Source organism: Capsicum annuum, chromosome 10 (genome assembly GCF_002878395.1).
Source record: "Capsicum annuum cultivar UCD-10X-F1 chromosome 10, UCD10Xv1.1, whole genome shotgun sequence".
NCBI lineage: Eukaryota > Viridiplantae > Streptophyta > Magnoliopsida > Solanales > Solanaceae > Capsicum > Capsicum annuum.
This window is the reverse complement of record NC_061120.1, coordinates 54,139,886-54,281,143: the sequence shown is the minus strand read 5'-3', so window position 1 is coordinate 54,281,143 and position 141,258 is coordinate 54,139,886. Positions and strand designations below refer to the sequence as shown.

The window sequence follows — 141,258 nt, the reverse complement described above, 5'->3', positions numbered from 1 at the left end:
AGGTTAGGATCAAATAGGTCTTTACGGGTTGTAAAGTAGGCTAAAGACCTATTTGATCCTAACCTTAGCATTCTGATATTAGTGGAGCATTACACTAAGGGCAAGCATATGGTCATCAGTTGTAATCTAAGAATTCCTTGTGAGAGTGAGAGCAAGAAAGTTCTTATGCCCATATTTCTGAAAAATGCAAAACTATGAGTGATTATGGGTAACATTTTGTGTGAGCGCACATGGTTGACAATTGTTGGGTATTTTTATACGATTTTTTTTGGCTTAACTTGTGAATACGAATTAACCAACTTAATGAGTCTATGTTGGAGGGTGAGTTGTTTCTAGTAATGATCAAGAAATCTACTCTTTGTTAATAATTGTCGTGTATGTCTTGTTGAAAATTTTGTGTTGATCTTGTGAAGTTTAGTTAGGTATTCGCATGGATGTACTACTTTGTTTGAGGACAAACAAAGCTTTAAGTATGGGGTGGTGATGTTGGGCGTATTTATACGTCTAAGCACCATAACTTACCCATGTTTTAGCTAAGTTTTGAGGATAAAATACATAATTCTTGCACTTTTAGTCTATTTTTAGTTAAGTGAGCTGACCTATGTGATTAGCATGCTTTTCAGGTACTAATGAGGAAGATTTCAGCACTTTGGGGACCTGTGGACAGCAAAGGAAAACTTCACATACAAAGGAAAGCAACTCTTGGACTGAATGTGACGCATGGGAACTTTTTCCCGGGAAAACTCAATATTTTTAAATAGTTAAGGATGCAGTAGTAATTTATTAGAGAAGGATGTTATTAAAAGCATTATTGCTGAATTTTTAGGGATTATTCATTATTCAGATTCTGTAATATTTTGAAAACAAAGGAGACGCTTAGCTTGAGGACGGGGGGAGAGAAACATGATTCTCTCTTATTGTCGCTAGTCATCTTTTATCACCAAGATTGTTCTAAGTTTTGGTATGACGAATATGTCTATTTTGATTTCCGTTTTATTCATGTGTAGCTAAGTCTATTTGTTAGGGTTACGGAAATCTTGTAGTATACTCTCTATTGCTATGGTTTTTGAATTTATGATATGTTAAACCACTTATATCATTACTCTCTTCATTTTGATTGAATTCCCATGGTTCCAAACATAGGGAATGCGCCATTATAGCAACAATTTGTTCGATAGAAAAGTTATTGTTTGGAAAAGAGAGTGTGACAAGAAAATAGGATTTCCAACCTCTATTTTACATGTTAATGCCCTAGCAGGATTAACGTCTTGGAGAGTTTGTATAATTTGTTGTAGACTTTGGATTCGAGAGAACTAAGGTGAATAAATCCTTGATAGTTGAGAAACACTTGGATTTAGAATTAGAATACGTCTCTCTATAAGTGAATGCATGTATAAAATCTATATTACTCATAGTTAATAGAGAAGTAGAAGCTACAAGGTGGACATAACCCTAACTTGTCATTCTCTGTGATCAAATATAATTACACATATCATCTCATCGTTACACTGATAACAGTATTTTGTACCTAAACCGAAACCCCCCTTACCTTGGAATTTTTGACCAACAGTCTAATAATAATCGCAATACTTAGTGATCATAGTATTCCCTGTGAGATTCGACACCCAACCCAGTTGGGTTCTATATTTGACAGCGACCGCTTACACTTTCTAACGAGAGTTGTAATTTAGGCGTATCAATAGGACACTTCTTATATGTTTGTTTAGTAACAACAGGTTCACCTACTGGAGTAGAAACTAGAAAAGGCTCAGGAATCTTTTCAACATTGATCTCAAAATTCACAGCCACTAACGGAGTCACATAAGAAAGACTTGACCCAGGGTCAATCAACACATACACATCAAAAAAAAATACACGGAGCATACCAGTAACAACATTTGGTGAATCCTCCTACTCCTGGAGGGGTGGTATAGCATAAAAGTGATTCAGGCTCTAACCACCGGCAGTACTAGATGAGGCACCCTGAGGAGGAGCAGGATGAACCAAAGGGGCTAGAGCACTAATAGCCTGACTCTGGGGACGAGCATCACGGCTCCCCTATCAGCATAAGGGCAATCCCTGAATTTATAGCCCAACTTACCGCAACCAAAACAACCTCTCTGATCGACTAAACACTCACCCGGTTGGTCCCTACCGCACTTTGGACATAGGGAGGACGAGGTCTGTTACTTACACTATCCTGAGACCTGGACATAGTAGGTCTAGTATCCTCTCCTTCCTAACTCTGGATGCTGAAGCACTAGTTGATGATGGTGTTGACACAACAGAATGGCTCTAAAACTGAGGACGGATCCCTCCATATAATCTAGTCTGATTATACCCCTACTGCTCTAATCTAACTCTCTTATTCCCTCTCACACTCTCTCTCTTTCACCTTCTTCACTTTAATCTGTTGAGCATGTATCATTAATCTAGAAAGATCTATGTCCCTATTGAGCATAGCGGATCTACACTCTTTCATAACATAACCCGATACACCAGTCAAAAACTTACTCATACTAGTCCTGGAACAGCCATCATACCGGAAGCATACTTAGACAACTGGTTAATTTAAGACAATATTCCTTAACTGTCATGGAGCCTTGTCTTAAGTTCATAAATTCTTCTAATTTTGCTTCCCTCAGTTCCGAGGGAAAGAATCTGTCTAAGAACTCATCCTAGAACAACTGCCAAGTCATGGGAGCGGCATCTGCCCCTCTACTCTTCCTCCATATCTCCACCCAATCATAAGCAACATCTTTCAAACGATAGGAGGCTACTAACTCCACACTTTATTCTTCTGTTACATGCATAATTTGGGTGATCTTTTTCACCTCATAAAGATACATCTGGGGGTCCTCACCTGCCCTTGACCCATAAAACTCTGGTGGATTCATCCGCATAAAAACATGAACTCATGTTGCCGTTGAATTACCTTCTTGCGAAGATAAAACTATGGCCTGGACATTGGCGGTAATTGCCTGGGCTAGTGCCTGAAAAGCTGCCCAAAATACCACATGCGACACCATCTCACCTAAAGAATCAACGAGTTGAGGTCGCTCGTTATTTCTGCGAGCTCTATGAGGAGGCATTTTTCTGTCATAAGAGAGAACAAATTACATTAATAGCAGATAGGAACAGTCATAGGCATGATAGACTTTTGAAAGAAAGAAACAACATTTCCTAAAACGTCCCATAGCATCTTGCTCATAGATGTGGCGCGCTACACACCGATGATCAAGACTCTACATAACGCGGCTTGTCAAACTCCCTAGGACTCCTTTAAACCTTAGGCTCTGATACCAAGCTTGTAAAACCCCAAGATCCTATCCCAAGATGTCACACGGTGCTTAAGGCCACACGCGGCCTCAAGTTAACCCACTGAGCCTGTTATTACTTCTATAACTCACTATGAAAATAATCAAGCTGTAATAAGGAAGAATAGTCATGTCATGAACATGCTGGAATACAAAGAAATACTATCCTGTACAATCAAAATACTAAAGTTATGTACATACTGGTACTCTAGTCTGATAAAGCCTCTACTACATAAGACTGAGGAACCATTGGGACAGATCCCTAACTGACTCGTACTGAACTGGAAATAAATAACCATCTACTATGAAGATAAAAATCAGGGACATAGGTCCTCGAACCATGAGGACTCACCAATTGTATGAATATAGATGGAGGTACTCAAAGATCACTGTCGCTGCTGAGACTGAGCACCTGAAACCTACATCACGAGAAAATATAGAACACAGAAGAATATAGAAATCAGTACTTGGGAATGTACTGAGTATGTGGGGGTGCAGGCAACACTTAAATAATATCATAAATGTATAAGAAAATCAAGAATGCTGGTAATAATGACTCTCTTCGCTTGAGTTACCCGAAACATATTTTCCTTAAATCATCAGTAATAACACATGCTTCATAAATCTTATAAACCATTGGACTCACTCAAACTCTTTGACTCATGACTTAGAGTGACTCAGTAATTCATGAAACTTGGACTATTATGGACTTGGGAGTTTCTTATAACCGACATAAACTAAACCATGTGAGCCGCATGGAATCCAACGTTTTGCCCTCTTAAGAAGAGAACCCCACATTAGCGGGAGCATCGTACTCTTGCCAGGGAGTACAACCTCAATTTCATCATCCAAATCCCATACTCGGCCTATGGCCCACAATTATCAACATCAATCCTACGGCAGTATGTAGTTTCAAGGAAATACCATATTTTCCGCTCAGTGCTAAATACTCTTCCCAGACTCAGCTCAAAATGTGTTAGGAAATCCACTTAATCAATAGCAACTCATGGGTCTATCATAAAGACCAAAATAATAATATATCTCATCGGTAAATCATATACAACTATGGATTCCTAACTCGACTCAAAATCAAACAATATTTCTCAATATCAAGTGTGCTTGGTTATCAAATTATATCAAATGTCAAAACTTTAGGAAGACATCAAAAGACTCATTCTTGACTTTCAGTCTCAAACATCAATATGTATTCAATAATCAACATTTCATAGAAAAGCTTGAATCATGACTCTTATCTCAAATCATTCGGAACTCATCAATTCATAATAACAATATTCAACTCATGGCATAAATTCTAAATTTAAGAGATAAAATGACGAAATAATCTTTTATATCAAACTTGAACAATTCAAATCTCACAAATAATTAATAAAAAAATTTGGGTGCCATCCTTTTTTGTAAAATTCATGGAAATCAATAATAGAAATTAAATCTTCAGGCACAAGAACGAAGGAGTGTTCTTGATCAAACCCCACATACCTTGATTATGGATTTGAATAAAGAAACTTGTTATAGACTATTTTTCCACTTCTTGAGTTAGGGTTCTTGAAGCTTTTGACTTGGGTACCTTGTATCTTGAACCAATTTGTGAAATCTATGGTTGGATTCTTGATGTTCTTGGGAGATTTGGATTGGATTTTGGGAGAGAAAACCCTAGTATTCTTGGTGAAATGGAAGAAGAATCAAGTTTTCTTCTTTACTTGGATATATATATAGAGGGTCAAAATGGGTGGAAAAGACTAAAATACCCTTTTAAAAATATCCCTTAATTGCTGGAAAAAAATGGCTGACGACATTTGTGACTGGCCGTCAAACCTGTGACAGGCCGTCACAAAATGTCATCACAAAAGGGTGGATTTTATGACTTTCTGCCTAATTGTGACGACCACTTTGTGACAAGCCGTCAGACCTGTGATGGGCCGTCACAAAATGTCGTCACACATTTTCCAGAATGATATGCTGGAGTAAGATAGTCATAACTCTTTGCTTCGGTACTGAATTTTGGCAAAATTGGTATCATTAGAAAGCTAATTCAATTATCTATCTTTTGGTAGGTCATGGGCTCAATAATTCATTGTATAACGACAGATATCCTCATTTGAAGTTGAATATGCCCAAATCCTTCTCAAGAATTCAATTGGTAAGGGATGTTTTGATTCACCCAATCATTAGGACATCTTTAAGGCCTTAATGCACTTCATCCTTGATCAGAAAACAACCCAGAACATTATAATTTATTTCTCATGAGCTTGATTCATGATTGCACTATTGGTTAGAGTCTCGGGGTATTACACATGCACCCACAAGTTCAAAACCATATTAAAAGCATGAAAATCATATATATATATATATATACACACACACACACACACACACAAACTATAAGAAACATTGTTCAATTCACAACAGTCAAAACCCCCAACATATGTTTTCAAACTAAAACAATAATCTTATGAACCATACTTTAAATCACATACTTTTTCAAAATTAGCAATGAGGGAATATAAACATGCCTTAAGACCAAAAAGTACGAAGAGAAATCACCCTTGAGAGCCCTAATTGATCAGCTTTTTTAAAACCCTAAGTGTTCTTGACCTTGAGAATTTGGGACTATTCTGAGAGGTTATTTGATGTATTTATGATAGCTAATTATGCCCTAAGGAAGTTATAAGATGTGGGTTTTTAGTTGGACAAGAGGGAAATAATCCATAATGCCCACAACTTAAAAGCTGGAATAAAACCTTCTTTAGTTACGAGTCAACCCCTTGACATATACCCACACCTTACAACTCGTTACCACGAATCCTAACCAAGACAGTGACTATGACCCCTATACACTGCCCACCATACGACTTCACCAATCAACTCGTAATGAGCTTTTACGACTCATAAGTGCTAGTCGTAAGCAACACAGAACCCAAATAAATTAAAAACTGTACATCCTATGATTTGAACCTACGACTCATAACATATCCTTATGGCTCAAAGTGATCCACTCATACTCAGAGCATAACCTTGTCACTAAGTTTCTGATTTGGTTATGAACAAGGTCCTACGACCCGTAACCACATCTCATGACTCATCACCACGAGCCGTGACCAAGGCAGTGAGCCCAAAGCTGAAGAATTTCCAAGGGCCAAAATTTGGGGTGTTTCAATTCTCCCCCACTTGGATCATTCATCCTCGAATAATGGGACAAGCCAATCGCTAGCACGATTTGAGTCTATATTCTCCTACTCTTACCTTTACCAAACTCAAAAATAAAGATGCCAAGGAAATCACTCTTCCCTTTAACAAAGTTAGAAAATAAAGATGCTAAGAATAACACATATATTCGTACGATTATCCAAAGCGGAACACAAGAATGGATACTTGGACTTTATGTCCTCTTCATCTTCCCAAGTAGCCTCTTCAACCTTATGGTTCCTCCTAGAACCTTTAATGAAGCTACGTCCTTTATCCATAATAGACGAACTTGCATATCCAAGATCTCAATTGGGACTTCCTCATATGATAAAGAATCCGAAATACCTATCTTCGCCAAAAAACTAACCATCAAAAAACAACCCAGACACTTTCACAATATTGAACCATGAAACACCAAATGAATGGAGCTAATATTAGGAGGAAACTCCAACTCATATGCAATATTACCAACCCTCTTCAAGACTAAGTACGGACTAACATACTGGGAATTGAGCTTCTCCTTCTTCCCAAACTGCATTACCCTTCATGGGATATATCTTCAAGAACACCCCATCACCAATCTTAAACTCTAACTCCCTTCGTCTCACATCCGCAAAGGACTTTTAGCGACTTTGGGAAGCTTTAAGTCTATCCTAAATCACCTTCACCTTCTGCATCACTTGGTGAACCTAATTTAGGCCAAACATCTCTACCTCACCAACCTTGAGCCACCCAATCGAAGATATACATCTCCTACCATACAACGCCTCAAACGGAGCCATCCCAACAGTAGTGTGGTAGCTATTATTTTATGCAAACTCTATAAGGGGAAAATGTTAAACCCAACTACTACCATAGTCAACCACACAAGCCTAAAGCATATCATCCAATGTCTAAATAGTTCCCAAACCTCTCTGAAATGAATGCCAAAAATGAGATAAGAACTGAGTATCGTGATATAACATGATAGAAATAGGCGCCCAATACATCGTGATCTGACATGATAGAAATAGACGCCCCATACAACTTCACAATCTCGTGGAGGAACAACCTCGCATAGTCCTCTACTGAATAATTAGTCCTCACTGGCAAAAAGCGAGCAGACTTGGTCATCTTATCCACGATGAACCAAATCAAATCAAACTGATTCTGAGACTGAGAAATATTGGTAACAAAATCCCTATTAATCATTTCTGACTTCCGTATAGGCAACTCAATCTCTTGAGTCAACCCACTGGGCCTCAAGTGCTCAACCTTCACATGTTAACACACCATGTATTTAGCCACAAAACCAGTCACACCTTACTTCATATTGTTCCACCAATAAATCTCCTTAAGATCATGATACATCTTCGTTGAACCAGGATGAATGAAATAATGCGACTCATGAGCCTCAGCCAAAATCCTCTCGCTCAGCCCATCTACATCAAAAACACATAATCTACCTTGGTACATTAAGATACCATCGCTACCAATCTCAAAATCTATAACCTTTTGTTGTCCCACATCCCCCTTAATCTTCTTTAAGACAGGATCCAATACTTGTTTTTCCTTTATCTCAGCAACAAGGGATGACTTCTCCACCTCTTGCACAAACACACCACCATCCTCAGAGTCCAAGAGACGAACTCCAAGGTTATCCAGATGGTGAATATTTTTCACCAACTCCCACTTATCTTCATCCATATATGTTAGGATCCCTATGGATAACCTGTCAAGAGCATCAACAACCACATTAGCTTTAACTGGGTGATAGTGAAGACTCATATCATAATCTTTCAGTAACTTAAGCCACCTCCTCTGTCGGAGATTTAACTCCTTCTGGGTGAACACATATTGTAGGATCTTATGATCAGTAAAGATATCTACATGGACTCCATACAAATAGTGACACCAGATCTTTAATGCGAATACCACAACTAATAACTCCAAGTCATGAGACAGGTAGTTCTTCTCATGAACTTTCAACTGTCTAGAAGCATAATCCACCACCCTACCATATTGAATCAACACACAACAGATTCCAACATGAGATGCATCACAATAGAAAAAAAAACCATCAGTGTCTTCAGGTAGAGTCAAAACTGGAGTTGAAGTCAACCTATCTTTCAACTTTTCAAAACTATACTCACAAGTGTTAGACCACAACAACTTCATCTTCTTCTGGGTCAACTTAGTTAATGGGACCACTATAGCTAAGAAAGTCTTCACAAATCTCCTATAGTAACCAGCTAAACCCAAGAAGCTCCAAATATCAGTTGGAGTCATGGGCCTAGGGCAATTCCTAACCATTGCAATTTTTTGTGAATCCACCAGATACATTCGTTAGAAATGACATGACCTAAAAAAGTAATAGCCTTCAACTAGAACTCGCACTTTGAAAAGTTAGCATATAAATTCTGGTCTTTCAAGGTTTGCAACACAATATAGAGGTGATTAGCATAATCCATCTCACTCTTGAAATACACAAGAATATCATTAATAAAAACAATAATGAACAAATCCAAAAACTGATGGAAGACCCTATTCATCAAGTCCATGAATGTCATTGGGAAATTAGCCAAACCAAAAGACAAGAACTCAAAATGACCATACCGCTTTCAAAAGGTAATTTTAGGGATATCCACTTCCCTAATATTTAACTGATGATACCTGAATCGATGATTGATCTTAGAGAAAAACTTAGCATCCTAAAGTTGATCAAACAAATCATCTATCCTTGGAAGAGAATACTTATTCTTCACCGTAACCTTATTCCACTAATGGTAATCAATGCACATTCGAAGGAAGCCATCCTTCTTACGCATGAACAAAATAAGAGCACCCCATGGAGGAGGGATAGAGATAGGACAAGTGTCCAGAACAAGGTCAATCCTGAAATCAATCTCCCTATTGGGAGGGATACCAAGAAAATCATCAGGAAAAACCTTAGGAAATTCATTAATTACGGGAATAGATGTCAATGAAGGACCCTCTGATTTAGAATCATTAACCTGGATCAAATGATAGAGACATCCCCTAGGAATTAACTTTTGGGCTCTAAGATATGATATGAACCTTTCCTTAGGCACTAAAGAACCCCTTTCCACTCAATGACTATCTTATTAGGGAATTTAAACATGACCCTATGGTTTGACAATCAAAGGAGGCATAGCACGAATACAACCAATCCATCCCCAATATAGTATCAAAATCAACCATGTCCAATTCTATCAGTTCTACCAGAGTTTCTCTACTACCAACACATACACACAACCCTAATAAACTTTTATAGCAACGAGTAAAGATAGAAAAGGGATCGAGATACACTCAGGACTGAAAATAAAATACACACCATAAATGGGGTCATATAAGAAAGAATAGACTCTGGACCAAGCAAGTAATACAAATCATGCGAAAAGAGTCATAACAAACCAGTAACGACATCGAGAGATACCTCAGAGTCCTGACAGATAGCAAGAGCATACAAGCAATTTTGGTCAATGCTAGTACTAGAAGCAGAAGTAGCACCCTTTGGTAAAGAAGTTGATGAAGTGGCAACAGGAATCTTATTTGATCCTTAAGCAACCTTAGAAGGCAATCCCTCTGCAAATGATCAATCTGACCATATTTAAAACACTTGCTCCTCCCTTCTTCACAAAACCTATAGTGCACCTACCCGCAGAATCTACAAAGATGATATAATAGAGCGTACTGAGCCCCACCAGCCTGTGATTGGGCACCCTATGCCCTATACCACTATCATGCTGAAAATGACGATCATGCGATGGCTTTGAATAAGGAGAACAAGTCGTAGAATAGGAACCAAAACTCCCTCACTTCTTGTTAGACCACTTCTATCATCTCTACCACTCTATTATTCCTGATTAAAAAATCTAAACTTCTTATTCTGTCGTTTCCCTATATCTACCTGCTTCTTCTTCTCTTCCTTAACTTGCTGCATATACACAACCAATCTGGAGATGTCTATACCTTGGTTCAACATGGTAGCCTTACTCTCCATAATCAAAGTACGGGATAATCCAGAGGCAAATTTCCTCATTCTAGCCCTCAAACTAGGCACTAGCTCGGGAGCATAGCGGGATAACTAAAGAAATTTCAAGGCATACTCTTTGATCGTCATCCTACCTTGCTTTAGATTAACAAACTCTTCTGCTTTTGCCTTCCTCAACTCCTAAGGAAAAAGTGGTCCAGAAAAGTACTAGAGAAATTATCCCACAATGTGAATTCGGCATCATCTTCCCTAGACTGTTCCCACTCCTCATACCATTGGTATGTTACATCCTTTAGTTAATTGGCAGTAGATTCTACACCCTTCACATTAGTGGCATGCATAACATAAAATATATTCTCTATCTCATTAATAAAACCTTGAGGATCCTCCTCAATCGTAACACTAGTGAACACAGAAGGGCTAAACCTCATAAACTGGCCACCCTTGTGGCCTTAGGAGATAGAGTAACAGAAGCTATAAGATCAGACTGAGAAGCTACCAACTGAGCCAACATATAAATGACCTGACAAAATTCTACATTTGATGCATCAGCCTAAGGATCTCGAGGAGGATTGTAGGGGACCGGTGAAACTCCAGGAGGGAAATCAGGAACTAGACCACTAGACCAGGTCTATAACCCACAAGCAGGGCTTGTCCTATCACATTCTCCTCAAGTAAGACAGCGAAGTTTCCATGAACTTCAGATCATCTGGGAGGCATGATCTAAAAAAAGAACAAATGGGAATTAGAGAGACTCAAGACCTTAGACTCTATAGCTTAAAACAGAACAACAAGAAAGGAAAACATTCCTAAATGTCTTGTAGCTTCTCCCTTATATGTGTGGTACACTATACCTATAAACGAGACTTTAATTGACATGGCTTTGTTGACCACCTAATGACACCAAACCTAGGCTCTGATACCACCTTTTTCATGACCCAAACCAGGGCCTAGCCTTGATGGGTATCTCAAGTCCCATATGGACCGAAGATCACCCCCATTACCTAACCAAAGCAAACACACCACATCCTAAGGTCGGCTTAATTTTGAGCATATAACAAGATAAATAATTATCAATTTAAAGACATATAATAAGTCCATAACCAAAACCAAACGATACCAATACAAATACCAATATTGTCCATGCCCACAATAGTCCGACAAAGCCTTTAATCAAAACTAAAGAATATCCATTCAGAACATGCCCCCGATCATAGCCAAAACTAAGACCAAAGGAATAGTAAAGTCATAAAGAAATTCATAGCATAAAATGGAGTCCTCTAAAATATGGAAGCTCGGCACTTCAGTCTGACTCAAAAGTTATCCCCAGATCCAAAGAACTGAGCAAGAAGAGTAAAAGTATGACCAATTCTTGTATCACGTGGGGATACAGCATCCGAAGACAGTTAGTGGGGTGAACGCTAGCATGTAACTCGAGAATAAGGATAATATAATGATATGATCAATAATTTAAAAATCATTCAAAAACCAATGCATAAACATAGAAATATATATCACATGTTGGGATAGGGAACAAGGTTTAACATGCACTTTAAAACCTTAACCTGGATTGTTGTCACGACCCGAACTAGGGCCTGGCCGTGACGGATATCCCGAACCATGAAGGCCCAAATGTCCTACTTTATCTGGTAGTCATGCACAACATTCATATAATAAGAGAATATGTGGAAATACAATCTGATATGGAAACATGGTCATTAACTCTGAGTTTCAAGACATGAGAATGAAAGTTACAATTCAAAACATCTGAATAAGATCTGGCTGAGTCTGTGAAATCTCTACTACATCCCAAAACTGTTCTAAAAATTGGGATAAGGCCCCTAGTAGACCAAACTAACAGAATAACATAATCTGAAATAACAGGTCTTTTGGAACAAAAAAGGTTCACCACTGAATGTATCACTTCTCTCTGGAATACTCTACTGATTAGCCGGACCCTTGGACTGAGCCTCCAAACCTAGGAGGTAGGGGGTCAATACAGATGTACTAGTATACAGAGCAGATCCAAAATACTAATTTATATTCAACATATATGAGAGCAATTTAAAACAGTTCATAAACATATCATACTAATTTATGTTCAACATATATGAGAGCAATTTAAAATAGTTCATAAATATATCATATAGTAAGAAATCTCATGGCCATTTCGAAAGACTCTGAAAAATCATCTGAACTCTGTGACACTCTTCATTTTACTTCTGCGCTAGGTGATATACCCTACAACTCTAAAATTCCATGTGCTATATGGAATTCGCCATTGACTCGGTGGGAAATCCCCTAACCCAAATATGCCGTAAGGGTTGGAGTCTCCGACTCTGCTACGCCATACGATCGTCGCCAGCGTAAAATAATATACCCAGATCGGAAAATTATGACTTTAGGCTAAGAGTTACTTGAACTCAAACCTTCTTCAGGTAACCACCTAACCCTCTTTAAGCCCAGTTTTAAATCTTTAAAACATGTATTCTCTGAAATTAAACTCTAAAAACATACTCTGTTATGGCATACATACTTATGGTATCGTCATACCATTGACTTACAAGTCACATCTCTAAGTCATTAATAACATATTATAATCTCTGTTTTCAAAACATAAGTTTGGGACCACCATATCAATAAATCAATTCAAAGAAACTTTTTCTCAAACCTTTACATGCAAGGCACTCTCTTTGTCAAGCATCTCAATAATACAAGGTAGTCATATCAAATTTCTCAATCACATGCAACTCTTCCTCATTTAAAACAAAGGTGTAATTATATCAAAAATCTCCCTCTCATTATCTCTAAATCATGCTCAAACACAAAGGTATTGAGAAAATTAGTTTCAAAACCATAAATCATGCATTTCAAATCATTCACAATAAGATCATAAACTTGAATTTATCACAAGAGAGGGACTTCATAATCTGTGCTCTCAAACAAATCTTAAATTTCAATTTCATATATATACATATACTTGTAAATCAATTTAAGGGGATGAGGCCTAAAGGCCAAAACAACAATATCAATAACATGCATAAAGCATAATAAAATCATAGATTTCAAACCCCTTTAACAAATTCATGTTTGATAATCTTTAAATCATAATTGAGTGTTTTCAACAAGCCCATGCATTTTTAAGATAAATCCCATTTACCTCAATTTGAAAATTTGATGGATGATTCTTGAAGCCTACGATTTGGGGATTCCAAATCTTCAATAAATCTTGAAAACCCATGGTTAAATCTTAAGTTATTTGAGTTTTTAGTTTGAAACCCTAGAGAGTGTTCTTGAGTAATTTGGATGATTGAGAATGTATTCTGGCGTCTTTAGGATTAAATCTCATGTTTAGGCTGATAAGGGGGTAGAAAATACCTAATATACCCTTAATGAGATGAAATAAAAAAATATAATTAGGAGCCCGATTTCATGGGCCACCGCCACGCACCACAATTGCGGTAGCTCACTGGAAATAGAAGAATGGGATTCTTAAGGTCACCGTGACGCAGAGATATCGCGTTGTCCCACTGGTTGGGACCTGAAACTTCAGTGCGACGCGCCACAATTGCGTTATGCTACTGGAATTTGATAATCTCTAAATAGGCCCTCTCCGCAATATGCCAAGCACCAAAATGATGGTGTTTTATGACTAAAACTTAAATTAGCCATAACTTCTTGCCCGGGTATCGAATTTGGGCGAATCTTATATCGACGAAAAGCTCATTCAATTTTTCACATGACAAAAAGTCGAAATTAGAGAAATTATATATGGTTTAAACTTTACTCACTTTGAAAGTCAAAAATGAGACTACGTTTCTTTGACACAATTCTAGTCATTTAACTCTAAGAGCATATTACCACGAGCTAATGCATGGATGATTTTTTCGGGGTGTTACAATTGTGTAGCTCAATTTTCATATAATAATACCCACGGGTCATATGGGCCCCAGCTCTCACCCCTTGGTTAGGCTCCAGTGAGTATAGTCGCAAGAACCAAAGAATAATCTCATATATATGCACCTGGGGGACTCGAATCCTCCAACATATACCAAGGTGATTTAAGCACCCGATCATATAATGATTTACGAGGGACTCAAACCTCCCTAATCATGAAATAATAATAATAATAATAATAATAATAATAATAATAATAATAATAAGGGGGATTTGAACCTCCCAGGTCACTTTGACCCCTGCATCGGCAAACGTTGTTTCTAGTATCGATCACTCAGACCTCCACTTTCACGACTCAGCTACACAACCATTATTAGATCCAATTAAAATAGTTGTCATACATTCCCATTCAATGAACCACAATACACTTTTAGGTATACATTGTTGGTATCATCATACCAACTACACTTGCAAGGGAACACATCATGCCAAAACAACTTCCATTATCTTGGGGAGAACAACTCCCTTTGTTCGTTAATACACATTGGGGAACACCGACTCCATTTGTTCATTAAATTATACCATTGTATTTTAAATACTTCTTTATATCATGCAATAGGTCAAGGCTAGTTCAATATTTTTACAAATTCCCACGGTTCTCATAATCAAAATCAATTTCACATTAAGGGGTTGGGGTCAGAATCACTTCAAAAGTTACAAGTTTGGAAAAATCACAATTCCCTAGTTCATTCACCATAATCATGCACCCAAAAGTTCAAAATCATATTAAAAGCATGAAAATCATATATATAAACCATGAGAAATATTGTTCAATTCATAATATTCAAAAAACCCAACCTTTGTTTTTAAAACCAAAATAATAATTTTTTAACCATACTTTAAATCACATGTTTTTTGCAAAATTAACAATGAGGGAAGAGTAACATGCCTCAAGCACCAAGAAGTACAGAAAGAAATCACCCTTGAGAGCCCTAATTGATCAGCCTTTTGAAAACCCTAAATGTTCTTGACCTTGAGGATTTAGAAGTGTTCTGAGAGGTTATTTGATGTGTTTATGATAGCTAATGATTCCCTAAGGAAGTTATAAGACGTGGTTTTTAAGTTGGACAAGAGGAAAAATATCCAAATCGCCCTCAACTTAAAAGTTGAAAAAAGTCGTCTTTGGTTACGAGTCAACCCCTTGACTTATACCCACACCTTACGACTCGTGACTACGAGTCATAACCAAGACAGTGACTAGGACCCCATACACTGACCACCTTACAACTCCACCAACCAACTCATAATGAGCTCTACTCGTAAGGTCTAATAGTGAGCAACACAAAATCCAAATGAATTGAACACTGTACATCCTATGATTTGAACCTACGACTCATAATATATCCTCACGGTTCATAGTGAGCCACTCGTACTCATATCAGAACCTTGTCACTAAGTTTCTGATTTGGTTATGACTAGGGTCCTACGACCCGTAACCACATCTCATGACTCATCACCATAAGTCGTGACCAGGGCAGTGAGTGCAAAGCTCAAGAATTTTCAAGGGTCAAAATTCGGGGTGTTTCAGTAAATATAAACATATATTTTAATGTACGCACATATATATTTTACCATCAAAGTTTCAAATGGTTGATAGATCATCACTTTTACGTTTGTCATGCAGTACCTCTTTCCTTTGCTACCGAAGGATAAGAGAGTCGCATCAATTTGAATCATATTTATGATACAATTATATTTACTTTTTTTAATTTTTCTATAGTTAAAATCTTTTCTTTTTTTTTTTAAGTCAAACATTTAGAAAATCATTGATTATATACTTTTTACATACTTAGAACTTTAAAAAAATATATTAATTCTTAAATTTTTCTTACTCTAATGATTTTATATTTATTTTTTGATTTTTCAGATCTTCGAAAAATCAAATTTAGTTGATTTAGAATTTTAAACTAATGAAAAAAGTATTTGTTGTCATTAATTGTAATAACTTTTAATAAGGGTTTTACTATAACTATTTAACTAATTTTCAAATCTTAAATATTAGAAAAATAGCGAAAAGACGATTCTGTTTAAAGCTGTTAATATAGGAAAAAAAGTTCAAATAGCATCTTCTAAGACCCTTCACGCTTTTAATTTAGTACTAGTTTAGTATACGTGTGTTGCACATGAATTTTATATTTATTAAAAAATACATAAACTATAAATTATAAGAATAAATTATGCATAATATCAATTAACGCTTAGATAATGTAACATTCATTTAAATTAAAAGATAAATATTAATACATTGACACAATATTTGAATTTCGAGTACATTGAATATTTGTTGAACTTGCAAAGACAAACAATATAGATTATTTATTAATTATATAGTATGTGTCCTAAGCTAACGTAGAGAATGATAAAACATGTGTTATATATTTCATCAATATAAAAATAGTTCATGGTCAAACTAAAAGGAAACAAGAAGATACTCATATCATTTTCAATGTACGTTTCATATAATCTAAAGAGCATATAATCATTATCAAATAGAGTTTTTTCTTAAACAAGGTAAAGAACATAATATTTTTATATCATCAAATTATATACAGAAGATTAAAAGGCCTCAGCTCTTTACAAAATGAAAACTGAACTTATGTCATGTGGTGGTACTTCTAAAGTCATATGCATTGAAATGCATATGTACTTGTTGAATTACATTTTTTTTAATCAATATATAAAATAAAGTTCACAATATTTTAAAGAGTAACACTACTTCACTAAGAAAAACAAAAAGATATAACTCGATGTTTGAAATAATACATCAACATATTACACAACTGTTATATTAGAACATCAAGTGACTAAAATAAACACAGTTAGGAGAAAATTTTTCATGAGTTCAGCAGATTTTATACTCAATTTTTCATTCACAAATTTTCTGTAAGCTTGTAGAAATGTCCACACCCCTAAATAGATATAAAACTTTGAGTTAAAAAATATAATGCACTACAAAGTCAATATAATTAAACTTAATCAATTTATAGTATAAAGCTAAAGTATAAATCTATTTGAAACATCAAAGTATAATTTCTGTGATTTTTAATTAAGTCATTCAATATTTTTCTTATTGAAAACAACCTCTCTACTTCATGAGGTAGTGGTATGGACTGGTACACTTTACACTCTTTAGACACAACGTTGTGAGAATACACTGAGTATGTCGTTATTGATATTTTCCTCCATATTCCTTAGTTTCAATATGGTTGTTTCTTTTAATTGTATCACTTCTATTAACATTTATCTAATAATGTATTACTTCATATATTTGTTCAAAATAAAATCCTTGCACTATATAAAGAGTGTTAAGAGATATTTAATCAAAGCTACTACAAAAACAATTAACATGTTATTACGAAAATTATGACTGGTGTGAATAAGTTATTTTATTCTATTTGAATTGTTATAATCAGATATTTTACACATAACCTAATGAGATTCACCAGTAGTCTAAGAAAATATTTTTTTTAATTATCAAAGAGCAATAACCCATCAATAACATAAGAATTGGGCTATAAGCACATACATAAAATGAGAAGAAAAAAAACTTCAATATTGATTAAGTACATAAAACACATAAATCAACAACACAAATGTTGAGAAAAACATGATCAGTATATAAATAATAAATACACATAAAAACTATCAAATACCTGTGAAAACAAGAAGAGAACATAGAAGTAATAGAGCATATGGTTTCTCACTTTGTAAAACTTTAAATTGACATACCCAAACCTTCTCAAAGATGTTAGTTTAGTACACATAAAAATTATCAAGTACCTATGAAAATAAGAAGATAATGTTGAAGTAGAAGAAGAAGCGGTGCTATAAAGCATATGCTTTCTCACTTTGGAAAACTGTAAATTAACACACCTGAACCTTCTCAAAGAGTTTAGCAACTGAAAAGTTGAAACTTGGGTGTTCACCTCCCATGTTTAGGTAGTTGACATCAAAAGCAACGTTCCCAAAATCATCTAGCGGATAGAAAATGATTATATCAGAATTTATTTTCATAGCTTTCATGACAAATTTAGCTTTGTATTGTGATTCAAACTTAAGAAAATATTCGAACCTTCATAGAGGATCTTGGCAAATTGAATATGCTCGGGTATGAGATCTATATGACTCCAGTTGGATGTGCACCCAAGAAAGAATTTCAACATCGTGAGTCACAAGGTAAACAAAAGATATATAATCTAATTTGATCTTTATCCACAACAAGAGCTGTTGTAAGAGACATATAATCACAAAAAGAAAAAAATCGTAAAATTTGATAAATATATGACTTATAGAATGGTAGAACATCTAATTGATTTAAAAGTGTTAAACATTGGGATATATAATCTAGATCAAATAACGAATTTAATTAATTTCAAAATCCTAAATATTGGCATAATAATTAAATGACAACAAATTGTGGAGATAGTAAAAAGACTATTTTGTCAATTATAGAGTTTTTAATGAAGGAAGAAAAATTAAAAATAAAAAATAAAAATAGATGAATATTATCTAATTATAAACGCGTAAAGAAAAACTTAAGAAATAACATAATAATATGAACTGTTGTAGAGTGGAGGAGGAGGAAGAAGGCATACAATGAAACGTTATAAAAATTAAAATTTCAAACTGAAACCCTCAAGCAGTTAAGCCTGAATCTTTAAAAAAAACTCAAACATATAAAGTTGCTCGTCATTCAATTATGCAATAAGTCCACAAGACAGTTCCATGCACCAAAATTGTAACTTTAACTTGATTACAGTTTAAACTTTAAACAATTCTGAAAATATTAAAAATTAATACATACTTTGAAGCTAAAATTGCAATCTTAAAAGAAAAGAAAATTACCTCTAAATAGATTGGTCTATAGTATATGTTTTGTATAGAACGGTGTAATTAAATACAATGAAACTATTTATATAGTGGCAATATCCTGAACCTAAATCCAAAGACACAAATCTTCTTTTCCAACAACAAAAGAAAAAGAAATAGTGCAACAAAACAAATCAAAGGGTAGTTTTAGATTTAGTTTTTAAAATTGGGGACAATGATAGTTCTAAAGGAATAAGGTAATTTCTTAAAAAAGAAATTCCTCTCTTTTCTTTCGGCTTAATATATATGTGTATTTTCTTTTTTCTTTTTGGTTTTTTTAAAGTTCTAAATTTAAGATATATAATTCAATTAAGAAAAGGTCTAATGATTAAATTTAAATAAATTTAAGTTTTAAGTATTAAAAAGATAGTGAAAAGACGATTTGATCTATTACAAGGTGTTTTAATGAAGGATAAGAAGTTCAAATCACTTTTGTAAGAGTCTTCGTACATTTAATATATTATAGATTATAGATATAGATTATAGATTATTGATATAGATATCGATTATAGATATAGATATATGTGAATATTAGTAAAAAACTTACAAGTGTACATTACCTATACATTGTGTACATAACTTGTAAACTAAATGGTCCAAAGGTATTGGATCGAAGTTTTACCCATGATTATTTAATTTTTATTTTGTTAAACTAAAACTGTTCAATAAAAAAATCACTTAATATGCTAAGTAACAAATAAAATTATTGAACGTTTCTCGTCATTGAAAAAGTTATTCAATTTCTAAATATAATATACTTAATATCAAAAGTTAGAAATGGAAGATGTGTAAATGGTTTATATTGATGGTGATAATACATATGACGAAGGTGTGGTTGATTTTGACAGTGGTAAAAGAAGGATTAGTATGGTTAAATGAACTGTCATTTCGGCCGAAATGAAGGAACATTAATGGAGTAGAAGCACATTTGAGCAACTAAAGTTAGTGTGGTCAAATGAAATGTCATTTTGGTTGAAATGGATGAGGTTATACGAGGAAGAGCAAATTTGAATCACTTTTATAACCATTAAGGACAAGGGCAAATAGTATTTAGTAGAACAAATTTATATCTTTTTTAAGAGTCTCGAGCAAAAAGGTTTTTTTTTATCAAAAATTTCAAAGAAGACACTTGAATTCGAAAAAATTAAAAGAGACAATATTGTAGGCCCAGCGACTTGTAAATCGCCTGACACACGACTTGTATGGTAAATTTCACTTTTTGCATGTGAGTAATTCAGAATGAGTTCTGCATGTGAGTTCCAACGCCTATATATTCATGTTGCAAGAAACGCAACAACGCCTTTATGTGGCTCTTTATGCAGGCGTTGGAATCAAGTGTTCCTTTGAAATTTTTTATTTAAAAAAAGTCCTTTTTAGCTCCGGACTCCTTTTTTAACATTAGTAGTTAAATATGGCTTTTTTTTTCCTTATGTTTAAATATTCGAAGTAACTTCGCCAATAACTTCTAGAAATAAAAATTAAGATGGTTTCTTTAAAATGGGTCGATGTATTCAAAATTTTCACAAATTGTTGAATTACAACTTGGAAAACAATACTTCAATAAAGATTTTCTCACACCAATAAAAATAAGTTATCCTAACACATTTTCTCCTTTTTCTCACCCTTGTTGCCGTTTCTTGACTGGTCATGTTGTTTATTCATTTTGAAGAGAAACAAATTCCATTGAAATTCTTGATAATTAGAATCTCGCCATAACAATCTCGCGCATGAATTCTTCTGGTGCTGCAACAGATAATGTAAGTAAGTATACGGTTTACATTTCATCATGGAAAGAATCCCAAATCCAACTGAAAAAATGTTAAAACACAATCAATGGGACACATTGTGAGAAAGAAACCTCAAAGAAAATTAGACTTGAACATAAATAGGATCACCATGGCATTATGGTGGGGAAGGAGAATTTTATATCAATTTGTTTGACAGCTAAATTAAAAATTGCTGGAAATAGTCAAATTAATTTTGAGAAATCGAAAAATAGATATGTGTTTCGCAAATGGGTCTGAATTAAATATAATATATCTTAAATGCCCGTGTCAAATCCAAAAATCAAGCTTAATAATCACAAATTCTCGTTTCGATGCAATATGTCAAACATTAGATCGTTCGTTACCTTTACTTCCCGTGAAAAGGTTGAACTGGCCAATAGCCTGCCTAAGAAACATTTCAACTCCACTGACAATGACTGCTCCAGCAGCCTCAGCGTCTTCCAATAGAGTAGTCTTTCTAGGTGTATATACAGCATCAAAAACCACTACATAATCCTTCAAGGTTGCCTACAAGAAAATACCATGTAGTTATTTACACACACATGTATAGACACTCCGTTTCAATATATACCTACATGGAGGAAAAGTGAGAACACTATCAATCCTCTTGGAGAAAAAATTAAAGAAAACTTTCGAATTTTATGGTCTCAACATAAAATGTGTAGAATATACCAATATATCATTTAATCTTGTGGTCTTAAATATGTCATGTGGAAAGTTAGAATCGAAAAGTTGCCATAACAGCGAGACATTTTGTTAAACAGACTAAAAAGAAAAGTAAAATAAATAAATTGAAACCAAGGGAATATATGTTTATGTGCAAAGTGTGAGAGTGTATTAAGCGCTGCACCAGAGTAGAAGTGATTTGAGATACCTCAGGCACAGGTATCCTATCTTTATTTGGATGCATTCCTATAGGCGTTGCATTGGCAAGGATTGCACCTTTCTCCGGCTGAAAAGAAACTAAATTTTCATATGGCAGAGCTTCACCAGAAACTGCGGCAGCAAGAGCCTTCGCCCTATGAAAATCAATGTCAAAAATGACAATTCGCGCTCCCCTGCTCTTGGCTCCAAATGCCAGAGCTCTTCCTGCACCTCCAGCACCCACCAGCACAAACAATTTCCTAGCGAGTGAAGAAGAAAGAAAAGCTGCTCCATTTGTACGTCCATTTACTAGGAAGTTCCAGAAATCATATGCACCAGTTAAACCTTGAATTGGTTAAGCTAAGCTAAGCTTCATCTAGCTAGAAGAGAACACACAAATAGCAAAGCAACCAGAAGAATATAGTCTAATGACCGTTGTACCTTTCAAACCATCCTCAATGGCTGTTATAGAAGCCTCACAATCTGTGTTATAACCAATTAACTTCCCATCACAAGGCCTCCGTATGATAGTATTTACAGCACCTATGGACTAATAGAACATCACAAAAGGTAAATTAGGTTGAGAATGCAGAAACTGGATGTAACCGATTATTGTGCTCGACATAACAAAAAAGTCTCTTGACATGAATGCGAGAAATTTTGTATCTTTCAAAAAGCTCTCTCTAGCTGGCACCTTCCCATGCAAACCCTAAGCTAGTTGAAACCATAACAAACATATTGTTAGCTGTCAGGAGCCACCTTGATCTCTGAATCTACATTCAAGATCATATGGTGTTTTGAGGTTTGAAAATCTATGTACAAGAATGAAGCATAAGAATGAGATCCTTGACAGATTTCCAAAAGGAACTGGTATAACAGGCAACACTGAAGAGGAACTGGTCCTTTAGACAAAGAGCAGAAGAACTAGAGACTGTTTCAAGAAGCTGATCCACGCAGACATCGAGAATTGGAATTAAGACTTAATTAAATTCTACAAGGATATGGAAACATTACCATAAATAGAACACATGAATTTAGTTTGAAATTAGAAGTTGGCTGTCTGTACGTGAATAAGAAATTCAAGTGAATCAAGGATTGGATTCTTGAGAAGTCTTGAACCAAGTCTCAGTTGGATTTGGAGAACTACAAGTGGCTCCTTGCTCATATAAATACAGCATGACAAAAATCTCTGGAGCTTAACCACAACCAAAGAGAGACTGGGTATAGAGGCAAAAGTCTAATTGAACCATCTAGTAGCTGCTGGTTCCCTCTGAAGATTCCCTCAGGATAGCTGGAGCTCGCGTACAAGTTATATCGAGTAAAGCCAATGATTAGAGGCCTCGGGGGTGCAACGCCCTCGACCTATTCTCAAACTTTAAATAGGTAGGACGGCGCGGCTAATTTGTTGAGCCGCGCCACGGAATCAAGAACTCCAAGACGTTAGAGTAAGAGCAGATTCTAAACAAGAGTCTTTTCTGGGAGACAACTGCTACAGCAAGAGAATCTGTTCCAATTGACAATTATTTATATTGTTCTTGAGTTGTATTAGTTTGATTTTTGTGGTTCCAAAACAACATCTTAGTTGATTGTAGTAGGTGTTGTTTTGAATTGTAAAGGGACTTCTTTGACTGGGAAGAGTCATTGAAGAGTAAGGAGAAAGCACTAACAATTGGGAATTGTTGAAAATAGAGACAGGGGCTGCTTGGAATAGCTCCTTACTTGTACAAGGGGAGTTGCAACCTTAAACTGCTTGTTGATACTGAAGAGTTAAGGAAAATCCTATAGAAAGATATGTCGCAGTTTTTGACTTCCTTGAGCAAGGAGTTCTCCAGATGAAAAAACCTTGTGTTGATGTACTTTTCGGCACTTCACCTTCTGCATTTTCCTAGTTCTTTCAGATAGCAGAAAAATAACAATTCGTATTAGAGCAGGTTCTTTCAAAAAGGTTAGCACCTCGAAAGTCCCGGGGATGTCTGCACTGAAGGGGTATAAGAAGGTCTATCAATCACAAGGCAACCATACTTCAACGGAGAAACATCAAAAACTCATCAAAAGAGGGATGAACAGCTCTTGATGGTTAAAACAGATTCAGAAGAAATTATGGCACAAGCCGACTCTGAAGAGGAAGATGACAAAAGTGAGGTAAATTTTACTGAAATAAAAGATGTCCTTCATACCTATTGCAAGAAAAAACTGGAATATGTGGCTCACATTGTCATTCATGCCTTCAAAAGTCTACACATTTACAAAACAAAAAGAAAAAGGTGACAAATTCAAGTGCCACTTTTGAGATGGAACTCATGGAACTAAAAGAATATTGTTAGAGAATATGAGTAGGAACGAGAATAGCATATAGAATCCTACTTGAAAAAGGATTGGAATGTCGTACCTATAAATAGAGCTTCAATGTAATAATGTAATTGCATTATTCAAATAATATGTTTCTCCGTTATTTCTCACATGGTATCAAAGCATTGGTGAAGAAAAAAAGAAAAAAACAACACAGTCACCGTGCGTCAATTTCCGGTGACTGATTTGTGTCATTATCTGTTTTGTGGATGGTGTGCAAAATTCAACACTACCACAAGGATTGAAAATCACAGGCGACAAAACATCCGACCAAAACCACCGAAAAAAAAAACAATTCACGCACTCCCATGCGCCTGCCGGAGATCCGTCTCCGGCGAGATCTGTGTCACATGACGGCGCGTGAATTATTCTCCGATCGAATTTTTTGAGTTGTTCCTTTTCTGTTGGAGTCATCCAGCTATTCTGCTCCGACCAGTTCCTTTTTTTATTCCAATTGCGAAACCCTAATTCCAGCGACTTTATTTTTTTCTTGGCAAGATTCCTCTTTCCAGTGAGGTCGCCCCTTCATTCTAAGGTTGTCCCTTGAGCTATTTCTTGATTCCGGTCAGTTTTTGGCTATCAAATCCAATTTTTCAGCGACTTATATTTTTTTCTCGGCAACAAATTTTCTGGTGACTGACTATTTTTTTCCTCTCAATTTAGTCTTATGATTAAATCTAAACCCTTAATGAGGAGCTCAGAAAATCAAACGTCACAGTCATGAAAAATCGACGAGGGAAAGGTCGATTTGGAAGATCTCGACCTAGGTGTAGTTATTGTAAAAGGCTTGGACATACTCGTTACATATTTTATTTTCAACCTAAGTGTGGTTATTGTAATATGCTTGGACATACTCGTGAAATATGCTATTGTTTGCACGGTTGTCCACCTAATAGTGCTCATGTTGCTCAGCACCACAGGTGATAAATGGGTGTATTTATCTGACAAGAAATATAATGAGTATCTTCAGTATCGAGCACATAAGCATATATCTCTATCAATAGCCTCAACTGCACAACCTCTTACCTTTGGATCATGGGTTGTGGACTCAGGTGCTTCTAATCATATTTCTGGTAACAAATCACTTCTGTCTGATATTGTTTATTCACAATCTCTTCGTGCAATTACTTTAGCCAATAAGATCCGAACAATACCAAAAGGAGTTAGACAAGCAAAACCCCTATCTTCTGTCACTTTAGACTTTGTTCTTTATGTACCTGATTGTTTTTTTAATCTTGCACCTATTAGTTGTTTGACATGTTCCCTTCATCGTAGTATAACTTTATTTGATGATCCTTTTATAATGCAAGATGCAATATTATACTGCAGGAATACGGGACAAACGATTGGCATAGGACATGAATCACAAGGTCTTTACCATCTTACCTCTTCAATTCCTTCACAACATGCTCCGTCACAGACCCTCCAGACCTTATTCACAAACGTTTGGGCCATCCGAGTTTATCCAAGCTATGAAAAATGATGCCTAGTTTGTTTAGTTTATCCACAATAGATTGTGAGTCATGTCAACTGGGGAAACACACCCGTGCTACATTTTCACATAGTATTAAGTCGTTCAGGGTTCATTTTCTCATTAGTTTATTCTGATATTTAGGATCCTAGTAGAGTCAGTTCACCCTTAGGATTTCGTTACTTTGTTAGTTTTATTGATGATTTTTCAAGATGCACTTGGGTTTTCATAATGAAAGATCGTTCTGAGTTATTTTCTATATTCAAAAAGTTTTTGTGCTGAAATATAAAATCAATTTGGTGTTTCAATTCGTAATTTTCGTAGTGATAATGCCTTGGAATGCTTATCCTCCCAGTTTTAAAAGTTTATGACTCACCAAGAAATTATTCACCAGACATCATGTCCATACACCCCTCAGCAGAACAGTATAGCAAAAAGGAAAAGTAGGCATCTCATTGAGACTGCTCGCACTTTTCTTATTGAATCCCATGTTCCGCTGCATTTTTTAGGCGATGCAATCTTCACATCTTGCTATCTCATTAATAGAATGCCATCGTCTTCGATTTAGAATCAAGTTCCCTATTCCATACTATTTCCTCAATCACATCTTTACTCTATCCCCCTCGTATTTTTGGGAACACATGTTTTGTTTATAACTTAGTCCCAGGAAAAGATAAATTGGCCCCTCGTACTCTCAAATGTATCTTCCTTGGTTACTCTCGAGTTCAAAAAAGGTATCGATGTTGTTCACCTGATCTGGATCGCTACCTTATGTTTGTTGATGTCATATTCTTTGAATCTCAACCTTACTATACATCTTCTGATCATCTTGATATCTCTGAAGTCTTACCTCTAGTCTTACCTACACCAACCTTTAAGGAATATACGGTTACTTCTACATCTCCAACTGCAGTGCCACTACTTTTGACTTATCATCACCGCCTCGTCCAGCATTAGTCCCAGATGATTCATGTCATGCGACTGAAGCTTCCCCTACTGCGGTTGCACTTCAAAAGATATAAGATCCACTCGTAATGCTAACCCATATTATACTTTCTTGAGTTATCATCGTCTATCATCACACCCATTTTGCTTTTGTATCATCTTTGTCCTCTATTTCCATTCCTAAGACTACAAGTGAAGCACTTTCTCATTTAGGATGGAAGCAAGCTATGATTGATGAGATGTCTGTTTTACATAAGAATGGTACTTGGGAGCTTGTTTCCCTTCCTGCAAGTAAATCTATTGTTGGTTGCCGTTGGGTTTATACAATTAAAGTTGGTTCAAATGGTCACGTTGATCGGCTTAAGGCTAGTCTTGTTGCCAAAGGATATACACAGATATTTGGGCTTGATTATAGTGACACTTTCTCTTTCGTGGCTAAAATAGCATCTGTTCGTCTTTTTCTATTTATGGTTGTCGTTCTCCATTAGCCACTTTATCAGTTGGATATTAAGAATACTTTTCTACATGGTGATCTTGACGAAGTAGTCTACATGGAGAAACTACCTGGTTTTGTTGCTCGGGAGAAGTCTAGTAGCCTTGTATGTCAATTGCGCAGGTCACTCTATGTGCTGAAACAGTCCCCTTAAGCTCGGTTTGGGAAGTTTAGCACAGTAATTTAGGAGTTTGGCATGATTCGTAGTAAAGTTGATCACTCAATATTTTCTCAGCATTCTGAACCAAATTTGTGTATTTATTTAGTAGTTTATGTTGACAATATCGTTATCACTGGCAATGATCAAGATGGTATCACTAATTTGAAGAAACATCTCTTTCAGCATTTCTAGACTAAAGACCTCGGCAGACTAAAATATTTTTTAGGTATTGAGGTTGCTTAGTTCAAATCAGGTATTGTTATTTCTCAACACAAGTATGTCTTAGACATTTTTTAGGAGACAGGAATGATGGAATATAGACCCATTGACACTCCTATGGATCCGAATGCTAAACTTCTACTAAGATAGAGGGAGCCACTCAGTGATCCTGGAAGGTATAGGCGGTTGGTTGAAAAGTTGAATTATCTTACAGTGACTAGACCTGACATATCCTTTTCTGTGAGTGTTGTAAGTCAATTTATCACTTCCCCCTGTGATAGTATTGGGATGCAGTTGTTCGTATTTTGAGATATATAAAGTCATCTCCAAGTAAAGGACTGCTCTTCGAGGATCGAGGATGAGGATACCATTATAGATGCTGATTAGACAGGATCGCCCTCTGATAGACATTCTACATCTGGATATTGTGTTTAATAGGAGGTAATTTGGCATCCCAAAAGAGTAAGAAACAGAGTATGGTTGCCCGATCTAGTGCAGAAGCAGAATATCGAGTAGTGGTTGTAGCAACTTGTGAGCCAGTTTGGATCAAACAATTGCTAAGAGAACTAAAATTAGAGAAACCGGTAAGATGGAACTTGTGTGTGATAATCAAGCAACCGTTCATATCGCATCAAATCCAGTGTTTCATGAGAGGACTAAGCACATAGAGATTGATTGTCACTTTGTCAGAGAAAAGATACTCTTAGAAAATATTGTTACAAAATTTGTGAAGTCAAGTGATCAACTTGTGGATATCTTCACTAAGTCCCTCACCGGTCATCGTCTTAATTACATTTGTGACAAGCTAGGTACATATGACTTGTATGCACCAGCTTGAGGGGGAGTGTTAGAATATGAGTAGAAATGGGAATAGTATATAGAATCCTACTTGAAAAAGAATTGGAATGTAGTGTATATAAATAGGGGCTCAATGTAATAATGTAATTGCATAATTAAAATAATATTTTTCTCCATTACTTCTCACAAATACAAAAAGAGAACTTGAAAAAAATGAATAACTATAACAAAACCAGATCCTTATACCGAGCATAGAAAACTCTAGTTCGAAGCAGAGAAAAAAAGATAATTTAGTTGAATCAACAGGAGAAGATGAAAAATCCTTGAAGGATTCGAGGATTCACTTCTTGATTTATTAATTCCTATGTGTTTTGATGATAGATAAACAGGCATGTTTGTCACATGACTCAATTCAAAAAGTCTATTCATGCTAAATAGAATCACCTAGGATTCTAGTTGGTGAAGTCTTGTTAATCAAGGAAAACCTTAAGGCTCCTAGCACGACTGGGACAAAAAAAGCCCATGGATTTTTATTATGGAGACCTAATTTGTTTTCTACTACCTATTGCATAGCAATGAGGTGGCATTATTCTCAAGCAGTAGGAGAACATCAAAGCAAGCAACCATTGGAGGCTCAAGAATAACTCAGAATTGATTGTTCTTGATCAATGATCAAATCTTGAAAACATTGTGAGGTTTGTAATAGTTTGGTTATTGAGTTTAGCTAATCTATCGTGTTAGACAAAATTGGTGAGAATTGTAACAAGAAGTGGGTTTGACTTCTTGAGAGAGTTGTTGTTAAGAATGGTTATAGTAAACTATTTTTGTCAAGGTGCTTGAGTTAGTTTTCTTTGATTATTAAGTTGTAATCATAAAACTTGTTTAATTGAAGTAGATTTGGTGGGCATGGTTGTTACTCCTTGAGCTAGGAGGTTTTTCCACGTAAAATTGCTTTTGTGCCTCTATATTGTTGTTGAAAATATGTCTCAGAAATAAAGTAGGAATAAATATTTTTAGTAGTTTTTAATTATTAGAGTCTTATGTGACTTAGGAATTAGTTGTCCCTTTATTATTTGAATAGGAATTAGTTATCCCAATTTAAATCGGAGTGTAGTTAGAAATTTAGCTATAAATACATGTTTTAAGTTATTAATAAACTAATTCCCTTTGACAATACTATTGCCTCATTTTATTTTTCTCCAACTCTTTCTCTATTATTTCTCCAATTTCAAAGTTAAAAACCAACAATTGGTATCAAAGCCAATTTCTTGAGGGATCTGTGAGAGATGAATTCTGAAAACAATTTTTTCCCAAATAGCTCCTCCTGTCTTTGATGGTGAGAATTACCATCTTTGGGCAGTAAGAATAGAGACTTATCTTGAGGCTTTAGATCTCTGGAAGACCGTGGATGAGGATTATGAGGTTCTTCCGCTGCACGATAATCCCACGATTGCTCAGATCAAAAGTCAAAAGGTAAAGAAAATCAGAAAATCAAAAGCAAAAGCGACTTTGTTTGCTAGTGTTTCTCCAACAATTTTCACGAGAATTATGGCCTTTAAATTAGCAAAAGAAATTTGGGATTATCTAAAGGAAGAATATACAGGAGATGAAAGAATACGAGGCATGAAGGTGTTGAATCTAATAAGGGAATTCGAATTGCAAAAGATGAAAGAATCTGAGGCCGTCAAAGAGTACTCAGACCGTCTTCTTGACATTGTTAACAAGGTAAGATTGCTTGGCACAAAATTTAAAGATTCAAGAATTGTTGAAAAATTCTTGTTACAGTGCTTGAAAGATACAAAGTATCAATAACTACCTTGGAAAACATAAAAGATCTGTCCAAGATTACCTTGGCAAAATTGTTAAATACGTTGCAGGTGCAAGAGCAAAGGAGACTTATGAGGCAGGATGGTATGGTTGAAAGAGCTTTTGCAGCCAACCACAAAACTCAAAGCAAGGGTAATAATTCAAGAAAAAATTCCCACCTTGCCAGCATTGTGGCAAAATAGGTCATCCTCCATTTAAATGTTGGAAGAGACCAGATGCACAATGCAAGATTTGCAATTAACTTGGCCATGAAGTTGTGATTTGCAAAAACAAATCTCAAAAATATGAGCAGAAGCCCAAGTCACCAAAGAAGAAGATCACTTTTTTGTGGCAACATCTTCAACCAAGAAATCTAATTTTTGGATGATTGATAGTGGTTGTACAAACCACATGACATATGACAAAACTAAAAGAGTTTTTGCCCTTGAAAAATAAGAAAATCAGAATTGGGAATGGTGACTATATTCCTGCAGAAGGAAAAGGGAATGTTGCAATCAAAACAGTTTCAGGTACAAAAATAATTTCAAATGTCCTTTACGTGCCCTATATTGACAAAAGTTTGTTAAGTGTTGGCCAACTAATGGAAGAAGGATTTAAATAATTATTTGGAAATAACTATTGTCGAATCTTTAATTCCACTAATCTTGAGATTTTACAAATTGATACGAGAGGCAAAAGTTTCTTATTTAATCCAATAGAAGATGCACATAAGCCATGCAAGAACAAAGATGAATTGACAGATTTATTCAAGAGGTCAAATTCAGCCGAAGCCGAGACAATTTCTGATCCAAGGAGGAGTGTTGAAAATATGTCTCAGAAATAAAGTAGGAATAGATATTTTTAGTAGTTTTAAATTATTAGAGTCCTATGTGACTTAGAAATTAGTTGTCCCTTATTATTTGAATAGGAATTAGTTATCCCAATTTAAATTGGAGTGTAGTTAGAAATACATGTTTTGAGTTATTAATAAAATAATTCCCTTTGACAATACTATTGCCGTATTTTATTTTTCTCCAGCTCTTTCTCTTTTATTTCTCCAATTTCAAAGTTAAAACCCAACAATTGTTCATGCTTATTTGCAGAAGAATTTGGTTCCTATGATGAGCAGTTGTTACTAGTTCTTTTCAATTGGTATCAGAATAAGTCTTTTCATTGAAGGGTATGGATGTTCCCCCAACTGCGCAGGAGGGTGCCTCACAAATAAGCCCACCATTGTTCACTGGCAAGTACTATGGATGGTGGAAGAATAGGATGATGGACCATATCGTTGGTGAAAGTGTTGACTTGTGGAATGTCATACTAGATGGACCTACTATTCCCAGGATTCTGTTGATGGAAAGACTCAAGTTACCAAGGAAAGGAGAGATTGGGATGCTCATGATAAGGTAGCAATTCAAAACAATGCTAACAATGCTAAGGCAAAAAAGATCCTATTTGTGGAATAGAAGCTGATGAATACAACACGATTTCCTTATGCCCAGATAATAGGCAAATATGGGATACTTTTCAAACTGCTCATGAAGGTACTTCTTCTGTTAAAAAGGCCAAGATTAATAACTTGAATATGCAATATAAGTTGTTTAGGATGAAGGAAGGTGAAACCATCTAGGACATGTACACCAGATTTACGGCTATTCTTAATGAGATCTACTCATTTGGAGAACTCATCCCTACTAGGAAGGCTGTTAGAAAACTTTTCAATGTTTTACCTGAGTCATAGGAAAGCAAAGCAAAAGCCATCACTGAAGCTAGAGATATTGACACCCTAGCAATGGATGAACTCACTAGCAATTTAATAATTTATGAACTTAGGAAAAATCAAAAGGTTATTTGAACCAAGAGAAAGGACAAGACCATATCACTTAAAGTTGTTGAAACAATTGATTATGAAGAAGAGAACTTAGCTCTAGTCACCAGAAGGTTTCAGCGTATGTTCAAAAAAGGTCAAAACTTTCGGACGAGAACTCCAAAAACCCAAGAGAAGGCTACTCAAATGTACCACAAAAGTGGTAGTCCTATCATTTCATCAAGTTTTGTCCTCTATGAGTTGTAGAACACAAGAAAAATGTCACGGAGAAACCAGGAGATCAAAGGAGGGAACTAACTCTTCCATCACATAGGAAGATGACTTCTCAAGAAGATGACATAGTTGTGCAAAGGGGCCAAGAAGCCATGGGAGATCTTATTGATAAATTTGATGAAAATGATCCCAAAAATCAATCCTTCTTGGCCATGGTTGAAGGAAAAAATGGAGATACTCTAGCTTTCTTGGCCATGAGTGACACAGAAAATGAACCTGAAGAAGAAAGCTCAAAAGAACCTTTTTGCCCTTATGGCTTGGTCTGATTCTGACATTGACAATTAACAAGAAGAAACTGAGGTATGCTTTTCTGATCTTAAACATAACTTGCAAAAATACTCTAAAAGGAAACGTGAATCTCTCTCATCTATTCTCATCTATGCATACTACTCTACTTGTTCTGCTAAAGAGAATTTAATGAATGACAATGCTTCCCTAAGATTAGACTATGTGATTCTTGAGGAAGAGAATCTATGTCTAAAAAACTCTCTCAAAGAGTTATCTGAAAAAGAAAGAACAGAGCTATCATTGCTCAACAAAACTTGGAAGAAAACATGAAAAGACTTAATGTCAACCTCCAAGAAATCTCTGAAAGAAACAATGCACTACTGAAAGAGTTGAGTAAGACTCAGCTTGAGCTGGAACACAACTAAACGTGCGTCAAATCTCCAGCCTACTATCTCACATCCAGAATAGTCAATCCATCTCTAAACATAGGCTAGCATTCAAACCTGAAACTTGCAAAGCTTCACAGAAAACCCCTTCCATGTTTATGTTGTGCCCTGCTTGTGGCAAAGAAGGACATCTTAAAAATCCATATCCTGCACAAAGCAGAGTTGAACAGAAGAACCTTAACTTGTTAATAGACATAGGTATCTAGAACTGAGGAAAACTCCTAACAAGACAAGGAGTCTCTCTCACTTGGCTAGAAGAGATTTGATTCATCCTTTCACTCACAAAAAGGGACCCAAGTTGATCTGGATATCCAAGTCTAACATCTGATCCATCTTGTACATTTGAAGCTGAAAGGAAGGAGCAAGTCATGGCACCTTGACAGTGCATGCTCTAGACACATGACAGAAAATAAGAAAAACTTCCTTTCACTCACAAACTTTCAAGGTGGGAATGTTGCATTTGGAAATGGCAAATCAGGAGAAATTATTGGAATAAGAAAGGTAGGAAAGTCTGTTTCTCAAGCCATACAGAATGTCTACTATGTTCTTGGTCTCAAACACAATTTGCTGAGCATATCACAAATGTGTGATAAAAGGGATAATATGCTATTTACTTCAGCTGATTGTACAGTGACAAACTCAAAGAATTGAAATCTGGTGCACAGAGGAAGAAGGCACAAGAATGTATACAACGCTGACATCATGGACCCATTAGAAACAGAATTAACTTGTCTTAATGCTATGACAAGCAGCTCCTTACTGTGGCACAAGAGATTAGGCTATGCAAGATTTTCTTTGATCAACAAGTTAGTATCAAAAGAGTTGGTTTTGGGACTGCCCAAGAACAAGTTAGTATCAAAAGACCAAGACCCGGATAAGGATAGTGGGAGAAGTGATACGGGACAAAGAAGCCTCTTAACTTTTGAGGACATGATTGGAGGCCAATACGTTGAGACCCGAGCTTGGGAGCTGCCCAACCAAGAAGGACAAGCCTGGAAGTGTCAAGAAGGCCTTTCGAAACACTCCAAGGTTGCCCCATTCTACATGCCAAAGCAGCCCCTTTGCCATGGCTCATTAAGGGCATTTTAGTCATTTTGTAATAAGTTGTAACCTAACTTATAAATAGAACATGATAGGTCATTTTGTCCACAACTTTGATGAAATTTCGAGAGCTCTAGAGACAGAGAGTCTTGCAAGGTGGATTCCTTGTAAACAAGGGTGGATATCACTTATGTTGGTGCTAGTTTTGAAACATTGGTTGCTTGGGAATCCCGTTCCCTTGAGGTCACCTTAGATCTTGGTGATACTTGTATGAATTCTTGGATCTTTGCGTTTAATATACACTTAGGTTCATAGTGTTTGTACATTTGTATGTCAAGTTACCTATCTATCTATCTATCTATTTCATTATTGTTGTTGTTCACTCTTGGGTTTGGTGTCCCAAAATCGAGACTTTGTGTTCTTCTTGTTCTTGTGCTTGTGTTGTTAATCTAGTTTGTTGGCTCACTAATTTTAGAGGTGTTGAACACCTTAATATCTTGTTATTATTGTATTTTCGCTGTTGTTGTAGTGAATCCGAGAGTGGTCACCAAAGGGGTCCTCGGTTCTTCTAACTTGTGGACTGTTTTGGTGTTTGTTTTGTGTCTCCTTTGTCAATCTTGTATTATTTGGTATCAAAGCATGACTTGATTTTGTTCCCACAAGATCAATCTTGGGCTAGCTGGCTTGAAAATATATAAAAAATGAGTAGGGTTCTTGAGTTTGGATCTTGGCCGAAAGTTTTTTATGTTCTTGTTGTGTTTGGCCGAGACTTGAACATTAGATCTAGGAGTCATTTTGTTTGTCTTGGGGTTTCAAGTGTTAATTTTCTTTATCACTAGCACTCTTGAGTCAAGATCTAAATTTGAGCTTGCATTTGTTGAAGTGTTGTTGTGAACTTAAAGCCTTAGCCGATTATGTTGTCATCTTGGTGGACTTGGTCGTGATTTATTGGCCTTGTTGTTGTTGGAATTGTTGTTTTCTTGGTGATCGTTGAAGTTGTTCTTGATGTTCTTCATCCCTTTCAAGACTTGTTAAAATAAAGCGAATACTTGATCTATAAAGTTAAAGAGAAAAAAGTGAAAGCTTGTTAGCCTTGAAAGACTTACCATCACCCATCAACTAGTCAATCACTTCCCAAAAACTTTCCTTGTTTTAAGGGGATGGTACACAAAAGTCAAGTCTTTCACTTTCGAATTTGACAATAGGATTTCAAGACTTGTTTCCCTCCTAAATCAATTCCCACCAATTCCAAATCACAAATTCTTCAAGACTTCTAATTTTGGAAAATAAAATTTGTTAAGACCGCAACCAATACGTGGCTGCCACGTCACGTTTTACAATTCACACGACAAATTTAGGCTCAAATTTTTTATTTCTTAGTTTCTAATCTTTGTTTCTTAGTTGCATTTTGTTGATTCTATTGCTAATTAACAAACTAGTAATTGTCTACTAGGTTGTAAATTAGTTTTTGGGTCCGTTTATTCGTGTCTACATTTCTTTGTGTGCTTTTATCTTTTTGAAATTCATTGTAGTTTCTTGGTTCAAGTCCATACGTATTTTCTTTGAGTTGTTTCAAAAGAGAATCTATTCCGACCTCGAGCCCCAATTGGTACCAAGTAATCTCCTTGGAGTATAAACGAGTTACCAACACTTGTGAGGCCAATTGAGAGGCATTTCAAAGTGTGAGAGCTTGAGAGCTTGTGAGGATGTCTTCTTTTCTAACATTAACTAGTTTGTTGTTTTTTGTATTTTTGTTTTAGAATTTCTTTTGTTAGGAACTATGGCATTGGAAAAGGTGACCATGAACGATTTGATGGCTGCCATAATGGGTATGAAACATGACCTTAGTAGCCGAATGGCGAGAATGGAAAAAATAATGGACCAAGTGGAAAGAAGAATGGAAGGGATGGAAAGCTCTCTTTGCAAGGAGTTGGATAACTTGATAGAGAATCCAAGCCTTCCTAATCAAGTTCCTGTAGGTGGACATGCTACACATGAACTACAAGGTAATCAAACTAACTCTTGCACTCTAGTGAATGAGGTTAGTAGCCAACTAAGTGTGAATGGTAGTTTGTCTTTAGGTGGGTCGAATGTTCCTTCATTTTGTGATGATAATGTGCAACTTGAGATTGCAGATACATTAGTTGATCCTAATGATGACAAAATTGATTCTTCTAGAAAGATCGATTTGTGTCCACCTAGTGTTGAAGCTATTGTGACAAGTGATAGTACATTGTGTTGTGGAATTCATCAAGACCAACTTATGTGTGAAAATGGTGATGTTGAAAATGTCCGTCGAATAACTAAGTATGACCCTCTAATTGTTTTTGTTGCTGACCATGCTAGTTTTGTGGGGACATATGATCGTATTAGTGGTAGTATTGGGGAAAGAAAGTGTGTCCTAAACCTGTGCCCATAGACACTCCATCCGTTTGATCCCGGTGATCATTTGAAATATAGTGATGATGTCTTTTGGAATGACTTGAATGTGCATGGAAGGTATGGCCTTCCTATCTCGATTTTCAAGTCTATTTGTTATTCCAAGAAGAGTCTATGTTTTCCACTTGATAAGCAACTCTTCTTCCTTGTTTCTTTTCATGCTTATGTAGATAGACTAGTTGATTATTGCTTGGAGAGGTGTTCAGGTAAGAGGGAGATGCGGTATTTAGACATGGCTTCTTATGATTGGAAGGGTAGTCTACTTCCTAAAGACTCCTTGCTTCCATCCTTAGTTGTTCCAACATATGATGGTTTGCTTGGTTATGTTGTTAATGGAACTCCCTTGATAGGAATTCTTGATGTTAGTCTTAGCCAATTTCTTTGTCCTTTAAATGTTGACTTTTCTTCCAATGTCGTGAAGGATGTTTGGTTATATTAAGCAACCTTGGTAAGATGCTATGATTGATTACACTAACCCTAACCCTCATACCATGAGGAACTTGTGTTTGCTTGTCCTTTCTATTGTTTTACAAGGTTTGGATTCGAGGTCGAATCCTTTTCAAGAAGGAAAGGATGATACGGGACAAAGAAGCCTCTTAACTTTCGAGGACACAATTGGAGGCCAATACGTTGAGACCCGAGCTTGGGGGCTGCCAACCAAGAAGGACAAGCCTTAAAGTGTCAAGAAGGCCTTTCGAAACACTCCAAGGCTGCCCAATTCTACATGCCAAAGCAGCCCCTTTGCCATGTCTTATTAAGGGCATTTTAGTCATTTTGTAATAAGTTGTAACCTTGCTTATAAATAGAACATGACAGGTCATTTTGTGATACGGGTGTACCAAGCTGTCCAACAAGTTCTACAAGTTGTTCAACAAGTTCATGTCCAGTCACACGTAGCCAAGCTCGGGAGATACAAAAACTCCAAGTTATGGATGATACGGCTATACCAAGCTGTCTAACAAGTTCTACAAGCTGTCCAACAAGTTCACGACCATTTACACGTAGCTAAGCTCGGGAGTTACAAAAACTCCAAGTTATGTTCATGCAAATGGCCGTGTGTGAGTTGGTACTTGAGCCTTCCAATGGATTAAATGTTTTTAAGTGTGAAGAGGAGCCTTGAAGTGTAATAAACTTACACTCCAAGGCCACCCCTTTGTGGACTAATATAAATAGATAGTGTTAGGGTTATTTTTTAGTTAGTTCATTTATATTTTGGAAGACAACAAACACTCTGTAATATTTTGGAACTTCTCTCTTCCATTGGAGAAGCCCCAATTCCGAAAACTTACTAGTAGAGTGATACTAGTGTTTTCTCTTGGCTAGAAACTAGGATCTTGGGTTCTTTGAGTTCCTCTTGGTCCAAGTAAGAGCTTGGTCTTAATATTCATTAATCTTAGGGTCCTTTCTCTTGTTAGGGTTCTTCGATCATTGAATATTGTGTGTCAAGTTACTATCCCTCTTGTAATCTTGTTAATCTTGTGTTGTTAGAATCTTGAAGTCTAGTGAAGCTGTGTGAGGCTCTTTCAATTCACTAGCATTATTATCGACTTGCTTGTTCTTGTTGTTAATATCATCTTCTTATTCTAAAAACGTGACTCTTGAAAACTAGTGAAGCTGTGTGTGGCCTATTTCGATTCACTAGCACTTGTTGTTCATCTTGTTGTTCTTGTTGTTGTTTATTTCTTGTGTTGTGAACTTGGTCTCATATCATTTGGTATCAGAGCTTGTGGTTGATTTTGTTCCAACAAAATCAATCTTGGGTTGGTAGTTGAAAAATACCAAAAAAAAAAAAAATAGGTTGCTAAAATCTGAAAATTCCAGAAAAAAAGAGAAATCTGTCCATATTGTTCTTGGCCGAGAAAATTGTGCTGTGTTGTTGTCTTGGCCAAGATTGGTGTTTGTGTATTTATATATAGATGTTCTTTTGTTTGTCTAGTTTATTTCTTGTGTTGATTTCTTTCTCATCAACACAAAAGGTGTCTAAAGCTAAGTTGAGCTTAATATATTGACATTGCTATTGGACTTGAAGTGGTAGTATGATGAACTTGAAGTAGGCTGAGTTTGTGTCTTGTTGCTTGACTTTAAAGTGGGCGATTGTTGGTGAATTGTAGTTGTGTTCTTGAAGTATTGTTGTGGTATTCATCTTGATATTCTCATCATCTCATATCTTGACCACTATAAATACTAAAATAGATCCAAAAGGGTTGTAAGACAAAGTTGTAAAGTTGTTTGTGAAAAGACTTGCCAACATCACTTCCTTGACTTAACAACTACTTTTTTTCCTTAAAACAAGGACTTGTCTTGTGGAACTAGTAAAGTCAAGCCTCATCTTTTTAAGTTGGAAAAAATTGAAAACTTACAAGACTTTACTTTCCCTCCAAAAGCAAAGTCATCCATTACAAAATTGTGAAAATTAAGGCTTCAAGTTGTTGAACAAAATGTATGGACTCGTGACCAATTTCATGCTGCCACATTACCTTAATCACTGTTCACGTCATTAATTAAGCTCAATTTGGATATTCTAGTTTCTAATTATTGATTCTTAGTTTCTTCTAATTGACTCGAGAACTAATTAGCAAGCTAGTACATTCCTACTACGTTGTCAATTAGTCCTTTGAAGCCTTGTATTCGTGTCATCATTTGTTTGTGTGCTTTTGTCGTTTGAATACGTTGTAACTCCTTGACTCTAGTCCGATAAGAATTCTTTGAGTTTCAAACAAGAATCTACTCCGGACAAGAGCATACTCAAACCTTAAGGATTCATGGGTTACTAGCCAATCTACAACACTTGTAGAGCTCGAGTGTGAGTGATCCGAGAGTGTGTGAGTGAAAAGAGGTTTTAAACTAACTTGTTTGTTGCTTGTGTAGGTGATACCTTGACAATGGAGGGAACCACGTCTCAAACCGTGGATTCTAATGAAATGGAAAATATGAGGGTCACTCTTGAGGCTATGACCCGAGCTCTTGAAAGGTTGAGTATGGAAGTGGGAGCCATAAAGGGAGAAGTGACGACTATTAGTGGGAGGTTAGAACAAGTGGAGAGTCAAAGGAACTCTCGTCCTTCTACTCCTCGACATGTTTCGTCAAGTGGACATGATAGAAATTCCTCCGCCATCGTTACTCCCGAAACATGGCCACAATTGTCAAATCCTTCACTAGCTCCACTAAATGCCGCAAGTCAAACCACTCATAACCCCTTAAACCGAGACTCCAATAGACCAACCCATTCCCAAAATCTTCAAGTTCCGCAAGAGGGACTCAGACGTCAAATGCCTCCACAAAATCCGAACCCTTCTTTCCAAGCTTCACTAAACCAAAGACCACCACCTCCACAAAATCCAATCCCTCCAAATCAAGTTTCAAACGTCCAAAACCGTCCCATCCACTTTGAGGAATATGGTAGAGATTATTATGAAGGGTATGGAGCCTTTGACGATGCTTATATAAGGGAAGAAGAGATAAGAGGGGGACGTGTGGATCCAAGCAGATACCGAGGGTATGGAGAAAGGGGAAACCGACACCAAGAGAGAGACGTAGGCATCAATACCATCAAATTGAGCCTACCTATCTTTAAAGGTGAAAGTGACCCCGAGGTGTATCTTGCTTGGGATTCGGCGTGTGATAAAGTGTTTCAAGTGAATGATATATCGGAGGAGAAGAAGAGTTGTTATATCATAGCTCACTTTGAAGGCTATGCTAACACATGGTGGGAATATGTCAAACAGTTTGGTAATGAGTTGATTGATGGACAACCACCACCATGGTTTCGATTGAGGTATCTAATGAGGCAACGGTATCATCCCGAAAGTTATCGTCATCAGTTGCTTGCTAGGTTGTACAATTTGCGACAAGGGAATCGAAGTGTCAAGGCATATTATGATGAGTTTCAAAAACTCATGTTGAAGCTTGATCATCGTGGAGAACAAATTGGCCATGATATCATTCGGTTCAAGTGTGGGTTGAACAAAGAGATCTCCACTCATTTGACGCTTCACAAGTTTGATACCGTTGAAGGAATTTTCCAAGCGGCTCTTGATATTGAAAGGGAGCTTAAAGAGAGGTCGTCGTTCAAGGCAAAGGGACCACCAACCTCGGGTTGGCCGAGGAGCAAAGATATGGTTAAACCATTTTCGGGTTGGCCTAAAAACAAGGACCAACCCGCCACTATAAGGCTCCCCGAGCCTAAAACAGTCCACAAATTTCCTCCTCGACAAAAAGCTCACAAGTATCCTAATCCTAAAGGGTTTCAATGTTTCAAGTGCCAAGGTTGGGGACATAAAGCCAATGAATGTCAAAACCGACGCAATGTGATCCTAAGGGAAGGGATATTGTATTACCTTGGTAAGGAAGTGGGTCTTGAAAAAGAAGAGAATCAGGCCGAGCCTCAAGATGGAGAGGAACCCAAAAATGAGCCACATAATGATGATGATGATAATTTTGAGGATGTTTATCCACAAGAAGGGGAGTGCGTGGTTCCAAACTTTGTAGTAAGGCATGCCATGATTATTAAGGCGATAAATGATCCAAGCCAACGGGAAAATCTATTCCATACTAAATGCCTTGTGAAAGGAAATGTGTGCACTTTGGTGATAGATAGTGGTAGTTGTGCAAATGTTGTTAGTGTTACTATGGTGAACTTCTTGAAATTGCCAACTACACTTCATACTAGCCCTTACAAGTTGCAATGGTTGAATGAATGTGGCGAATTGAAAGTCATGAGGCAATGTGTGATATGGTTTAAGGTAGGAAACTACCACGACGAAGTGTTTTGTGACGTAATACTAATGCAAGCGTGTCACTTGTTGTTAGGTAGACTTGGCAATATGATAGGTCTACCAAACATGATGGGAGGTCTAATCGATATACACTTCATCCATTTTTGCCTTCACAAGTGAATGAGTTGCATCAAAGGATGAGAGAATTGAAAGAAAAGGGGAAGAAATCCAAAAATGAAGAAAAAGAGGAGGAACTCGTAGGTGGGGTAGTGGGGATATCCGGGGCTGCCTCAACATCAAAGGGAAAAGAAAACATGGTGATGTTGGTTAGAAAGAAGGAGCTCTTCGTGGATCATGATGAGGAGACACCCATGCTTCTTTTGGCACATTGTTTTAACACTAACCCCACTAATTCTTCTATTTCTCCTTTGATTTCTTGTGTGTTGCAGGATTATGAAGATGTTTTTCCCAAAGAACTTCCACAAAGGATGCCCCCGCTTCGGGGAATTGAGCACCAAATAGATTTTGTGCCGGGATCACAATTGCCCAACAAACCGGCTTATAGGAATAACCTGACGGATACCAAGGAATTGCAACGCCAAGTTGAGGAACTCCTCAACAAAAGGTATATCAAGGAGAGTATGAGCCCTTGCGTGGTCCCGGTGCTACTAGTTCCCAAGAAAACGGGACTTGGCATATGTTCGTTGATTGTCGAACCATCAACAAAATAACAGTAAAATATCGTCACCTTATTCCTAGGCTAGATGATATGCTTGATGAATTGAGTGGTTCATGTTTGTTTTCTAAAATTGATTTGAGGAGTGGCTATCACCAAATCCGTATGCAACCGGGTGATGAATGGAAAACCGCCTTCAAGACCAAATTCGGTCTCTATGAATGGATGGTTATGCCATTCGGCCTAACAAACGCTCCAAATATTTTCATGAGGCTAATGAATCATGTGATAAAGTCTTTTATCGGAAAGTTTGTTGTTGTTTACTTTGATGATGTGTTGGTGTATAGTAGGTCCTTAGATAAGCATGTAAAACATTTACAATGTGTGTTTGATGTCCTCCGAAAGGAGAAGTTATATGCTAATTTAGAAAAGTGTTCTTTTGGTGTCCAAGAAGTTGTATTTCTCGGTTTTGTGGTGAGATCAAGAGGGGTCGAAGTAGATGAATCTAAGATAAACGCTATCAAAAATTGGCCAACTCCCAAAACCATAGGTGAAGTGAGAAGCTTCCACGGGTTGGCTAGCTTTTATAGACGTTTTGTCAAAGGATTTAGCACCATTGCCACCCCCTTGACCGAAGTGATTAAAAAAGATCGGCCTTTCAAGTGGGGAGATGAACAAGCTAAGGCCTTCAAGGACTTGAAAGCTATGCTCATCTCGGCCCCTTTATTACAATTACCAAATTTTGACAAGACTTTTGAGGTTGAATATGATGCTAGCAAAGTTGGTATAGGCGTGGTTTTAATGCAAGAATTGAAGCCTATTGCCTATTTAGCGAAAAGCTCAAAGGAGCAACTCTAAACTGCTCTACGTACGATTTAGAGTTGTATGCCTTGATGAGAGCCTTGGCCACTTGGCAACATTATTTATGGCCTAAAGAATTCATGATCCGAACGGACCATGAGTCCTTAAAGCATCTTTGGGCACAAGATAAGCTTAACAAACGGCATGCCAAATGGATTGAGTTTCTTGAAACTTTCCCTTATGTTATTCATTACAAAAAGGGTAAGGACAATGTGGTTGCCGATGCTTTGTCTCGAAAACACGTTCTTGTTTCTACTTTGTCTTCAAAATTGATGGGTTTTGAGGTCTTAAAGGAATTGTATCCCGAGGACCCTCACTTTGCTCCTATCTATTGGAATGCGAAGAATGGGGTAGGGACAAGTGGGATTCGGCTAGGAGTTCAAATCCCTATGCCAAGCTTGACGGTTACTTGTTTAAAGCTAGGCGATTGTGTGTACCCTCTAGCTCTTGGAGAGAGTTGTTTGTGAGAGAAGCACACAATGGCGGTCTAATGGGTCACTTTGGGGTCGAAAAGACCCTTGGAATATTGAAGGAGCAATTCTATTGGCCAAAAATGCACAAGGATATGTCTAAGATTTGCGGCCAATGCATAGATTGCAAAGGAGCCAAATCTCGTCTCCAACCTCATGGGTTGTACACCCCGCTACCCATCCCTTTACATCCTTGGCTTGATATATCTATGGATTTTGTGTTAGGGTTGCCAAGGACTAGAAGAGGTCGGGATAGTATCTTTGTTGTGGTTGATCAGTTTTCAAAGATGGCACATTTTATTACATGCTCTAAATGTGATGATGCACCTAGTGTGGCCTCTTTTTTTGTTGATAATGTTGTGAAGTTGCATGGTGTTCCGAGGACCATTGTGAGTGATAGGGACTCTTAGTTCCTATGTCACTTTTGGAAGTCCATGTGGGGTAGGCTTGGTACCAAGTTGTTGTTCTCCACTTCTTGCCACCCACAAACCGATGGCCAAACGAAAGTAGTAAATAGGACTTTGGGTGTTATGCTACGTTCCAGGATTAAGGGAAAATTGACTTCTTGGGAGGAACAGCTACCATTAATTGAGTTTGCCTATAATCGTATCATACACTCAAGTACAGGAATGACTTCCTTTAAGTGTGTATAAGGCCTCAACCCCCTTACCCCTTTGGATTTAACTCCTTTGCCAAGTGATCTTATGATTAGCCTAGATGGAAGAAAGCGGGCAGATTTTATGAAAAAGTTGCATGAGAAGGTGTGGCTTCGACTTGAGAAGAAAAATCAAGAGATTGCAAAGCGGGCAAACAAAGAAAGAAAGAAACTCATTCTTAAATCGGGAGATTGGGTGTGGGTGCACCTTAGGAAGGATCGGTTTCCATCTCAAAGGAAGACCAAATTGATGCCAAGGGGTAATGGTCCATTCCAAGTACTTGAAAGAATCAATGATAATGCCTACAAGATTGACCTTCCCTCGGAATACCAAGTGCACAACACTTTCAACGTGTGTGATCTTTCTCTAGTGGATGCGGTTGAGGATGACCAAATGTCGAATTTGAGGTCAAATTCCTTTCCAGATATAGAGGATGATACAGGTGTACCAAGCTGTCCAACAAGTTCACGACCATTCACATGTAGCCAAGCTCGGGAGTTACAAAAACTCCAAGTTATGGATGATACGGGTGAACCAAGCTGTCCAATAAGTTCTACAAGCTGTCCAACAAGTTCACGACCATTCACACGTAGCCAAGCTCGGGAGTTACAAAAACTCCAAGTTATGTTCATGCAAATGGCCGTGTGTGAGTTGGTACTTGAGCCTTCCAATGGATTAAATGTTTTTATGTGTGACGAGGAGCCTTGAAGTTTAATAAACTTACACTACAAGGCCACCCCTTGGCAAGGGTAGGATGGTCATTTGTTATCTCCCTTTGTGGACTAATATAAATATATAGTGTTAGGGTTATTTTTGAGTTAGGTAATTCATATTTTGGAAGACAACAAACACTTTGTAATATTTTGGAACTTCTCTCTTCCATTGGAGAAGCCCGAGAAGACCCAATTCTGAAAACTCACTAGTAGAGTGATACTAGTGTTGTCTCTTGGCTAGAAACTAGGGTCTTGGGTTCTTTGAGTTCCTCTTGGTCCAAGTAAGAGCTTGGTATTAATATTCATTAATCTTAGAGCCCTTTCTCTTGTTAGGGTTCTTAGATCATTGAATATTGTTAATCTTGTGTTGTTGGAATCTTGAAATCTAGTGAAGCCGTGTGAGGCTTTTTCGATTCACTAGCATTATTATTGACTTGTTTGTTCTTGTTGTTAATATCTTCTTATTCTAAAAACGTGACTCTTGAAGACTAGTGAAGCCGTGTGTGGCCTATTTCGATTCACTAGCACTTGTTGTTCATCTTGTTATTCATGTTGTTGTTTGTTTCTTGTGTTATGAACTTGGTCTTATATCATTTTGTCCACAACTTTGATGATATTTTGAGAGATCTAGAGAGAGAGAGTCTTGTAAGATGGATTCCTTGTAAACAAGTGTAGATATCACTTGTGTTGGTGCTAGTTTTGAAACGTTGGTTGCTTGGGAATCCCGTTCCCTTGAGGTCACCGTAGAGCTTGGTGTTACTTGTATGAATTCTTGGGTCTTTGTGTTTAATATACACTTAGGTTCATAGTGTTTGTACATTTGTATGTCAAGTTACCTATCTATCTATCTATTTCATTGTTGTTGTTCACTCTCGGGTTTGGTGTCCCAAAATCGAGACTTTGTGTTCTTCTTGTTCTTGTGCTTGTCTTGTTAATCTAGTTTGTTGGCTCGCTGATTTTAAAGGTGTTGAACACCTTAATATCTTGTTGTTATTGTATTTTCGATGTTGTTGTAGTGAATCCGAGAGTGGTCACCAAAGGGGTCCTCAGTTCTTCCAACTTGTGGACTGTTTTGGTATTTGTTTTGTGTCTCCTTTGTCGATCTTGTATCAAGAAGACTCAGAACACTTCCTAGTGGTGATGGTTTGCACCAAGAATCGGCTCTTAGCTCATTTATATATGCCTTGATGATGGATGAATTGACGCGACATATTCGTAGGAAATTATATGGGATGACTCCATAGTGGGTGACTTTGCTTTTTAGTCCCCTATAATAAATATTGTTGTTGTTGTTGTTTCTTTTTTTTTCTTTTTTTAAATCATTTGTCTCAACTTTTATTTCCTTTTATTTTTTGTTTTTATCTTTTCTCATTTTTTTCTTTTTTTTCTCATTTTTCTCAAACTTTATTTTTATTTTTCTTCTCATTTTTGTTTTTCTCAATCTTTATTGTTTTTCTAATTTATTTTTGTTTTTTGTTCTTCTTCTTTTTTCTCAATCTTTATTTTTTTCTATTCTTTTTGTTTTCTTTTTTCTCAACTTTTATTATATCTTGCTAATTAATAGAAAGTTGGATAATCCGCAAAGAAGATGTTCTTTCTTTGAAATCGAAGTAAGTTTAAGGGCATAACTTATTGTTTGGAAGTCTTTTGGGATAAGTCTTGTTTCTAAGACAAGAGTTATAGAACATATCATAAGTCAAGACACATGTGGTAGCTAGTGCCGGCGTTAGCCTAAAGCCACTAATGCTACCGCCTTAGGCCCCCAATTTTTGGTTCCTCATTTCTTTAGCAATTATAAATTTATAATTAAGATTATTTTTTATTAGAAAATATTATTTCATTTTAATGTTATTTTAGCTCAAAAGAAAATATCATATTAGAAATTTAATATTAAAGTTGACAATTATTTTCAACTTTATCCTTAACATCAAAGAAGATTTATTTTTAGTAATTCTCAATTCTAAATAAAATCTAATAAATAGGGCAACTTAATAACAATATCTTATATTTGTTATTTTATGTAATGGACATGCAATGAATTAAAATAATAGTTATAGTGGGATGGAGGGAGTAGAATGGTAAGAAGTATTTCAATAAGATAAAAAAGTTTTATTATTTTTTAAATGTTTATACTGCATATAGAGTCCCTATAATAATTGCCTCTGTTGAAAGAATTTTTTTAAATTAAAATTATTAAAATCATACTTAAGATCAACATCATCTCAACAGAAATGAAATGATTTAAGTATAAATTAATTGAAATGAAAATTATTGAGAGAAATTGATTGTAAAACAAATTTATTCATAATTTTGCATCTCAAAAAGTGATAGAAATAAACTTCAAATATAAAAAAATTTACAAAAATCTTTTTTTAAGGCCTCATTTTGAAGTTTCTTAGGCCACACAATATATTGAGTCGCCCCTGGTAATAGCGTCAAGTCATGTTTGTGGGCATAACCTGTTGGTTGAAAGTCCTTGAGCTAAGTTTTGCATCTAAGGCAAGAGTTATAGAGCGTCACATAAATTAAGATACAATGAAGTAGTGTTAGCTCTTGTCCATAGGGAATAACTTGTTCTTTTGGGAGGTTCTTGGCTAAGTCTTACATTAGAGGCAAGACTAATAAAGCATCTCATAAATCAAGACACAATATAGTAGTATCAACTCTTGCTCATGGGGCGTAAATAGAGGTTGCTCAAGCACTTCGGTGACCAAAGGTGAAAATCAAACGGAGGCCTTAAATTTTTAAGAAAAATAAATATTTTTTTATTAAATTTTAAAGAAAAATAAATATATTTTTGTTTAAGTCTATATTTTAAATTTTTTGAGATGCAAAGTTGTTAATATTTTTTTTATAGTAATTTCTTCTAGTAATTCTTTTTCCGTCAATATAACTAATGAATTTAATTTTCTTGAGACATAATACTTTAAAGTTTAAATATACATCAAACTTCTTCTAATAATTCTTTACTTTTTTATAAGAAATTTATTTTCTCTACGAATAATATTTAATATTTTTTATAAAAAATATATAATCTATTATTGTGAAAAAAATGAGGCCCCTCAAATTTGGGGGCCTAAGGCGGTTGCCTATTTTCTCAATAGGTAGAGTCGGTCCTGGGCGTAAATTGTTGTTTGAAAGTCCTTGGGCTAAAACATGACCCATAAGGCTAGTGTGAAAGTGAGGCTTGACACCTAGGCCATCTACAAGAGAGGAAATTTCAAATATTTTACGTCTATAGTCCAAGGTAATGGAGAAACTAATGAGAATGTCACATACTAAATTGTTGCAGGATGGATAAAACAGTGGCTCTTATCCAATCTTGTGTGATAAGAAGGTATCACCAAGACTTATATGTTAGGTATCCTTTCATACCAGTCGTAGTAGTAGTATTTACTCTCGTAAGATCTCGTCCTTAAATTTTTATTACTATCTGTTGTTTTTTATACTTTGATTATCTTATTATTTTGTTGTAGATACTGTTCATTTGTTTTCAGCATACTTTTGCAATGCGTTACTTATATTTGTGCCATGGCTTCTTTGTCTCCTATTTCCTTTTTAAAATTGCTTTGAAATGCTTTTCCTTGAGCTGGAGGTCTCTACCACCCAATGTAGTGGTAAAGTTTGTGTACACTCCATCCTCTTCTGACCCCACTAGTGGGATTACACTGAATATGTTATTGTTGCTGAGAAAAGAAACAAACAACCAGAGCAGTAGTCTAACTCCATAATTCTGCTATAGCTGTTAGGTTGCAATTTTTTTCTTTGTAGCTTAGTTTCCTATACTGATTTCTCTATTATGATTGTAAGACTTCTTTTTGTTTTGTTTCCATATATATGATATGAAAATGGATTATCCACCCTCTCGAGCCTCTTTACCATACCCTTAGAAAGTGACAACGGATGAGTTCCATTACTGAATGGAAGAACTTGGCCAAAATATGAAAAAACTGAATGGGGAACTTTGTATTAAATATCATAGCGCAATAACGAGTAAAATTCTATCCAGTTTTCCCCTTACTTTCCATAGAGAGACACTGCTGAGCAGAGGCGAACCCAGGATTTGAAGTCTGAGGGAGTACCAGTATTGTCAAAGGCGCGCATAAGTTCGGAATAAAGACTCAAATTTGTGTTGATCGCTCGCCTCGTTTAATGTGCAGTTTAGGTTCTAATTTATAAGATATACTTTCAATGAGGCTTTTCTGGAGATACGAACACTAAATAATTGATATTTCACTTAATAAAAAAAAATTGTGTTCATATATTTGTCATTCATGCTTATATTATTAGTCTTGAACTAGACATATGTTTATATTTTTTCTCCTTTATGCTTATTTTTGTTAAATCTCATGTTTTATTTGTAATTTGTGCTTAAATATAATGGACCTTGAAGCTTTTTTTTGCCCTTTTTTGCTTTTGCTAAGGCGATAAGAATTGTCTTTAAAACTAGAACTTGGTTGAGAAGAATAATATCTATCCATTTCAAATTTTCAATTCACAAGAAGCAATAACAAATTTCTACAAAATAAAAAATTCATCGAGAATATAAATAAAATTAATTATTTATTTTTAATCAAAGTCCATAAACTTAAATAGAAGCAAAAAAAAATACAAATAAATTTTACACACTAACTTTTAAGCAAAAATAAATATTAAAAATATTTATGATTTAACATTATCCAAAGTTAAATTAAAAAAAAAAAAAAAGGAAGAGATATATACCTGTTAGGTCAAATGGAGAATTAAAATTGTAATTCTAGTTTCCACTTTCCAGGGAGTTTGGCTTTTGGGGGAATTTGGGAAATACAGAATAGGGACAGAATAGGGCTTGGAAATTATGGGAGTCAAATGAAGACTTTCGGTGTTGTGGGGCCAGCTGAGCTGGTGGCAACTAAATGCTACTATGTTAGGTAAATGAAAAAAAAGGGACATTCATCAAGAATCGAACCTGCAACGCCGAGGTCCAAAGGATGCTAGTACATGAGTTCAGAACCAGTGCATCCAGACCTTTTTTGTCATTGCGGGTGCACAGTTATATATATTAACTCTTTAGTAGGATATCTATGCATATATATACGATTTTTTTTTTAAAAGTTACCGGATGCACGTGCACCCTCGGCTAACCACGTGGGTCCGCCTCTGTTGCTGAGTGCTGAAAGCTCATTTGCAATATACACAAAAGGAAATCGATCTTTCCTTTAGTTTTCACATTTTTACTTGAATCTATATATATATAAAAGCAAAATTAAAAGTAAGACAAGAAGCCACGTGGCAGCACAAGAATAAGTCTAAGTAATAATTTTAAGACAAAGTTAAAAAGTATGTAATAAAAAATTTGAATTAAAAGATTAAGTATATGAATTTGAAATACAATATCTCTTTTTTTAGAAAAAATCATTATCTTAATAAATAAAAATTCATAATTGAAGAGTCCTTATACACTCTTACTATTTCAAAGCTATATCTTATAAAATTTAAATATTATATATATATATAATTATATATATATATAGTTTGTTTACATAATAATAATAATAATATAGTGGCAGTACGTAAAAGTAGTACTAATATTGATAGTAATAATAATAATAAATAATAACAGGAGGAGGAGTACGTATAGTGGATTAAAAAAAATTAAACGAAAGATAAAACATAAAAAAGATAAAAATAAAACATGATTATAACCCAAGTAGTATTACTAATAATAATTATACAAAAATTGTGATTATATCCCAAGTGATCGGAACTTTCAACAACTAAAAAGATGGTGATATTATTTAGCTGATGCTATTTTTTAACCTAACTGATTCTAACTTTCAGCAACTAAAAAGATATTCATTAAATATGTAGAGACTTTTTGTTTGAGAGATTAACATGTGTTACATTTGAATGTGTCTTATACAAAATGAGTAGTGTGTTTCAATAGGAATAAAATACATCTATATTTTTTAAAATTTAAATTGATATAGATATCTCTCAACTATATCAATCTCATTTTAATTTAAGATAAAAAAATTTCACACTCAAAAGTGTAAGGTATAAGATAATTATGATATTTTAAAAACCTATCTTTTCTAATAAATTAATATCACAATAAGTAAAAAAAAAAAAATTTTTATGTCTTCAAAATTAGTAAAACAATAAGATAATTTTACAAAAAAAAATATCAAATTATAAAGTAATTTATTTGACTTTTGTTTTTTGTAAAATAAATTTATTTATGAATAATAAGAATAAAAGTTTATTTAATCTTTGTGTTTTTTATTTTTTATCTTTATTAGAAAGGAAAAAGAAAACTAGACAAAAACATAAGAAAAGTAATTAACAAGGAAAAAATAAAGACTTATTTGGAAAAATAGTAAAATACATGTTTTTAAAAAAAAAATAATAAATACACGTTTTTTGAAAGAAAAAAAAAAAACGAAGCTATCTTCCGGATTTTTAGCAATAAAATACACATTTTTTTTTTCTTTTTGACTTCATTTGAAAGTTAGTTGTTTGATTGTGAGTGGTCTTAAATAATTGTTCCTTTTTTATCTACTATTTAGTTATCCAACTTTAAATAAACTTAAAAATTTTAAAACAAAATTATTAGATGTCTATTCTATTAATTTTCAGGATTTGTTATTGCCATAAAATAAAGATTGGTGGAGTTTTTGAATTCAAAAATACATTTAGAAAAAGACTTATTATTTTGATCAAATATAAAAATAAAAATAATAATTAAAAGATAAGGATTTAAAATAGTAACCATAAAAGCAATAATAATAATAATAATAATTTCAATAATAATAGAGAAGAATTATTTATTTTTTTAATTTAAAAAGATGATAAGAAAGGGGGAAAAGGGAAACACATATGGAAAAAGATAAAATAAGTTAATAAATTTTAGAATCAGTAGTATAAATTGCAAATATCTTCTTCTATTTCGTTTATTTTATTATGAAAAACTCTTTATTGATATCATCAATTTTAGATATTATTTCAAACTCAAAATATGTAAATTATAAGATAGATATTTAGAATCCTATCTTTTCTAACAAATTAATATCACATTCAATTTTGAATTTGAAAGAAATTTTAGTTTTCATGAAATTTTTAATTTTTCAATCTCTTATAAATATACCCTCCAGTGACACATCTAGCAGTGTAAGCTTTCTTCTTCTTTTTTATTATTAATCATTTACAAATTTTTATTTATCTTAAATCTTTTAAATTTTCTATCGTTTATGTGCTTAACTATTTTTGTTTATACATGCAGTGTAGCAATGATAAAATTTTTATTCTCACATTTAATACTAACAAAGTCATATTATACTTTTTCTTATTCATTTTATTCAAAATACTACCATGTTATCAATATACTATAAAAGTAACGAATTTTCACAAATTATATTTTAATGTAGATTTTTTTATCATAAAGAATTTCTACAATGGATAAAAAGATTTTAAGTTATAGTGCTCATTAACTTTCTTTGAATAACTATCAAAGTATGTTGATGCTTTACTTGATATATTGTTATTTATGCTTGATATTATATCTATTTTTGTTATGGATATATCTACCATGGATAGAAAGATTATAGATAATTCTCATCAGATTCTTTTATTTAACTATAAATATATATTATTCATGGTTAATTTAATTTAAAATTATTTTATCGTTGATTAATATTATATTTATCTTTTGAAATAGATGACCTACTATGAATGAAAAAATTATAGGTAATGCTCATCATATTTCTCTGAATAATTACACAGGTATGTTCTCATACTTGATTTAATTTTATAATTTTTTTATTATTTTTTGTGATTAATATTATATTTATCTTTTGTCACATATGTACGTAAGGAAAATAAAGTTTTCACAATTCTTATGCACATAGATTTTTCCAAAATGCGAAATGAATATTTAAGAAATTAACAAGTACTATCGAGAATAGATACAAAGGAGGTTTATCAAACCATTTGTATAAAGAATGAATCGAAACATATTTGTATATGCACAAATATTATCATTTTTATTTGTCTTAATATCTCTGTCACATTTACATATCTACTCTCTACTAAGAAAGTTATAAAACAGATTTATATGCATCTAATTATTGCAATTGATTTATTCTTTTCATGATTTTACTTGCAAATATACATTTATATATAAAAAATATTTACTGATTCTATTTGTCATTTAAATTTTTTAAAATTATACAACTAAAATCTCGATAAACAACAAGTCAAATGAACAATAAAAGTCAATATTAACAATCAAATAATTTTAGATAGTGAACAATGCAATAAGAAAAATTATAGGTCAATCTTTTGATAATTATATGATTCATTTTTTTTTTTGGTCATATGATACAATTAAGGGATTGTGTGGAGGGGGATGGCACAATGACAGTGAAGGAAGTGTACATTGTTCAACTAAATTAATTGAACTATGTAATTTTTTGAATTATTTATTACAAATTATATTTAATAATTCTTAATTAATTTAAAATATATTAATGTGCTACAATGAAAGTTAATTTATTCTTTTAAATTAATAAATAATATTTCTAATAATTTATTTTTTAAAATATTCTGCGTATCGCGCGGATACTTATATTAGTTTCTAATAATTCCTCAAGAGCCTTCGAAGTTAAACTCAACTAGAATATTGTTCTTATCATGAGTCCATAATCTAAAAATATGCAAGTCTTTGCGGAAGCTGAATTTCCTGGTGTCATTACTGATATATAAGTTACGCTATAGTGCTTGGACCCTAAAACAAGATCGTCAAGATGTCAAAGTCCAGATACGCCAACCATTTTGTTCCATATTCCATAAATGAATTAAGAATATAGTTGAAAGTAGAGTCACATACGAACCTCAGCCAATGGATCGACTTCATCACAAAAATTCACCACTGCTTCCTTGTATGGGATCCCAACACTACAGTTAAAAGTAGGAGCATATAAGAAAACTCCCAAGATCTCTTGACTAAACATCAACCAATCAACAAAAAGTGTCTAGTAACTTTTAGGGACAGATAGCTTAATGATTAGTGCGTGACACACCTGAAACCAGCAAAGTCAGGACTTGAGTAAACCCTGAAGAACTCCTTAAGATCATCCACAAACATTGGAACATAAATTCCATTGAACCCGACATGTCTAAATGTAGGATTATGCAAAATAGGTCCTTTACTATGACCCACTGGTTTAGAAATGAGCCCGAAAACTTTAGTATCATTATCCATAAAATCAACTCCGTAGGCTTGTCTAAGGCTGCCAAGAGAAGGTAGACCAGGCACTGCATAACCATCAAGAGATCCATATAATAGGACACTACCGAATTTCGGGCCCAACAACTGGCTTATGAGACCTCTTTCCCCAACAGAGTACGCAATAAGCGGCATCTGCAGGTAGCAAGCCGATATAAATCAGCTCAACTTAAACATAAGAATTAAGTAAACTACTAAGATAAGCAAGCACTTTCCTTCTTTCCTTTCTTTTTATCTTTTTTTATTCTGTGCGGATAAGCAGATAGTTACTGTATCTTTTTTCCTTATGTTAAGACATAAGGTGATCCCTGTAGAGGGAAATTCAGTATCAACCAGAATAAATACCTGGCAATGTGAAAGCAAGTGAAACGTTTTCTCTAGCTCTGTAATGTCATTTGCATTTGTAACAATTTTGAGGATATCTGCCCCAGTAGATTGCATGCATGCAATAACTTGGCTCAGGTCTTCTTTTGAGGTCACATTGCCCACGAAGCATGATGTAATTACTTTACAACCAGTACTCCACCTCGACTTTTCTTTTTTCGTGAAGTCACTAGCTATCTGAACAACAATACAATGAATTAGAAGTCCATGAATCTCTACATAAATGCTCTTAAGAGTCAAATAATAATAATAATAATAATAATAATAATAATAATAATAAGTGATATAAATACAGGTAGTTTATGAATCTGGAAAGACAAAACATACAAAAGAAGGAAGCACAAGTTGGCCAAAATTACAGATGTTTTCCCAATTATGCATTGACAGTTACTTAACTCATATTAAAGCTCAACCACTGGCTGGCAATGATGACATTAAAATAATTGAAATTAAACACATCATGCAATGGAGTACCTTGAGGTCCACCTCAACATAATCAGCTCCCAATTCTTTAGCACACCGAAGGACTTCCAACTGCTTGTGGGCATCGTCTTCAAACTGATTTCCTTCCCATACTGGCCTGAATTAAGCTCAAAATAATGACTTGTCAAAAAGAAACTAAAACCCCATTGCACAGACTTAGACTACAGCATAAAACTTGGAGTGATAATTCTATATGCAAAAAAAGAATGTGATTCTGGTGCATTATCTCGCTTTCAAATATTATAGCTTCTAAAATTAGAAAGTTGTCTTTAAACAATTTTGGTGCATTCTAGTTTTTCTTTTTGTCGATTATTAGATGCTTCCGTTTTCCCTTTCTGGATGAGGCTTCTATTCTTCTTTTCCGCTCTCTCCATTTCCCCAAATTTATGAGATACATATGTGTGTGATACCGATATAAATTAAAGATTGAAATCTAATTATCTAAACGGAAAACGGTAAAAGAACCCTTCATCTATCGTGAAAGGTTTATAAAGAACTTTCATCTATCTATGGATCTAAAAATATCCTTAAAGTTTATTTTTTTGGATCAAAAATACTCCTCAAACTAACGGATGGGGTAAATTTAACACTTTTAACACGTCTAAAAATATCCTTACAGTTTAATTTTTTGAATCAAACATACTGCTCAAATTAATGGATGGGATAAATTTTAACACTTTTAACATGTCATATGGCATTTAATAAAATGTGTGATCAATAATAAAATGCCATGTGGCATATTAAAAATGTTAAAGTTGACCTGAGTTCATCCATTAATTTCAGGGGTATGTTTGGCTGAAAAAATAAATTTTAAGGGATTATTTGGTGTGAGGTACAAAAGTAAATAATCGTAGGATAAAATAATAATTTCGGAATAAAAAATTTAATGCATGTTTGATTGGCAATATTCGGGATAACTTATCCCGGGACTAATAAATAGTACCGGGATAAGGTATCCACACATTTGGTGGGATAACAATCCCACCATTATTTATTCTTGGGATAAAATTAGAAAAGGACAAAATTACCCCCAAACCCTTTGTCTCACATACTAGAAAATATCTAGCATTGTACACTTATTGAGACAAATGCTTATAATTAAAAGAAATAACATATTTTATGTGGTTAACTTAACTACTTAATAGATGAATGAGAATACATGTAAAAAAGAAATTGAATGAAAAATATATAATTGAAACACTTTATCAACAGTTGAGGTATTGGATTAAGCGAATTGCGTTATTTTTTATCCTGTAAAATGTGTTACTTTTTTAAAAAAAAATTAATCACAATTCAACTCGTACTGTGACCTTTACTGTATCGCACTTCAAAGAAAGTTTTTATTATATTTAATAATTATAAAAAATATAACAATATATGATAAATGTGCTTCAAATTATGTTGTTTATAAAAATTTCTCTTATTTATTCTTCATGAACATGGCCAATAAATTCTCCATCTTATTTGACAATAAATAAATTTAGAAGTTAATTGTAGTAATTGTTGTCAAATATATTTTGTTAAAAAAAATATTAAAAGGAACAACAAAAATGGCAACTTTACGTCAAACGACATTGCAAAAACTTATCAATACTCTTACCAGTACAATTTTCAATACAATTTTAATAAAAAGCTAGTTTAATAATTATTTTTATCAATACAATTTTCATAAAAAAAAATTATTAAACTAAATAAGGTAAAGGTTATTTTTGTAAACACACAATCTATTCTTAAAAAGAATCTCGTGCATATTATTTTTAGTACCATAAACCAAACAACCACTAAAAAATAATACCAGGATAACTAATCTCAATACAACTAATCCCAGTATAACTAATCCCAGCATAACTTGTTTCCCAACCAAATGACCCCTAAGGGTATTTTTAGGGGGTAAACTAGATAAATGACCTTTATAATGGGTGGGTTGTCTTTTTTTGTCCATGATAAGAATGATCTTATAAAACTAGTTTCCCTTCTTTTTTTTATAGCATAATTACTTATTTACCCCTTAATATCTCAAATATTTCTAAACAACTTCATACTTATTTATCTTTCAACTTTTATTTTTTTTCTCTTTTTTATTTTATCTTAATTTTTATCTTTTCTTTTCTCTCTTTTTTTTTTAGGTTTTCTCAATTCTTGTTTTTTTTCTTTTGTCCTTTCAACTTCTATTTTTTAAAAAAAAATCTTTTTTTTTATTCTGCTTTGATTTTTTTCTTGTTTTTCTCAACCCATACTTTTTTTTTCCTCTCAACTCCTATTTATTTTTTTTAATTTTTTCTTCTTTTTATTTTTCTTTGATTTTTATTTTTTTCTTATTTTTCTCAATCTTTATTTTTGTTTTGTCTCTTTTTTTTCCTTTTCGCCCCTCAACTTCTATATTTTCTTTATTTTTCTTTTTTATTTTCTTTGATTTTTTTTTTTTTGGCAATTTTTATTAATTTTTTCTTTTCTTTGATTTCTTGCAATCAAGTTACGTCCCATGAGTAAAAGTTGACACTACCACATTGTAGAGGCAAGACTTATGACTTTCAAACAAGAAGTTATATTTCATGGGCAAGAGTTGACACTATCACATTGTGTTTTGATTTATGATATGTTCTATAACTCTTACCTTAGAGGCGCTCAAGGACTTTCAAACAACAAATTATGTCCCACGACCAAGTGTTAACTCTACCATATTATATTTTCATTTATGAGATATTCTACAACTCTTACCTTAGAGGCAAGACTTAACTCAAGGAGTTTTAAACAATAAATTATGTCCCACGGGCAAGAGTTGACACTACCACGTTATGTCTTCATTTATGAGATGTTCTATAACTCTTGCCTTAGAGGCAAGACTTAGCTAAGAACTTTCAAACAATAAATTATGCCCTACGGGCAAGATTTGATACTACCACGTTATATCTTCATTTATGATATATTCTACAACTTTTGTCTTAGAGAAAAGATTTAGCTTAAGGACTTTCAAATAACAAATTATGCCCCACGGACAAGAGTTGACACTATCACGTTATGTCTTCATTTATGAATGTTCTACAAACCCTACCTTAGGAGCATGACTTATTCCAATAATTTTCAAACAAGTTACGTACATTGGGCAAGAGTCAACACTAATACATTGTGTTTTTTACTTATGAAATGCTCTATAACTCTTGTCTTAGAGGTACGACTCAGCCCAGGGACTATAAAACAATAAGTTATGCCTCATGGACAAGAGTTGACACCACCACATTGTATATTAATTTATGAGATGCTTTATAACCCTTCCCTTAAAGGCAAGACTTAGACCCAGGGCTTTCAAGCAACAAGTTGTGCCCTATGGACAAGAGTTGATACATTATCACATTGTGTTTTAATTTATGAAATATTCTATAACTCTTGCCTTACAGGCAAGACTTAACTCAAGGACTTTCAAATAATAAGTTATGTCCCATGGGTAAGAGTTGACACTATCATATTATGTCTTGATTTATGAAATATTCTATAACCCTTGACTTAGAGGCAAGACTTAACCTAAGAACTTTTAAACAATAAGTTACGCTCCATCGGCAAGATTTGACACTATCACATTGTGTCTTAATTTATGAGATGTTTTATAAATCATAGACTTTCAAACAATAGGTTGTGCCCCATGGGTAAGAGTTGACACTACCATATTATGTTTTGATTTATGAGATGTTCTATAACTCTTGTCTTAGAGGCGTGAATTAGTCCAATGACTTTCAAACAGGATGTTATGCCCCATAGGCAAGAGTTGACACTACCATATCGTGACTTGATTTATGATATATTCTATAACTCTTTCCTTATAGGCAAGACTTAGCTGACAAGTTATGCCCCATAGACAAGAGTTGACACTATCATATTATGTCTTGATTTATGTGATGTTGTCTTGCCTCTAAGACAAGGCTGAGCCCAAGAACCTCCCAAAAGAACAAGTTACGCTCAATGAACAAGTGTTGATACTACCACGTTGTTTCTTGATTTATGAGATGTTCTACAACTCTTGCCTTAGAAGCAATACTTAACATAAGGATTTTCAAACAACAAATTATACTCCACAAGCAAGACTTGACACTACTACATTATGTCTTGATTTATTAGTTGTTCTATAATTTTTATCTTAGAGATAAGACTTATTCCAAAGGACTTCCTAACAACAAGTCATGCCCTTAAATTTGTTTGATGTCAAAAAAAGAAAATTTCTTTGTGGACTATATAACTTTTTATTTATTAGCAAAATATAATAGAAATTGAGAAAAAAAAATAGAGAAATAAAAAAAGATTGAGAAAAAAAGAAAAACATGACAAGAAAAAAATAAAGGTTAAGAAAAAATAGAAGAATAAATAAAAAAAAAATTAAGAAAGACAAACATGAGAAGAAAAAAATAAAAATAAAGTTTGTGAAAAATAAAAAAGAAAAAAAAATGAGAACTGATAAAAAAAAGATTGAGACCAATGAATTAAAAAAAGATAAGAAATGAAGAAATAAATAATGTTTGAGAAAAAAAAGAAAAAAAGTAAAAGTTGAAACAAATAAATTAAAACAAGAAAAAAATAAAAGTTAAGGTCGAAAGAAATAAAAAAATAAAAATAGGAGTTGAGAGACAAATGAGAATGAACAACAACAACAACAAACCCAGTGTATTCCCACTTAGTGGGGTCTGGGGGGGGTAAGATGTACGCAGTCCATACCTCTACCTCTGATGAAGTAGAAAGGCTGTTTCCGAAAGACCCCCGGCTCAAGTCACGAGATATCACACAAACACATAGTACAGCACAGAAGCAGATGACATAACATAGATACGGCACCCATAAGGAATATAAAACAGAGTAAAGCAGGAATGCAGGAATATACAGCGGAGGAAAGCACACATATTCGTAATAAACATGGAACACGGGACACGGAACATTGAATACGGAATCATAACAGGAATACCCCCCACCAATTTATTCCCTACACTAGCGACCCGAACTGGCCCTAATCTTCTGCCGTAATTCTCATCTTCCATACCTTCCTATCTAGGGTCATGTCCTCGGTGAGCTGTAACTGTTCCATGTCCCGCCTAATCACCTCACCCCAGTACTTCTTCGGTCTACCCCTACCCCGTCTAAAACCATCCAACGCTAGCCTCTCACACCTACGGACCGGGGCATCCGTGCCCCTCCTCTTCACGTGTACGAACCATCTCAATCGTGCTTCCCGCATCTTACACTCCACTGAAGTCACACCAACCTTCTCCCGGATAGTCTCATTCCGAACTCTATCCCCTCGGGTCAGTCCACACATCCAGCGCAACATCCGCATTTCTGCCACCTTCATTCTTTGGATGTGGGAGTTCTTAACTGGCCAACACTCCGCTCCATACAGCAAGGCCGGACGGACTACCACCCTATAGAATTTGCCTTTAAGCTTGGGCGGCACCTTCTTATCACACAGCACCCCCGATGCGAGTTTCCACTTCATCCATCCCGCCCCAATACGGTGCGAGACATCCTCGTCAATCTCACCGTTACTCTGGATCACGGACCCGAGATACTTGAACTTATCCCTCTTCCCTACCTCCTGTGCTTCTAGCCTCACTACTACCTCATTCTCCCGCCTCACGTCATTAAACTTACATTCCACATACTCTGTCTTGGTTCTGCTCACCCTGAACCCTTTAGACTCCAGAGTTTGCCTCCACAACTCTAATTTGTCATTCACACCCCCTCGAGTCTCATCTATCAGGACTACATCGTCTGCAAAAAGCATACACCACGGCACCTCCCCTTGGATACGCCGCGTCAACACATCCATTACTAACGCAAACAAAAAGGGACTAAGAGTAGATCCCTGGTGCAATCCTGTCAGGACAGTGAAATGCTCTGAGTCTCCTCCCGCCGTCCTCACCTGGGTTTTCGCTCCCTCATACATATCCTCAATTACTCTGATATATGCCTGCGGTACTCCACTCACCTCCAGGCATCTCCAAAGTACTTCCCTGGGGACTTTGTCGTACGCCTTTTCCAGGTCGATGAACACCATGTGCAGATCCTTCTTCCTCTCCCTATACTGCTCCACCAACCTCCGTACCAGGTGGATTGCCTCCGTCGTCGAGCGGCCGGGCATAAATCCGAACTGGTTTTCCGAGATAGACACTATCCGTCTCAGCCTCACCTCGACCACTCTCTCCCAGATCTTCATAGAGTGACTCAGTAACTTAATCCCCCTATAGTTATTGCAACACTGAATGTCCCCCTTATTCTTATAGAGGGGGATCATGGTACTCCACCTCCACGCCTCGGGCATCTTTGCCGTCCTGAAAATTTCATTGAACAATGCAGTCAACCACCTTACACCAGCCTCTCCAACGAACTTCCAAAACTCCACCGGTATCTCATCCGGCCCCGTCGCCCTACCCCTTCGCATCCTGCGGACTGCCTGTCTAACCTCGTCTACCTTAAAACGTCTACAATAGCTAAAATCCCGACACTCCCCTGAGTGCTCCAGTTCCCCTAACACAATAGCTCTGTCCCCCTCGTCATTCAAGAGCCTATGAAAGTACGACTGCCATCTCTTCTTTATGTGGCCGTCCTCCACCAACACTCTACCGTCCTCCCCCTTAATGCACCTCACCTGATCGAGGTCACGACCCTTCCTCTCCCTAGCCTTAGCGAGTCGGAACAACTTTTTCTCCCCTCCTTTCCTCTGTAACCCTGCATACAAGCTCTCAAAAGCGGCCGTCTTAGCTGCCGTGACCGCTGACTTCGCCTCCTTCCTCGCTAGCTTGTACTCTTTCCTGTTTACCCGCTTCTCTTCTTCGTCCTTACTTTCCACCAACTTAGCATACGCCTCTTTCTTGGTCTCCACTTTCTTCCCCACCTCTTCATTCCACCACCAATCTCCCCGATGATGTCCGGCCCGGCCCCTAGAAACACCCAACACCTCCCTTGCATTCTCCCTGATGCACGTTGCCGCCCTGTCCCACATATTATCCACATCCCCCTTACACTCCCACACCCCCATTCCCGCCAACCTCTCCCCTATCTCCCACGCATTCACTGGCGTCAAACCGCCCCACTTAATTCTCGGTCTACACTCCTCACTCCTCCTCTTTCTATTCTTCTTTATACCCAAATCCATAACCAAGAGCCTATGTTGGGTCGAAAGATTCTCACTCGGGATGACTTTACAGTCTTTACACAACGCCCTATCCCCTTTCCTAAGCAACAAAAAGTCAATCTGGGTCCTGGCTATCGCGCTCCGAAAAGTGATCAGGTGCTCGTCCTTCTTCGGGAAGCCCGAGTTCACCACCACCAGCCCAAACGCCCTCGCAAACTCCAATAGGGTCGCCCCCTCTTCATTTCTCTCCCCAAAACCAAAACCACCATGCACATCCCCAAAGCCTCCCGGTAGCGCCCCGATGTGCCCGTTGAAATCCCCTGCTACCACAATCTTCTCCGAACTGGGCACGCCTCTCACCACGTCCTCCAAAGCCTCCCAGAACCGCATCTTCTCCTCCCCCTCCGATCCCACATGCGGCGCATAGGCACTACACACGTTCAGGGTAAACCCCCGAATGACCAACTTAATAGTCATCAACCTATCGTTGATCCTCTTCACCTCCACTACCTGACCTCTAAGCTCTTCATCTACCAAGATGCCAACTCCATTCCTACGCCTGTCGCTCCCAGAGTACCACAGCTTGTAACCGTCCACATCCCTAGCCTTAGACCCTACCCACTTGGTCTCTTGGACACACGCAAGGTTGATCCTTCTCTTCCTAAGAATCTTCACCAGCTCTATGGACTTCCCCTGAAGGGTCCCTATATTCCAAGACCCAACCCTCAGCCTACTGTCGCTATCCACGCGCCCCCCACTACCCCCCCCTCGGCCAAACCTTGGCCTCCCACCCACTCCCGCTCTCTCCCCATCTCCCGCCCCCGCCACAGCCCCACGCCCCAACCCCCTCGGACATGACCCTAACCACCCATTACCACCCACAGCCACAACTACACGAAAAAATAGGAAAATATAAGGATATACCCGGTGTCAATATCAAAGCAGCAGCTAGGAGATACAAGGCACACACACGTTCAAAGGACTACTCCCGAAGCAAAACTAAGAAGCGACCACAGCAACAGCAACAACAGACAACAAACAATGTTCACAAATCCCACGCAAGTCAATAGTAAAGCAGCAGCAAGTAATACAAGGCTCGCACAAATTCAAGGAAATATTCCAGCAACCAAACTATACTCAATTACTAGTATAATATGAAGAATGAAAGAATGCAGAATGAAGAATGAAATAAGCAAAGGTTAGAAGTCACCGGATTTCACTTGTAGACCAAGCCGGCAACCAAGCCCCGCTTCGACCTACTGCCGGAGGATCGCTACAGAGATGTATCCGCGGCTGCTGACGATGGAGCGGCGGTGCAGCTGAAGACCGAGCTTCGGCTGCTGCAATGTTGTAACGGCGCCGGAGGAAGGGGGGGGCGGTCTGGACAGAGAAGGGGTGGGGGTGGGGGTGGGATGGGAGGGGTACAGAGGGGGGAACCGGATCTCAGCGACGGAGGTCGGTGACCGGCGGTCAGTCCCGGCGGTCGGCGTCGGTGACCGGCGGTCGGCGACAGCGACAAGGCCGGAAACCGAGGCGCAGGGGAGAGAGGGGGTACGGCGGTGACCGGTGGTAGGGTCGGCGCCGTAGATCGGCGACGGCGATGGAGCCAGATATCGGCGCCGGCGCCAAAGCCGTGGACCGGCGACGGCGACAAAGCCGGAGACCGGCGACGGCGACGAAGCCGGAGACCGGCGACGGCGGTCGACGCCGGGGACCGGTGGTTGGGTCGGCTCGGCACCGACGGTCGGCGTCGGCGCCGAAGGTCGTGGACCGAGAGAGAGTCTAGTGAGAGAGAGATCTGTTAGAGAGAGAGATCTGTTAGAGAGATAGAGAGAGAATGAAAATTTTAAAAATATTTGAGCTGTAAAAAGGCAAAAATGTACTTATATTATACATTAAAAAAAAGGAAAGATAGTTTTTAAAGACTTTTCTTATGGAGGTAAGAAATTCAAAATCACCCACTATTAAGATCATCTCATGTAATTTCTTGTATTTTTAGATCCATAGATGGATGGAGGGTATTTATAAACCTTTCATGATAGATTAAGGATATTTTTAAACCTTTTTCGGTATCTAAATTATAATCTTATCCGTGATTAGACTAATTTCTTTATTTACTTTTAAGAAAATAGCAATTCCAAAATTTAGTTAAAACGTTATCTCATCTATGAATTAATTCTAAAACTTCCTCTCTATTCCTAATTTTATTATGAGCTATTCTTTTGTAAAAAAAAATAAAAAAATAAACTTTTTATTTCTTTCATTTTTATTTTTAATATTATATGTTGATTCATTTAGGTCTTACTGTTCCCACGAAGTACTTATCTATCTTTTTTGACATAATGTAAAGCAGGGCGGAATCACCTTATGGCTAGCGGTTCATTCGAACCTTCTTCGGTGAAAATTTTTATTATTTATACATAGTTAAGATTATTTTTTATGTATATATAGTTGATGTTGAACCCTCTTTGTTCATTTGTGTACTTATTTCGATTTTGAACTCCCTTAATGAAAATCCTGGCTCTGACACTAACGTAAAGAGGATGTAAGGTTAAAAAGATTACGTAGGCATTTGTGATCAGAATTATTAACTTTTTCTTCGAAAAATTATTTTAGTTTGGTAAAAATTATAGTGTGTTTATCTTATTATTTAGTAAAAATTATACCATGCTATCCTTTATTAAAAAAATTATAATGTTTGGTCATAAGAAATTATAGTATTTGGCCATAAGAATTTCAAATACAATTTGAAATTGTATTTGAAAAGGGTGAAAATAAGTTAAACTTGTTTTCATTTTTTCACTTTTACTTCTCTCACAAAAAGTCAAAAACTTCAATTTTATATTCATGGTTAAACACAACTCCAGTTCTAACTCCATAAAAATAGCCAAACACCTAATTAAAATTTTTGAAGTTAGAATTGTATTTGGCCATATTATTTTGAATTAATATTTAAAATTTAATGTACTTTTTAAAAACAAAAAATATAAAATATGATTTGAACATGGAGTACAATTTATATGGGATTATTTCATGAAAATTAAAAAAAAAAAAAAAAGCGAAATCAAATAAAGTGAAAATACATGTTTAGATTTTTCAAAATTTCAAATACAATTTAATTTGTATTTGATATTTTTATGACTATATAAAGATTTTGAAATAAATTAAATAATATTCATGATCAACTGGGTCCTAAGAATTGAAGTGTTTAAATAAATTATGGTAAATCAGTAAAAAAACGGAGAAAGTTTTATAATGAATTTACCGATGAGATATTGTTTTAATTGAAATTAAGGATGCCTATCGGGTGAATTGGACAAATAATTATATTTAACAGTTAGATTTATTGATTATTGATTTTTAAACGTACTAATTTACTAGTCAATCAATAAGATAAAGGTTGGTTTGGTATCAAATAAGCAATTAATGGATAGTATTAGTCGGCGTGTCAGATAAATCTAAGGAATTATGAAATATCGAGTGGTTATTATTAAGTCCTTCATTTCGTCACTGATTAAGTTGTTTGTGTATATTGTGATTAATCTATTATCAATCTTTTAGATTTGTTGAGTTTTGTTAGTACAATTTTTGTAATCGGTAAAAATATAAAATCAAATTGAGATTTCCTTCTATACTTAAAATGTATGTAAAAATATTTTTTAATTATAGAGTAGATAGAAAAATCAAATATTTGATAAGATTTGAAAATTTTCTATTTTACATCAAATTGACACATCAGGATAGTTTTGTTTTTATTGGGGTCCTTCTTTATCAGAATAATTTATTTTTTGATTAGATTAATTTTAGGTTTTCTTTATGTTTGAGGAGAACTAATGCATTTTATGATTAGAAGTCACAAGAATTGGGTCGTTATGTCTGAGTTAAGAAGTGAATAGAATAATGAATGGAATTTTAATTTTTGGATTTAAAAAAGATACTTTATTATATATTTAGAGGTAAAAATATAAATATGATAATTCTTAACAGGCTAATAATTTACCTAATAAGAAAAGAAAAAATGATAGCTAACTTATCTCAAATTAATGACAAAATACATACGCAGCCCCTCAAACTTTTTTTATTTTTCCACTTAAATACTTGTACTTAGTCCTGCACCTGTTGAATACTTGATTTCTCTATAAAGTGGGTCAATTAGACACAATTTGGAATGTGGCATATTGTGTACACTACACCGAATTTGAGAGCGTGAAATTTTAATTTTTTTTTTTTACTTAAATCTCTTTATCTCTTTCATTTTTTTAATCTCTTCTTTCTCATTATTTTTTGTTTTTAAAATAAAGTCTCTTTTTCCTCTTTATAAGCTGCACTTTACCACAAGTCCACCACCATATATTTATAATCTATCTTCACCTAATAACCTAATAGGTTTCTTAGAAATTGCAAATTTATATTTTAGGCATTAAACTAATCATAAAATGGGCGTGAGAAATTAGAAAATATCGACAAAAAGGAATCTTTGGAAATGAATTTATGACAAAATTGGTGTGAAAATTTGAGAAAATTTTGTGTAATTAAGTGCAGACTGGTGAAGCATGAATTTGAAAAAAAAATTTCAACAAATAGATTGAATTTCAACCAATCAAATTTTTTTAATTTTTTCTTACATTACCCGTATTCATCCACCCATTTTCGGTCATTTATGCATTAATGGTGGTGTTGATGACGTTTTTCGACGAAATTTTCACCGAAAAAATCAGAATTGCATGGTTTCTTCTTTATTTTTGTTGCATCTTATTGTATATATGTGTGTGTTGGGTGTTGTTTTGGCTATTGGGTGTTGTTTGGGTGGATGTTGAGTGTTGTTTTGGTGTTGTTTTGGCTGTTGGGTGCTGTTTTGAGTGGGTGTTGGGTGTTGTCTTGGTGGGAAAATGGAGGAGTGAAGGTAAGCTTTAATGCTGGAAAGAGAGAAAATACTAAGAAAGAAGAAGGGAAAAAAATGAAATTCTTTTTTTTTTCTTGGATGACGTGTAATTTTATCATTTATTATAATTGTCATATCATGGCAAGTGACTTTCAGTGCTGAATGTAATCTGAAATTATGCAATTTGTATTTATTTGACATAATTTGTGAATAACTACAATATTCAACAGGTACATGGTATAATTGAGGTGTCAATACGAAAAAATTCAAAAAATTCAAGGGTCCGTCTATGTATTTTGCCCAAAATGATTGACCCACATTTGGGCCATTGGGCATGAAGTGGCCAATCGGCCATTTTAATTTCACTAAATGATCATTTTATAATTTGGATCATTTTGATCCACTAGTTTAGATGTAGTTCATATATCATACTGATGTAATCCAAATATTATATTAATACAGTTCATAAAAAAATAAAATAACGAATTTATGGATGAAAATTGTACCATTGTGATATATAATATACATATAGAAGTGCTATTTGTGTCATTTTCCCATAAAAAAATTGAGTAATTCATCTCACCGATAAGTCATTAACGGTAAAATTTTAACATATTCTCCAACTGTTAACTCAATAACCCATCATAAATAAGTCAATAAATTAATTTTATTCTTGAATGATCAATTTTACAGTTTGATTTTGCAGCGCCTAACTAAAATTATCTGTTTCCTATCTAAATAAGAACTCAGGGAAATTCACAAAATGAGAAATTGATATGAGCCACATTCTCCCTTTCTAACTATTGCTACCTCAAAGGGGGATTTTCTTTGAAAAAAAAAAAAATTGTAAAGAGGAATTTATTTTCAGGTGCAAGTCCCCCAACAACTGCACACATGTAATTTGAAGACGAAAGCCTGTCTATCATTAGAATATAGATGGAAAAGGAAAAAAATATCAGAAAGGAAGGCAAAAGTAGAAGCAAACAGAGGAAGAGAATTGAAACAATTTTCCTTATTTGGTTTAAGAGGAAGTGGAGAGGGAAAGATAATCTCCACTTTGGGTGTGTTTGGTACGTTGAAAATTTTTCTAGAAATATTTTCATGAAAAATAAGTTGATTTATTATTTATTTTTATTTTTGATTGATAAGTGAAAAATACTTTCGAGTGTTTGATTGATAAAAGAAAAAAAATATCTTTCAAAAAATACATTTTAATATTTAGTTAAAGAGTAGAAAATATTTTTTAGATAATAATTTTTAATTTTAAAAAATATATTTTTTAGGATGTGTTTGATACGAAGAAGGAAAATATTTTTTTTAGGACAATAAGTTTTTTTTTTACTTATATTCTTGTGTTTGTTATGCAAGTAGAAAAATATCTTTTAAAAGCATTTGTATATATTTAACAAAAAATAATGAAAATGAAGAGGACAAGAAGGGTGGAGTAAGAAAAAAGTTTTGAAATTTATTTTTATAAAATAAATTAAAAAATTAATTTTTTTTTTTGTTTTTATAAGAGGGGCCGGTAGGTGGGGGTATTAGAATGGGTGGTAGGGTGTTAGAATATTTGGTAGGAATAGGGTAAAGTTTTGACTTTTTTTAATTTTTTTTTTTTTGGGGAGGGGGGGGGGGGGCAAAAAGGGGGGGGGGGGGAAGGTTGGGGGGTGTAGGGGAACGGGTGATACAAGTCAATTGCCTTCGAAACTTTGGATGAGATACGTATGATGCTCGAGGTGTTTGATGACTCCTTATTGCTTTTAAAAGATGTCAGAGGGAGGAACATTACCTTTAAGGAGAGCCAAAGGAGTGCAGAACGGGGCTCGAAAGCCCCTTAGAGGGGTCATGCGTCCAAGACCCTTTGTATCTGCTTTTGATCCGCTCTAGTATTTTAAGAGCGGGTCAAAATAGCCCCTAGTGGGTCTTTTCTTTCATTTGGGTCACTTTTAGGCTCTAATTATGTAATATACAACCAAACTATAAATGTTTGGTAGCTAGGCTTATTTCCTTAGTTTTTGGATGATAATTTTTACATGATGTATTCATAAGACTCTATGGGAGCGTTTGAGTGGTTGGAAAAGCATTTGTTGAACCTTGTTTAGAAACGTTGGTTGTTAGGGCGATCTAATCCCCTTTGCGGTCACCGTAAGAGTTAGGTGCCTATTGATAGTCATTCAAGAAGGTTTTAGGATTTGATACATCCTCCAATTGCCCTTTCAGTATCAATTTCGTTTCTATCTTCCTATCTTGGTTAATCTATTCTTCTATCTTTATTTTTCGCATCTTAGATTCCAGTCCTCGTGGGTTGATTCGTATCATTTGGTATCAAAGCCGAGCTTTGGATCGTTTCTACGATTCTCGTCCTGGGTTTGTTATCTTGAAAATCAACAAAAAAGAAGTGTCAAAAATCGAAAATCCCAAAAAAAAGTCACTATTCATTTTTTTGTCTTAGGTCAAAATTTGAGTCTTAGATTTTGTGTCTTTTTGGTGTTTCGTGTGTTAGATTTTCATTCCCTAACACTATTAGAGTCAATACATCAAATTCAAGCTAAATCAGAGTGAAATTGAGCCATATACAATCATTGGAAGCTTGGATTTGAAAAAAAGAAGTTTAAGGTGTGTTGCAAGATTTTTAAGGTGTGTTGCTAGATTTGAAGTGTTGGGTGAAGAATTTTAGCAAAATAGTGATTGGAATGAGTTTAGAAGGCTAAAAAGTGCCTACATACAAAATTTCAACTTATTCCAAGCAAAGGAGAAAAAATTGGAAAAGTTGGCGTTCTTGGAAAGATTGTTATCTTCACCTTGAAAGTTCATCCAAAATTGGTTGTTTGATCCTCAAAAGTAAAGAAAAAGGTGTACAAAAGTGCTTGTACAAGAATATTTTTGAAGATTCAAGGGAATATTCCTAAAGAGAGGACAAATAGGGACCATTTGAAGGTACAAAGTATCCTTGGAGGCTGTCTTGGACGGGTGAGGTGCACCTGATGTGCGCCTGAACTGCTCCCAGTAGGTCAGCCGCAGGCCAAACCAGTGGACAAACCTTCACCTGCTTCCAACTTGCCCTTGAGGTGCGTCCAGCCTGCTGCCACAGACCCAACGCAGGTCAAGGCAGTGAGCAAAAGCCTCCTGCATCCAGCCTGCCTTCCACATGTGTCCAAAGTGCCTTGCACCTGCTTTCCATCTGCTGGAGCAGGCTGCCCCAATGCAGATCACTCCTTTGTGACATGGATCAAATCCAACAACACCAATTCAAGTTTTCATATAAATATCAACCCTTTTCCAACACCAAATTCAAGTTCCCAAATGAATATCAACACTTTTCCAACACCAAATTCAAGTTCCCAAATGAATACCAACACTTTTGCAACACAAATTCAAGCCTCGAAACTCATCTCAACACTTTAAAAACTCCATTGCTCAAGTTTTGATTCTTAGTTTCAATTTCTTGATTCTTGAATCTCTTCTTTGATTCTTAAACTGCTCATCAACTAGTAACTCATCTACTAAGTTGATTGATTAGTTTTGAGTCTGTTTTCTTTCGCCGTCCTTTTCTTTGTGTGCTTTTCTCATTTTAATTCATCGTAACTTCTTTGATTCTAGTTCGTAAGTAGATTTTATTTTGTCTTGAGTCGGTCAAACAAGAATTCATTCCGTCCGCAAAGTAGTGATTGACACCTTATTGACTATCGGAGTATAAGCAACTTTCAACATTTGCCGCTCCAATTGTGAGGATCACAAAGGTGAGTTTAATACGAGTGTTGGTGAGGAGCTTTTACTACTAATCTCTTTTGTCCATTTTGTAGGTACAAGGTGATAGAAGGGGAACATGTCTTCGATAGCCTCGAATAATTATGACTACGGCATAGGAGACTATGATTGTGGTGAAGAATGTTATGGCTATGACGAAGATGGAGATTATGGGGGCTATGAATATAGCCATGATCAAATGTGTGGAAGCGGGAACCAAGGTATGAATGAAGGGTATAGTAGTAGTCAATATCTTCCTACTATATCTATCTTTAAAGGAGAACGGGATCCTGAAGTTTACCTTGATTGGGAATGGCAATATGAAAGAGTCTTCAAGGATTATGCTATGAGTGAAGCCGAACAAGCTACATATGCCCTTAAGTACATTCAAGGTCCGACTTTAGCATGGTGTAAACTTGCAAGGACTCCTATCCAAACTTGGGGTGCCTTGAAAGAGTTCTTGAGGCCAATCTATGTGCCAAAGGGTTATACAAAGCTTTATAATAGTGATCCAAGAAGACAACCATGTTCAAGATGGGTAGAGATTTCTGGAGTTCCGAGATGTGTTCTTATACTTGATGATTGGTTTCACGCAAACTACATAACTCCTCTTATGTTTGATTATCTAGGAATACCTCGAGTGTCCAAGTATTTCCCATACGTCATGGAAGGCTATATAGTCTTTGAGAGCGTAAAGGTTTCCTTCACCCGAGATGGGTACTTTGGGGAGGTATGGTGTGACATAATCCCCTTGGAATGTGGACACTTATGCTTGGGTGCCGATTGGTTTGCACAACATAAGATTACAAATGTGCATAATTGGCCTCAAATTGTATTAGACCAATGGAGAAACCATCTCTTTCCACCTACCCTTCTCAAATCTCAAGGCAATGTGATCACTTACTCCAAGGCAAAAGAAATTGAGAGACAAAAGATTGAGAGGAGTAAGGTAGTGCAAGGTGCAACCTAAGAGAGGAAAAAGGAAAGGTTGTGAGGAGTGAAGTAAGGGGGTTGCAACCAACCAGAGCTAATATTATTTTTCCTTCTTTTAATAAGGACATGTGTGTAGGTAACAACATGTCAAGCGGAAGAAAACAAGTGCTAAAGGAGAAGATTCCCTTTGAAGACTTGACGAGGGAAATTTTAATTGAATCTAAATCTTGTGGATGACCTTCATACCAAGGTAAAGAAGAATGTGCTTAAGAACTTCAAGGTAAAATAGCTAACTCTTACACTCTTGTGCATGAAAATGATGATTATGTGGCTAGTATCCCATCGAGTGTGATAAGTAGATTACCTGCATGTGAGTCTAATGATTCTTTACCTTTTGATGATGATGTACATATTGTGAGTGTGGATACACTAGTTCATCCTATTGATGATTGAATTGACTCTTTTTGTAAGATCAATTTGTATCCACCTAGTGTTGAAACTTGAAACCATTGTGTTGGATGATAGTACATCATCTTATGTAAATTGTGTTGATCAACTTGTGTGTGAAACTAGTCCATCACATGAGAATGTGTGTAATGTGATTAGAGAACCTCAAGTGAGTGATGAAATTGAGAATATTGGTTGAGAAAATACGAGTGACCCTTTAAGCTTGTCTTTTAGTGAAGATCCTAATGCTTGCTTGGCTCATAGGGATGATCATGTGCTTGAAACATTTTTGCCATTTGATAATGGTCTTTTAGAGAATGAACTTGCACGTTCTACATCCTCTTCATGGATAGATCCTTCTTTCTTTAAGAATAATATCTTATTTGAAGATGATGAGCTCACTCCCAGTGAATTACCGAATGGAATGGATAACATTGTTGATAAAGCTCATCTTGAGGGATATATTCCATATGACAACCCACTATGGTGTGACAACATTCCTTCTAAAGATGAAAATCTCTTCTTGGGAGATGAGAGTACTCTTAAGAGAAAGGAATGTGAAGTCTTGAAAAGGAATAATTAATTGGGTGATGATAACTTTGATTTGCTTGAATCTTTAAGAAACCCAATAAGTGATTGTTTCTTAGAAAATGATTGTGGATGTGATCCTTTATATGACACCTCACCCTTGCTTGATATTTATAAGAATGAATTGCTTACTTCTTGTGAAGGCCTAAGTAATAATCCTTTTGATATTAGTGGTGGTATGTGCCGAGGATTCCTCCATTGAAAGAGAAAGTATCAATTGTTTTGAAATTGCTTCCTCTTCTACTTTGTGTGACCTTATTGATGAGAATACTCATGGTGATGATTTTGAATCTAATAGTGAGTACGTGCATGAGGGCACCTTAGTTGAAGTTGACTTGACTGATACCTTTCTCTACTCTCCCTTTGATTTTAATGATATTTATGCTAATAAAAAGAGTATATCTTTTAGTTTGGGTGAAGCTAGTGGAGAAAAAGAGTGTTGTCTAGACCCATGTCTATGGACACTCTTTCCATTTGACCTCGGTGTCAAATTTGGATATGGTGATTATGGCAAACCCAACTTATTGCTTGGTTCACATGACAAGCAAAGTTTGAATGAAGGTGTTGGTATCCTTCCCTATGATGAAAAGTTTTTCTTGGGGATTCACAATCCACTTAAGGGACCAACATTGTGAAAGGGAAAGAACTCCAACCAAGATAAAGGGTTTTTAAAGAAGGGAAGTAGTGAAAAGCCCCAAGATAGTTCACCATTATGTGTTTCCATTCTTGACCAAGGTTCCACTACTTATAGGTCAAGAAGAGAGTCTTTTCTTGAAACTACTTTGGATGAATTCCATTTATGTGATACCCTTCTTCAATGCTTGAGTGAAATTGATGACCTCCTTCTCCAAGGTGGTATCATTCTTAAGAACCCGAGAGCAAATGTGTCATTATCTCCTTTGGGTGTTGCTTATAAACTTGCATCTTTGCTTGACACACTTGCGCTTAAATTGTGTGAATTCCAACTTGTGGATGCCAAGTCGATTATTTGTTTGATGAAGAGCCCATGGATGCTAAGGACTTCTTGTCACCTTCATAGGGTTGGACAATTTGAAGTATGTGGGGATCTTGGGAGCATGCTTACCTTTGTTAATAGAGATAAACAAACTATTAAGGGCATGACCCCATTAATGAATTTATTTTCTTTGGGAAGTTGTTTGAAAGGAAAAAGCCATATGTGCTTAAATGCTTTGATTCCATCCTTGTGTGCAGTATATGCTATGTCTTTTGAGCCAAATCACCTTCTTATAGATAATAGCACCTTGGATGATGCTTTTACAATTGATTCCTTCTAATACTACCTCTTTGCTTATGATGATATCCATGTTATTCTTGGATTTGTTTTATGTAGAGGTAGGAAACTTATTGGTTGGTCTACTTGTTTGAATAACAATGCTATATAGGTCTTGTGGACTTTAAAACCAATTGAGGCACCACTCTTGATGTGGTCTCTTGAAGAGGTAAAGAAACAATCGTGTCTTAAGGCTCCTAAGGTGAAGGTAGTCTTACCCTTTGAACTATTTGATGCCATTATGGCCTTTGTGGTTTCCTTATCTGTTGATGAAACCCATAGCCAACCCCTTTGTGCATTCTTTGATAAGTTTCTAATGTGCAAAACAAGGGATCCTTGGTTATATCTTAAGTGTGTGCAACCTTGGCATGATGTTATGATTATTTGTTTTAACCATAACCCTCATGTCATGAGGATGTTGTATTTGTTTGTTCTTCTTTTGGTTTGAAAGGTTTGGATTCGAGGTCGAATCCTTTTCAAGAAGGAGGGGATGATACAAGCCAAATTACCTCCGAACCTTTGGATGAGATACGTATGATGCTCGAGGTGCTTAACGGCTCCTTAGTGCTTTTAAAAAATGTCACATGGAGGAAAATTACTATTAAAGAGGGTCAAAGGACTTTGGCGAAGTCGAAGGAGTGCAAAATGAGGCTCGAAAGCCTCTTAGAAGGGTCATGCGCCCAAGGCACTTGTATCCACTCTAGTATTTCAAGAGCGGGTCAAAACAGCCCCTAATGAGTCTTTTCTTACATTTGGGTCACTTTTGGGCCCTAATTATGTAATATCTAGCCAAACTATAAATGTTTGGTAGCTAGGCTTATTTTCTTAATTTTTGGATGATAATTTTTATATGATGTATTCATGAGACTCCATGGGAGTGTTTGAGTGCTTGAAAAAGCATTTGTTGAACCTTGTTTAGAAACGTTGGTTGTAAGGGCGATTCAATGCTCTTGTGGTCACTGTAAGAGTTAGGTGCCTATTGATAGTCATTAAGGGAGGTTTTAGGATTTGATACATCCTTTAATTGCCCTTTTGCTATCAATTTCGTGTCTATCTTCCAATCTTGGTTAATCTATCCTTCTATCTTTATTTTTCGTGTCTTAGATTCGAGTCCTCGTGGGTCGATTCGTATCAGAGGAGAGGGGGCATGGAGGGGAGGGGAGGAGGGTGGGTCGAATAGGGGATGAAAATTAATATTTTTTTAAGGCGAGTGGAGGTTGGTTAGAGGTTAGAGTAAGGAATGAGGTAAGAAAAAAAAATAGGATGTAGGTGGTCGGGAATTGGGGTTGACATAGGGATGGTTGATTTTGAAAATTGAATGAACATTTCAACTTGAGAGAGAGGATGGAGAAGAATTTCGAGAAATGGTTTTCTTACTTTTGAAGGGAAGTCAATTTTCTTAAATTTGAGAAAAATAAGTCGATTTGAAAAATATTTTTCAAAATATTTAAACCAATCAAACATGAAAAAACTGAAAAATATTTTTCACATATGTTTTCCTTCCTACTAAACACACTCTTTGTTTTCATTCCCATTTAGTTGGCCTCGTGTCAAAAAAGATTTCCTCCGATACATTTGTATTGTTAGTTTGATTATAATTTTAAATTAGTGGTGTAACATTGCAAATTTCAGATAATTTAAAATCAAATATTTATTTGAATGTATAATTTAATAATAACAATAATAATAATTTTGTTTTTTAATTTAATTCATGTGGTATGGACAATCTATTCAAGTAGAACATAATTTTATTTTTTACAAAATATCTTAATTTAATCAAATTTCATAAAAAAAAATTAAAAAAACTTTTGAATATTATGCTCTTAAACTAAATATATATGTGTAATGTATCAAATGTTATTTAATTTTGTAATTTTAAACTAGATATGTGTATAATGCAACAAAATACTTCATTTAAATTGTGATTTAAACAAGTTATTGTGAAATATTGAAATTTAAATGTTGCAAAAAATAAAAACCATCATTTCTTTAGATATATTTAAAACAATAAAACAAACAAATTAAAATCTAGAGAGTAATTAATATCCCATCTAGAATATTCTTAATTCAACTAATGAAATGATTTGAAGGAAATTTTAAGTGAACATTTTTCTTTTCTAATCATCGAATACCCTTCCCAAATGTCTACGTTTCACAAACTTTGTTGTGTCCATTTGTAATTATTATTTGTTTTTTCAAAGTAGAGAATGAGATTATAATATGAAAAATTGAATCTTATGAAAATGCATATAATTAACTGAGCTGATAAGATTCTTCTTTACTTGTAAATATGCCTTCACTTTGAAAGAACTATTTAAATAATTTTATCATATTTTATTCAAATAAAACACATTAAAAAAAATTTAGCTATAAAGAATTTTAAAAAAGAACAAAAAAAAATATGATAAATAAATGAGGGTGGAAGTTTGAAACTTTCTCCGAGAAAATGACAAAAAAAAAAATTATTTATGTTATGAGAATTGGTCTGAAATAGTTGCTAAATATTTACCGTAAGAGTTTCCATTTTTTGTGTTAGGAAAAGTTAGTACTCTACTTGGCCCTAATTAAAAAACTAGATACCGTAGTCCGTGCCAGCACAGGCCCAATATATATTATTTATGTTATCTTAATTTATGTAGCACAAATAGCATTTTAAGTGTTAGTAAAATTTTTATTAATATAAATTTTTAAATAATTTAAGTTGTTAATCATTGTGATTATAGTATCTTTTATATAATTTAGTAAATTTATCTAACTCGCTTTGTTCCAATTTTAAAATTTAGTGAGTTAATTAATTTTTTTTTACTAATATATTTTTTAAAATATTTTAAGTTGTTAATCTTTGTGATTTTAGTATCTTTTAATGTAATTCAAATAATTTATGTTACTTACTTTATCGCAACTTATGTGATACTATTAGAATTTCAAAAGTCAATCATGTTTTTACTATATGTTTTTAAAATATTATAAGATGTTAATAGTTATGACTTATAATTTTTTTTTGCATAATTTTTAAATATATAATATTTTACCAAAATAAAATAAACAAATTAAGATAAACAAAGTACTAAATTTTCAAAATATGTTAAATTCGAAAATATTATTTACATCAACAAATTACTAAATTAAAATAATGAAACATGCAAATTATAAAATGCCAAAATTATCCCGAATTTATATGACACAAATATAATATAGATAATCAATCAGATTCTTAATATGTTTTAAAATATTTTAAATTGTTAGCTATTGAAATTTATAATATTTTTTATGTAATTTTTAAATAATATATGTTACTCTCCTTATCCAAATTTTTATGGCATTGATAGTCAATTATATTCTTAAAATAATTTAAGTTTTTAATTATTATGATTTATAATACTTTTTCTTCTAGTCCAATTTAAGTAGCACTGAAATAAATTCAAAAGTCAACCAAATTTTATAATTGAAGCAGCGAAGCGGATATGTCCTAAGTGACTTATAATACCTAATTAGAAGTGATATAACAAAATTACTATAAGAAAATATTTGTGAAAAAAAACTAAACGAGTCTCATATAAGATATCGTGTTAATTTAAAACATCAAGCATTAATTTATCATTTTATGTCAATTTTATTTTTATTAAATATTATCAAATTTTTAATACCTAAATAACTTATAATAATTAATTAGGGGTAAAATTATGGTTGAAGCAGCTGAAGTAAACATGTCATAAATGTCTATTTTACCTTTTTTAATTAAATATTATTAATTTTCTTATATGTAAATATCTTACAATAATTAATTAGAGGTAATATAGTAAAATTATGGAGCAAACATACTTGTGAATTTTTTTAAATGGGTCTCATATAAGATGTCCTATTAATTTAAAATATCAAGAATTAATTTATTATTTATATCTATTTTATTATTTATTAAATATTATTAATTTTTTAATACCTAGATGACATATAATAAATATTATTTATTTTTTTCTCATACTATTTTTAATATTAATAATTTATATGGTCAAACTTTTAGAATCAACTTTTTTGATAGAAATTGTGTTTGACCAGTAAATTTAAAAAACACTTTTCAGTAGCAATTAATACTTTTGATCAAACTTTTAAAACTGCTTTTAAGTATATTTTTCTCAAAAATATTTTTTAAAAAAGTACTTTTAAATAAAAAAATACTTTTTAAATTTATAAAAAATTATTTTTATAAAAAATTAATACGAGGATGTCACGCATCGTATTGGGGCAGGATGGTTGAAGTAGAGGCTCGCTTCGGGAGTCCTTTGTGATAAAAAGGTGCCCCCGAAGCTTAAAGGTAAGTTCTACAGAGTGGTAGTCCGAACAGCTATGTTGTATGAAGCGGAGTGTTGGTCAGTTAAGAACTCCCACATCCAAAAGGTATAGGTGGCAGAGATGCGAATGTTGCGATGGATGTGTGGACATACCAGGAAAGATAGAGTGAGGAATGAGATTATTCGGGAGAAGATGGGAGTTGCCTCAGTGGAGGATAAGTTGCGAAAAGTGAGGCTACATTGGTTCGGGCATGTGATGAGGAGGGTGCGTTGATACTCTAGTGTGGAGGTGTGAGACTCTGGCTATGGATAATTTTAGGCAGGCTAGAAGTAGACCGAAAAAATATTGGAGGGAGGTGATTAGGTATAATATGGAGCAATTACAGCTTACAGAGGATATGACCCTTGATAGGAAGGTATGGAGGACGCAGATTAGGGTAGAGGGTTAGGGGGTGGAAGCGCGACGGTAGTAATAGAGGAGTGCTCCTTTAGGTCTGGAGTTTCTGGTTCGTAGTGTTGTGGCTGTAGTTTTTGGGGCTAGTGGTGTTGGCTTTTTTGCATCCCGTACTAGTTTATTATGCACTTATCTTTTGTGTTTGTTACACTGTTAGTTTGTTTTGTGTACCATACTTGTTTATAAACGCTTTTGTATTGGTTATACTGTTATTGGTCCTAAGCCGGAGGTCTATCGGAAATAGCCTCTCTACTTCTCTTGAGTTAGTGGTATGGTCTGCGTACACTCTACCCTCCCCAGACCCCACTAGGTGGGAATACACTGAGTATGTTGTTGTTGTTGTTGTTGTAACCTTCAAAAGCACTTATTTTCTTTCATAAGCTTGATTAAACACCTCAAATTTTTAAAATAAGTACATTTGTGAAAAAGATAAGCACTTTTGAAAAAAATAAACTTGGTCAAGCGTGCTAACTACATAATATAGTACTAGTAGTCAGATTTAGAATTTCAAAGTATCATTAATAAGGTTAGCTTGATAAAATACATTTTTAATTAATATTTTCTTAAGAAATATGCGAAGTAAATATGAATCTAGTAAAATAAAATGGAGAAAATATTTTTGCTTCCCCTCAAATATTTATAGAACCTGTGGATTAATTTTGATGATAACTGTGAATATTTATATCATTAATTAAATATGGTATGAAGTTATATCAAATTTAGTCTTGATATTACTCATTTTATCTCATTAGTAATAAGACTATTTTAGACCACCTCTCATATAGTATAAAATAATCCGAAAATTATAATTTTAAAATAATTTAATTTACATACCAAACTACTTTAAAGAATAGATAATTCCTACATTTTCTCTCTATTCTCCGTTACCAAACAAAACAGGAAATGAAACATGGCATCCACTTGGGCGTGGACTGTATCAATCGAAAGAAGTTATCAACCAACAAACTAATCGATCTTTCTGACAACTTACGTTAACATTTCACAACTTTTTTTTTCCCAACAAAGTCTTAATTTGAACAAAAATTGTGGCCCCTCCCCTGAAACGTTAGTCCATTCTTTTTTCTTTTTAGTGCAAAACAATATTCTCATAAGTGAGTGATTGTGTGGAAGAGGGAATTCAGTTTTTGCAAATGATAGTAGAATGGGATTATTAATCAACAGAAAGAGAACGGAATCATTTCAACAATAAAAGGGAAAAAGAAAATAAATGAAGCTTAATATATACCTGTAAAGAATGAGTACGGGAAGTGGCTTATTTCTGAGGAGGAGTTGAAGATCTTTGTGGGGTTGGAAGTTGTGGATAGCATCAAGTCTAATCTCAACTAAATCTGCACCTTGTGATTTTGCGATAAGCATATCATGAACTAATTGCTCCACTGATGGGGCCATTAATGGAGCACAAACCATGGCGGAATTCTTCAACAATCCAACACTACCCATTTATTCCCCGCCACAAACCAATCAAGAATCAAAGAATGGGTTAAAAGCCTTTAATCTTCTTTACAAAAAAATGGTAATAGGAATAATGTAGATTGGGTTGGTTGAGTACTATTTATATGCAAGATGGAAACATAATCCACTTGTAAGGATTAAAGAATAAATGAATGAGGAAATGTATTTGTTGTTGAGTAGGTTAGGGAAAGATATGTAAGTGATTTTAGTAATGGGGGGCTGGAGAATCTTGTTTGGATACAAAGAAGAGCTCAACAACTTTGAAAACGTAATGGGATCAAAGATAAGAATGACAAATTTTGAATCATTTGCAAAAGCTAAATGGATACGGCGGCATTGCGTAGAAATAGTAGGTGGGTTGGTGACCGGTTGACTGCGTACGCGCGTAGTTTCTAAAGAATTTTCTTATACATTATTAGTATTTTACTTCTTCACTTTCATTTTAGTTGATTATTCTATTAAAAATAATTATTCTATATTAGTTGATCACTTATTAAATTAAAATATAAATAATAATTTTTTTTTATTTTATCCCTACAACTACGAGTATAACAATTATAATTTCAATGTTCATTCATTTACTCAATGAATATCATTAATATACTTAATTTATAATTTTTTAATCATGTAAAATAAAATATGTTCCACTAAAATAAGAAAGAGGAACTATTTCTTAAATAAATTACCATATCAGACCATTGTGCATATTGTTACATATTAGTTGACTAAATATTTTAAAGATTACTCTCTATTTTAATTTATTTGTTTTACTTTCCATTTTAGCTATTTCAAAATATTTTAATTTTATTTTTTTATATTAAAAATTATAAGATCATAAAATTAAATGATATTTTAATACCTTTTATATATCTTAGACATTTTAGCACACACTACATATTTTAATTTAAAATTATAAAATTTAAAAATCTCTTTTACTTGTTTAAATATTATATCAAGTCAAAACTAAATTACAAATTAAAACAAGGAAGTAATTATTTAAAATATGCAACTAACATGCATAATCTCATTGCCAACAAGTAGAAAAGTAATCTCCAACTACCCCCTTGGAAATCGTAAAGCAATAAGTAAAGGGGAAGTAACAATTTTAGTCCCCGAGTTGTTATATTTCAATTTTGATCCGTAAATTATTCAAAGTGTGTCTTTTGAACTTCTTTTCACTTTCTTTTTCTTAATATTGTACCATATAGTTAACCAAAAAAATATTGTACCATATAGTTTGGAGTAAAGCACTCAAAAAGTCATATCTTTGTAGAGGTACAAAGTATAAGAAATTATTAAGAAATAGCTGCAGATAAGAATATATTAATATTTATAAGAAGAGCTTATTATTTAGGATGACGAATTTACTGATATTTATGATTCAATTTTTGTCCTTTTTTTCTTCTTCTAAATCAATTTTTTTTCCTTGCCATAATGGTTTAAAAGTGCGAGAAGAGGAACATTGTTTGGTGCTCAAATAGCAATAACACAAAGGGGTGGACATCATGTGTCTTACTGATTAATATTGAATTAAAGGGTAGTTTTACTATTTAAGATTGACAAAATGACCTTCAAGATCCCTGCACTATGTCGGTTTTGTAAGTTAGATACTTCTACTAAAATGTTTGCCATCTGGTGTCCTGAACCTGCAAAACAGTAAGATTTTACACACTTTTTTTATGAGTGTAACACACTCTCCCACTTCAACTGTCATGTCATTATACGTCATTTTTATATATAAAAAATATTAAATATTAAATTAAATAAATAAATTTAAAAAAAAAAAAAAAACGACCCCCCTTCCTCTTTGTTCCCTCTCTCTTCCCCTTTTTCTTTCTCTTTTCCCATTTCCTATTCTCCTTCTTTCTTTCTTTTTTTTCCTACTCTCTTCTCCTTCTTCTTTTCTTTACAATTACACTCAATTTTCTTTCATAATTAACGATTTCTGATCTGGGTTTTAAGTTTTGGCTGCTAATCAAACTCATTTTTCGTCATAATCGACGATGTTTGCTCTGGTTTTTGAGTTTAGACTGCTAATTTGTATTGTCGATGATCTAACTTACTGTAAAAAGGATAAAATTGAAAATGGGAAAGATGGGAAGCAGCTAAGCAAAGTATTGAGGGTAAAAGTTTTGACTTTTTTTTTCTGCTTTCAATGCACCAAAAAGTATGTAAGATTGTTGAATTATAGAAAAAAATTGTAGATTTTTTCTTATGAATTCAAGATTCATAATATCCATTTTGAAGATTGATTGTTTCAGCTATTGGGTATAAAAAGTTTCAATTTTTTGTTGTTAGTAAATGTATAATTTTGATTATTTTGATGTTTTTGTTGGACCGAATTGATTCCTGATTGAATCTAAGGTCTCAGGAGATGTCCTAGTCTTTTTTATGGTGATGACCATGGTAGCCATGGCTAGATTGGGCTGTGAGGAGCGTTAATTTTAATGGCAGCCATGGGTGGACGGGGGTGTGAGGGGTAGCCATGGCTGGACGGGGGTGGTAGCCATGGCTGGACGGGGAAGGAGAGCTGGACGGAGGTGAGCGGTGGGGGGTGGCTAGACGGGGGAGGGGGGCTGATGGGTGGGGTGGGGGTTGGCTGAACGGGATGGGGGTGGGGCAAGGAGGAGTTTTTTTAATTTTTTTTTATAAATTATTATTTTTAAAAGTATTTTTAAAGTGAAAAAGATGGAGGAAAAAAAGTCCTTTTTAATTTTTTTTTAATTTAAATATTATTTTTATTTTTTTAATTATTTTAATATAAAATTGATCAAAAATTGACCCCCACTCGCACCTCAGGTGAGTGACTACACTCTCTTTATCCTAGTCGGCCATTTCAATGCCACATAAGCAAGGTCAACGATCAAAGGGTGCAAAATGTTGCTTTTTAATGGGTTCAAAGGTCCAGATGACAAACATGTAAGTAAAAGTGTCCAACTTACAAAACTGACATAGTATAGGAGTCTAGAAGGTCATTTTGCCTTTAAGATTTTTCAGTTTGTAGTTGCATGCTTTAATTATCTTGTATTAAGAGGTCATTTGATAGAGTGTATAAGAATACTATTGAGTAGAGTGTATTAGCAATGTTAAAATTAATAGTATTGAGATTAAAAGTGTTGAATTTATTTTTTATCCAGTGTTTGATTTAATGTATTAAAAATAACATGTATTGCAATATTTCTAAAAAAAAATATTATTTATTACAAAAATACCCTTCACATTCTATAGTTTTGTTTATTTTCTTTACAAAACTTTATTATTCATTCTTAGAAATAAAAAAATAAATTCAAAAAATTTTGATATTCGCACTTAAATTATTTGGGGTAAATTGTAATTTAAATAAATTGAAAATATATGAAATTTAAAAATTGAACAAGTGTCATAAAATTTTTTTTCCGATAATGTATTTTTAAATTGCAGCTACGCCATCGATTATTTTGCAAATATTAGTCATATTTTAAGAATCTCCAAGAAAAGAAGTTGTAAAAATCGTTCTTTTTCAATGATAATATTTAACCTAGTTTGTAATATTTAGCTTATTATTAAACTAGATGGCCCGTGCTCGTGCTATGCACCGACATTTCTCTAACAGTTTTGTAAAATGGATCCCACAGATTGTCGCTTTCACAGTGGTTCAATTGCTAAGTAGGAATATCCAAATAAAAGGATATCCCATTAAACTAAATATTACTAACATGATATACAATATACATTTATCTGTGGAACAAAGTTATTTTGGTACATTTTTAACTTGGTAGAAGGATAAATAACGAGATCATACAATGATAATGTAGCTGGTTCAATTTGTCAATGATCTATGCTACAGATGCTTGAATTCTAGATTTAAATAGCTGCAGTAGCCAACATGTATTTCAGCTGGACTCATGAACAAATTATCTCGTCTTTGGTTGTCTTTGGCATAAGCTGCACATAGGATCAACCATCACTCCTCACTTTAGCAATTTATCTGGAGTAACCTGTTTTGGAGGTGCATCCAGACAATAAATTTTGCTTTTAGTCTTGCTTCATTCTCAAACATAACACTTCCATGGTACTCTAGGCCCAATATTCAGCAACTGCAGATAAATATGCCTAATTAAACCTTTTCTTTCAGTAAGAGGTGAATGTAGTTGTAGCACACATTCCAAAATGAATGACACTAACCACGTCATAGGTGATCTGTAGTAGTTGAGATTTGAAGATGGCATTTCACTTCTCACACAAAACAAACTCCAGTAAAGAAAATTTTAGTTAGAACCATTATCACAATCATTTTCTTCCACCTTACAACGAAGTTTCATCTGAGCCACTCTATCTAGGTGTTTCGTGTCCAGTAGTTTGTAGTTTCTTGTCCAGTAATTTGTAGCATCCCCGTAAACTGATAATTACTGTCAAACTGACATCTCTTGCATCCTTCTACACCATCTTAGCCCACTTCAGCATTAAAACTATGCCAAAATCAACATAGCTGTGACCGAGAAAACAACTATTGATTGGTATGCAAGTTGCCGGGTATACTTATTGTGCTACTATGTTTAATAGTACAACTCAGAATTACTTGTAAACATAGGAGCACATATCATTTTAGAAGTCCAAATTGAATTTTGATATTGACAGAACATAAATTAAAGTAAAATCAACTTAGAAATATCTTTTTTCGAAAATATTGATATACCAAATATTGCAACGACACATAGAAAGCATATCATAGGATACTTAGATAGTAGCATATACTCTTTGGTTGTTGGAAGAGCATAAATTGTGGTAAGACAACTTTTTTCAGGACATAGGATTAGATATAATGAGAATACAGTTGCAGCGTTTGGTTTTTGTCAGGAAAACTTCATTGGCATTATCTTCGGATGGTCTAGAGCTTATTGCAGAGCAACATTATCGGATCCAAATTCTAATAAAAGACAATTTGATTTTCCAAAAGCTTGATGTTGAAACATAGCATTTGTTTTGTGTCTTATAATGAAAGGAAGGGAAGGTAATTATTTAATGAAGCCCTGAAGCTAGAATTTTGCAAATTGTATTAAGAAAGACAACATTTCTACTTTCACAAAGTAGGAGTAAGACTGTATTATATAAGACTGTATTATATCACCCTTCACAGTCCCACTTGTGAAAAAACTAAGCAACATTATGAAATCAAAGTAAAAGAGGTAAAAGACTGACGTAATAGGGTCCTATACCTTCAAAGGAATAAGGCGGAGGAAGACTAATTTTGAAAGTTCGTGGATCCTATTGGTAGAATAATCAATTAGGTTATCATTCTGTGCACGTCTCGAAATAATTTAGTGCATTCTCTGATTAAGCGGACATGAAGACTGAAGGTGATTCATCATAGACTGAAAAGAGATAAAATTATTAAGAAAAAGGATAGTTGATGAGAATAATTATCCCAAGAAAAAAAATCTAAAAAAGGGGTGATTGATGAGAATAACTTCCCAAGCTGCGCAAAGAAAAAATTAAGAGACAATATTATTATTTTGATCCAAACTTGTAATAAGATTATCTCATATGAACCAAAACTTAATGAAGTCTGAACAATACAAAGCTTTTGAGTCAATAAGATGAAAGATTTCCCAAAAGAAGTAAGCACAACACATATTTTGATTTTCTTTTTGTATTTTGATTCATGCAAAATCATTATCGATAAAACGAAAGGCAAAATATTCATGTGTGCATTATTTAGACTGTCATATGTCTCTGTTATTGTCAATAAGAACACCACCATCTTTTGGTATAAATTAATAAGACAATGCATATTCATATTTATCTCTATACCATTTCTAAAATGAAATGGTTATTTTTTATTCATCGAGTGCATTATTTGTGAAATTTTTATTTCTAACTGAGAATCTCTCGTGACCATCAAAAACTCTCGTACATAAAAGGATCTTAGTCTATTCAAATGATAAAATCCTATTCTTAAAAGAATGGCAAGGTGATGAAATGTTATCGGCTCAGAGATTTCATATCTCTCACATGTGATTCATCCTATCAACTATCAATTAGATTAAAAAGTACTCCTACACATGAAAAAATATTTTTTTATTTTAGGAAATTACATCAACCAATCCCTATACAGTATGGTTATACCAATGAAGAACCTACACTATTTTAATTGAAATAAGCTACAATTGGTCATGCATCTCTTTGTATAATATACAGTTAGTATCTAAAGAAAGATATGATGGGAGAATGAAATAGACTACGTCATTGTAATTTTTATTACATTAAATTATTTGCCTTATTTCAAACAAGTATTATAACCATGCTAAGATACCTGATTTAAGAACAAAGAATGAAACAGTGAAAGTAAATTCATCTGAATGGAAGCTCAAATTTATATCATACAAAAAGCAAATAGAATGATTAGAAGGTATCAAAATTTATTCTCACTAAAATGGAAAGAGCCATGTAATGACATAAAATAAATGACAGAGATACTTGGGGTTTGGGTTGTAGGTGACAAAAGAGTTTTAAAATGAGGTGTAGGTGACACAAGTTTTAATAATTGAGTGGAGGTGACAATTACTATATTATTGATTAAGAAAGTTTGATAAGTTTGAGAATAGCCCACAAGTTTTTAAATTTATACTTTGATCTAAATATTTACCTAATAAAACAAAAAACAGAGGGAAAGAACGTCTTTCTCTCTCTTCTCATCCATTGTTGTTTTCTCTCTTTTAGCGATTTTTGTTGTTCATTGTTGCTGCTTCTTTATTCATCATCTTCTGCTTCATTATCATCATCTTCTACTTCATTATCATCTTCATCTTCTTCTTGTTGACCATTGTCGTTGTTGTTGTTACCGCTACTGTTGCTATTTGACCAATTTCTTAGATCAAATTTTATTTCGTACATCACTTTCCACTTTGGCATTACTTCATTGGAGACTTTGGTAAGTCAAATTATGATTTTTAGTTGAATTTTTTATCTGGGTAACTACTATTGTGCTGTTTTTCCAACAATGTATAGAATACAATCATGAATCCAACATAAGATCCATCTATTTAAATAGATAAATCATCCTTTGTGACAAACGAGACGTCTATTTCAACGAAAGACTGAAATGTTGGATTCATGTTTATGGTTCTATAGGCCGTAACATGAATCGAATAGATGGGTCATCTGGTGCAACAAATGATTTATCTGTTTAAATAGATTAGTTATCTGGTGCAATGTGATAAATATTTATTGCAAAAAATTATTAACCTGTTGCAACAGAACCTAAACTCGATTCCAACAGACGTGTTGTCTGTTGCAATAGGGTAAATATCCATTGCAACAGATTATTAACCTGTTACAACAGAACCCAAACTCGACTCCAATAGATGGTAAATATTTGTTGCAACATATTAGTAACATGTTGTGATAGAACCAGACGTCGATTCCAACAGATCATAGTCTGTTGCAACAGGTAAGTCATTTATCGCAACAGGTTAATTATCTGTTGAAATATGTCACTCATCTGTTGGAATCAACTTCAAAGGTGCGTTAGTACTGTAACATCAATCCCAACAAATTTATAGTCTATTACAACATATATTTCACCTGTTATAATAGATGAATCGTCTATTGAAATTAGCTTCAGGAGCGTAACATGAACCCAACAGGTAAGTCTATCGTGAATGATTACACATCTGTTGGGATTCATTTACGACACTATAAAATCACTATTAACTTTTTTTAACAAATGACTTTATTTAGGTATCACTAATGGATGGATCAATAACAATAAGGGTGGATTGTCATGGTCAATGGATCGAGAAGACCAATTGATATTTATGGCGTTGGAACGAGGGTAAAATGCTAGAGACAATAGATATGACAGTCCAAAGTGATATTTTGCATGATGATTTTATGAACTTAATCATCAATTATTGTGGAATGAATTATCAATCAGAAGAACTTGTCATCAGCTACAGACACAACTCCTTTGAAAATCAAAGGGTATTGCCTTTCAAGATAACCGATCAGGTTTGGTTGCGTGCTTATCTTAGTAATTCATCCAGGCCGATGTTAAGAGTTTACGTGGCTGAAAAGACGAGAGAGAATGAGAACCCGAACATAGAAGAAAAAGAACAACAAGACATCTTTGATGATAGGTTGGATGATTTAGACATGAATAGTCCATATGATTATCAAACACCTACGCCCATTGATGCGACCAATACGATGTGCAGTTCTTCTCAATCGACACATTCTGGAAATCTTTAAGACGATGGGATCGACTTTTTTATTGGAATGTCATTCAAGGACAAGAATAAACTATCTACTACTTTGTTTATTTCTTACTTGAAAAAAGATTTCAGAATAAAGAAGGTGATTAATTCGAGCAGTGTCTTTTGCTTCAAATGTGCTAATTTGAACTGCAAGTGGTGGTTGAGAGCGGTGAAGTACGCAAGTTCTGATAGATTCGTCATTCATAAACATGAAAAGCATCACGTATGTGGTTCGGAGCACATCTCGGGACAAAATCCTCATGCCACGGTGAAGGTCCTCGGTGAATATTTCAGGAGTAGTTTCCCCGATAGCAAAGGCCCTTCAACAAGGGTTATGGCCAATCAACTCCTTACGTAATTGGGTATCCTGGTCAGTTATTGGAAGATATATACGACCATGGGGATTGCCAAGGACTTGGTTAGGGGGACACTTGAGCATGGGTATACAGTCCTGGATGCCTACAGTTACTTGATTGAGTCCACAAATCTCGAAAGTAAGACGACATTATATCTTGATGAAAATGGAAGGGTCAAGTGCTTTTTTGTATCCTATGGTGCTTGGATTCAAGGTTTTTGACATTTGAGAAAAGGCATAGCCGTCGATGGTACCTTCTTGAGAAGCAGGTATAATGGAGTTTTGCTAGCGGTGGTGGCGTAGGATGCGGAGGATTATATCTTTCCTATCGTTTTTTATGTAGTGGACAAGAAATGTGATACCTCTTATAAATTTTTTTTGAACAACTGCAAAGCTACGTCGAAGATACCGAAGAGTTGTGTTTTGTATCGGATAGGCATCCAAGTATTCCAAAAATGGGTTCATGCTTCTTCACTTCAGCTTACTTTGGTTGTTGCATTAGGCATCTTGGAGAGAACATTCAGACCAACTATCACAACGAAAGGGTCGTGACCCTTTTTTATAGAGTAGCTAAAGCATATAGTAGAGAGAAGTTTTTAGACCATTTCATTAAATAATGGATGTGAATCCTAAGGTAGCATAATTCTCATACGTGTCAGTTTTGAGAGATGGACCCGGGCATTCTGTCCAGCAGTTAGGTACATTCTTATCAATTTTAATGTCTTGTTTGAGTTACAAGTTTAGTATGATGTCGTACTAAGTGATTCTTTTGTATAGGTACAATATTATGACATCAAACATAGCTGAATCAGTGAATTCATTATTTGGCGATGAAAGAGAATTTCCTATCAAGGCTATGTTTGAAAAAATAAGCCAGAAGTATGACGAATTTTTTAACGAAAGGCGTGTGCAGTTCAAGTGCCCAAAAAAAAGAACCCGATTTATTCTCGAAATTGAAAAAATAATATCAACGAACGTCAGTTTAGGGAATAGGTTATTACCTCATAAAATAGCAGATTACAAATTCAGTATCACCGGTCATGGTGTTGCCACGATCTATCTTCAAACAAGATCTTATATGTGCAGAGTTTTTGACTTGGACAAAATACCCTGTCCACATGCTATGACAGCCCTTCAAGCTCAATACGGTCATAAATATGGAGCTGAAGTTTACGAGCACTCCTCTTAATATTATTCGGTGGAAAAATATGAAATAGCATATAGTGGACATATTACTCTGGTGCCTCCCGAAAAATCTTGGGTTGTTCCAGCAGAGCTTATGGGGAGATTAATACCTCCTCTATATATTGAACCACGCACTATCAAATCGGAAGAAAGCCATATAAGAGGAGGCATGGATTCAAAGAATCATTTTGATCAAGAAGAAACAAGTGCTCCGTATGTAAGCGCGCTGGCTATAAAAGAACTACATACCCGGATCGTAATCCACCATGATCATTGTAATTGTAGAAACTTGTATTGCTGTTTGTTATGGACTTTTATATATCTAACTCATTATTGTGAAGGTAATGTTATCATTCATTATATATAGAATATCTTTTTAATAACGTGTTCATCAATAAAAAGAGGCAAAACATGAACTAAACAATAGAAGACCACAAGTATTTTCAACAAATTACCCATCTATGGAAACAGATGGACATTAGCTGGAAGAACACAACATAGTTTCATAAAACTGGAATGTTTTCCTCCAATAGATGATAAATTTGTCACAATAGATGGATAATCTATTGACAGAAACCCAACCAATGACCAATCTGTTCTAACACATGGTCCATCTGTTGAAACTCAAAAGGCAAAATTGCTATTACTACTGGATTCAAAATTGCTCCTTACCTTCAATCGTTGACATGTTAACATGTAAAATGTTTAGAAGAACAAATAGATAGAATGAAAATTGAATAAGAATTAAAAATCCAAAGTCGACTAAAAATATTTTTTTCATTAAATGAAAAATAAAATACATTAGGTATAGATTAGATATAGAAAAATTAAAATACATACACTAAAAGAAAAACACATTCTAATTGTTATTATTATCATTATCATTATTAATGACAGTCAGCCAATCAACTCGCAGCAGCAGGGCCCTCATCAACCTCTGCATCTCTCTGCACATCATCGTTCTCACGTCGACCAACTCCTTCTGCAGGTTATTAGCCTACCTATGAAGCTCCCGCACTGTGTCATGCAGAATAGCAATGTCCCAAACAGGATCAACCATATCTAGAATATGCATGAATTGAAAAATATAAAGAAAATAATCCAAATGTATATAATGTATACTACAAACTGGTTGATTTACACCTAAAAAAACTTACCTCAACATAAAGGAATATGATCTTTGAAGAGAAGTTGTTGAAGATGTCACATGAAAAAAAAAATTCAAGAAATAAATAAAGTTTAGCAGAATGAAGATTAAGAAGGGACCTATTTATAGAGGATTGAATCTGGATGTATAAGGACAAAAGACACGTCTGTTAAGCTCCATTGTCTTAATTATATTCAAACTAGTGGCATTTTATTTTCTGTGAAAAGTCGCAACTTTTTAGTTTATATTAATACTTCTCACCTTTTCAAAATGGTTTTGAGACTTGATAACAACCGTTATTATTGTACTATTGCAACATATCATCCATCTGCTGTAACAAATTTACCATCTGTTGCAACATATAGATTATTTGTTACGACAGATGGACCATATGTTTGGGATGTTTTGATTTCTTCTAACAGCTAATTCATCAGTTGCAACAGATGGAGAATTCAATTCATCAGCTGTTTTGAATGTGTTAGATAAAAAGTCACCACTCATCTTTTTTAATAGTCATCACATGCATGTAGATGAATAAATAATGTCTGGTCTATCGCAATAGATTTACAATCTGTTGCAACATATAGATTATCTATTGCGACAGATGGACCATATGTTGGAGGAGATGTTTTGATTTCTTCCAACAGCTAATTCATCAGTTGCAATAGATGGAGATTTTGATTCATCGAATATTTTAAATATGTTAAGATAAAAAAGTCATGACTCTTCACACCTCTTTTTTAATAGTCATCACATGCATGCAGATGAATAAACAACACTATAGTGTCTTTGATGGGGTAGGAAGAATAAGGTGCGTGAAATGGATCTACTTTCATGCGTGGGAGTTATATATTATTGATTAGTCTACCACGACAAACACACATAAAGTGCAATGATTTTGTGAATGCAGTTTTTTACCGATTAGACATTGATCCTTCAAACAAGATCCTACATTATACAGTTTAGTTTGATAGGTGCGAACTGATAAGGCCAAAAGGTTCTAAAATGGTGGTGTTGATACCTTGTTACAATTTAATGACGGTCTATGCTTATGTTTTTATGTCAAGTTTGGGGAAGGGTTCAAGTTTTTGGTGGCAGTGTAAATATCTAATAGTGATTGGACCAGTTTTAATGGCTCAATGGACTTCTTAAAAGGCCTCCGAAGCCTCGCACTTCGGAAAACACCGATGGAACCAATAGAAATTCCCCTAGTCTAAATTTATATTGATGGGTTGCTGGAGGATACTATTATACATTAGTAGGTGTTGGGAGAATACCTGTGCGGGAAGGAGGGGGTTGAGAAGGCCATATATTATCTCAAACCTTGTTTAAGAGGAAACACAGGGTAGGAAGCAAGAAAATTCTAGCGAATCTGTCCAATGAAATTGACATGAGAAATGGACAAACTAGATGAGCTTCAAATATGAAAGTGTATCTAAATATAAAAATCCGTCAGTCATTGAAAAAAATAGTCCATAGGATTGGAGCTGGACACTTTTCTGGAGACTGTAACTAGAGAGCATGGCCTTAATAAAGACTCTCACAAAGTGCAGGACCAGAACTCTAAGGAAGAAGCTTAGTAAACACAGGAAATTGATACGATTATCGGTCAAAATTAAAACCTGAACAAATAACTACTGAATTAAAAATAAGGGAAGCCAAGGTGTCAATTTCTGAAGTCTAACTTGCATGCCATACCTTCTATTTGTGGCTATGACCAGGTCTATGCCTGTAGAAACAAAAAGATCTGAAGTTGGACATAAATCCCATGCCTTGTTATTTCCACTGCCTTTCCATAGGAGGCATGAGATGCATATTTAACTTGAGAAATTGCCACCTTGGATTGAACCCATATTTTTAATTTAGGAGTAGTTGGCTCAGGTTTTAATTCTGACCGAAAATCTTACCACCTTATGTGCTTGCAAAGCTGCTTCCTTAGAGTTCTGGTCCTGTACTTTGTGAGAGTCTTCATTAAGGCCATACTCGCTAGTTGCAGTCTCTAGCAAAGTGACCTGCTCTAGTCCTCTTGACCATTCTTCTTTTACTTCAACGACTGATAGATTTTCATTTTTGGATACTCTTTCACATTCGCAGCTCATCTAGTTTTTTTATTTTTCATGTCAATTTCATCTGCGAATTTTGCTACACTTTTCTTCCTACCCTGTTTTTCTTTTTAAACAAGGTATGAGATGATATATGACTTTTTCAATATCCCCTTTCCTGCACAGGTATTCTCCAAACACCTACTACTATATAGTAGTCTCCTCCAGCAACCCATCCATATAAATTTGGACTAGGGGAATTTCTATTGGTTCCATCGGTGTTTGCTGCAGTGCGAGACTTCGGAGGCCTTTTAAGAAGTCTATTGAGCCATTAAAACCGGTTCAATCACTATTGGATATTTACACTGTAGCCAAAGACTTAAACCCTTCCCTAAACTTGACACAAAAACATGAGCATGAACCATCATTAAATTATAATAGGGTATCGACACCACCTACTTGGTTCCTCAGCCTTACCAGTTCGAACCTATCAATCTTAACTGTAAAATGCCATATTTTGTTTGAAGAATTAATGCCTAATAGGTAAAGAACAAATATTCACAAAATCATTGTACTGGATGTGTGTTTTCATGATAGGTTGATCAGTAACACATACCTCCCACATATGAAGTGGTTTCATCTGCAAGTAGCTTATTCCTTCGAACCCATCTTTACTCTAGCCTTTAATGTTGGTCAGGCAAAAGTAGATCCAGTTTTACTTCCTTTTATCTACAAATAAGAGAAATACATTTGACCTCAAACCAGAGAAGAAGAAAAAGAACCTTACAAAAGGGTAACACAAAATTGAGTGAATTAACAAATGACCAATCTGATGCAACAGATTACTCATCTGCTCAACCTATGAGGCATCTGTTACAACAGATGGATAACATGTTGCAACAGATGAGTCATCTGTTGGAATAAATCAAACCAGCCTTGTTACTGGTTTGATTTCTTCAAATAGTTGCTCCATTTGTACAAAAGAGTAGCATAAAATTAAGTAAATCAGCAGATGACCAATTTTATACAATAAATTACCCATCTGTTCAACCGATGAGGCATTTTGCAATAGATATAAAAACAATAGTTCATTCATTCAAGACTTAAAAGTCACCTTTCCTTTAATTTTCTCAATAAATAAGAAACTGGTAAATGGGTAAATCATTAATAGCAACAAATGTAAATATCTAATTTAAACAACATATAAAGAAGAAGACGAGATGGAAAGAGCAATAGTGAACCATACCTGTAATGTGAAAAAGCAAAGGAATCAAAACATCCAGTTCAGTTGAGAAAAAATATTGATCGGTTGAGATCCGAAAGAATCCTCATTCGAAAGAAGAGAGAAAAAAGAGGCAAAAAGGAAAGAAAGAGATAAAGAAGAAAGAGTGATAAATGAGTTGAGTTGAGTCTTGAGTTTTACTTATGTTTGAAGGAGAGAGTATTCTTTTAGATATGAGTTTTAAATATTCATTAATAACTTTTGACTTTTGAGGGGCACGGGGAGATGGTGACATTAAAAAGATCAGATAAGACTACTCACTCATGAGATTTTTGAGTTATCCAAGTAATATTTTTTACTGTCTTAGTATTTTAACTTTTTTATCTCGGATAGAAAATACCCAAATTGCTTTTAAAAAGAGGGTCTTAAAATATCTAAGTGCAACAGATAATAATTTCTATTTGAAAATTTCCAAAGCTCGGTCATCTGTCACAACAGATGCGTAATATGTTGCAATAGATGACATAATCTGTTGATTACATCCAACAGAAAAGACATCTGTTGTAACAGGTTGAACATTCATTTTTATACAATTTCAATTGATTTCACATGTTAGACTAATACCTTAAGGGGTCATTTGGTAGAGTGTATTGTAAAATATAATGCATGCATTAGTTAATGTGTATTGCTAGTACCTTGCTTGGTATGACTTTTTGTCTATGCATAACTAATGCAAGCATTGGTTATAGTTATACACTATTTCCTATGTATTAGTAATACAAAGACTTTAAACACATGCATTAACTTATTAAATGACCTTAATAACCCTCAATTTCTCTCTCAAAATATTTCATCATTCTTTTTCTCCCATTTTAATTTGCACTAGTGAATCTTTTCAAAATATTTTACAATTTCTTTTCCCAGTATTTGAATTTACAATAATAAATGGTTGATTTAAATAACTGTAACATATTTTTTCTTTTCTTCAAGAGTCTTTAAAAAATTTTTAACAAAAAAATTGAGACTATTTCTTAATTTTACGTCTTGTATTTTATTTTTATTTCGACTATGTTAATCTGTCGGTGTAACATTTTTGCGCAAAGATGAAGGTATTTCAATTAATCCTAAACCTCTATATAATAGTTCAATAATATTAATTATGTTTGAAATAACAAAAGAACTTTGTTGCAAAAAAGTGTACAAAATCAAAGAAGGGTATTTTTGTAAACAATTTTTGTAAACAAAAATTTCTTTTATAGAAATTATGTAAGATGTATTATTTCTTATACATCAAACCAGGCAATGTATAAGAAATAATACATGCATAACTAATACAAATAACAATAATACAAGTATTACTAATGCAAGCATTACTAATACACTATATTTTGCATTGTTCTTATATACTCTGGCAAACGACCACTAATTGATTAATCTAGGACTAGGGGTGAGTTCTCATAGGGTCAAATACAACTTTAATTGAGTATTTTAGCAATTTAATAATGAGAAAGTATTGCGTTCCTCCCGATCAGAGTCGTCCATCGATCACTCTGAGTTGAACCGATTCTTACTACCTTATATGTTACACCAATACCTTAATTGATTAATCTAGGACCAGGGGTGAGTTCTCATAGGGTTAACTATAACTTTACTTGAGTCTTTTGGCAATTGAATGATGAGATAGTATTACGTTCCTCTCGGCCGGAGTCATCGATCGATCACTCTGAACTGAACCGATTCTTATTACCTTATATGTTAGACCAATAACTTAATTAATTAATCTAGGACTAGGGGTGAGTTCTCATAAGGTTAACTACAACTTCAATTGAGTCTTTTGGCAACTAAATGATGAGACGGTATTGCGTTCCTCCCGGCCAGAGTCATAGATCAATCACTTTGAGCTGAACCAATTCTTACTACCTTATATGTTAGACCAATACCCTAATTGATTAATATAGGACTAGGGGTGAGTTATCATAGGGTCAAATACAACTTCAATTGAGTCTTTTGGCAATTAAATGAAGAGACGGTATTGCGTTCCTCCCGGCCAGAGTCGTTGATCGATCAGTCTGAGCTGAACTGATTCTTACTACCTCATGTGTTAGACCAATACCTTAATTGATTAATCTAGGACCAGGTGAGTTCTCATAGGGTCAACTACAACTTTAATTGAGTCTTTTGGCAATTGAATAATGAGACGGTATTGCGTTCCTCCCAGTCAGAGTCATCGATCAATCACTCTGAGCTGAACTGATTCTTACTACCTCATATGTTAGAACAATACCCTAATTACTTAATATAGGACCAGGGGCGAGTTCTCATTTTAACTAAGTCTTTTGTTAATTGAATAATGAGATGGTATTGCGTTTCTCCCGACCAGAGTTGTCGATCGATCAGTCTGAGATGAACCAATTCTTACTACCTCATATGTTAGACCAATACCTTAATTAATTAATCTAGGACCAGGGGTGAGTTCTCATAGGGTCAGCTATAACTTTAATTGAGTCTTTTGGCAATAAAATGATCTGACGGTATTGCGTTCCTCCGGGGCAGAGTCGTCGATCGATCACTCTAAGCTGAACCGATTCTTACTACCTCATATGTTAGACCAATACCTTAATTAATTAACAGATGACAATCCCTATTTGATAATTTATAACAGATGGGTAATCTGTTGCGACATGTGACAATCCATTTGATAATTTACAACAGATGGGTAATCTGCCGCTATAGATTACTTAATCTATTTGATATTATACAACATACGAGTATCTGATGCAACAGGTTGAACATTTGTTTTTATGCAATTTCAATTGAGTTCATATACCTAAATTGATTAATCTAATCTAGGACCAGGAGTGGGTGGGTGAGTTCATAGGGTCAACTACAACTTTAATTGCGTCTTTTGGCAATTGCATGATGAGAGGGTTAAAAATTATGCATATCTTTTATAATTTTAAAAAATAACTAAGATCAATTCAGACCAAATTAATATTTTCAAAACTTGTCATTTTTTTTCAAAATACAAATCAACCCATACAAATCATCCATTTGTGAGAAAAATATTTCATCATTTCAAATCTTGAGTTCTTACTTTTTTCTTTTCTCTTTCTCACTGAATTATACAGTACAGACAACAACTACAACTACTCAACAAATTTCTTTACCCTTCATAATAGATAGATTTTCTTTTTATTTCCAACCACATAGGTGTTATTTTTGACTTCATTCTTGCTTGTATCAATCATTTTCTCTATCTTCATAGATAGGTTTGAGAAGAGTTTTATATTTGTTATTGTTGTCTAAAAAATAAGGACTTTTAATTTAATGATGAAAAAGAAAACTTTTAGTTGTATTATATTTGAGAATGGGTTTACAATTTTGAGTTTTGATGGTAAAATCCTAGGAAGTACTTGAGAAAACCCTAGTTTCATTCGCAGTGTTCCATTGACTATCGTGGTATTATTGGATGATGTTTGTGGTATTTGTGGTGGTCATCGTCGTTATGGTGGCACTGGTGGTGGCATTGGTTGGTGGTATTTGTGGTGACATTGGTTGGTGGTGTTTGTGGTGGCTGTCGATGGTGTTGGTATTCATGATGTTTGTGGCATTGGTTGGTGGTGTTTGTAGTGGTGGTGGCTGTTGGTGTATCGTTATTGGTGGTGTTTGTAATGTATTTTTTAAAAATTTATGCATACAACAAGTATAATATAATTTTTATTTTTCTGTTGTTTGTAGGTAAAATATGTCTCCCAAAAGAAAAGAAAGTAAAAGTGGATCAACGTCTGACCACCTAAAAGAAAGGCTACAGTACATAGGAATTCAGAGGAGCTTTCTGAACAATCTCAGTCAGGGAAATAAAGTGAAGCTGAGGAGAGATCTAAAATCAACCTTAAGGGAGGTGGACTAGGGTCTGTAGATAGTAATAAAGAAAATGAAAATGAGAAAGAGGAGGAATTAGAGAGTGAGAAAGAGAAAGAGAAAGAGAAAGAGAAAGAGAAAGAGAAAGAGGATGATCATCAACATGATGATAATAGATCACCAATGGGGCATGAATTAATATTGACATCCCATCATGATCTTGTCAAAACTTTTAGTATTGACAAGTTTCAAGTTGTGATACCGATAAATGACAAAAAGGCAGAAGAAGAAATTACTGGTGACATTGTACTTGAATATCAGATGGGGAGTAAATTTACTAATTTTAGGAAAATTATAAAGGACGAAAACATAGACAGACTTTTTAAGAAGAGCTGCTTTGGACGCTTTCTTGAGCTGGCTGAGGACGCCCCTGACTATTTCCCAATGAGGATGGTATATGGCCTTCTCAAGCGCAGGATCAAGTACGTGGGGGATGATAAAAATTTGGAGGAGGAGGGCAAAAAGAGGGATAAAATCTGGATCAACTACTGTGGCATGCCTGTTTGTTTTGGCTTGCAAGAGTTTGTCATAGTGATGGGCTTGAGATGCCATCATCCAGAAGAACCACTTATCTCCAAGAAAACACCCCGCAAAATATCCAAGGCAAGAAAATGCAAGGAAAAAATAGATGGGTTCTTTGACATTGCTAGACGTGGCTACAAAGCATCAAATTTGTTTACAGATCTCATAGATAAACCATACCAAAGCAGTACATGGAGCAATTATGCTTAGTTTGGTTTGCCCATTCGATTATATTGGCAAGAGACGTCAACAAGGTCATAGAGGATGATTTGTTGGTGCGTACTGAGGATTTTGATAAATTTAATAATTATCCCTGGGGATATGACAACTTCTACTTGACTGTCCAATATTTACTGATAAAGCTATCCTCAAGGACGATCATATTATACGGTTTTCCTTGGGCTTTCATGATAAAATTATTCACTATTTTAACTTATCCATTAAGTTATATTGAATATAGTTATTATGATTTTTTTTTCTTGCTTTCTATTTACATTTTTTAGGCTTGGGCATTTGAAGCCATTACTCGCCTCCGAAAGTAGGTAATGGATAACTCGAATGAGGTTTCTCATTCAAGAATATTTAAGTGGTTGGCTGCAAAGAGAAATACCAAAGTTAAGGAGGCTGGTTTCTTTAACCCTTCAGATGATGCAGTACATCTTCTTCAAGTAAAGTAATTTTACTTAATGTAAGATATTGAACAGATGTTATATCTGGTGCAATAGATGTTATATCTGATGCACTAGATAAAACATCTGTTGCGACATATTACCCGTCTTATGCCAATCAGTGCAACAGATTGATAATTTATTATGACAGATGATTAATATCTTACATTAGATTACCCATCTGTTGCCTTGGTTCTTTGAACCCGACTCCTAACAGATTAACCATCTACTGCAAATTATGCAACAAATGTGTAATCTGATGTAACATATTGTTAATACACATACAGATCATCTGTTGCATAATATCTAACCTAGTATATTACCCATCTTATGTAACTGCTACAACAAATTGGTAATCTATTACGATAGATGATTGATATTTTGCATCAGATTATCCATGCATTGCTCTGGTTCTCTGAACCTGACTAAAATAGATTTTAACTATTTAACTGCAAACTATGTAATAAATGGGTAATCTGATACAACATATTGTTAATCTATTGCAGAAGTTGACTGTTAAAATGTTAACCCAACTGTGAAAATTATTATATTATATGATTTAAATGTACTTATTTTGTTTTTAGGTTGTGCATTGATGGATTGTGCCTGCTAAGGAGGAGTCGTTGATGACTTCTTATATTACTCTAGGTTATGTTGATAATATAGCAGACCCAACAGTGAAGTTAATAAGAAAGGAATTGGCTAGAGCAACAGCCATAAGAAGAGCAGTTAGGTAAGGTCAGCCTAATATTGAGGCTCTTCATGACCAACCTACTAAGGTAGATCCGGGTGCTTCTTCTGATAGAGTTGTTAGTATTGGTGGTAGGCATGCTGATGCTGCTACCACTTGTGATGATGAGCATTTTGATGCTCAAGGAAAAATAAATATGTTTGAAAACACCCCTTTTCACCCTTACATAAGTCTCTCTTACCCCTCTGCACCCTTGTGTTCACGTTACGAATGCGAAGAGTGCAAGGGCAGCCAGGATAAACTCTTTGAAAAAGTAGAGGCTATCTCTAAAGCTGTCGAGGAATTCAAATCCAAGAGGGGTGTCATACCATCCAAGAAGTTGAGGGAGCGATACACTCCTACATTGTTAGTTAGGAGGAAGAAAAGAGCAATAACCGACGTACTCTCCTATCGGAAATAAAAAATAATTGCAACTCCTCCCACTCAAAAAGCTGTTGAAGTTCAGGGGTCATTCAAGAAGAAGGAGGACATATATGTGGAACTTGGTTCCAAAGAGAAGAAGGATCTGTGACAGGCTAAGAATGCCAAGCTAGGCACACTAGATTACCCCAAACCTCCCTTTTCCCCCAAGAGTTCTAGACTTTGACAGATATGCGTATGTGGTACAAGGAAAAGACAAGTTTACTTTTCCTAACCTAGCCTTCTAATCTAATCTACCCCATGAAGAAGAATCTATGCAATAGATGTGAAATCTATTGCAACAACTGGGTATTCTGTTGCAACTGGTAGTGGTTCTGTCATAACTTACGATCCATCTATTGCATAAGTTGCATTGGATTATTGATTCAAAGAACCCTATGCAATAGATGAACCATCTTTACAATTACTAACCTATTTAAAAATTATCTTCTTATATCACAACATGTTGAAAAAATTCTCTGCCTCATGACGGAAAAGCAATTAATGCACCTGGAAGCTTATGACGCTGTTGATAGGATAATAGACCTCGACTTATGCAAGAAGCGCAAGGATAAGTAAGATCAACTCAATAATGCCTCATTAGACTGTGGCATGAGATTTGATTTCTTAGCTTTTACGTTGGACTAGGATGAAGAAGAAATGATAAAATATGTTAGAGGGGAGAGGCCAAATCCTCATGGCAAGAGATGGACCAAGGAAAAGAGGATTTTTACAGTCATTAACATGAATGTCATACATTATTAGGCTGTTGATATACTACTCGAGGAGGGAAAGATTAATGTTTATGACTGTAATGAACCTCTCATTGACGATGTCGATCTTTTTCTTCCCATGGAGCCACTGATGGAGTTATTTCCCATCTTGTTGAGGGAGAGTAAATTGATAAATCATTTTCCAAAGAAAGTGTTGATGAAGAAATCATGGGATTTTAAAGGTCGAAAAAATGGTATAATCTTTCCAAAAAATAATGTTTGTTACATGAGCGGCTCGCATGCTCTTGCACATATTGAATGTTTGCTGATGACACATAAATGACTGAGCCAACTACCATTCTGTGCAACAACGCTGTGGCAAACCTGCAAGAGGTCTGGGCTTATAGGGTACTAACTGAACGCTTGGAGCCTGTGTATATAGAAGAGCCTGTGAAATAATAATTTTTTATTTCAAGTCACACTTCACTTTACTTTAAATTACATGTACATGTAGTGGCCATAATTTTTTCTAATAGAATGAAAGTTGAGTTTTTTATAATGCAACAGATTGTCAATCTATTGTAAAATATATTCTATCTATTCTGGAAGATAGTTTATCTGTTACAATAGGTTGGTCATCTGTTGCATTATGCCGATGTTATTTCTATCTAATCTAAGTCTAATCTGTTGCAACAGCAGGAAGACCTATTTGATAATTTCCAACAGATGACCTAAATTTTACAGCATATGCATAAATCTGTTTGATATTTTGCAGCAATTACACGCTTGAATATCTATGTGCTCGACAACACCAAACCAATATCAAATACACTACCATGAAAATTTTAGCAATTAGGCTTGAAAATTCATGTGCCCAACACCACCAAACCAATAGCAATAACGGCAATAATGTAGTATCTTCTTGCTCTATTTTATTTCTCTTTAGAAACCTAGACTTTCTTCAACAAATTCCAAATTACACGATTGTGAAGGGTGTCATTCTTCATACCAATCAAAGTAATCTCATCCACCCAATTTCTATAAACACAAGAACACAATTACGAAAAAATTATAATTTCATAATTAATTGTAACACCCCGATTCGCTGAACCGGAATGCTATACGGTGCTCATGACCCCGAGGGACCACAAGCTACCCCATGACTGATATCTGTACCTGTATACTACAAATCATGATATAATAATGTGGAATGCATGGAACTGTAAGGCCATAAGGTTCAACTAAATACAATCATGTGGGTGAAGATACCCAAAGCAACTCAATCTGAACGTGAATCTGAACATAAATCTGAAAGCCTCTAAACTATCTGAAGAAGGAGTTGAAGGAACATGTCTCCAACTAACTCCATAACACTGAACTGAAGAAATAAATAAATGAATCAAATCATATTATCCTCGAATCAATGAGGACTCACTGTGTCTCTGCGACTAGAATGCTACCACTACTGCTGGGTTGGAGCTCGTGTCTCAGAACCTATGGTGTAACATGAAAAGAAAGAACTATAGCGCAAATACGTCAGTACAACTGGAGTACTGAGTATACGAGGAAGGTAGGCTGAACATAAAGGGTTTCATGCATGAACAACACTGACTGACTAATATGAACGTGGGAGTGCAAACACACATACATAGAAATTGGGACCATGAATACATGATAGCATGACCTGTAAGCTAATACATGGTTTACTGATAACTGTCATGACTGATACTGAAACTGATAACATGGACGATTGTATCTGACAGTCCTGTATATACTGAAATCTGAAGAATGCCCTGAGTTTTTTTATTGAGACTGATACTAAAACTGTGGGAAATAGTGTTTAACCGACATGCCCCATGTATACCGTTATGGCTAAGCTGGGGTCCAATCTCTGCCCGACTGGAGGAGTGTCAATACCGTGCCACGGATAAGGACAGCGTATGAGTGACCCTTATCTGGCGGGTACTCAATGAGAACGGTGTGAACCCTAAACTTACAGGTTAAGACACCTCATCAACCCTAATATGATGGGTTAAGATGTCTCAATCTATGCTGGCTACGTAGTTCTGGAACTCAAGGATGACTACTAAGAATCATACCCTGAATTGGCGGGTGAGTTCCCATCCTTGGATTCACTCGGTGCTAACCTCTACTCCCATTTGGAGGGACTGAACATGAATAACTGACTGTGCATGACTTAATCTTACTGAATTCCATTGACTGGTAGAATGTTACTGATATCTGACAACTGACTAAGATCATGAGGTTTTCTTGATTCACATGACTGAATGAGGTCTATGGAATCATAGCTTGAGTTCGGATATCGTGAAACATGATATGGCTCTAGGCACACAACTACAGTTTTCGAGTTCAAGTACCCTCAGGACTCGATGGAAGGAAACTGACACACATGACTGACTTGATCATAAGAGTAGAGTCCATAATTTATAATATCATAAGTAGGGATCTCATACTAAGCATGGTTATAAACAATGTATTGCATGGAAAGGATTTCATATCACATGAAAGTACTTGCACAATCTTAATATCATGTTCGTTGCATAATCATATTGGCAACACATACCATTAGCATGGAAGTTCATGTGTATTGTATGGTTATCATACATCTTGTTCATAAGTAGGATTTGCAAGTAAACATAGCATAATCTCATAAGAATAGTTCATGAGTATTCCAACAACATTTACAAGGCACATTATCAACATAGAAGTCATTGGAACATAAGGGCATATCATGAATCTTTCACTTAGTCACAATTTAGCTATAGTGCATGATTTCTAGTTTCTTAGGCATTTTATCAAACACCTTACATGCACATCTTAAGCATAGGTGAAATCATCAAATTATACATCATGAACAACCAAACTTACATGTTTCCAACTCATATGATATCATTAATTTATAAAAACATATAAAGATTCCATCTTGAGAATCACCCAATATCAACAACATAATTATCAACACCCAACAACATAGAAATCATACTTTATAATGAAAAATAGGATTTTGAGCTTTATAACGCATACCTTAGAAGGAAATATTCTTGATGATTGACGGAGGAATTTCCTTGAAATTGGATCTTCAAGCTTAATTATGCAACCCTAGTTGTTTTTCTCCTTTAGTACTTTTGGATGATGATCTTTGAGATGAAAATAGGGTTGTAATATGTTTAGAAGCTATATATTTTGTAGGGTTAAGTTTAGGGACGTGTAAGGAGTGTTAAAAGACTTAATTACCCTTAAAATAACTCAAAACAGAGTGTTTTTGTCACCTAGAACTGACTTAGGCGGCGCCCAAGTGATCACCTATGATTGGGTTGGGCGGCGCCTAACCAATCTCCTATGCTTGGGTTGGGCGACGCCTAACCAATCGCCTATGCTTACTGTCTCTAAAAAAAATGGGCATAACTTTTTGCTCGGGTATTGGATTAAGGCGAAATTGGTATCGTTGGAAAGCTAATTCGATTCTATACAATTTGGAGTGTCTAAATCAGCCAAAATACCACATCAACATCAAGTTATAATCATTCAAAGATGACCCTTGCAAAATCGAACACTAAAACTTGCTGGATTCAAAAACTCTTAGCTTGTATTACCTTAAGTGACTCATATGAACATGCTTAATGCATCATAAGCTATCCTATCACTAGGATATTCATTATAAGTCATGTACTTAAGTACGAATCACAGGATAGGAGATTTCATACGTAGGAATACTTATTCACTTCCTAGTTTAGAAACATGTGGGGTATTACATTAATCAACTAGTTAATTAAAAGAAATATTACCTTTGAAATATTACAAGTAAAAACCTACGACCTGGATTTTGTTGAGTCTAAGAAGTCTTCAATAGAGCTTCATGACCACACTTATAATATCAAAAATCGTTATGATAAAAGACAGTGGAAAATACGCTCGACATTGTCAAGCTCAGTTGGAAAAAATTAAAAAAAGATGCAGAAAAGAAAGACCAAATGTAAATAATTTGAAGAATTTGTATGGATAAAAAAAGATGATGATGAAGAAGAAAATTTAGAAATTGAAGGTTAAATTTTAAGAAGAAAATAAATATATAAGATATTAGGAAAAAAATGACCATTGGGGCCAAAATCAGACGTCAAGTCAGCAAAAAGTGTCAACCTAACACATTTGTGCCTATTTTATTTTACGTATTTAAAATGAACACTGTCTACTTGATGTCTATTTTATTTTAGATGTTTGAACCGAACACTGTTGATGGGTTCCGCCTTTTTTATTTCAATTCACTTTTAATTTTTCACATATAGTGGCAATTTTTTAATGTCCAATGAAAGTTGAATTTTTATAATGCAATAAATTCTCCATCCATTGTAATAGATATTCGATCTGTTCTGACATATAGTTTATCTGTTGCAATAGGTTGGTCATCTATTGCATTATATCGCTGTTTCTAGCTAAGTCTATCTGTTACAGCAGTGGGAAGACCTGTTTGATAAATTCCAACAGATTACCTACCTGTTATAATTTATGTATATTTTACAATAGATGTTTCGTCCGTTGCAATGGTTATATTATTAGTTGCAATATTTGAATCTTGTATTCCATTTCAATTAATAAGTTCAAATCTAAGGAAAAAATAAAATTCATAGACAAAATAAAATAAATTTAAGCCTTAAGAAATTAGCTGAAATAAAATCAACGAATAAATGAAATGTAAAAAAATTATTATGGGTGCAGATCTCAACAAATACATCAACAATTTAAGTATTAATGTCAAGAATTCCTAAGGAGGGATGAGGTTATTACTTTGATAGACTCAAGCTATAAAGATCTATTCAATATGAACAAGTTGTTCTTCATCCGATGCTATGGAATTCCGCTTTGCTCATCATGGATCTTTATTGTTGCTTACGTACGGTTTTTGTGCTTTCGTTCTCAGTATTTCTATAAAAAAAAATAGAGTAGCATATTGTCAATGCTGTTCAGTAGTAGCTTCTACATCTACCTGGAAAGCCAGAATTGGTTAATACTAGTCACAGAGATATAACAAAATGAAAAAGGATAACTCATCTATTCTAGCAAATCAAACAGGTCTTTATCCTATTTTCAATTATTCCAAATAGATTATATTTCTGTTACAATAATGAAGCAACTGTTGGGTTAAATTTCTACATGAGGAAGACCTGTATGATAATTTTCAACGAATGAACCATCTGTTGCAACATATGACTGATCTATTATAGAAGATATGTCATCTGTTGGTATAAATAAAAGTGGTAAGAAGAGATGTTTAATTTACTAAAACAGATGAGACATATGTCACAACAGGTGCTTTATCTGGTGCAAGAAGTTAGTCAACTATTGCAAGACATGTATATATTTGTTGATAATTTTCAGCAGATGTGTCATCCCTTGAAACAGAAATATGTCTGTTTGTTAGTTAGTTGGAAGACATATATATTCACCTTGTTCATCTTGTGCTGCTCTCCTTTGGATATTGTACATTGCTTAGTGTAACACACGGATAAAGGAGTTTAAATTTCTCTCTTTTGGGTGCTTGATAATGCCTTGGAAATCAATTTCCTTCTCCTCTTAGCCTCAATCTCTAATGAAGTGGATGTAAATAAAATCCTCTTTGATGGAATGACACCCCTCTTAGATGTCAATTCCTTTGTAGAAGTAGTTAATGCATTAATAGCATTAATCACTGCATCATGTTTCGCCCTGCAGTCTTAATATTTGCATGTCGAACATTCGCTGGGAGAGGCAAAATCTGTATAACTAGTATGATCATACTCATAATGGTTTGTTTTAAATACTGTAAGAGGAGAATCATTAGCACCAACAGCAACACCACTACCACCAACAACAACTCCATCACCGCTAAAACTATCAACAACAATAAGCCCACCCTCCAAAACTGTTTTTCTTATAATGGCTGTTGCTCCAAACAATTCTATTTTTATTCTATCGATGACCTTAGGGTCCAAAAAAGTTTGCACAGACCGTAAAATAAGAAAAAAAGGCATCTTCAACTCTTGATTGGTCGAAACTAGCGATGGATGCACAATCTAACATAAATCATTACATATATTAGAATAATGATTAGATCATTCAAAAAAATCATTAGTTAAAATAAAAACTTAATTATAATTATACTTACTGCATCCTTCGGGGGGTTGAAGAGATCAAGAAATTTTGCATTTTTATCAATTTCAGCTGACAACCATCTGATGATTCTTGGACATGAAACTTCTTCCTAGTAGTTCACTTTTTATCTCAAATGAGGAATGGCTTCAAACGCCTAAGACTATAAAATAACACCAATAAATCAAAACCATTATTAAGTAAAAAAAATGAAAGTATAATAAAAGAAAAAATGAAATATTTACCATGAAAGCCCATGGAAAGCCATATAATTGACTGTCTTTGGTGCTAACGGAGTCAAAAAATATTGAACAGTCATTTTGAAGCTTTCATAACCCCAAGGATAACTGTTAAATGCCTTAAGATCCTCGGAGAGCTTTATTAAACCAACACTTATGTTTTTGTTAACGTCTCTCACCCAAAGAATATTATGTACAAATTAAACCAAGCATAATGACTGCTTGTTCTTCTTTGAAATTTCTTTACCTTTCAACTCTTCTAACAAATTTTTGTTTTTGAAGTTTGGACCAACAATGGATACCAGGTCATCCCGATCACACGACTTGTCTTTGCCTTTTTGGGTGTGCGGGGTGATTTTTTTGGGTTAGAATAGGTATAACTTGAGAAGGAGGATAACATTTTAGTCCAGTAACTATGGCAAATTTCTTTCAACCAAAACAAATAGGCGTGCCACAGTAATTTATTCATACCTCATCCATCTTATCTTTGTTTTCATACATAAACCTACGCTTGAGAAGTTCATATACCATTTTTATTTGAAAACGAGCATTGTTGTCCTCCGGCAAATCAAGCTATTTTCCAAAGCAACTGTCCCTTAAATAAGCATCCAATTTTTGTTCTTGAAGTATTTTTATGAAGGCGTCGAAAGATTTTCCCATGGTTGACTTAACACGAAATCACTCGTTAAATCTGTGGCACTGTCGCACTGCATTCTCATAGGATAACGATCAATGCTGAAGGTTTTGATCAACTCTTCAGTGGAAGGGCTATTAGCAATTGGATCATCTTTTTGGAAACATTCCTCCTTCCCGTGTTCATCATATTCTGCTCCTGATTGAGATAATGCTTGTAAAGCAAGCTCATAGAGTAGTGGATATAGCCTAGCTACTTCACTATTTCCTTTACTTGGACTTGATTCAGCTTCAGTAGTTTTGGGAGCTATATTATCTAAATTTAATAGGAATATAAAAAAAATATATTATAGTTGATTAATGCATTATTAAAAATGGGTAACAGTAAATCTAACAAGCAAAATAGTAACATAACAATTTCAATAGATCTCTTATCTGTTGCACCAGGTAGTATATCTATTGTAGCATATAACAAACCTATTGCAGGGAATGATTAATCTATTATAACTATACAAAATGTATCACTCATCTTTTAAGGTAGATGAATGGTTTGTGCAACAGATCACACATTGTTGTAATATGAGTGATCTGTTGGAATAGTTCAATAACCTGTTGCAATGGATGAGTAATTTGTTACAATAATACAAAATATATCACTCATCTATTGATAAAAATGAATGGTTTGTGCAGAAGATCACACATCTATTGCAATATATGAGTGATCTATTGGAATAGTTAAATAACCTGTAGCAACGGTTAAGTAATATGTTATGATAATACAAAATATATCACTTATTTGTTGAGAAAGATGAATGGTTTGTGCAACAGATCACACATCTGTTGCAACATATGAGTGATCTGTTGAAATAGTTAATAACCTGCAGTAACGGCTGAGTAATCTGTTATGATAATACAAAACATATCACTCATCTGTTGAGAAAGATGAATGGTCTGTACAACAGGTCACACATCTGTTGCAACATATGAGTGATCTGTTGGAATAGTTATCAACGATCAATATTATTTAGATTTCTTCCAACATTGGGTCGTCTATCACGACAGATGAATGAATAGTTGGAAAAATCATGTCTTGGACATGTCCTGTTGGAAGAGTTTATAGGATTTTATCCAATAAGAGGTTCATCTGTTGCATTAGATCATTAATCCAATGGTTCTTCCATTGCATCAAATGGTTAATCAATTGCATTAGATTTTTTATCCGATGCTTAATCTGTAACAACATGTGGTTAATCTATTGCATTAGATATTTAAACTACTACATCATATAATAAATCTGTTGCATCAAATGATTAATCTGTTATATCAGAATTATAATCTGATGGTTCCTTGTAATACCCAGTCATTTTTTAAGCTTAAATTCATCTTTTGAGTGAATATAGATGACTTCTAAAGTGATTGTTGTTTATATCATGTTGTATTTCCCTAAATTTCACTTTCTATGATGTGGAGAATTGGATAAGCTTTCCATCAACATAAGATTCACCCGAATCGGACACCCAGTGAGTGAGTTAGAGCCATTTTATAATACCCTGAACTCTAACCAATAGAGCAACCATGAATCAAGATCATGAGAAATAAATTATAGTGCTTTGGTTGTTTTTTAATCAAGGGTGATGTGTATTAAGGCCTCAAAGATGTCCTAGAGATTAGGTGAATCAATACATTCCTTACCGATTGAATTCTTAGGAAGGATTTTTCTATATCCAACTTTAAATGAGCATATCTCTCGTTAAACTATGAATCATTAAGAGCATAACCTACCAAAAGATAGATAATTGAATTATCTTACCAACGATACCAATTTTGTCAAAATCCGATATCGGAGAGAAAGAGTTATGCTTATTTTACTCCAGCATGTCAACCTTGAAACTTCGTGACGGCCTTTTGTGATGACTTGTCACAAGCCTGACGGCTTGTCACAAAATGTTGTCACCTTAAGGTAGAAAGTCACAAAATCCAACCTTTTGTGACGACATTTTGTGATGGCTTGTCACAAGTTTGACGGCTTGTCACAAAATATCGTCAACCTTAAGCCAAAAATTATAAAATCCACCCTTTTTATGGCGACAATTCATGACAGCCTATAATGGGCCTGACGGCTTGTCACGGATATCGTCAGCTATTTTTTTCTCAGCAATTAAAGGACGTTCTTGCAAGGTCATTTTGGTTATTTTTGCCCATTTTGGTCCTATATATATATCCAAGTAGAGAAGAGAAGTTCATTTTCTCTCATTTCTCTGTCAAGAAAGATCTAGACTAGGGTTTCTTCCAAAATCCTAAATCAAATCTTCGACAAGAAAATTCAAGAATCTTCCAAAGATTTCACCAAGTTGTTCAAGAATCAAGTTCTCCAAGTCAAAGGCATCAAGAACTTAGCTCAAAAGTGTGAAAAAGAGTTTCCAATCAAGCTTGTTCATCTTAAAATCACAATCCAAGGTATGTGAGATTTGAACAAGAACATTTCTTTCGTTCTTGTGCCCAAAAATTTAATTTCTACTATTGAAATTCATGATTTTTCAAAGTGGGTTCACACCCAAATTACTTTATTAATGATTTATGATATTTGATCTATTCAAGATTGATACACATGACTTTCATCATTTTATTTTTTAAATTGAGAACTTATGTCATGAGTTTAATATTGTTAGTATGAGTAGATGATTTCTGAATGATTTGAGATAAGAGTCATGATTTAAGCTTTTCTATGAGAAGTTTGATTATTGAATATATATATTGATATTTGAGCTTGAGAGTCAAGAATGAGTTCTATGATGTTTTCTTGAAGTTTTTGATACATGATTATTTTATAATTCCAAATTAAATTTCATGTTTCTACCATGAGTTGGTATTTTAAGTGCTTTCAAGACATGTGTCAAACTTTATTCTTCCTTATGACAAATTGGATTATAGAGTATATTGATTCATGAGATTGAGTTGTTACAATGAGTCTTGATATTTCCTCACAGTTATTGATGTTGTCATGACTTAATGAATTGATACATTTTGATATTGAGAAAGATTGATTTGATTTGAGTTGAGTTAGGAATCCACAAATTGATTATGATTTGATAAATGAGAAAGAGATTTGATTTGGTCTTCATGATAGACCCTTGTGATATTTGTGGTGGATTTCCTAACGCGTTCTGAGCTTGTGTCTGAGAGTAGTATTTAGCACCGAGCGAGAAATGTAGTATTTTCCCTGAAACTACGTGCCACCGTAGGATTGATATTGATAACTGTGGGCCGGAGGCCGAGTATGAGATTGTGATCACTAAATTTAGGTTGTATTCCCTGGCAAGAGTACGACGCTCCCGCTAATGTGGGTTTCTCTCCTTAGGAGGGAAAAACTTTGGACTCCATGTAGCTCACATGGTTTATGTCGGTTATAAGTACCTACCAAGTCCATAAGAGTTCAAGTTTCAAGGGTTACCGAGTTACTCTAAGTCATGATTTAAAGAGTTTGAGTTAAGTATAATGATTTATGAGATATATAATGCTTGCATTAATTGATGATTTACAAAGAATATATTTCAGCTAATTCAAGCAAAGAAAGTTGTTATCGTCAGCATGCATGATTTTCATAATCATTTATGATATTATCTATAATGTTGCTTATACCCCCACATACTCAATACATTTTTTAAAGTACTAACCCCCATATATTTCTATGTGCTAAAGTGTCTTATAATGTAGGTATAAATTATAGTGTAGATACCACATTCAGTTAGTCCGCCGCTCCCAGTCAGCAGGTGATGAGTCCTTTTGATTCGAGGGCTTGAGTTGGTTATATAGTTTGAGAAGTATTGTATTTTCTTATTTTAGTCGTATTGAGCTTAGATAGTTGAGAGTCATGACCCGACTATCTATAGTCAGTACCAGTAGATGCTTCATAGACAGTCAGTAGAAGTTGATGTATTCAGTTTCAGTTTTGTTTGGTAAAAGTTTGTAATCTTGTAAAGTTCATATTTATATTGATCAAGTTTAGAGAAATTCTATGTTTTTGCTAATTTTATATAGATTTAAGCATTTTATCCAGTTGCTTATGAGTTATGCTAGTAGGAGGGTTAGCTTGGGGTCACTTGTGCCTCTAAGCACTGTGTGATGTCTCAGCACCCAATTTTAGGGCGTTACAAACTTGATATCAGAGCACAGAGTTCAAGTGTCCTAGGGTGTCTATGAAGCCGTGTCTAGTAGAGTCTTGCGGAATGGTATGGAGACGTCTGTACTTTTCTTTGAGAGGTTACAAGACATTTAGAAAAGTTCTCCATTCTTTCATGTCTTAGATTGTGCTATAGAAAGGTTCTTTGAGAAACTTATGCAGATTTTCATCTTCCTCTATTCAGGGCATCCCCACCTTATTTTTGAGGTATTAGAGACAGTCAGGCTCAACTCTTTGCATATAGTACTTTCTTAAGCAGTCTCCATAGATAGTTATAGAGTTTTAAATGAACTAGAAACTATCCTATTAGTGTCTTATCATGCCTTACTTATGAATCGTGTAATAATCCCAAGTCAGTTGCTCTTCCAGATTCCTTATCAGAATCCATAATAATAATCTATACTTCTTTATGTATGTACTGTTCTTGAGGTAACATGATCTACATGTTTTAATTTCCTTCCTTGACAATGCCCTTAGACTTGCAAGTGAGAAATTTCAGAAGTCTCATGAAGTGGCCTGAGAAAAGCTTACCAACATGTTATAAGTTTCCTAAGTTCAATTTTATGCCCTCTCCCTTATGATTCATTCAGTTAAGATAGAGTAAGATATGTATTCTTAGATTATCAAATATTGTATGGTGAGTTTCTACCTCTCGTAACCTTATTATCGTCATGATGTTGGAACTGAAAGTCTAGTGAAGCCGCGTGGGGATCTTTTGATTCACTAGTATAATTGCTTTATTATCCATCTTAAATTCTTTTTCAAAATACAAAATCAAAGACTAGTGAAGCCGGTTAAGGCCTATTTTGATTCACTAGCAACTCTTTGTGTATCTTATTTTCTAATGCTGGTTAGAACTAGGTTTAGAGGTATAGTGGCAAGAAAGGTGGAAAGTGTGATTTATTGGAAGTATGTATAGTCGAGCCTTTTGCATGTGATCGAGTTAGTGATGAAGTGATATTATTCTTTTGTTAGCTCATGGAAAAAAGAGAAGGAGTTATTGGTGGAGGTAAATAATAGTTTGCTTAAGGTATGAAAAGAGTTGTTGATGGTGTGTTGCACAAGATAGGTATAGGTTATGGATGAGGATACTTAGTGGATGAGTGTTGTTAACTTAGGTGCTCTTGAGATTGGAAGGGGAAGTTAAGTTGAGGCTTAGAAAGTTATGAACTAAGTTAAGCTGTGTATGAAGGATAGATAGTAATGATGGGTAGAAGAGGGGCGTGTTGATGGATTATAAATGAGAGAGTCCATATAATTATGACCAATTATTGTTATTAGGGGGTTTAAGCGGGCTAGTGTTTTTTAACCTTTTATTTTATAGTTTCCAAGTGAGAATTGTGTGTGTGAGGTGGAGTTGTAAGTTATGTTGAGCGTTAGGCATTAAGCTTGGATGATTAGTGGCTATGAAGGGGGATGTGATGATTTCTTGGTTAATGGTTCTAGTTATAGAAAAGTGATCTAATGGGTTTGGATAGTGTATGCAAGAGCTTGAGTCTGATCAACTCATAATTAAGTCTGATTTTGTGTTTTTGGTGAGAAATCTTGCCCAAGGTGCTATGGGGCTACTTTATTTTCTAGGGTCATTGTATGTGGCGTAATTAGTAAGTGCCATGAATTTTCTAGGTGGAGGAAGACTAGTTAGGTAATGAATAATGTTCCTAATAATTGAGTCAAGGAATGTGATGGCTTTAGTCTTAGAGAGAGATAGTAAAATGAGTAACCAGGTTAGGTTGTCAAGTTCTAGTGGGTGTGCCAGTAAGTTATGGAACAGCTGTGCGAAGGGATACTGCTCAACCTGTTTTATTTTAGTATTTTCAGTCATTCCAGTATTTATTCATGCTTTGTGTTTTGATTCCATGATCATGATTCATGTCCAGGCACGCCATAAAGAATCCTGTCCTCACTTAGTTACCGAAATGCGGAGTTTCAGACCTTTCACGGGTTGGAATCACATTTCATAGTTACAAATTCCCAATTTAGTCATGCAACGCATGACTTATGTACTTAATGTTTGTGACATGTTTAGTTCCAATGTTCAAGCACTACTTTTAATGATCAGCAAAGAAAAGAATTTAGATTTATATCGTGCATGTCCCTAGGCCGTATTTCTTTGATGGGTTTATGATGTTAAATCCTCTATTCCCCAAGCCTCAGTTGAGTGTCAAGTTATTCATAACATCTATTCATGTGTCAGATCCTCATGCTCTAATTTTTTAGTTATCTTTCCTTACCCAAGATAGTGGTGGTGAATAGTTATTTTGTCGGGAGAGAGAAGATATTTTCTTATCAACGATAGAGGGTGGCATGGCTACTTTAGATTGGCGGTAATGTGAAGTAAGATTGAGGCTAAGTCTTTGATACATGTTATGGTTAGTTAAAGTTTAATGTGTTATGATTGGGAAGATTATGGTGTGTTCATTTTGTGTAATTCTGTGAGTTGGAAGGAATATTGAAGTGAAGCATTTGTATAGGACTTGATGAGCTAGGATTATGTCAGGTGTGCTTGAGGTGAGTGCATGGAAATTTTTCCTGATTAGAGATGTGTAGGGTATGAAGATAGGCTTGAATGTCGTGTTTGTGTGCATGTGGATGGGTGCTTTGCACATTAGTAAATGGCTAGTATTAGGTGGATTGGAGTTGTCGAAGTGGTAATGAGAATTACTCTTAAAGTGAGAGGTTGTAAGAATGTAGATGTGTGGGAGATCATGATTCAGAATGAGGTTATGTGGTGAATCTTGTGGTTCTAGGTTAGGCATGAAGACGATGAGGGGGTTTGGTTCGAGGGGATATGAGTAGATGGAAGTATCGGTGTCATGTGGGAATTGTAAGTCGAATCGATCAAGTATAGTATCAAAAAGGTATAGTATAGTCGAAAGAGTGTTTGGGAAGTGTGGTTGAGTTTGAGAGTAAAGAGTTACCTTGCTTGAAGCTTAGTACTTTTATCCTGACTTATGATTCATAGGTTTAGGTTTCAAGTTATGGGATTATGGCAATTCTATGATCTCTAATTCAGATGTCTTGTTTAGATCTTGCCTAAAGTTCTTTGCTCCTTCAGACTATTAAAATTCCTTGGGAGGGTGTTGAAGAAATCCTCTACTTAAGTATGAGTATCTAGTACGATTCAGTTTGCATAGTCAGCAATCCAGTTTTTAAAATTTGGCAGATAGATTTCTATGGTCTTCCATTTTTTTCAAACTAGTCTGGTCTTACCACTCAAAGTTTATAAGTACAAGCAATCCGGTAAGTAGTTGCTCGCACCCAAACTCTACGAATTCAGTTCATTATGTGTCTCAGGCATCAGTTTCAGATTCGGATATATAATTGTGATTCAATCTATAAGCATTCATTGAACAATCTTTGTTTTCCAAGTATTCTAATCCAGACAATGTAATACCCATTGTGTAGTCTTATCTTTGTTTCTCATGACCTATGCCTGCATAAATTATCTCTTCGCCGTCTACGAGTACGATTGCACCCTTATCACATAAAGTGAATTCTAAACTCTCAGCATGAGCCCGCTCTTTAATATAAGCAGAAGGCAAATCAGTTCAAATTCAATTGGGAATAACAGTTGTCCTCTATCTATTTTTTTCCAGTCTCGGATCCAGCGGTATAGCTATTCTCATCATGAGTTTATATATTCAACGAAGTACTTTAAAGTTTAGAAAGATATAGATTCAGATTAGCAAGTCGTTTCAGCTGTGTGTCTTTAGTTTTCTCTGTATTCTTGGGTAAACAGCAACATTCGAGGACGAATATTTTCAAGGGGGAGATATTGTAATACCCCGATCGTTTCTTAAGCCTAAATCCATCTTTTGAGTGAATATGGATGACTTTCAAAGTGATTGTTTTTTATATCATGTTGTATTTCCCTAAATTCCACTTCTATCATATGAATAATTGGATAAGCTTTCCATCGACATAAGAGTCACCCGAATTGGACACCCGGTGAAGGAGTTAGAGCCATTTTATAATACCCCGAGACTCTAACCAATAGTGCAACCATGAATTAAGCTCATGAGAAATAAATTATAGTGATTTGGTTGTTTTCTAATCAAGGGTGATGTGTATTAAGGCCTCAAAGATGTCCTAGATATTAGGTGAATCAAAACATTCCTTACCAATTGAATTCTTGGGAAGGATTTTTCCATATCCAACTTCAAATGATCATATCTTTCGTTATACTACGAATCATTGAGCGCATAACCTACCAAAATATAGATAATTGAATTGTCTTTCCAACGATACCAATTTTGTAAAAATCCGATATTGGAGCAAAGAGTTATGCTTATTTTACTCCAGCGTGTCAGCCTGAAAACTCCATGACAACCTTTTGTGATGACTTGTCACAAGCCTGACGGCTTGTCACAAAATTTCGTCACCTTAAGGAAGAAATTCAGAAAATTCAACCTTTTGTGATGACATTTTGTGACGGCTTGTCACAAGTTTGACGGCTAGTCACAAAATGTCATCAACCTTAAGTCGAAAATCATAAAATCCACCCTTTTTGTGATGACAAATCGTGACAGCCTATCACGGGCCTGACGGCTTGTTACGGATGTCATCAGCTATTTTTTTTCCAGAAATTAAGGGACATTTTTGCAAGGGCACTTTGGTCATTTCTGCCCGTTTTGGTCCTATATATATATATCCAAGTAGAGAAGAGAAGTTCATTTTCTCTCATTTCTCTCCCAAGAAAGATCTAGAACTAGGATTTCTTCCAAAATCCTAAATCAAATCTTCGACAAGAAAATTCAAGAATCTTCCAAAGATTTCACCAAGTTGTTCAAGAATCAAGTTCTCCAAGTCAAAGGCATCAAGAACTTAACTCAAAAGTGTGAAGAAGAGTTTCCAATCAAGCTTGCTCATCTTAAAATCATAATCCAAGGTATATGGGGTTTGAACAAGAACACTTCTTTCGCTCTTGTGCCCAAAGATTTAATTTCTACTATTGAAATTCATGATTTTGCAAAGTGGGTTCACACCCAAATTACTTTATTAATGATTTATGATATTTGAGCTATCCAAGATTGATACACATGACTATTTCATCATTTTATTTCTTAAATTGAGAACTTATGTCATGAGTTGAATATTATTAGTATGAGTTGATGATTTCCGAATGATTTGAGATAAGATTCATGGTTTAAGCTTTTCTATGAGAAGTTTGATTATTGAATATATATATTGATATTTGAGCTTGAGAGTCAAGAATGAGTTCTATGATGTTTTCTTGAAGTTTTTGATACATGATTATTTTATAATTTTCAAATTATGACTTGATATTTAATATTGTGAATTTCATGTTTCTACCATGAGTTGGTATTTTAAGTGCTTTCAAGGCATGTGTCAAGCTTTAAGATTCCTTATGACAAATTGGATTATAGAGTATATTGATTCATGAGATTGAGTTTTTACAATGAGTCTTTATTTCCTCACAGTTATTGATGTTGCCATGACTTAATGAATTGATACATTTTGATATTGAGAAAGATTGATTTGATTTGAGTCAAGTTAGGAATCCACAAATTGATTATGATTTGATAAATGAGAAAGAGATTTGATTTGGTCTTCATGATAGACCCTTTTGATGTTTGTGGTGGATTTCCTAACGCGTTCTGAGCTTGTGTCTGAGAGTAGTATTTAGGACCGAGCGAGAAATATAATATTTTTCTCAAAAATACGTGCCACCGTAGGATTGATATTGATAATTGTGGGCCGGAGGCCGAGTATGAGATTGTGATCACTAAATTTAGGTTATACTCCCTGGCAGGAGTATGACGCTCCCGCCAATGTGGGGTTCTCTCCTTAGGAGGGAAAAACATTGGACTCCGTGTAGCTTACATGGTTTATGTCGGTTATAAGAACCTCCCAAGTCCATAAGAGTTCAAATTTCATGAGTTACCGAGTCACGCTAAGTCATGAGTTAAAGAGTTTGAGTTGAGTATAATGATTTATGAGATATATAATGCTGGCATTACTATTGATGATTTACAAGGAATATATTTCAGTTAATTCAAGTAAAGAAAGTTGTTATCGTCAGTATGCATGATTTTCATAATCATTTATGATATTATTTATAATGTTGCATTGTACCTCCACATACTCAATACATTTCTTAAAGTACTGACCCCCATATATTTCTATGTGCTAAAGTGTCTTATAATGTAGGTACAAATTGTAGCGCAGATACCATATTCAGCCAGTCTGCCGCTCCCAGTTAGCAGGTGATGAGTCCTTTTGATTCGAGGGCTTGAGTTGGTTATACAGTTCAAAAAGTATTGTATTTCTTTCTTTAGTCGTATTGAGCTTAGATAGTTGGGAGTCATGACCCCGCTATCTAAAGTCAGTACAATTAGAGGCTTCATAGACAGTCAGTAGAAGTTGATGTATTCAGTTTCAGTTTCGTTTGGTAAAAGTAGAGTTGTAATCTTGTAAAGTTCATGTTTATATTGATCAAGTTCAGAGAAGTTCTATTTTTTTGCTGATTTTATATAGATTTAAGCATTTTATCCAGTTGCTTATGAGTTATGCTAGTAGGAGGGTTAGCTTGGGGTCACTTGTGCCCTTAAACACCGTGTGACGTCTCGGGATCCAATTTCGAGGTGTTACATTCCTCTAGTGCATCAGATGGTTGATCTGTTGCATCATCTGACAAATATGTTACATCAGATGATTAATATGTTACACCAGATGAATAATCTGTTGGATAAAATAAATAATAGTAGCACAATTTTGTTCAACAGAAAAACAACAACATCACCATTTTTACCAAGAACAAGAATAGGACAAATCAACCCAAATCGTTGTTTTGTTTTTATAAACACAAACAACCAAAATCAAACTTCAAAAAAATGCAACAAATAATAAAAAATCATAATTCACTTCAAAAAGAGAAGAGAAGAAATATCAGAAATTAGAGTTTTGTTCAGACCATATTTCAAATTAAAGCAACAAATACTGAAATTATTAACCAATACTATAAAAGAAGTTGGCTCAAGTTCCTCGTTTTCTTCAAAACTAAAAAGGCCATAAATTTTTACCTGTGAAAGAAGAAAAAGAACAATGATGAATTCGAAGCTGTTGTGGTCGAAGAGCAAGGCTGTCACGTCGATTGAAGTTTGAAGAATTCAAAGCTGTTATGGCCAGAGAGCAAGGCTGTCACATCGATTGAAGGTTGAAGTTGATAAGGAACTCGAAGCCCAACTATTTATAATTGGATGTTAAATTCACTGAGGATTGAAAGGAGAAATTTACAGAACTATTGGTTGGGAGAGAGCTGAAAGAAGCTGTCAAGAGAGTGGAGAGAGACTGGTTGATGTAGAATTAAAGAGAGGCGTGGTTTGGGTTAATTCGTACTTTTAAAAAGATTAGAAATTTTTAAAAATATTAATCAAGTCCACAATTAACTTAATCAAGTTTTCTAATGATACTTGACCCTTTAAGTTGGTCAATGTCACCAACCTTTCATTTAAGACTTAAAAGACACCTTTCCTTCAATTTTCTCGAGATACTTTAGGCTCAATCATAGGAAAAAGTAAGAAAAAGTACCCAAAAAAAAAATACTAACTTCTTATGTTCGGAATGAACTAAATATATTAAAATGTATTAGTTTCTATTTCAAATTGGAATTTACAATGATCCAAAAAATAGGATTTGCTTTTATTGAAATGGGAAAAAAGAAGAAATATTTTCTTTTTGATAATAGGAAGAGCAACTACATTTGGAGATATAAAGTAATGAAGTACATGTAATTTCACACAATTTCTCTTAGGAAGACTAGTTACAAACCTTGAAATGCAAGGAGAATGACTACGTCCTAATGGTGTGCTATGCTTCTTCATTGAAGAGGGGTTATTTTATCTCATCATTGTCAAATGTTCTCTTTATCATTGTTTCAAGTAGCTAGCTTTCTTTGCTTACCTACTTTCATATTCCCAAATAAGTATTATCTTTCAACTACAAAAAGTTATTTTGACAAAACCCATGAAGAGTTGACCTACTTATATTTATCCTGCCATCTTTCTTCTTAAATATCAAACACCTAAATAAGCATTCTTTAGTATACCTCTGTCTAAAATTATTTTCATTCTAGAAAAATCATATAATCTCCTTTTAGTAACTTGACATAGTAGATTTGTAACAGAAAGAGGTACATAACTTTCACATTAAAAAAAAATTTAACAAATTTTATATATTTGATGAGTGAATAGTTTTAGCAACAGACCTTTTATTGTTTTAGGATGCCTTGCTTTTATGGGTTCTATCTCCTATTTTTTTGTGAAGAGGATGAATTATTTTTCAAATGATCAAGGAAAAAATAGATCCAAAAATATATAATCATTGATGTTGGACTCCAAAAAGTCTTTTAGCCCTATAACGACATAGATGATGTGAAACATACACAGAAATGCATAAACAAGTGGTTGAACAAATTTAATTCCGTCAACTTGTATGGACTATCGCTAGATTACCCATATCATCTTCCAAACGTGGTGAAGATTGTTTCAAGTGGAACTTGAAGCCGTAAGGTAACTTTGAGAGAATAAATTATTCTCGATGTTGCAAAATCTCCATGTCGTCAATACAACTAATCGTTTTAAATTATTTCAGGTAATTAATATTTATAAACTTGGTATGCATTGAAAAATTTGAATTAAGATAAACAACTAACCTTTCAGCAAATTTCTGCTCTTTTTTAGAGAAACGATTTCATAAATCAGTAATTTTTGTATGCGAAATTTATAATTTTTAAACTGCAACTAAACATTAATTATGAAATGAATGAAAATGGGAAAAGATGCACTAGATACACTTAAACATGAGATCATACAACACCTAAATATAATATGCTTTAAAGACACTATCAACAACTTAAAGTACTATATTAAAACTCCAAATAGTTTATAGACTGAGGTTCATCTAAATCGATGATATAATAAGATACTACTCCCTTCGTTTAAAAAAAAATGACCTACTTTTCTTTTTAGTCTATTTTAAAAAGAATGATCCCTTTCATTTTTTGACAATACTTTAATTTCAGCTTTCCACATGACATGTTTAGAACCACAAAATTAAAGGGCATTTTGGTACATTTGACACAACTTTAAATTTAAGGCCACAAGATTCAAAAGTTTTCTTTATTTTCTTAAACTTTGTGCTAAGTCAAAGTAGGTCATTCTTTTTGAAAGGGATGGAGTATAATTTAAGACTACCTTTTATAGACAAGTTGTTAAAGATGATCTCAATAGAAACATAGTTTTATCAAGGTTCATTTGGTAAGGAGTGAAAAAATTAATGTAGCAGATCTAAGTACATTTTCACCTTTATCCAAGTAGAGCACTTTCAGAATCAATATGAAATGTGTGTTTATTGCTTCTTTGATATATATATTTAGCTGACGTATAGAAATTTATTTTAGATTTTATATTTGACAGCAGTTAAAAAGAAACTGTTATCACTTATCACAAATGTAAAATAATCACTTCATCTTGCTATCAATTGCACTGTATAATGAAAGCCAATGACACTTGATGCTCTACTCGGTAGGTGAAAAGACATGCGACAAATATAAATATTTATTTGTATGCTATATGATTAGTCATTTGCTTCAGTTTTATGCACAATTTTTTGTGGATGATACAAGTTGGATTTCTCGGTACAAGTTATAAAACTCTCCTTTAGATATTTCATATACATATATAACGCATATTGTCTATCCAACTTTCTGTACTGGATTTACCCAATTATCATATTCTCTCTAGACAAAAACTATTTTTTCTCATCTTCTTTGTTCTCCCAATATTCATTAATCAAAGGGACATTTGACCCTTACAACAAAATTTTGTAAACTAACTTGCCTCTAATTTGACTACTATTTCTTTTGGATTTCCTTCTTGATCAATAACAACCGCAATATTGTCATCATATCGTATTGTTATTCCATCATCATATTTGAGTTATCAAGGTCATCCTATACTAAACTATTGAAGCTACTAAACTGGAGTACTACGCAGGAGAAGACACATTAAGGCATTAAAATTATACTTTTGCTAAGAACATATTGAGATTAATCTAAGCCGACCTGAAACATGTAAGTTAGACACAAAATCTTCTTTTTTTCACTTTAATATTTATAGAAATATAACATATTTAATTTATTCCTAACGTACACACATATTTACAATATACATGAAACATAAAGTACATCCATTTAGCACTATTACTAAACATACAACATAATTATTACTAAGTGTCGCAATAACCTCTTACAGTTGAGCCTTGTCCCTTTTTCCTTATAGTACATGACTAATTTTCACTTTCAAAAATCTGTGAATTAAGAAATTTATGACCATTATATTTGATAATGTGAGAAATTAAAATACTTAAAATATGAATAGTCAAGAACAAAAATATAAAGATCAACCTGGTTGCAAAATCAACATAACCCAGGAAGACTAAATACAACAGCTTCAAAATAAAAAAAATGAGAAAAAGCTAATTACAGTTAATTTATTCCATCAACATATTATGGAGTTACCAGCAAAATTGAAAAAATAAATAAGTAATTTTATGTCGTTTCCCAATGAATCACAAGAAATGAAAATAGACTTCCACCAAACAATGCCTACAAGGACTAATCATAATATTGTGAATCAATCGGTGGTTATAATGAGGCAAATCAAAGAATACCATACTGGCTGCAAAAGAATTTATTTAATGTGATAAATAAACCTCAAATTACATACCATTTAGGGTTTGACAAGCCCAAATCTAGTTGTCTCTGTGCTCAAATAGCAAAATCTGCTAATTCAATAAGTGTTTATACTCGTAAATTAAACAATGCATGGTTGAAAGATCTGAGGAAGTGGAAGAAGCTACATCCACTTTTCTGTTTCTACACAATCATTTACTGATGAAATAAATGACAAGCAAATACATAAGTAAATAGAAAGAACCAAGAAAAAAATAGTAAATAAAAAGAAAAAAGGAAGAACAATAAGATCCTATCACAATGAGAAGAAAAACACGCAACATAAGAACTAATGAGAAGAAGAAGCATAAGAAAGAACAACGTGCTAAAAAAAAAAGTCAAATATCACCTTCGCTAGACACGTGGGAAGGGAAAAAGTAGTTGCTAAGACTAAGAGGATCAATTTACTATAATACCCATAAAAATACAGATTTATTAATGACGTACCCTTCGTCTTCGTCCACCCATGTTTCACTTATTAAAAAGTAGAAATAGTTTTACTATAACATACAAGTACACACCTTAAGTTATCCATCAAATTTACAATCTTTTTTGAAAAGTTTCATAATTACAAAAATTAAAAAATATGTATCAGTGACTGGCCAAATGTACAAAATATATTTATTTATAAAAATACCTTACATATTTTAATTATTGTGATTTTTTTTTGGAGAAAATATATTATTTCACCCCTAAATTTGCCTGCATAACTTACTTTAGGCCCTTAACTTCATGGACAATTATATACCCCCCTTAACAACTTTAAATTGAATTAAATTCCACCCTATGATTGTAATACCAGTCTCACTACAAAAGGTGTATCACACACGCTGCCAACTCAACGCCACATCATTGTTATGTCGAAATAATTTTAATTTTAATTTTTTTCTTCCCCTCTCTTTCTTTCATAAAGGTAGCCTCCATCTCCATTGATGTCTTCTCCATTGATTAGATTTATTTTTTGTAAATAAAGAATAAAATTTGACCTTAGAAAATTTTAATTTTCGTAAAATACAATCCCCTTTTATTTTTATTGGTGAGTTTGATTTCTTTAGTTTATTTAGGTAAAAAAATAACTAAAAAGATATTCAAAAAATGAGAATTAGGGAAGGGGATTGACTTTTTGCAGAAGAAGAAATGAATAAAAGGGTATAAAGTATAAGAAAGACCGTGGGGGTGGGGTGTCGTGAGGTGTGGGGCTGTGTTTAAAGGAGAAGGAATGAGATTTTGTAGAAGAAGATGGATGGGATGGATGAATTTGAAGGAGAAGATTGAGGTTTTTAAAGATGAAGAAAAGGGTGAGGGTGTGTGGGTTTGAAGAAGACGAACGAGGTGGGGGGGGGGGGGGGGGGGGAGGGGCATTTTTTATTTTTTATAATTATATAATAATTTTGTTAGTGGTAGAATTATTATTTTTTAAAATTATGAGCTTTCAATTTTTTTATATTTTCTTATACCACGTCAACTTTAGGGGTGAAATTTATTCATTCAAAAGTTGTTAAGGAGATATATAATTGTCCGTTACGTTATGCGTTTAAAATAAGTTATGCTGACAAGTTTAGGAGTGAAATGATGTATTTTCTCTATCTATTTTTTTGTGAATTTTTATTATTTATTCTTAAAATAAAAAAAAACAAAGAAAGTTTGATATTCTCACTTAAATTATTTTTTTTGAAAAACGGTAAATTATCATCTTAATATAATGAAAATATGTGATTCTTACTATACAAATATAGATCATAAAATCAAGAAAATAAACAAATAGTTACAAGAATTTGATGACATTTTTATTTTTTCCTACATTTAGCCTATTGTATTATAGCTTAGTATTACTAATACCAAGGGTAGCCAATCTATTGGCAATATGCCATATAATACTTAGTAGGATGTATAACTACTACATGTATTAAATATACATATGGCTAAAAATTCTACCAAATAAGTGTCTTATCATATTTTGGGTTTTGATGATTTAAAATCTAGCATGCAAGTGACCTGGTCCATCATGTGCTTATTAAAAGTCTAAGAAGAACATAATACAACTTTAAATTGTACTGACTACACTTTGGTTGGTGGTGCTACAACACTGGTGCAACTTGCCTGTCCATCCTAGACCAATATCGTGATATTAAGGTTTTGCTCTCTCTTATATATGGAAGATATTAAAAAAGCAAAACCTAGTTTTCGAAATCAAGATTTATTTCCCAAACAAAAGGCATTTTACAAAAAAAAAAACATTGCTCATATTCAACAAGGGACCTAATCGAGTGTCATTAAGTTTTGTTGCATTTATGAGTTGTGTGTCTTTTATTCTTAAAATCTAAATGTACTCTAGAGTTATAAGGGATAGTAGATATTGGTCTTGTCTAAGTCATTAGGTTGATTTGCATTAACTACAGTTAGTTATTCGAATCATCCTTCGTTTAGTTAAGTCTTCTTCACTATGTTTCATGTTTTCATGTGTAGAGTTACCCAGGATAGTCAACTAGAGTCGGTTTATAAGTGGGTGTGATAGTGTCACTGGATCAAGCTTGTAATCGAGTTATTACAAGAAGTTGTGATTAAGATTTTAAAACTTGTGATTTTTAGAGCCCGTAATCACATTTTAGCTTGACAATTGTGGAGTTTATAGGAAATCTTGTTAGATAGGTCATGATTTATCCTTCCTTAAATAAGGAGGTTTTTACGTAAATATTGTGTGTCCATTATCTTTCTTATTTTATTGATATTCAGTTACTGATTTATGTGTCAAGGGAATCATTCCCTTAACTCGTGGAAGACACATATAAGCCAACAATTAGTATAAGAGTAAGAACTCTCCATACGATTAATTCCTAGAGAGGATCCTGTATTGATGGCTACTCCACCCAATCTTAAGAAAGGTCAATCAATTACTAGATCTCCCCATTTCTATGGACAATATTATGGATGGTGGAAAACTCATATGCATGACTTCATAATGAGAGAGGTCAGTGAACTATGGAATATGAATCTTGATGGACACATATTCCCATAAAGTTACTAATGGAAAGATTACGACACTGGTTCCCAAGATACACACGGAGTATGGTAAAGGTGATTGAAAGAAAATTGAGAAAAAACTTCAAAGTTAAGAAATTGCTTGTGTGTGGAATATATCCTAATGAGTATAATAGAATCTCTGCATGTGAATCAACAAAAGAGATTTGGGACTACTTGAGAACTACTCATGAGAGAACCAGTCAGGTTAAGGAATCCAAGGTGGACATGCTCACTAGTCAGTATAAAGCCTTCATTGTAAAGGAAAGTGAGACCATTCAATATATGCACACTAGGTTAACTTCTATCACAAATAAGTTATGTTTCCTTGGAGAAGTGATTGTGCTAAGAAAACAAGTGAGGAAGATTCTTAGAGTTCTACCAAAGTTATGGGAGAGTAATGTCGATACAAACATAGAGGCTCAAGATCTCAAGAATCTCACCATGGACAAACTAATTGAGAATTTGAAAACCTATGAACTCAAAAGGCAACAAGATAAAAATAAGAAGGAACCCAAGAATAAGAAAACTTTAACTCTCAAAGATTCAAAGCCAAACTCTAGGTTAGAAAATGATGATGTGGCCTTGTTAGCTCAAAGATTCATAAGAGATATGAACAAAAAATAGAGGTTTTCAGAAGAAAAGAAGTACTAGCAAATCTCCTGGTGCAAATGAGTATTGTCACAAATGCAGTAAACTAGGCCACTTCATCAAGGACTATCCAATACATAAAATGGAAACAAATACTATGCCGAGAATGGAGTTGACAAAGTAAAATGAAAAGACCAGGTCCCAGACAAGTCTAAAAGAAGTGTTGCAATAAATTATGTTGCTAAGTAAGCTTTAGCTGCCTGGGGAGACTTATCTAGCAAGTCTGATGAATTAGAGCACCATGAAGATACCTCTATGATGGCTGTGGGAGAGGATGAAAATGTTTTCAACTTCTTTTTTGATCTCATAGGAAAATCTGATGATAATGAAGATGAAAAGGTAATCCTTCTTGCCCTTAAGTAAAATCTCAGTGACTACTCCTTGAAGAAACTGAAAAATCTAGAACATATATTGATTGACTTTTTTGTGAACTCACAAATAAAAAAGATTTTCTTGATAAAAGTCTAGATAGTCTGGAAAATGAAAAAATTACTTAACTATTTAAGACTCTGAGTTGGAAGAAAATTTTCATGCAATGACCTGTAAGAGCTGAAATAATAGAAAAACTGAGGAAGTTTTATGAATCTGTTTCAAAAGGAAAATTTGAAGCAAGTAGTCTTCGAGTTGAGATTAAAGAAAGATTGAAAAAGTATCAAGACCATGTTGTTGTCTCTCTTAAGAGAAATGTTGAGCTATAAAGAGACCTGATCCGTGTTAATGAAAAACTGCTTCATCCTAAATTCTAGATAACTTAACTAGTTAGTGGTCTAAAAATGGCAAAGGTCTAGGCTGTGAAAAGAGTAATTCCCCTTAAAATTCCTATAATAAATATACATTTGTTCTAAAAATTTACTATGTACTCATTGTGGAAGAAATGGTAACCTCAAAAGGGATTGTCAAGCCAAGTTAAGGGATAAAATAAGTCTGTTTAATTATTTTGAGCAGGAGTTTTTTCTTTGAAGGGACCTAGTCCTCTTTCAAAATTTGGTAAAACTAGGTTGTTTGCATAGACAAGAAAAGCCTTGATTACTCCCCTGTACCTATTTGGAAACTCACACTTAAGTGGGTTCTCAAACCTAATGAATGATCCTCATGTACAGATAGGAGTAAGAGGAAGCAGTCACATTTGGTTTATGTATAGTGGATGTTCCAAGTACATGACTGGAAGAACTGAATGTTTTCTCTCACTTAAGGTACTTCAAGGTAGAGTCATCTTATTTGGAGATGGAAAGAAGGGATATATCTTAAGTGCTAGGAAAATTGGAAAAATCTTAAACCATGTTATTGAAAATGTGTATTACATGAGTGGATTAATATAGTGTCTGCCATGGATCTCTCAAATATGTGATAAGGAAATGAAGTAAAATTTTTATTTGATTATTGCACTGTCACCATTTTTTAATCTGGTGAGATTATTCTTAAAGACAAGAGGTGCAAGAACATGTATGTTGCTAATCCGAATTTAGTTCCTAGTGATGATTTTACTTGTCTTAGTGCCTAAGGTGAAAATGCTGACCTGTGGCATAGAATACTTGGCTATGTTAGCTCTTGAGTTCTAAACAAGCTGGTTATAAAGGACCTGATCCGTGGTGGTCCCAAGTTGTAGTTTTTAGACATCAAGATCTGTGACACCTGTGTCAAAGAAAAACAAACCAAGTGCTCATTCAATCAGAAGAATCAAGTGAGTACCACCAGGACTCTTAAGCTACTTCATATGGATCACACAAAAACCTATCAAAGTTTAAATTAAAGGAGGAATGAAATATATCTTGGTCATTGTGGATGATTTCTCAAGTTACACTTAGACCATGTTCTTAAGGTCCAAATATGAAACCTTTGAGTGTTGATGATTTTTGCCAACAAATTCAAGTGAAGTTGGACAAAAATATTACAGGGATTAGGTCCGACCATGAAATAAAGTTCAAGGGTTGAGGAATTCTGTGCAAAAAATGGAATAAGTCATAATTTTTCAGCCCTCCAAACTCCTCAACTAAATGGCGTTGTTGAAAGAAAAAATAGAACCTTAGTTGATATTTCCAAAACTATGTTGATTGATTGTCCTGACCCAAAATCCAAGGGTCGTGATAAAATTTGTCGTGGTAATCCTTGACAAGTAAGTCTATCAGCCAAATTGATATAAAAAGGAAAATAACACCAAATACCTAGGGTAAGGCTTCAAGAATGAAGCCAAACCGCATAGTTAATATGAGAGTAGAGATATACATATAACCAAAGATACCATACAATAATCCCACAACCTGGTGTCACAGTGTAAGAACTAACTAGTACAAATCAAAGTCAAATACATAGGATATTCAAAAAGAACAACTTTGTATTTGAATACAAATAAAGACATAGTCTAGATAGGAAAAGGTAGAAGTCAACTGTAGATGCAAGGATCAACTGCTTCCTCAAAGTGGGCTCCAAGTATAGTCTGAAATCAATTGTCGTGAGGCATACTCAAACTAGGATATACACCACGAGGGCACAATAGGGGTAAGTACAGTCCTCTTGCAATCAATAGGTATCATAGGCCGACGTAGCAAAGTTGAAAATAAAGCATACAAAATACACACTAAGGGCACGTCTCCTGTAACCAAAAATTCCCAAATGGTATCCCAAACTCTCTCCATTAATAGTTTTATAATATTTACATATATCATTTACAAATACAAGAAGGTAGGATAAGTATATCACACATACAAGAAGAAAAAAGTAATACACATAGGAAAGCATCATATCAAGGACAAATAATATACATAAAAAATACAAGGCATATAAGAATGCAAATGATGATGTAATGCATGAGGTCGCCGCACAACCTCTATATAAATCTACCAAGATTTTCTTCCAGGCAGGACCAATGGGGGTCTCATCAATCCATATACAACCAATCCAGTACCAATATTCATATCTCCTCTCCGACACATCTATTGAAAGAGGGCTTTAAATATGTCATATTTTCTGTCAGAAAAAACTGGTGTTTCAGTATTTCCATAGAGGTACCAATGTTTCAGAAATGTATATGATATGAGAATGTAACTCTCACAATCAACCAGAATAAGAGTTTCCATATCCAATCAATAGATCAACCAAGTAAGCCAAAATCCACTCAATATTCCAACCATCCATGAAATCCAACATAAATCCATGTGCCAATAGGGTAAAATATAGCAAAACATACCATTGGTACCACATTAGGATTTTTCATCAAATAAGATACAACTAATTTGACATACACAAGGCCAGCAGTATCATATAAGACCCTATACAGTCCCACATAGCAAATAATGTCTTAAAACCACCAATTAGCTACAATATAAGCCCCCACACGGGCATAACACAATAATATAGGCATTTTCATGATTGGTTACCATACCCAAAACATGATTTTTGTACCAATATTAACTACCCAATTCAGTCTGAAGAAAGTTAAGCCATAACCTACCTTGAACTCCAAAAATTAGTCCAAAAGCCTTAAACATAGAGTTTTTCCCTCAAGAACTAACCCAAAACTATCTATAACATACAAATATAGAATCTATGCATCAAAAGAAGGCCAATGGTACCCATATTGCCTAACTTTGAGTCGGGGTCAAAATGAAATCCAAAATAGATTTTTGAGAAAGAAGGGTAAAATTGTAGTATTATTAAAAAATGTGTCCCCCACACTTATAAGACTCTACAACTTTAGCAAAAATAAGTTAAAAATAAGGTTCAAATCAAAGAAAAATTATTTTCAAGCTTTACCGGCAAACACCCCCTCCCCCCAAAATATATTTTAAAACTCGAGAATTTAAAGTTGTTTTGAGATAGAATTAAGAGAAAAATAATAATTATAAGAGTAGAAACTTAACTAGTGAAAATAGATTGATTTTGGGATTTTAAATCAAAGAAATACAATTATTAGGCCTTCCGGGCTGAAATCCCCAATTTTCACTTTTAAATCTGCATTTAACGAAGATCTAAAAGATAAAATTGAAGAAAAATAGTTGAAATAGGTGTTTTGAAACTTACCCAAGCTTAGAAATGGAGGAATGACTCAAAAGCTCAAAACCCCAAGCTCCAAGTCTCAAAATAGTGAAAAATGACAAAAAAAAGTATTTAAATGACCCAAGCATCACATAAGCAATCACCGGATCGCTTAAGCAACTATCACTAAAGAGACCAGGTATTGCGTACGCGATACCTTGCCTGAGGGAAGATGTTGCATAAGCGACCTTGTTTTCGCTTAAGTGACAGTCGCGTACGTAACGCTGGTGTTGCATATGCAATATTTGGCTGCACTGTTGGGTCGTATAAGCGACCAAGATATTGCATATGCAAGTGCATCAGCGGAGTGGTGCATCAGATGAACAAATCCCTCAAGATTTATCCGAAGTCTTGATAACAAAAATAAACTAGCTACCCTATCAAAATCGATGCTCCGGACTCAATGGTGATATCATATTTTTGAAAAAATATTATTTTTACAAAATTGTCCCTCAACTAATTTTAGAATTTTCCAAATTGAGGATTAAAATGAGATATAAAAGCCATAAAAATACACCAACCATGTTACTAACCTAAAATTAATGTTCTGAATCTGTTGGTGTTGTCCGCTTTGCCATACCATGCACAGATCAATAAATATTGATCAACATTAGTTAGAGTGCTTTTCAAGCCACCCAAAGCCTCAAAATTGCATAAATCACATCAAAATACATTGAAAATCATGCCAATCATACCCACACCATTGCTATGTTAATTCAAAGAGTGATGAAAGAGTATTGTAACATAGCAAAAGAAAACAATGAAGGACAAACTGATCAAAATATTAAAGAAAATACAACTGGTGAAGTAGAAGAATCAAATGATTATCTAAATCCTGTTGATTTTGAAAATTCATATCATACATCTCATGACTATGCTGAGGGACCAGTACCAAGCACCTACAATACGCCGTGAAGACGTCAAACTAAAAGCATAAGTCTTCTCACCCCCTTGACAATATTAAATCACCTTTGGACTCTGGTATGCAAACCAGGGAACAAGAAATGAATCTGGTTGCCTCTTAAGTATTCATATTTACTGTTGAGCCTAGGAATATAAAGGGATCTCTCAAGGATGCTGATTAGGTAAATTTTATACAGGAGGAACTTATTAGTTGGAGAGATATAAAGTAGGCACATGGTACCTAGACCTGCTGACAGAACCATCATTGGGACTAGATGGGTGTACAGGAACAAATATGATAAGAATGGTACTTTTAAAAGGAACAAAGATAGGCTTATGGTAAAAGGATACAATTATGAAGAAGGGGTTGGTTATGATGAGACTTTTGCACCAGTTGCAAGGATGAAAGCTATAATAATTTTATTACTTTTGCTACTTATATAGAGTTCAAACTGTTCTAAATGGATGAAAAGAGTGTCTTTTAAAATGGCTACTTGAAAGAAGAAGTATATGTCAAGCAACCACCTGGTTTTGAAGATATATACTAATCCAACCATGTGTTGAAGTTGGACAAGGTATTTTACGGTTTGAAATAAGCTCCAAGGTCTTGGTATTTGTCTAAGTTTCTTATAGAAAATGACTTCAAAAAGGGGAAATTGACAACACTCACTTGAAGTCAAGAAAAAATATGCTAAATGTCCAAGTGTATGTAGATGGCATTATTTATAGAGCAACTTTTGATTCTCAATGTGAGGATTTTTCCAAACTCATAGGATTTGAATTTAAAATGAGTATGATGGTTGAACTAAGCTTTTTTTAGGGCTACAAATCAAGAAAAACCCTTAGTGGATCAGTTATCGGTCAATAGAAATACATCAAAGAGATTCTAAAATAATTCCACATGAATGATCCTAAACCCATTAATACTCTCATTGGCACAAACTCAAATTTGGATGTTGATGAACCTGATCCCAGGGTAAATGAGAAAATGTATTGAGGAATAACTGGTTCTCTCTTGTACTTAAATTCTAGTAGATTAGATATTGTATTCAATGTTGGAATTGTACAAGGCTCCAAGCTTACCCAAAGAAATCTCAATTAAAGGCTGTAAAGAAATTCTTAAATATCGGATCCAGATGGAGAGAGTTGTGATGATTGGTTATGTTGATATAGCTTATGTTAGGTACCTTATTGATAGAACAAGTACCTTAGGAATAGGTCACTTTCTAGGTTCTTCTATAATCTCTTGGGGAATAAAAAAACAAAAATCAGCGGCACTTTCTATAGTAGAAGGTGAGTATATAGCAACTACTTCTTCTTGTGCTCAACTTCTATGGATTAAGTAGCAACTAGAGAATTTTGGGGTAGTTTGTGACACTTTCCCATTACTATGTGATAGTACTTGTGCTCTTAACATGGCAAAAAATTTTGTACAACACAAAAGGACCAAACATATTAACGTGAGACATCATTTTATAAGAGACAATGTAGAGAAGGGAGTTGTATGTATGAAATTCTATAAGACTGAAGGTTAAGTTATTGATATTTTCATAAAATCCATAAGGACCCATTTGAGAAAAACAATCTAAGGTTAGGATTGATCAAGTTAAATTGATCTACTCTAGTTGATCTCATCACCCCTACATTGGTTATGATTAGGGAACAAGTATCCTTGTAGTAAAATGTGCATCTGGTCTAATTCAGTTCCTTACTGTAATGACCCTATAGGTCATTTTTTGTATTTTCATTCATTTTCTCCATTTAGAGCTTTCCTATAGCTACCCCAAGTCATTTGTGACTTGCTGAAATTGACAGTAGGTTACCATGTAGTTCATTTGGTTTTTAGAGCCAATTGCCTATTTTGAAGTCTTTGTTGGTTCAAATTAGTTACCGGGTAAAAAAATTCAATCAAACAACCTTGTACACCAATTTTGTTTGTTACAACAACTCCAAAACATTAATTTTAGGATAGATGGACCCTTGGTTAGGCCTAGAGGTTTTCAGACTTATTTTGGGCTATCGGTCAAAAGTTAAGAAAAATAGCACATAGGTATGGGACACACTTTTCATCTAAATGACCTCGGATGGAAATTTTGACTACGTCATTGTACTTGAAATATCAAATCAAATAGGATAGTATAGTTCATTTGCATATACGGGATTCTGGATGAATCCCGAGGAGTTGGCGGAGACTTGAAAAAATTCTAAGTCTCAACTGGTGCTGGTGTATCGCTCAAGCACCCATGGTCGCTTAAAATAATACCGCCTAAGTAATATGTCGGGATTCTGGATGAATCCCGAGGAGTTGGCGGAGACTTGAAAAAATTCTAAGTCTCAACTGGTGCTGGTGTATCGCTCAAGCACCCATAGTCGCTTAAAATAATACCGCCTAAGCAATATGCCAGTTGCTTAAGCGACCTGGCTAAGCCCAGTAGGTATCGCTTAAGTGGTGCCTTTAGTGCCTATTCCATGGTCTCTTAAGCAGTCAAAGGTCACTTAACCAATAGTTGGCAGTAGTGACCAGTATCGCGTAAGCAATACAAGGTCACTTAAGCATTACCGCTTAAGAAACTCGGTGTCCTCTTAAGCAATACCTAGACACCTAGGGAGCTATAATAATCCCACTTAGCTCAATTTTTTCCATTTTTCTCCCATTATCAAGTATGTAGAACCCTAAAGCGTTTAGTAATTTCAGAGAATCATTAGTTGGTTATTTAAAAGTGTTCATAGACTTGATTAACAAATTTATTCTTCAAATTCTTGGAAATTTTCATCAAATTCCATGGCTAATTTCTCATGTTTTCTGCAAAATCCCTAAAATAATGGTGGGTTAATTATAACATTGTTTGAGCTCGAGTTTCACCCATATTGCAGGTAAATGTTCTTTGAGCATAGAAGGAAATTTTGATGGTTTTGAATATACGATTCCACAAATATGCACCACATAGGATTTTTGCATAATTTTAGAATTGAAGCACAATAGTGCAATATGGGTATCATTGTTCTTGTTTGATGAGTAGATTTTGATATTGATAGTGTGGCATCTTGTGAAAGCTTCTGGAAAGGGGAAATCAATGGTTTAGTGGATTTTTGGGACTTTTCTTCGGCTTCCAAGTAGGCTAGGTTTATCTTCTTTATATATTGAGTTAATTCATAGTATAGTTGTAACATTATGATATATTTTGGATGGGATTTAGGTATTTGAATCATGATTGATATAATTAGTCTAATGTGGACTGTTTAGGCTATCTTGGAACCATAATTTTGGTGGAATTGACTTAGTTGCTCATGTTTTAGGTGGAATTGATTTAGTTGCTCATGTTTTAGGAAGAATTTATATATTAGGGATAATTATGAATTATTAATCATAAATAAATAAATTTAGATATCTTTACTTAGTTCAAAATAGAAATTGCCTAAAAATAGATTTCGAGAATTAGAAATGGACCCTTTTGGCCCACCTTAGGACAAGAGCTGTGTTAGTGTTTGTAGACTTATATAAATATATTAATCCCTTTGAAATGCTTATTTTTGGACTTTGAGAAGATTAAATAGTTAATTATTATGCTAGTTTAGTATTTGGGAGTTGGTACTAATTTCGGGTAAAACCCAGTTGTTTTTTATATAGTTTATGAATATGATTTATTGACATGGTTTATAAATATGGTTTATTGATATGTAATATTAATAATATGAATTCTGGTTCAAGTTCAACAAATGATGTTATAATGTTGATACTATTGAGGATGATATGATTTGATAATATGAGTTCCAATTCAAGTCTAGGAAATAATGTTATGATGTTGATACTATTAAGAATATTATGATATTGGTAATATCAGTTCTAGTTCTAGTCTAACAAATGATGTTATGATCTTGATGCTATTGAGGATATGATGATGATGATATAAATTTCGATTTGAGTCCAAAATTGAGAGTTAGGTATGATATGATACGGTATGGATGGTTTGACAGATATGCGGTACTCAATAAAGTTATAAATCTTTGATTATTTATTTTTATTTGATTGTACCCTCCAGGATTATATGGGCCCACATTGGGTTATTTATTATTCCATACTTCTTGGCTTATAGGGGCTAGTTTGTAGTATTATTTATGGTTTCTTTCATATTATGTCTGTTGTAATATTTATTTACAATGTTGGGGCTTATTTATAAGTTTTCCTTTTTACCTTGACTTAGTTCATTTATCTTGCATATTTATCATATTTATATAAGAATTTAACTCAATTGATCGATGATGCCTATTGAGTACCCATGGTTTTAGTACTCATACTACATTTCTATACTGTTTTAGTGTAGATTCAAGTACTAGTAGTCCCCACTAATATGACATTCATGCTGAGTTGATTTTGGAGATAGGGTGAGCTCTCAGAGTCAGAGTTACCCATTATTCCTTTTATTATCCATGTCTAGTCTTTTGTTTCTGAGATAGATTGTATTTGACTATTTTAGTACTTATATTCTATTTATGGTATCTCTTTTACCAACACTACTAGGTCGTGGGTTGATTGTTGATCTTTTATCTACATATTAGAATCTTATGACTGTCTTATTATTATTATAAGTCTTAAATTATTGATTTCAGACTTTTAAGCTATTTTCCATCTAATTAGACTATTTCTCATAGCTTCGGGCTATGGTTTGGCTTACCCACGGCGGGATAAATTAGGTGCCATCATGACTCAAAAATTGGGTCAAGACAAATTGGTATCAAAGCATAGGTTTGCCAGTATTATTGGTACAAGAGCCAATGTCTAGTAGAGTCTCGCAGATCAGAACAATGACGTCCGTTTCTTATTGTTAGGTGGATATAGGACATTATTAGGAGTTTTTCACTTCTTTCACTCATTTTATGCTAAGATTTTGAGTTGATTTCTAAAGAATTTCTTTGGTTTTACTCTTTTGCAAATGGATAGGATACGTGCTACTGCTATACAAGGCGAGGATCTAAAGATCGAGCTTAGGGATTCTTTCTCTAGTTATGGATGACCTAGGAATTCTTCCTCTCCAGCTAAAGGTGGGCTAAGGACCAGCCTAGGCTCCATTGATATTTACTTATTCTTTAATGCTCAAGACTACTTTGGTTCAAATTTAGGAGTTGGTGGTACACCATATGATGGTGCATAATTTTTGAATTAGAGTGGTACCGAGGTGGGGGGAACAACCTGCAGCGGTGACTCCTAGAGTTGAGGTCCCTCATGTGCCGGTGGTTGCCCAACCGGTAGTTTCTTAGCCAGTGGTTGCCCATCCTACTATGTTTTTTGAGAAGCAGAAGTTGTAGGGTAGATTCTTGAGATTTTCTTTATCTAGGTTTTACTAGTGTATCAAGTGAGGATGCGTATGAGTTCTTGATTGCTTGTAAGGATAGGATTTGTAATTTGCGCCTAGTTGAGATTCATGGTGTGGATTACACTACTTTTCAGTTGGACTTGGCACTAGACATTAGTTGAGAGGCATCTTTTTTCTAGGACAACTAGATCTGGGTCATTGACATAGACTTAGTACTCTAAGATCTTTTTAGAAAAGTATTGTCACGACCCAAACCGGGGCCCTAGCCGTGATGATCATTCCCGAATCCGAAGGCCCAGAACGCCCTCTGTCTATTTGGTAATCATGCACATAATTCATATGGTCAAAGTAATATGGAATAGACACAATAATACAGAAACATGGTCAATAATTTAAAACAGTTAAAGGCCTGAAAACATGCCCAACAATATTTAATAAACATCTGCAACAGTCTGGGAAATCTCTACTGACATACTATCTGAATAACTGGGACAAGGCCCCAGCAGACCAAAAACCATACTGAAATAAATACTTAAATGACTAGGCCTTCCGAAGCAAAGAAGGCTCACCAACTGAACTCTTAGTCAACCCTGTCTATAGACTCTACTGAGGATCTAGACCCTTAGACTGCGCCTCAGTACCTAGGAGGAAGGGGGGTCAGCACAATTGTACTGGCATGCGAAGCAATCCAAACTAGAGTAATTGAACATATATATATATATAATACGTGAGAGAAAATGTTCATCAAACATTATGCATAAAACAGTTTCTGAAAAACACATGGGCATATTCTAAAAACATGTAACCTATCTGTAAATCTCAAAGTCTGATCTGTGTATTACTTCTGAGTTAGGTGGTATCCCCTACAAGTCTGATATTCCATGGGCGATATGGAATCCTCCATTGACTCGGCGGGGAAGCCTCCAAACCAAGTATACTGCAAGAGTTGGAGTTTCTGAATCTAATACGCCACACGACACTTAAGTCAGCGTATAATAATATACCCAGGTCGACAAACCACTGTTTTAGGAAATGAGTTTCTTGAATTCAAGCCTTCTTCAGGGAACCACCTAACATCTCTGTATGCCCATTTTTAACCTTTTCTGTATATGCAACATTTTGAATGTCTAAAATCATGATAGTCTGAAATGTCTATTAGTTTGAGTCTGATATGGCATTGGTCTAAATTGGTATCGTTATACCAAGACTTGCAAGTCATGATTTCTAAGCCATAATACATTAAGCTAAATCTTTCATTTAAAGCATAATTCAGACCACCAAAAACATGTAACTAATATGGAAGATTTTGTGTTTCGAAACTCAAGTCAAAATCATGCAAAAACTTCATCAACATATGGTGGTCTAGTGCCTTTAGCAAATCCATACACTTTTTAATTCAATGTATTATGAACATTAGATATTCATGCTAGATTCCCTCTTTAGTGATTTAAAACCACCTTTAAATCATAACAAGAGTTCAATCATTTCATATAGTGCCTTTCAAGGATGCATTGCAAAACAAGTCATATGCTATGAGAAATCTGAAAAATTCATAATAAGAGGGAATTCACCGAAAATCATGCTCTCAACAAGAATTCATTCTTAATACATAGTTTCATACATTCATATTCTCAAATCACTTTGGGAAAGATCAAAGACCAAAACAATAATGTTAAAACATTTAATACATGAATTTATACATAGATTCAAAAACCACATTCTAAAATATGATTTTTCTATGCCCATTAGAATTTAGGAAAACCCCGCGTACCTCTATTTTGAAAAATAATGGGTGCTTCTTGAAGCCTGTGGATTAGGGATTCCGAATCTCTAATCAATTTTGAAAACCCACGGTTGAGTCTTAATTTATTTGGGTTTTTAGTTTGAAACCCTTGGGAGTGTTCTTGAGAATTTTTAGATGAATGTGGATGTATTTTGGAGAATCGGGGACTGAATTTCGTGTTTATGGCTGAATAATGGTGGAAAAAAGACCATTTACCCCCAAAATGGAGTGTTTGTCACTTGAAACCATAAGATATACGCCGCATATGATATCACATATATTTACATAGGCGCCGCATATGATATCGCCTATATTTACATAGGCTCCGCATTTGATATCGCCTATATTTACAAAGGCGCCGCATATGATATCGCCTATATTTACATAGGTTCCGCATATGCTATCGCATATGCTTTCCAGTGTCCATGTGTGATTGGTTAGGCAACGCATACTACTTTGAAAGGCCATAACTTCTTGCTCGGGTGTCAGATTTTAGTAAAATTGGTATTGTTGGAAAGTTAACTCGAAGACCTATCATTTGACATATAGTAGGCTTTCTAATTCGACATATATAGATAGTTATGGTCGATGGAATCTGACACAAATTATAATGTCCACTAAAAATTAATCGATCGAAATAGTTTCAACTCGTCCTTGAGTTGAAGGACCTCTATGGTCTAAATTCATGCTCAAATGGATTCACATACTACATAAACATGCCAAATTGGCATATGATTTAAGGCTCTAGGATTATCAACGCATCAGAGTCATGGTTTTTATTCAAGCCCGAAATGCAGGGTGTTACATTATCTCCCCCTTAGGATCATTCATCCCCGAATGATGGATAGAATGTCGAAATCTTAGGGTATGGGATAATGCGGACATGATATGATCCTAAGAGAGAATACATTGATCAGAAACATGACCATAAGATTGGAACTACTGATGTTTTAAATGCTTATGCTGAACATGCATATCCGAGACATGGAATAAACAACTGAAGCTACTCATAGGCTGAATTCTCATAATGAATCATACATATCTGATGCATGGATCTGTGACCGAGTTTTTCTCATGAATGCAAGATTGAATACACTGATAACCTAAACTTTTCTATTGAACATGCATTTCTAATGCATGCATATCTTACTGAACTAACGTATGAGCGTATGGCTAAATACACGATAATAACTGATGTGAATCTTTTAATAAGAATCTATGCATGCAACTGAATGGGGTATCTCCCCCTTGGTACCCTATGTCCCTCTATGAATGCTCCATTGACTAAGATACTCGGAAAACTGAGGTGATGCACAGGGCACCTACGAATTGAATCATAACTGAACATCTGGAATCTGAATTTAGTGCATGATGCATGAAATGGGCTATACTCTATCTTGGAATAGTAGCATGTCTGAGATTTCAAGTAGCATGAATAAGTGCAAAGACGAAAAAACAAGTCATGCGAATCTGATTGCTAAACTGACTTATTGGCCATACAGACTGAATTATACTACACCCTCATACTTAACTGGAGTATCTCTTCAGCACAATTCTCTAAAGAAATTCTAGTAGTAATAGGGAGCCATGAATCTTGGGTATGGATTACACAAGACATCCAACTGAGGAATCATCACATTGACACTACTCTGCAGTCTGGAACATAGGCATATAACTCCTAAATTAGGATAGAATTACCAGGCCTTTGGCATTACAACTTCTTACTTTCAAGCTTAGCACACTTCTCGAATATCACTTAACTATACTATTCTCCTTAAATATCAAATTCATTCAACTCAGCTTGAAATTCTCATATGAGCATTGATAAATCTTTCTACTAATGTCGAAAATAACTTAATCCCTTCACCGTGATCAAGCCTAACTCTAAGTCACAAAAATACAACATGCCAGACCACGCTATTATTCTAAACCATATGATGCAATCTTCTATATCTCCTTTAAAGATCACATCCTAAGTATAACATGTCTTACCACTTCAATGACTACTCTAAACTCTTACTATGAAGTCGCTAGCGCATATAGCATTCCTTTACAACAATCTCAACATGTTATTCAAGCCTATCTTTATAACCACATATGAACTTCAAAGCAACCACTCATAAAGGCATACTTCACATATTCTCTAAACCACTATCAATATCACTCCCACGAGCTACCCCAAGAACATACACATACAAAATTCCACTAACCATCACATAAATAAAAACTTGGCCCCAAATATTACTTCATACTTATAGACTTATCTAAACAAGCATACTATGATCTTCTATCAACAAGGAATAATTAATCACCACCACTATCATCGCATAAGGAGGAGTCATAAAAAAAGGTTAGAACATAAGATTTGGAGGCATGGAATGATACTATATGAAGCTTGACACTCATCTGAGGCCTGAGGAATAGCAAAACAACAACAGGGACTCACCAAAGTGCTCTGAATTTAGGGTATTCATGGCTATAAGCTGAATCTCGCCAATCATTTGGCATGAAACATGAGTTATAGA

The 141,258-nt window shown here is 34.5% G+C and overlaps 1 protein-coding gene across 1 annotated transcript; it reads right to left on the bottom strand.

Moving 5' to 3' along the window:
• Positions 1-20,813: 20,813 nt before the first annotated feature.
• Positions 20,814-80,314, bottom strand: LOC107845710 (bifunctional 3-dehydroquinate dehydratase/shikimate dehydrogenase, chloroplastic). The gene is made up of 9 exons (XM_016690171.2): positions 79,697-80,314; positions 54,703-54,808; positions 54,190-54,405; positions 53,639-53,979; positions 53,450-53,513; positions 22,434-22,542; positions 22,003-22,301; positions 21,473-21,635; positions 20,814-21,084 (listed from the first exon to the last, which is right to left on the bottom strand). Exons 1-9 carry the CDS (start codon positions 79,909-79,911, stop codon positions 21,041-21,043), a joined length of 1,557 nt encoding a protein of 518 aa, XP_016545657.2. The 5' UTR covers positions 79,912-80,314; the 3' UTR covers positions 20,814-21,040.
• Between the last annotated feature and the right edge of the window lie 60,944 nt (positions 80,315-141,258).

What these genes read in the sequence shown, in the direction of transcription:
- LOC107845710 (XM_016690171.2), bottom strand. Translation starts at nt 79,911, where the DNA reads ATGGGTAGTGTTGGATTGTTGAAGAATTCCGCCATGGTTTGTGCTCCA. An exon ending in CCCGTACTCATTCTTTACAG is followed by an intron (nt 54,809 to 79,696) that starts GTATATATTAAG and finishes AGCTTAATTCAG; the next exon opens with GCCAGTATGGGAAGGAAATC. An exon ending in ATGTTGAGGTGGACCTCAAG is followed by an intron (nt 54,406 to 54,702) that starts GTACTCCATTGC and finishes ATTGTTGTTCAG; the next exon opens with ATAGCTAGTGACTTCACGAA.